Consider the following 144,179-nt stretch of genomic DNA (forward strand, 5'->3'; position numbering starts at 1 on the left):
CATCTGCTATGGGGCCCAATTTCCAGCACTCACCGTGAATTAATGCAGTTCTCAACCTTGGCTCCATTCTATGCTGCTCTGCGTCCTCCTGTCAAAGGCCCCCGACTCACCAACTCCTGATTTCTGAGGCTGTGGCTTCAGTGTGACCATAAATCATCTGACTCCACGGCACACCCAGCACAGCACAGGACCAGTCCCAGTGAGCACGTCTGGTTCCAGCCTTTCATCCAGGTTTTTCCTTCTTTCCTTTCTTTTCCTTTTTCCTCAGTTTCTTCTTGGGTCATGAGAATCCCTCTCTTTTCATCTGGTCTTCTCCATATTGTTAAATTCTAGCATCCGAGTTGTTTTTTCAGAGAGGCTCTCTACCCAGCTACCTATCAAGCCGCCATCTTCCTTTCCCCAAGTTAATAGGAAATTAAAGATGATTACTGTGCTGTATACTGATGTTTTTGGGATAGCTGTCTGTGCCCTTAAATCTAATGCAAGTAGACCAACTCGGACAGAATAAAATCTATCTAAGCAGAGCAGTGTGAGTAATATGGCTTTTAATTCTTGATACACTATAAACAATATCTTCTGCCATCTTTTTAAAGACTATTCCTCTCCTTTTATTTCCCCAGTGTACACTGTGCATTTTTGGGTCTCACCAACACCTTCGGTTTTAAATTGGGGAGGGGGCAAACTGCTATTTACCTAAGTGGTTCCAAACCTTCTCCCTCCTGGACTTGATCTCTAGTTGTATTCCCTTTCCCATTAAAGCCTGTCTTTCCAACGTAACCACAAATACTGGTATAGTTGCCCTTATTACTCTCTGGTTCCCTGTCACATAGAGCATTGTTTTCCCATATTTTATTTTTAGTCCATAGATCCTTTTTCAGATTAATTATATTTCATATAAAGAGTATCTCCTTATCTACTCTACCTGTTATTCTCTCTTTTTTTAATGAAGTATATCAAGGCCATCTATATTACAGATAATTACAACCTTCTCTGCCTCATTTCTGTTTTGCTCTTTTTCTGACATTAGTTGTCTGCTTGTCTTCTTCATTCTGTTTTCTGCTCCATTCATTGAGGCCTCTCTGATGCTGTTCCTGGAATCCTGGTACTTTTCTCTCTCTCTAGAATGTCCTTCAGTATTCTCTGTAGAGTTGGATTGGCGGTTGCGAATTTCCCCAGTGCCTCTTTGTTTTGGAAACATCTTGTTCCTCCATTAATTTCTAGAGACAGTTTAGCAGGGTATATCAATCTGGGATAGATGTTATTTTCTTTCAGGGCTTGGAATATTTTGCTCCACATTCTTCTAGACTTGATGGTCTATGTTGAGAAGTCTGCCATAATTCTGATGGCCCTACTTTATAGGTTATCTGTTTCTTGTCTCTAACAGCTTTTAATATTCTGTTCTTATATTGAATTTCTGGGATCTTGATTATTATATGCCTGGGTGTGCCTCTGTTTTGGTTGTAGGTAGCTGGAGTTCTGTATGCCTCATACATCAGAATATCATTTCCTCCTATGTTTGGGAAGTTTTCCTTAATTATTTCTGTGAATAGCCTTTGTGGTTCCTTTGTTTGTACCCCTGCTTCTTCATTCACGTTCTTTATTCTCAAGTTATAGATCCTCTTGTTGTTTTCTAGCCTTTGCATTGTTACTACTTGTTTCCTTGTTATTTTAAAAAAGTTTTTCCTTTCATAATCTCACATTGCAAACCTGTCCCCCAGTTTAGATAATTTATCCTTAGTTTCTTTCAAGCAGGTTTGCCAACTTTCAATGGTATGTTTTCTTTATGTTCTTCATCGAATGATTCTCTCCTTTTTTTGTGTTCCTCCATTCTTCTATCTGTGTCTTCTTGAGAGGTGCTTAGCATTTCTTTTATTAATCTATTTATATCTTGCTTTACTTGATTAAAAATTTCATTTTTGAACTTGTCTATGAGATCCTGAAGATATCTCTTTATGTCCATTGATGCCATATCTGATATTGCACGTTTGCTGTCCTCAATCTCTTTTGTATTTACCTTTCCTGGATCAATGTTCTCAGGGTTGGGGGCTGGGGTTTTTTTCTTGTTGCTTCTTCCTCTCATGTTTTTTGTTTCTTCCATACAGGCATATAGAGGAGGTCCCAGTCCCTTTCCTTGTTGGTTATGGTTCTTCTGAAGCACGCTGGCTACATGATCCTGCCCCCTCCAGTGTGCTATTATGGTGCAAACAGGGGTGGGGTATGTTGACCCCTCCCCTCTGTGTCAGTCAACATGCTGAGGCTTTCACTGTGTTAGTGTGCACATGTGTATGGAATTGGTTTGGGACAACTTATTGGGTCTTAGCCGGGGGTGTGACCCAGGCCAAACACATCCCACCAATCCCATCTGGGAAGGGAACAACTGACTGAAGTCTCTGCAGTACCTTGTTTCTGCCAGTCCTGCCATGTTCCAAAATGTCGTTCCCTTTCCCGTGGAAAACTCACTGTAGTGAGTGCTTACTGCTGCTTACTGTTCCGCATCTTCCCAGACTCCTGCCAGTCTGTTTCTTTTAATTGGTGAATTGAGACCATTTACATTAATGGTTTTAACTGTTATATATTGGTTTATTGTTCACATGTTATCTTTCCGCTGTTGCATCTTTACTTTTCCATTCTGTTTAACTGTTTGCCTTGTTTAGTGCTTTTTTTCCTGTGTGTATCTGGAATGACAAAGAACAGCTGAAGAGCTTCATTATCACCAAACCAACCCTGCAAAGAGTAGTGGGTTGTATTTCTTAGCTTCAGATCTCTCTTTGCCACCTCCAGCTGTGTAACCTTGGGTAAGATTGTTCATGTCTCTGTGACTCAGTGACCTCACACATAAAGCATACTGACTCTTCAACATGCTCAATTGCCAACTTGATCTCCTCATTTAAAGTTTCTCCAAAATATTCAAGACTGAGGCAAATAGTTACATTGAGTTACAGAATGGAAAATTTTAAATTCTGTCACTAGAATGTGTGCTTGTATCTCACATTTTGATGGTTCATATTTGTGGTACTGGGAATTGAACTCATGACCGCAGGCACTGTGCCACCAGTCTGTCTCCCTGGTGATGGTTTATATTTTTGAAGTACTATTCACACTTATTACTATAACTTTAAGATAATTAATGCTCCAGTTATTTATAGAGTTCCTATTAATTTTCTAATATGAACAATAGAGGAAATGCATTTCTCTTCTTTTATCAACTTCTCCCTCCCATCCACTGGCTAATTTTAGTCACCAAGAATATTTTTTTCTTTTCATGGACTAGGGATGGAAGAAGGGTGTGCTGTCATTGAGCTTCATGCCAGCCCTTTTTATTTCCTAATTCTGAGACAGGGTCTCACTGAGGTTAGCCAATTTGTTATCCTCTTGCCTCAGCCTCCCCAGTAGGTAGGGTTATAGGTTGTGTCATTGTGTTTGACTTAATCCTGTTTTTCTCCTTTTAGAACATTTTCATTTTTATTAATACATGTTTTCAGTATTTAATGACTGCATTTATTGTGGGGAGTTGGTACATGTATGTAACACATTTTCACTCTTTTTATATTTGTTTTTCCTCTTCTTTTCCCTCCCCTTCTATTCTTGGTTCTCTTTCTGTTGCAAAAGATCTGGTTCTCATTGTCTATTTTTTACTTTGCTTATTAATTTATTTATATTTTGGGCTGTCATGTAAGAGGAATCATACAACATTGAAGCTTATGTACCTGATTTGTTTCACTTGACATGGTTTCAAGGGGCAGTTATATTCCAAAAATGGCTCAAATTTATTCCTTTTTGTAGCAGAATCATGGTCCATTCATAACTATCATATTTTATGTACTCATCTGTTGATGGACACATAATATAGGCTGCTTCCAAGATTTGTTATTATGAGTCGGGCTGCTATCCACATGGGTATGTATGTATCACTGTAATATGATATCTTTGGCTCTTTTGGGAAACTATCTAGAAGGAGAAATGGCATTTCTGTTTTCTAGATTTTTGGGAATCCCTCTGTATGATTTCCACAGCAGTTGTGCTAGTTTATATTCCCACCAACAGTGAGGAAGTGTTCCTTTCCCCTTGCGGCCTCACCAGTATTTGTTAGTATTTGACTTTGTTTGCTTGATTTTTTGAGATAGAGTCTTGCTATGCAGTGTAGGCTGGCCTTGAACTCATTATGTAGCCCAGATTGGCCTCAGACTTGCAGTGCACAGCCTCAGCCTGCCTAGTGCTGGGATTACAGGTATGTGCCAGCATGCCCGCCCTCTTGATTTCTTGATGACAGCCATTCTTTCTGGACTAAGATGAATCTCAGTGCTCTTCACCTTGCATTTCTCAAGTAGACAGAGATGCTGAATCTTTTTTCATGATTTTGTTAGTTATTTATACTTTTCAGAAGTATCTGTTCATTTTAGTTGCTCATTTTTGATTGGCTCTTTTATTTTAGAAGAATCTAAATTTTTGAGTTCTTTGTATAGTCTAGATATTTGTTCTCTAACTAGTAGCTAGCAAAATGTTTTCTAACTCTGTAGGTTGTATCTTCACTCTGTTGGTTGTTTCCTTTGGTGTGCAGAAGCTTTTTGTTTGACACGATCCCGTTTGATGATTCTTATTATTAGTTTTCGTAAATTGGGGTTCTGTTCAGAGCCCTTGCCTGTGTCTGTGTCTTCAAGAATTTTACCTATTTTTTTCTTACCACAGATTCAGGGTTTTTGTTTTATTATCTAGGTCTTTGATCCATTTTTATTTTGTTTTACTACATGATAAGAGATATGGATCTAGATTCAGCCTTTTGCATGTGTGTAGACAGTTTTCCAGCACCATTTGTTAATGGTGCTATCTTTCCTCCAGCATACGTTTTCGACCCCTTTTTCAAAAATCAGATGTCTGAACATGCCTGGGGTTATTTCTGCATTCCTAATTCTGTTCCACTGATAAATGTGCCAATTTTTGTGTCAGTACCATGCTGTTTTTATCACAGTAGCTTTGCATTATAACTTCAAATCTGGGATTGTGATGCCCCTGCTTTATTTCTGTTACCCAGGATTACTTTTGGTATTCTGGGCCTCTTCTGGTTTTATACAAATTTTATAGTTGTTTTCTATATTTCTGTGAGGAATACTGTTGGTATTTTGATTGGAGTTGCATTAAATTTGAAATTGAAGAAAACATCAGAGATGAAAGACATCCTTTGTTCCTTGATAGCTAGAATTATAGTCCGAATAACCATACTTCCAAAACCCATATACAGATGTAATGGGTATTGAGGTTCCCAATTTGTTTATTTTATAAGTGTTTATCAATTCAGTTATCATAAACACACAACCTGAGTCTTTTAATTGGGGAGTTGAGGCCATTTGCATTTAGTCTTCTGGATGTGGTAGCTCACGCCTGTAATTCCAGCACTCACAAGGATCAGTGTAACTTCCAACCAGCCTGAGTGAGTTCCATGCAGCTGAACTACATAACGACTCTGTCTCAAAAAAGTCACTATTGAAATGTATTCACTTGTTTCTGTCATGTTGTTTTCTGTTGTTGATGCCTTAACTGTTTGTTTAACTATTCACCTTGCTTGATATAGTTATTCTACCAGAGCTTCTGGCTTTGTTGGCTTCATTGTCTCATCCAGGATATTCTTGACTATGTTTTGAAGGACTGGTTTAGTGTTCATGAATTTTTCAAGATGCTCTTTATCATGAATATCTTTATTTTTCCATTAATTTTGAATGATAGTTTTGCATGATACATTTGTCTGGTTTTGAAAGTTATTTTCTTTAAGGGCTTGAAACACATTAAGATCTCCTGACCTTTAAAATTTTTGTTGAAAATTCTGCTGAAATCCTAATGGGTTTACCTTTATAAGTGATTTTTCTTCTTTTTTCTGTCAGGTTTTAAGACTCTGTACTTGTGTTGGAGTTTTGGGATTTTGACTGTTGTGTGTCATGGGAAGCTTGCATTTTCATTGTAACCATTTGTCATTCTGTAAGTCTCACTGTCCTGTATACTGAGTTTTTCTCCATACTTTGAAGTTTCTGCTAAGATTTCTGAACACAGCTGTTCTACCCCATGTGTACTGTTTTCTAGTTTCTCTCCAACTTCAATTAGCCTTAGTCTTCTTAGCATCATCTAGTAGCTAGTGGATGAATTTTCCTTGGTCTTTTGTTATTTTTGAGATATTTCTGAGTCTGTCACCATGGGTTTTCATTCTGCCCTGCAGATATGAGAGTTTCTCTTCATGTTAATCACTTTTCCTATGCATGTATTCAATACAATTCTTTATCTCAGGGACTTCTGTTTCGTGCCATGAAGTCTATTTCTTTGGTAAATTTGTCATTCTTGCTGTGAATAGTTTTGGTCAGCTCTTTTAATTTTTTGTTTCTTCTATAATTACCTTGGTCAGTTTGTTTGCTAATTTCATTATCTTTTGGGTTATAGTCTCTGCGAGCTTGCCAGATTTCTTTGCTGCCTCTTTAATCTTTTCATGCAGCTCAGCAATTTAGTGTTTTGTTTCCTTTCCATTAGTGCTCCTTGGATATGATTTTGGAGACTTGGGAGTTTTTGGAAGCATTTTATTGCCTTGATTTTTCATTGTGTGTGTGTGTGTGTGTGTGTGTGTGTGTGTGTGTGTGTGTGTGTGTGTTCTGGCTTGTATTTAGATGCTCCCCCAAAGCCTCATGTAGTCATGGGTGGGGTGTTTTGGAGGTCGTTGGATCCAGGATGTGGTTGTGCGATTGGTTCATGGTGCAATACTAGGATTAAGGGTCTGAGTGCTACCCACCCCAAGGATGCGCAGCCTGGATAAGATATAAGGGGCAGAGGATGCTTGTTGGTCTCTTGTTACTTGCTCGCTGCCTTTTGCCTATCCTGCTTTGCCATGGACTATTTATACTCTGCCATGCCCCTCTGCTGTGGCACTGTACCTTGAAGCCAGCCAGCTCTGAACCAAAACTTCTAATTAGCTAAATAAACATTCCTTCAATCAAACCGCATGGGAACTACTTCCCAGAATCAATAGCTGGGATCACGTCTTATTAAAAAGTTTCTACATGTCAAAAGAGGTCTCCAGCATAGTGAAAAGAAAACCCACACACTGGGAAAAAAATCTTAGTGAACTGTCCCTCAAACAAAGGACTTCTGTCTAAAACATATAAAGAATTTAAAAAAAAATCAGACCCCCAAAATTCAAGGACCGAATCAAAAAAATGGGCATCTGAGATGAATACACACTTCTCAGAAGAAGAAATACAAATGGCAAATAAATACATGAAAAAATGTTCAACATCATTAGTCATTAGAGAAATGCAAATTAAAACAACACTGAGATTTCATCTCACTCCAGAAAAAAATAGCCAGGATCAAGAAAACTAGCAACAACAAATCAGGGAGAGGCTGCGGGGAAAAAGGAACTCTCCTGCATTGTTGGTAGGAGTGTAGACTGGTGCAACCACTGTGGAGGTCAGTCTAGAGATTCCTCAGAAAGCTGGGATTGGAGGTCCCATTTGACCCAGCTATTCCCTGGGCATGTTCGCAGAAGAACTGAGAACATCATACCACAGTGATATATGTGCACCCATGTTTATAGCAGCACAACTTATAATAGCCAAATCTTGGAAGTAAGCTTAATGCCCATCAACTGAGGAATGAGTAAAAACCATGTGGTATCTTTATACAATGGAGTAACACTCAGGTATAAAGAAGTATCACACTGAGGCTTTTATAGATAAATGGATGCGACTTGAGACCATACTCATAAGTGAAATAAATCAAACTTACGTGTGTGAATACCTTATTGTTTCCCTAGTGCAAGAAACTAAAGAGTAAATAAGATACAAAATCTTCAATAAATATTGTAAAAGGGAAAGAAACTGGTTAAAGGGGGGGGGAATAACAGGGAAAAGGAGAAAAGAAAAGAAAAAATATAAATTTGTATATGCACACTTAAGATAGCTAAGATGATTGTGCTACTAATTCTACTAGTTCTTGGAACAAAACAGTTAACATTCATGAGATTAGATCAATTTTTCATGTTTATATTTGGTAATCTGAGTAACTCTTTTGAAGATAACTACGCAAAATAACCTTAGTCATATTCCTACCGCCTTGTTTTGGGCTCTTTGTTCTTTTATTTGTCTCTTTTATTTCTTGCTTTTCTCATAATTTGTTTTGTTTTTCCCTCTACTACAGAAAGGACAGATATACATGTACAGGTTTATACATGCCTAAAACTTCTCCTAAAGAGTACAAGAATTGATTTTATTATGTGTGATGGTATGAAAAGCTCCTTTGAAGAAAACGAGACATTATGGTAGCCATTGCTGATTTCTTATCATCTTGTGAAGTCCAGAAATGCTTTTATTCTTTGTTTTGACTGGTTTTAGTCTGTTTTGTATTATTTAACTTCAACATACGTGAAGATATGGACAGCTATTTTGACAGGCACAAGAGACATTATGGTAGCCATTGTTGATTTTCCTGGTGATTTTTCTGGTGTTGAAGGCCTGTAATGCTTTACTTCTTTTGTTTTGAATGATTTTATACTATTTTGTCTTTTTGAATTCATTGTGCATGAAGATATGGACAACTATTTCGAAGAAAACAAGAGACATTATGGTAACCACTGTTGATTTCCTGTGTGGTTTTGAGGTCCTGTGTTGCTTGCATTATTTTATTCTGATGTGATTTGTTTTGTTTTATTCTCTTTAAAACAAAAAATAAAAAAAATAAAATTACAATTTAAAAAACCATTCCTTCCTTAACTTCACTTGTGTTTGTTGGGTAAGGTCTCAGCAACAAGAAAAGTGACTAAGAGCATGTGTGTGTCTACGCACATGGATGCATGCTGAGTGTTGAGGTCAAATAGAGTCAAGAGCATTTTTTGCTGGTAATGAAGAACTCTTTTATTTGGTTAGGTTTTCCAGTGATGAGATATTGGCTTTATCCATCAAGAGGTATTATCTATCACTTCAACCTGTTCAGTTTAGTCGGGTTGGACCCGTCACTGTGTGGCAAGGAGAGAATTTCTGCTGGTTATGAGTGTCAACAGATCCAACCATACGCGTCTCATGAATACCAAAACTTGTTTTCATCATCACACTCTTTTGTCAGTTCCCCTTACAAACTGTGTTGCACTGCTGCTTGCAGTTTGTCTGGCAAGTGGAGGAGAAAGTGAGGAGAGATGAAGGGGAAAAAGAAGAGCTATGTCGGTGGGAAAAGAGAAAGGTAAAAAAAAAATGTCTATAGGTAAAAAATAGGAAGTTGGACTCTTGGAATTATTTTTAAAGCTGGGCAAAGGGCTAGGGTTAGGGGTTCTCCCACCTATTTATGTAGGTGGGAGAAGGTATGCGGGGGTGGGGTGGATTTTTCCTTAGAGTTTGAAGGAGGCTGTGAGATTGTTGGAACTTGTTCATGTTTTTGGACTTAGTTTTGTTTGGATCCTAAAAGCAGAATTTTTATGGATTACTCTGACATGCCCTAGAATTGTACTACTTAAATTATAGCCCTGGTTAATTTATACTTTTGTGCACATCCACAGGCCTCAGTTATACACGCTCTGTGTGAGAGGCAGAGAAGGAAGTAAAGGGGTGAGAAAGGAGGGGGAGAGGAGAAAAACAGTGTGGGGAAAGAAACCCAAAACACAGAAGAGAAGAGAGATCGAAACGGGGAGCAAGGCAAAGGGGAACCTTAAAGCATAATATAAAGCAAAAAAGGCGCTTTTGTTTTTTGTATCAGGAATTAAACACAAGATCTTGCACTTGACAGGCAGGCACTGTGCTGCCAGCTATATCCCCAGATCAGGCAAAAATATGAAAACCCAATATCAATAAAGAATCAAGAACCAGAAAAAAAAAACCCCAGTATAACCCAGGACAATTCTACAAGTAAAGAAAAAGTAAATTTAAAAACCTCACACCACTGTGATAGCATTAACCCAAAGCCTCCACAAAGTGCCCCCTTTCTGCAGTCACAGCCCGATGTGAGCAGCCAAAGGGTTTCCCATGTGGACCACTCGGTGACCTGCCCAAGGAGGCAAGAGCTGCTGATTCCTCCAGACCTGCCTCCAGCTCCCAGCTCCCAGCTCCCAGCTGTGTCCAGGGGTGCCCAGCTGCAGGTCTCTGTCATGGCTGCAAGACCTGTTGCCTCAGTTGATTTGGAAGAAAGCAGCTGTGTACAATTTGCCCAATGCCCAGGTAGCCAGTTCTCTGTTGATTTCCACCGTGACCTTCACTGCCTGGCAAATAATCATGGTCTTCTTAGTATCTTCTTTCCACAGACTTTCCTTGCCAAGTGGTATGATCAAAAGCCCTCTGGCCCAGGCACCATTACCCTTCCCTCTGTCCACAGTCTTCTTTCTGCCTCTGTCTCAAGAGCTCTGCTCTCAGACCCACTGCAGAAACTGGTACAGCTCTCACATCTCTTTCTGGAGGTGGTTTCCAGGTTCTTTGCTCCTCAAAGAATTGAACGAAACAAACAAAAGTTTAGGGCCATGGATGTAACTCAGCGGAACAGTGGAGGCAAAGTTTATTTGAAATAGGAAAAATTAGAAGTAAAAGGTAAGGGAGAAACTGCCTCTGCAGAGCAAGGTTGGAGCTGAGTAAGAGAGAGGAAAAAATAAACACCAAAATAAAAGTCCACCCTGTGGGACACAGGGCGGGTTACCGTGAGGAGGCACAATAGCGAGCGTTTCATGGCATCTGTGTCCTTTTATTCCTTAGACACACTAAGGATGTCCACGTATGCGGTCCTGAAAATTATTTGGTATGCGTGAGTCCTGAGATCTTGTAATTAACAGATCCCACTTGTCTCCCTAGTCAGCTCTGCTGCACCTTACCGTTCTAACACTTGGGAAGACAACAGGAAAGTCTCTCTAGCCTGGCTGGCAACACCTTTCTCTCCCTGTGTCTCAAAGGACGTGAGTCACAGCCCCTGCCCCTCTTCTGTGAGACCCATTCACAGTTCAGTGTTCAGGGCTCTCTGCTTAAGGCAGGCTTCCAGGACCTCTGAGAGGCTTTTGCTCAGTGTTGTGCCCAGGTGCCCCCTCTGAGTTGGTCTCTGTGTCCCTCCCCTCACTCAGACCTCCCAGGGCTCCTCCCCTGAGCACTGCACTTCCTGACCCACCTCCGGCGCTCACTGTATGTGGGAGAAATGAGAGAATTTTTTTTTTTTTGTCAGAAAACTCTTCTCTTTCCCCACATTGCTGTTGATTGCAGATGTTGGAGAATTATTGCTTTCAAAACTCCAATGACTCACAAGTATATCACTTGCCATACCTAGTAGCGAGGTCAGAGTGCTCCATGAGGCTATTCCATCAGCCAGGCCACCGCTTTGGAGTGGATCCCCTTTCTCAGTCTGATCATCTCCCCAAATCGTGTGTACACTAGTGTAGGGTGGAGGTGGGGTGCTGTGATCCCGCGGGGCTCTGGTTTCCCCTCACACACACCCTAGACCCTGGATTTGGGTCCAGTAAGTTTCTATCTTTATTTAGTCTCCTATATCAAACTGTCTTGCTTCTGCCTCAGGCCACCTTCTTTTCTCTGATGCGGCTTCAGAGATTTTCTCCTCTGCTGCCTTTTCTTCAGCAACCAAAATACTTCTCTTAATTTTTTAAAAAACTTTTTGTTTGTTTGTTACTGGGAATTGGACTTGGGGCCTCACATTCTCCAGGCAGGCACTGTTCCGCTGAGTTACAGCCGTGGCCCTAACCTTTTGCTCTATAGTCTTCTTGAAGTGGAAGTTATTTTACCAGGTTAAAGTCAATGCAAAATTTCTGGGCTATCTTTTCTGAGTTCCGGTGTGTCCTTCAGTGTGTAGGGTTAGTTTTTGTGAGCTCAATCATTTAACACTCATACCGCCTTCATCAACAGAGACGGTTAAATGAGGGTCCCTTGGCATGGGTAAGATTCTTCTTTCAACTACTCCCTTGAAATCTGGTTTCTCTGTGCACTGGGTACTTTAGCCACACTGCTTCTCAAAAACAAATCAATTTCTTTTCCCACAGTATCATTTATCTGCTTGGCTTTATGAGTCCCCGTTTGATTTTCTGCTAAATTTTCATTACTTTTGTTATTTAATATCTGTGTCTTGATGAACCAAAAATAGAATTTGAATTTTTGTTTCTCATTCTCAACAATTTTGCTTGTTACCATAAGAAAGGAAGAAATACAGACTTGCAGATTGTACACGATCGTATTCTAATTTTGAGGCTCTCTAGTTGACTTGCCCCTACAGAAGTAGCTCATTCTACTCTGCCAAGGGTTCTTTGAGGGATGGTGTCTTATTTCCCCTGGCCTCTATCACCTGACACCTCACTGGCACTGTCACCAAGTGTTGAATGAATAATACATAAATGATCTTTATCTTCACGAAATACAGGGTGTAGCAGGGACAGAATAACAGATAGCCTGGCAGTCCGCCCCCTCCGTGGTCCACGTCCTTTTGCTTCCCGAAGTCGTTCTGATCCACTGTATCTGAACACAAGGACCTCAAACTGCTCCCCACACAGTTCTGCACCTTTTTCCAGGTCATTTCTTGTACCACTTTCCTGCCTTGGTAGAGTCTCCACCCTTGTTCCTCAAGGCTACAGGCTTTTCTCCTTCAGGTGCCTATCCAGGAGGGACCATGTCCTGGTTCCTTTTCTTTCCTTGAACACTTCTTGCATGCAGCGTTCCTCCAGGCATTTGGGAGGAACTGGAATCAGAGATGCTATGGGTAGAGAACTCACTCAACTGTAGGGAGATGCAGCACAAAAGTCACACTTTGGTTCCTAAATGTTCCTCTGCTCCCACAGCCACCGACACTTCTCACCAGTCTTTGCCCCTTCCTATCTTGCCGGATCCTCACCCTGTTCCTTCGTAGCAGTCTCTCCCCATCACTCCCTTCCTCTGGGGTGGCCCAGGGAACTCTGGCTTCCAGCCCTCCTGAGGACCTGGTTCCTTCAGTCTAACTCCTCTGGACCATGCCGGAAGATTTCTGACTGCCGTGGAAAGGTCTATCAGGATGTTTTTTCTGAACAAAAGTTAGAGTCCTCACTTTCTCAAGTTCCTGTTACTGTACGTTCCATTACCTCTGCCACTGCACTAGTCAGCCAGCACAACTGTCACCTAGACTATTGAAATGAACTTTAATTGAGCCTCCTTCATGTCATTTTTTACTTTCTCCACCTTATACTTCATAGTACAGTCAGAGTATTTACAGACAGCGATGTGGCCATATCATTTCCCTGCTTAACGTGCACCAGGGCACCCTGCTGCCTTTCAGAAAACACCCCAGATCCCCATCCTGCTCCCTCGGCTCTGCATGAGTCCAGCCTTTCCTGCACCCTCTCATCACTGCTGCTCTTCCTCAGCAGTGGTCCACGATGGTTTCCCTTCAATGCCCAAAATACCCTGGAGGGTCTTCTTTCTCCAGAGGCCAGACTACGGCTAGCGTTCTCCCCAGCAGCTATCCTTTTCTCCTCTTGCCTTTTGTCTGGCCACCTCTGCCTCTTCTTCTGCCTGTCTACTCTGTAGGACTTCCTGGACCTCACTTTGAGCTTGGCACTTTCTTGTCCCTTGTTATATTTCTAACACTTATGATTTTTATTCAGTATCTGTTTTTGTCTAACTTGTGCTTAATTTAGCCGCAGTGTGAGGGACATGAAGGAGGGCTGATTGCTGTCCTGTTCATTACTGTCTCCAACTTCTTATACAGTGTCTGGCACAAATTTTCAATTAAGAATTATAAAGTGAATTGAATGCTGTGATGGCCCATTGGAGCCATGGACACCGATGCTAATGGAAAAATCTCAGTAACTCAGAAATGGAATCCTGGAAATGAAAATCAATAATGCTACATTATATTCACATGCAAGTGCCAAGATTCTGCCTTTTCATCAGGGAAAAAGATAAAACAGTGTTACTGCATCTAGTTAATGCTTATAGTAACACTGCGGTGCTGTTTCTTTGTTCGTCCAGGACAGTTTTTGAAACCTTGTTTTGAGAATTATACAGTTGCACATGAATTGTCTCAGCTCTTGCTGATGAAGTAATTTCTGCAGAAAACTGGCTTCCTACCAGGAGGAAGGATAGGTCCTTAAGATGCTTCCGAAAAAGATGAAAAAATTGCTAATGTAACAGTTTAATGTTGTACCACATGTGGGACTTTCATATTCACAGCTAGTTAGAAAGCCATTTCCCGTTTCAAACCATTTGAATTAGTTTCCATGACTTCAACTACACAGAATTTAATTTATCTCCATGTTGTTAGGGGCTTCTGATTTTTCCTAGCTCATCTATTCTTCCTGTTGGAAACGGAATTTCTAGTTCTGTGACACTAAACTCCATGCAGATGTCACTACCATTCTGCTTTGTCTTTTTGGTCCTACAAGTAGCTGACCTTCAATATATACTGCTGGATAAGAGTTCTCACTCAAAAGGTTATTGGTATGGTTTAGATCTAAAGTGCCCTCCCCCACTCTCATGTCTATGAAAGGCAATTGGATTATGGTGGCACTATATTCATCCACTATGATGGTGCTATCCATCATTAACAGGGAGTTATCCACTGATGGCTGAATCCCCATCATAGCTGAATGTGCTGTTAAGAGGTGCGGCGGGTTGGAGGAGGTAGCTCACTGCAGGAAGAACCTGGGAGACTACATAGCCCTCTCCAACTCCTTGCTTGTCTCTGTTTCTTGGCTGCACAGGGTGAGAACATTTTCCTTTTCCAGTCCCTCTGCCATCCTGTTTCTGCCCTGAAGCTTGCTGACCATGAACTGAAATCAGGAGCCAAAGAAAACCTTTCCTCTTTAAGTTTTGGGTATTTTGTTCCAGTGATGGGAAAGTGACTGTTGTATGCTAATAAAAAAATGATATGAGAATCACCCATCAGTATAAAATAAAACATTGATACAAAATTGAACCTTCAATTTTTTTTTAAATTTTTACTTTAAAGAGAATAAAACCAAGCCAAATAAAACAGCCAAAACAAACCAGTGTAAGTGACACAGGACTTCAAAACAATAGGAAATCAACAATGGTCACCACAATGCCTCTTGTATTCCAAGTAGCAGCAGTTACTTTCAGACATAGTAAAAATCAAACAAACAGAACAGAATCAATAAACAATAAATGCAATAAAGGACTTTAAAACAAGGTAAGACTAAATCCAAAATGGCTACCATAATATATCTTGTTATCTTGGAAACAGCTGCCCATGCCATGAGATAAAATAAAATCCAACAGAATAAAACCCAACCCAACAAAACAATGAAAGTTATACAGGACTTCCAAACAAGATGATAGGGAATTAACAGTGGCCACTGCTTTCAGAAGGAGATCCCCCACAGATGCTACATTGCATATTGTTATCCTCTGAATAGATGATCAGACTACTGGCTTTAGACCTGAAAAGTCAGTAAAACACTAGACACTACGAGAATTAAATGGTATTTTACCTCAACAGCTGTCATCACAGTCTGTGTTTCTCCAGATCAGCTGGTCACGTACAGTGGGGAGTGCGGGAGGGTGGGGTGGGTGGTAGTGGCGGCTCTTCTTGTTTCCCAGCCCGTATGCAGGACGGGGCTGGCATCTGGCTGTCCCTCAGGCTGCCCGTGCATGGCACTGGTTCACAGGGAGGGCTTGCTTCTTGTTGACTTCGTTTTCTTCCCTGGTGTCTGAATGGCGCTGACTCATGGAAAGAGGCTGGCATCTGGCTGTCTCCCCAGTGGCCTGTACATGGTACTGATTCACAATGAGGGCTTGCTTCTTGGAAACTTCAGTTTAACTATTCTCACTTACTACATTTCCTCTCCTAGTTACTGCCATTGAGTAACAACAACCCTCAGAAACCACTGGACCACTATTGAGCCACTAGGCTTCAATAACCTTTTCAATTATGCTCACAGACTTTATGGGTCTAGATTTTAGACAAGAGATAAAGGGTATGGTTTGTCTTTTCGTTATGACTTCCAGAACTTCAGCTGGGAAGACTCAAAGACCAAGATGACTTGGCAGGTGACTGAAATCATATTGAGTTTATGCTGCTATGACTTGAAGATAAGAACTTCTAACCAAAGCAACTTCATGTGGCCTCTTCATGTATCCTGGGCTTCTTCAGTATGGTAGCCTCAGTTAACTGGACTTCCTATGTGCCTAGAAGTTTAGTGTTGCACAGCATTACAGCAAAGTACATACATGGTCCAATACAAGGGTACATTCTCAGAGAGAAGGAGAAGCTACATCATTTTTATGACTGAGCCTCGGAAGTTACACTCCGCCATTTCCTGCCACACTTCATTGGTTAAAGCAGTCACATGTCTACTGAAATTCTAGGGAAGGGAAAATTGACTCTGCTCCTGTTAGAGAAGCACAGAAAGATTACCCTGGAGAAGAGAATAGAGGATGGGAGAGATTTTTGCAGGCATCTCTGGAAAATAAAATCAGGCACATGTCAAGTTTCATCTGCTGATAGGTGGGGGATCAACCTGCATGATCAGGTGTTGGAAGATGACCTGTAGTTGAAGTAAGCTTGTACTCACCCTGAACATTTTGGGGGTTTGCTTTTGGAAACTGCTATTTTTTAACTATGGTTAATTTTGGCTTAGAAAATGATGTAGGCAAGATGAACGCAACATTTCCTACCTGTGTTATTTATCAAAACATTAATAAGTGTATTGTGGGGAGGTAAAAAAAAGGACAAAAATTAAGAAAAACATAAGTAATTTTCTTCTTAGAAACTGATACACATTACTATTATAAATATTCATATTTAGTTTGAGCACCTGTTAGGTAGCCAACAAAATACTATTTCTACCTCTAGTGTGAGCTTTGATTCACTGAGACTTTTTGGACCTGGAATTCTTCATCTGTAAGGTGGTGATTTGAAGGTGTCAGTCTGTATGTGCTATATGTGTGGCTACTGGTATTATTAAGCTTTTCTAGTCTTTTTCGTCTTGTCATTCTTCTCCAGGTCTCCACGACAAACAGAAAACTGCCACCTTCAAATTAATCCACCGGCTACGCTTATGATTATACAATATATCAAGTTAATTCCTTTTCCTGATTACTGATAGTTAAAAATTAATTTAGAAGATCTAGAGTGGTTGCTGGCATTTCCATTTACTGTGTGAGAACAAACTCTGCTTGTCAGTTTCACAGTGTTGTAGGGATTGAGTGTGACAGTGTGTGGCAAAGATGCTGCATAAAGTGGACAGAGATTCTTTTTTCGGTAGCTGGGATCAAACTCATAATCTTGTGCTTTCCAAGCAAACACTTGAATCGCTGAGGTAAATCCCCAGCTGATGGAGGTTATTTATGGTTCTATGATCATAGCAGTACAAAGGAAAGATTGTAGTCTGACTTGTAGATTGACTTGAAGTGTGTGGATGGCTTGATGATAGCACTGATTACATAAAACTGGACATGTAAACTTTCAGGCAAACAGGTTGTAACTCATGCGTCAACAGTAGAACAAATGGAAATCTTCAGAAAATCTGGAAAACATTGGATGGCATTATCTCCTGATGAAAGGACTCATCAGGAGCTTGTGGGCGTGGCTGCCTTATGTGTGGCCCCTTATGTGTGAGACACTGGCCCTGTGGCCCCACTCATATCATTCAGGATGTGGCCAGGGAGTGACACCTGCCAGTCAGCCTAGGCCTCGTGAGTTCCCAAGCAGTGACAGTTTCCAATGTTCAGTAAGAACTTAACAAATGCTAGGCCTGGTATTCTTTTTTAAATCTTGTCCTGTTTAGTCTTTCCGATAACCACCTCTGCTGGATCCTGTCATCATCCACATTGTGTAGGTGAGGAAATAAGTTTAAATCCATTGGTAGGATTTGAACTCAGGTCTTCTGACTCCACAGTCCACATCATAGCCTCTGTTGTATTTGCTAGCTTCAGAGTTTACACTGTTGCCTCTTGCATTGAGAATAAAAATAATTCTAAAGAAAAAGTGCATAGCAGGACATAGAAGATAGTTTCAACTCACTACGCTCTGCCAGCAAGTTCACAAAATCCCTCCTGCTATTCTCATCCCCCAGAATTCCTCCAGGACTCTAGACCCAAATTTTTCTGTTATCTAGCTCTGAACCTTATGAAATTTATCAGGTCTTCCCTGCCCTCTTGGCACAGGGATATATAAACAGAGGTAAAATAAAGACCTTGGCCTGTTCTTTCAAATCTTCCTGGCTGATAGAGATGGTATCGATTTGCACTAGTTCATGTAAAGTTCAGGCCCTGTGCATGGAATTCTACCAAGGGAGCAATCATTTCTGTAAATGTATCTGGGAAGGCTCAGCGGCTGGATGGGCGATCAGGAGGGCAGAGGGATGGAAAGCAAAGATTTCCAGGGTCCTTGGAGGAATCTGTAGGACTGAGTCTGGCAGGAAGTATTGTGTGAGCTTACTGGAATAGGGCGATGTTTGGCACAAACATCTCAATTGGAAGGGTGGTAGAGATTTTAGTGCTTTGGAGATTAACTAGGATTTAGGGAGGAACAGGTGTTAGTGAGGGACTAAGAAGCTCTCACCACTGCTACCATCGTAGTCTCAAGTGCTTTGTAGAGACCTGTCATCTTTTTCCCCTTCCACACACACCCCAAAGACCACACTTTACCCCTTTTCCACCCCTCCATTCATATGGTTTCTCCACAGTGGAGCAGCAGTGTGGTTGGAGGTACTGAGCCCAGGAAACAGACAGAAAGAGGACCACAGAACGGGGAGGGTGACTTCCAGCCTGACCGTCTGACACAGCACTAGGCCAGCCCTGCCCCAGCTGCTCGGGGTGCCAAATCCTCTGGTCAACTGTCTAGCACCAGTAATGGTGCTGTCTCAAATCTTGATATAGTTGATATCAAGCTGATGTATCTCCTAGAAATCTTGCTGAGAGAACAGCAACCTGCTCAGGGGTGTAGTGGGGTAGGTCCTCATCTCCTCCCCAAGTTCCTCCAGATGCACACTGGGGAGACTGGATTTGCTGAATAACTTTTTTCTCTGTGAAACTGCGAATGCTCTGAGGTTTTGTGTAGAGGTATCAAGGGGAAGTGAAAGTCAGAAGACAGCGGGCTCTGAAGTCTTCCTCCCCATCTCAGATGTAGCTTCTCTCCTACTTTTTTTTGGTACTGGGAGTTGAACCCGGGACCTTCTGCTTGCCAGGCAGGCAGTGGGTTGCTGAGCTACACTCTCAGCCCTCCTCTATTTTCTGTGTTCACTGAAGTCGTTGTTAGCCACTCTTTCTGCCTGTGCTCCACCTCTTTTCTTTCTGCAGATTCTACACATACACATGTGCATAAGATTACATGCAATAGAAGTTTGCTTAGCTCTCTATTGCAGGTTCAAATTGATACACTGAATACATTATATCAATGTGTACTGTGTACTCCCTCAATGTATACATTGATATACTGTCCCTGTTTCTTTCTTGCTTTCTGTTACTACCCGTGGTCAACTGTGGTTCAGAAATATGAATGGAAAATTCCAGAAATAAATAGAATTCATAAATTTTAATTTGTACTTAGTATGATAAAATTGTGTGTTGTTTTGCCCTGTCCCACAGGCAGGTGATTTACTCCTTTATCCAGCATATGCAAACTGCACATACTACCTTTATTTTAGGTAGAGACAGTTGCCTCCAAGTTGTCAAGTTGCCTGCGGCAGTATCACAGTTCTACTGTTTAAGTGACCCATATTTTACTCAGTAATGGCCACTAAGGGTAAGAGTAGTGACACTGACAATTTCAGTATTCCAAATACTTGTAAAATTATTTAAGTGAAAATGTGACTTAAAAAGGAAACTTAAAAAGGAAAGAACATCACATATATAGGATTTGATACTATCTGTAGTTTCAGGAATCCTCCAGAGATCTTGAAATCTACTTCACATAGATGAGTTCAGACTATAAGTTACCAAGATTCTGACCAGAGGCGGGAATGGAAAGTTGGATACATGGCTCTTCATCTAGATGCCCTTACTTGACAGCATCTCCATTAGTGCGAGGCATCTCTGCCCAGTCCAGGGGAATGTCCTGGTGAGCCAGCCAGGTAGTTTTCCCAGCTGTCTCTTCTTCTCATGCACCTTTCTCTGCTCCTATCTAGAGTCCTGGCCTAGTTCAGTTCCTTCCATAGCTTACTGTCTCATGCAGAAGTCCTTTAGCCCTGGGAAGGAAGGAGGGTATTGTGCTGTGTCCCTCCTCTTGGAAGTGGTGGAGAGAGGGAAGACTGGCCACACAGGGCACTGCAAGCTTTTCTTGCTCTCTGCCACACCCTGGCTAGTGCAACTGAAAATGTAATGTTTCAAAAGCAGTTATTCTGAGAAGACAACCAGAATTTGGGGGCTTTGTCCATCATAAGGCTGTCTCCTTTGTAATCCACCTTGAAATGATATGATTGTTCCTTTGTGGAGGGGGCATCTCTGGGTTCTAATCCTTGTGTACGAGTCCATCAAATAAAATAAAAATTTACTATATTTCTTATGAATTTGAATGAGAAGCTCATGAGAAACAAGATACCTCCACTGGGAAACAGTACTCCTAGAATTTCAGATCTGGTCTCATGTCATCCAAACATTACCACATCTCTTGCATGGAAAATAGCACTCTGGGTTGGAAGACCTGGTGGGACAAATGTCTCCCCATTTATCAATAAAGCTTATAAACAGCAGAGGTAGAGATATTTGCAAGACCCTGTCTGGGTCCCTCGGTAGAATAGGACCATCACTCTGGTACAAGAGCAGCTATTTGTCCCCCATTGGTGTGTCACTGAAAGGGAAGACTATCCAGAGAACGGAACTAGTTAGCTCTGGGACTGATGTTTTGCTGGCTAAAGTGACTGGATCTGAGTATGTGCTGCAATTCTTATCCATCTCACGCCTGTAGAATAAAGCAGTCATCTTTTTTCAAGGAAGTGAGGCAGGGCAACATCTGAATCCATGTGGTGTGACTCTGAGATTTGACTTCCTTAGAGACAAGGTTTAGTGACTTCTTGCATCTTTGCATCTGCAGTAGTGAAAGCCTGTGTTTTTCTGGCCTGAAGGCGTGTCACATAGAATTAACTCTGCATCGTTCACCAATGTTATGCGTAGTCTGTCCTCTGCTGGATGCCCTGTCCTGGTTCAGAGAGTACGGTGGCCGCACCAGTACCAGCACAGTCCAGGGAAGAAGCAGGAGGCAGTGTCTCTAGGCTGTTGAGCAGTGGAGCTGCCTTTTCTAGTTTTTCACCTTTTCTTTTTACAGCACTGAGTACTGAACCCAAGGTCTTCGCACTAAACTATACCCAATCTTTTTTGGATTTTTTGAGACAGGGTCCTCTAATCTGGTGGTTGCCCACGTAGGCTTAAACTTGTAGTCTTTATGCCTCAGCATCCCTGATACAAATGTGAGCCACCATGCCTGCTGCTGGGCTGCCTTTCTGCACATACTCCTGCCTTTGTTGAGTTTTGGGGCAAATGTGCAAATGCCGTCTTCTGAGAGCTCCTGTCCCAAACCTTTAGGTGTCTCTCAGGCTTTGTGCATGTGAGTCTTCCAGCTCATCTGATGCTTGGTAGGTAAGGTTAGCAACCCTAGTGATTTCTAGAAGTTGCTTCTCTTTGTCTGCACTGATGTTCTCCCTTCAGTTTGAGCCATATCACATTCAGTCAGAATAGCCTGGTTGTAAAAATTGGCATAGAAAGAAACAAAGGCTACCTAAGAAACTGTCAAGAGAGACCAGCTGTGTGAACATGGATAACAAGGCTTTGCAACAAGAGCAGCCTAGCCCCTCCTTTGGATCCATTTACATATTCATCTCTGAGCTACCTATCTGGGTAACAAAGGTTTCCAACCACTCCCTGTGGTCACCAGTGCCTGAAATCAAGTGAAGTGGAGTCTTATGGGCCATAACTAGTTTTGGATCTTGTAATCACTCAGAACCTCAGGTTAGAATCCTAGGAAGGAGCATATTCTGCAACTGACTAGAAGCAGTCTAGAGGCAAGCTGGCTGGTTGATTTTTGACCCAACACATCTAGTTTGAAGCCTGAACTGCAGTTTGCTAGTTGGTGACCTACCTCTGGGTCTCTGGTATGATCAGGCTGGGGTTGTTTTCCATCCTCTCTTGAAATCTCTGGGACTCACTCTGAGGAATGGGTACTGTTCTATTTTTCTCGAGTATACTGAGTGCTTCTCTCTGTAAATAAACACTGGTTATTAATTATCTGACCTATATTCCCTGTTGCTGCCATGGCAGGTGGAGTACCTGCAGGTTTCTAAGAAAGAATTGTAGATGTAATAGGAATCCCACAGCATAAAGCATTACATGCCAGAAATCTCAAATTCAGGGTGATGGTGTTCTCTAGAAAAAGCCCTATACTTTAGAAGAGCCCTTTAGCCTTTAAACACAAAACCACTATCTTTACTTGTTATAGAAAATGAGTTTATCACACACACACACACACACACACACACACACACACACACACACACACACAAAGTACTCACACATCAAAGAAATCAAACCTTACCGAAGTGATAAAATCTCCTGAAATTCTATTGCTGCCTTTTTCTGATACTCCTAGCCCTCAGGAAACATGCTAAATAGTTTAGTTTATATTCATGTGGGTATTTGTTATATAGAAGCAAGCATAAAATTATTATTCAGTAGAAATGACATTAGCCTAAACTAGCATAGCCATGTATTTGGACATCCATCTATTCATCTTGGTATATGTGAATCTACTTCTTTCCTTTTAACAAAAGGGGTCTCAATATTAGAGAATCTTGAAAAGGAAGAAAACTATAGAGCACATAAAGACTGTTTCTTTTATTTCCTAATATTGTTTTTGTTGTGTTTTGGAATAGTAAACATTTAAAATTAGTTTTCGAATACTTGAGGTATAGCTTAATTTAAAAAAAATCACAGTAATGATAGTTAAACTATTGTACAAAATGAATGAATAAATGGAAAACGTTTAATATGTTACTCTGACCATTTCTTACAATTATGTTTGTTTTTTATTTAGTTAGACTGTCCAAAATAAAACATCTTGGTCGTGGGTAGAATAGTGGCCTCAAATATGTCCTTGTTTTAACTGCCTTTTGTGACAAATGGGACTTTGCTGATAAGATTGACCTGAAGGCTTTGAGATGGACAAGTTGTCCTGAATTACTGGGGCATGTGTGTGCACGTGCGCATGTGTGTGAACACAGGAGAGATCCTAGTAAGTGAAAGATGCAAGATGGTCAAGGTCATTCTCTTCATTTTGAAGATAGAGGAAGGGCCATAAGCCACCGAATGTGGGCACTTTCTAGAAGCTGGTAAGGGTATTTCTCCCCTTATCCACAGAAGACAGCCCTTTCAATACCTCGATTTTAGCCAAATTAGACCCATTTTGCATTTCTGATCTCTAAACCTTTAAGATAACATATCTGTATTGTTTTAAGCCTCTAAATTTGTGGTAATTTGCTAAAGTAGTGATAAGAAACAAATAAACCTTCATTCATTGGTCTTGCATGCTGAGCATATGAGTCTCCCTTGGCAAAAACTAGACCTAAACACTAATGCTATGTCTAGAATCACAATATACCTGTGACTTCAGACCATCAGAAACAAACCCAGTACTCAGTAAACTATGGTCTTTTAAGTAGCCAGAGTTGGCCTGTGGAAATATTTTTAGATTATCAAAACAGAAAGACAAGTGATAAGGAGAACCTATTACCCTCTAGCAGGATGAGCATGAACCCTGGAGGTCACGGACTCAAGGTTTTAAAAGGCTGTCAGGGAGGTAGGTAGAACTGATATTCTTGTTCTACTTAAAGATTGAATCTTGAAGACTGTTAGGTGTTACTTGTCCAAGGATACAGGTCAGGTCTGCAGCCTGAGCAAGGCTTTGATAGTCTTGTCTTTTCAGTTCTATGCCAATTCCTCTGATCCTTAAAGGGAAAAGTCTTCCATATGGCCCATAATCACCTTTTACGGGGGAAGGTCAGTTGCAGAGCTCAATGGCCATGTTTTTGCCCTGCTTTGACTTCATAAATCATTCTAAGCACTGATGAGCTGGGTTCTGACAGTTGTTGTTTATCCTTTCAAGGATGTTTTATTTAGCAACAAAAATTAGATGGAAGGGAATTCCATCTGCCCCTAACCCATTCCTAAGCAACCAGCTGATTCTCAGGACAGGCTGAGTTGATAGCAACTGAGGTGCCAAAACAATTTAATGCTTATATTGTTTGATTAACTTTGCAGGCCTAAGACTGGCAGTCTTAGCATCTATTAGGATAACAATATGCAATATAGCAAACATAGGGGATTTCCTTCTGTCTTGTTTTTGATATCCAACATTGTTCTGTTTTGTTTTTGTTGTTCTATTTAATGTTCTTTTCTTTTTGATTGGTTTTATTGTGTTCTGTTTTGTTTGATTTTATTATATCTAATGGTTTGGGCAGCAACTTTGAAGACAACAGAAGCATTATGGTAGCCATTGTTGATTTCCTATTATCTTGAAGTCCTGTATTGCTTTTATTGTTTTGTTATGATTAGCTTTATCCTGTTTGGTTTGGTTTGATTCTCTTTAAAATTAAAAAAAAATGAGATGGAAGCCATACTGTCTTGGCACTTCACAGACATTTTTGCTATAGTTGGGTTACTGGTACCATCATCCTGCTCCATTTGGGGTTCTAGCAGATGTAGTAAACACAAATGTCTGATTAGAAGTCCAACTACCTTCTTGATGACTGAACTCTCAAGTACAGGGCTCTTTTGCAAAGTCAGTTAGGAGAATATGGTGGAGTCTCACCTGACTACTGTTACCAAACTCTGCTTTCCCTTCTTCTCAGACACACAGCTAGGCCAGACCACACTGATTCCTTTGTAGCTAGGTATGACCATGCATACTAGGGATGAAAGACCTTGAAGGAGGTCTTACTGCACAGATGTAGGAAATACAGTCAGCAGTTCCTGTCAGGTTGTCCGTCAGCTGTGACTGCAGAGCCTCAGCTGCCCTGCTCCATGTCACATCTCTCTGTGACTGTGGTGGCCCTAGCCATTCTGGCCCAATAGAGGATACCTGTGACAGGCAGCATGCCCTCCGTGTCTTCCCATTGCCTTGGCTACTGCTTTGGCAGCTTACCACAGTTGGCTTGTGCCTCAAACCATTCCCCTCTTCCTTTCACAGGGGTCAATTCCTGATAAACTTCGTATACCCTAAGCTTCGTCCCAGAATCTGCTTCCTAAGCCTACAGGCTATAACTATGTGACTGAATTGTCACCAAGGCAGGGAAAACAGAAGTGGTGTGTGGTGTTTTGGCCTGAATATCTGGTTGGGTCCATCAAGCTTTTTTCTTCAGCCTTCTGGATACAGACCTCAATCATACCATAGAATAGAAGAGCCACAAGAAAGAAATAACCTGGGGATGATGAGGAAGAAAGATACTTTCTAATGCAAAAATCCTTCCATGAGTTACCTATTGTACAAATCCACTGGGATTCTGATAGGCATCTATTTGTTATTTCAGGTAGTATAACTTGAGTTTTCTCTCACTTATATGTCCAGATGCAATAGATGACCAAGAGGTGAGTCTTCATGGAAGTAGTCATTGACCAGGTATGACTGAAAGCTTTAAGTTCTAACTATGCAAAGACTCAAGCAGGCCAGAGACTGCCAAAGAGTCCTACAGAATCAGAGAGAACAAGGCCTGTGCAGCTCTCTGTGCAGTGATCCACACTCCATTAAAATGTAGCCCAGGGCTATCAGGCTCTCATCAATCAAAAAAAAATCTGCCTCCCCTTGGGGGAAGCAACTTTAGAACAGAAGGCCATCACTACTCCCCAGTGGAGGGAACAATCAAAGTTTGGTGATTAACACTGGGAAATAGGAAAAAGAGCACAATTCTGACAGTGGACTCATTCATTACTTTCAGAAGCTCATAGATAGATAGATACATGGTTGATAAATTAGCTCCATGATGGATAGGAGAGATGGCGGACAGGCCATGGATGACAGACAAGTATAAATAGATGATAGACTGGTATCAATGTTAAGAACAGGTAGAAAGTCCAACAGAGAGAAAATTGAGGCTCAGAGACATTGAGGTCTTTTCCCAAAGTTGCATAAATGGTGTATAATAGGGGAGGTTTCTGCTTTACATCTACTTAGATTCACACTGGCATTCAATACCAGCTCCATATTCTTTCTTCCCTTGAGAATAACAAAGAACATGTTCTATTTGTGCTACATTTGGGGTTTCATTTGCCTTATGCAATGTTTTATTTATTATTTTTAGAATTTATGTACTGTAGTTTAGTTTTTGTTATCTAGTAGGGACTTAAGAAGGTGGGGTGAGAGGACAGGCTTTAATGACTTCATTTCCTAATTTCTTGCATGCTCAAACATGGGTTTTTGTTTGAAGGAAAACTTTGATGAATGAAAAATCTCTTAATAATACTTTTTCTTGGTACTCTTGGATCACAAGTTTTTGTGTCTTTTGGGAGAATTATGGCATATCTAGAGATGATGCCTAGGAGCTCAGGTTGAAAACATTGGATAGAACAATGGAAACCCTTGAACCTGTGGCCAACATATTTTGACTCTGTTGTTAGCAATAGAAAGTCATTTAAGGTTTCTAGGCAATGCAGTCGTGGGTTAAGTGTAGAAAGTTGGGAAGGAAGAGGCTTGTCACAGAGAGACAGCTGGGCTAGGACAGTGGCAGGATAAATAGATGCACTGTGAATGCAGAACCGAGAGTTTACCAAGGTTAACAAATGTACAAGACAAAGAGGGAGCCGTTAAAACAATGCCTCTAGTTACGCTGGGGTGATAGAAAGATACTGTCCTTTATAGAACTAGAGAAAGGTTGAGGCAGAGGAAAGAAATGTGAGGAGAAACAAGAGGAGGAGAAAAGAGGCTATGAGATCTGGGTGGCAACATTTGGAAGGAGACTCATGTGGAGTCACTGAAATCTGGGGCTGGGATTCAGAGGAGAGGTTAGGGTGTGTGCTGAGTAGGAACAGAGGCCATAAGTGTGAGGAGTATGTTCAACAAAGTTTCTTTCCAAATGTAAACCCAATCCTTAGTTTCTGGTCATTTGTGAAAATAGCCCCTGAAATTACCTATCGGCTTCAGTTTTTACTGGGCCAGGGCAGAGCTATGGCCTCTACGGAGTGGGAGGGTCCCGGGCTCCACAGCTTTCCAGATTGTGTCGCCTTTTTATATTTGTGTGTTTTCTGTTTTTATTAATTATCATTTGCTAGTTTACTTTCCAGCCTTTTCAAAGAAACTGGTCTTGGGTTCATATAGTGTTCTTATGTTTTGTAATGTAATCACTACATTTTTGTCTTTATATTTTTTCTTTGCAACGTGCAACCTATTCTATATCTTTTGGTAATAAAAATATTTAAAGCTATAAATTTCCTCAAGAATAGTGCTCTGCCCACATCCCAGTTAGCCAGACAACAGTTTCACTGACATGGTTTTCTAAGTAGTCACTGATATAGACACAATTTTTTTCTCTTGGCAAGAACCTTTTATTTTATAGTTTATTTAATATTCCAAGGATATCTATAATTTTTTGGAAGACAAAAGAGGAGGAAAGGAAAGGAAAGAAAACAAAAGGAAAGGAAATACAGAAATCACCTAAAGATACATAGCCATGAATATCAGATTTGGGACTAGAATCTAGGATTAATGTGATTTTTGGTCTAGTGAGTGAGAAAGTATTTTCCCCACTTCTAGTGTATTAGTCAAGCCTGGGAATTTCTGGAAAGTTTTACCAGTTCGGGGAGCATATGAAAAGGAAAACTGTGATGTTCAGTCAGAAAAACGTGAACTGAGATTCTGCCTGAGCTCAGTGATAGCTGTGACTGCAGGCAGCTTCTAAGCCTCTGAGTTTCAACTTCCTTACCTGTAATGCACATGTATGTATGTGTGTGTGTGTGTGTGTGTGTGTGTGTGTGTGTGTGTGGTGTTGTGTGAAGATTAAGTAACGTGAAACTATATACATAAAATGCCTCATACACTATAGGTAACCCATAAATATTCATTTCTGCTCCTTTAATTAATATTCTGTAGTCATTCAAGGCACTGGATAAGTGGTTTAAAAAAATTCAAAAGTGCTATAATTCCAGAGGTAACTACCATTAACAATGAGAATCTTTCAGAACATACATATGCATACACATGCACAAAATCTGGATTATATATAGAACTATTCTGTAACCTGCTTTGTCTTCTTCCTTACCAGTTAATGTACAATGACCACCGCTACTCACTGATTTATTTGGTACACAAGCCACTTGTTTGTTGCAGGTGGCTAGGCAGAGGCTTTGTAGCTTGGAGTGGAAAGGCAGAACCACCTGAAGTCAGTACTGTGGTGGGGGAAGAGGTCAGGTTTTTGCCTGAACCTAAAGCACTTCATTCCTGACAGGGTGTGAGGTGGTGAGTTTCACCCAGCTATAAATTCAAGCTGAAACTACTTACCCACACAGATCTGTGGTTCACTGTACTGCTTTGGGGAGTGTTTCACCTGCACAGGCAATTCAACAAGCCAACTGGTTTTTATCTGAGTTTTTTTGACTCCGTACAAGAAATATATCTGGTCTTGAGCCACTGATTAAGTGCACATGTAACACACACTTGAAAATACTAGTGCCATCTTAGAAATGAAGATTTGTGTGGTTTTGAAAAAGAGGTTTAATTGCCTTGTACCCAGATGTTTTTGTCTGAGGAATAGTGATAGTCCAGGGTAAGGTTTAAGAGGGGCAGAGAATTCTTGGGAGACTACAGAAAGCAAAGAAAGAACATAGCCATGTGAAGATGGGCAGGCAGGCACTGGTTGGTAAAGAGTACCTCAGAAGGCATTAGGAATAGGACTTCCTAGGTTGCATTCAGAAAGACAAAGGACCTATCCTTTCAAAAGCTGGGACTGAGAAACTAAATAAGAGTAAGAGCAGAGCTCATCTAAAAAGCAGTCAAAGAAACACTAGATACATGTTAGATTCCTGATACAGAAGCAGCTGATAAAAATACAATGTTTTAAAGGGACTTTAGAATAAACAGAAAAGCCTATCTAATCATTTGGTTATGAAGTGTCTAAGCCAAGGAAGAGGTTATAGCAATGGAGTAGAGGGCCAGAGATTTAGCTCAGTGGCGTAAGTGCCTGCCTGGCAAGTGCGAGGTCATGAGTTCGATCTTTGATACCAAGAAAAAAAAAGCAATCTGACTATGTCCTCCCGTGAGAGACAACGTAAAGATGCAGCTTGTTGATCTAGAGGTCAAAGAGAAGGAAAAGTCAAAATGACACCAGTGTTTACAAGTCAAGAAAATGAAAAGAATAGGATTGCTAGTAACAAATAGTTAAAGTAAGGCAGCACAACACTTGTAAGTAGAGGAGGCACAAACTCAAGATTTGCTCAGTGCATGAGCAATAGTATACATTATAATACTAAGCCCTTACAGAACATTTATTATGGGACAAGCATAAATATAAGCTCTTCATATATATGAATTTGTGAATATTTATCAATTACTTCTCAATCATCTATTAACTATCATTATCTATCTAGTCTAGCTAACTATCATCTATTTCAAAGTCACTTACTCACTGGCCAATCTGTATCAAAACTGAAGGAACATAATCCCTAATTTTGAAAATAAGCACATAATATTCAGAATAAAGAAATAACACCTAAAAGGTAATGAAACAACAGGCAAAGAACATTGAACTGGTCATTCATAGAAGAAATCTGAGTGGCCTGCAATATATAAAACATAAAACAATACTCTAACAATTATGGAAATGCAAATTTAAATACACCTGTCAGATAAGCAAAAAAAAAAAAAAATCTGCTAACACCAAGTGTTAAGGAGAATGTGAGGAAATGACAGCTCTTATGCTAGTGGAAAATACTGTTGGAATGAGCACACTGGAGAGCAAGTGCTAAGCAATTACGCTTCTGGACCACAGTCTGCAGAGACTCCTGCGCACATGCTCAGTGTATGCCTCAGGGCTCGCGTCACGCTGAGCAGCACTTAAATGAAGCACAGGCGGATGGGGCAACAGATTGGTACATTCGTTTAATAAGATGCCATCCAAGCAAAATGAATGAAATATTTATAAATAAATATATTCATGTATGTATATATCATTAGGGATAAGTCTAGAAAAGATAATGTTGAGTGAAAAGTTATACAAAGATATGAATATTATGTACGCAACTATAACAGTATTTACAAATACATGCAAAGACTGCATGGAAGATTCACACAAACTACAGGTTAATGGAGGATACAGGAAATGAATAAGGATACTAAATGCAGGGGGCATCTTTCATTCTTCCTGTAACCATTTGTTCTAGAAAAATCTGGTAAATGTTAACATTTGTTAGATCTGAATGTGGAGACATGGGGTTTCATTAGGTTAAGCTCTAAAAATTCTATTCCTAAAATATTGCATTAAAATAAACTTGGTTTGAATTTTAAAATACCTTGCTACATATTTATGATAGAACTGAAAACCCTGCCTAGTGAAACATTAATAAAGATAAATTCTAAAGACCAATTTGTAGAGTAAAATACTTCTCTTGACATAACCTTAATTCCTCTAAAGCACTTTGTGTTCTTTAATTTGTGGGACTCGGGGTACTATACTCAACAGTGGGCTGATCCACTGATGACTCTGTGGCTAACTGTGCTGTCTGGAGGCAGGGTCTGCTTGAAGGGAGTGGGCCTCTCCTGGGCATGGCGTGGGAGGGAGTGTCCTGGTTCTGGCCCCTTCTTTCTCTGATGCCTCCTGTTTTTTCTGCTTCCAGGATGCCATGGGTTAAGGAGCTTTCCTGCAGTAAAAGACATGTGTCAGTTATGTGAACTGATCTTATGACTTCTCTTGAAAAAACTCACCCTGGTCTTTTTTTCTATCTAGCCACAATTACACAGTCACTGGCAGACCTGGGGTTCAACTGAGGCTCCTAACTTAACAAAGGGTTAATAACTCGACTAAAGAAACAGTTTCTGAGTTATTTAAAGTTAATGTTTTATCTTCATATTGATCCACCAAAACATGCTGTTCTACATTCTTACTATCTCCTCTTTCTCTTCCTTAAGGTTGAAAAGTCAGAGAGAAAGGTGAAAGGGATGGTTCTGAGGAGGAATAGCTAAGATAAGAAGTTGTCTATCTGTAGCCCGTATTGTACTTGATTCACTTCTGGGTGCATGTCACTGGCATTACACAATCACTTGGTGGGATGTCTGTGTGGACATCCAGACACTGGATGGACACTGTTTTTACTAAAAATACTGCTTATGCTTAGCATAAAAATGCATCTTTTGAAGCTATATGTATTAGCAATTTTCCTAACCACTAGTTTATAGAACAGTGCTTAAAATAGTTTGCATTTCATATTTTAAACCTGTAGTTTCAATTAACTGCCTAGTTAGAAAACCTATTTAGAAAACTTCATCCAGAAATTAACTTAATATAGATTTGCACAAAAAAAGGGAGATTTAAAAACTTCTGATCACACACAAAAAATGTGATTAAGGAAAGATTTAAAAAGGATGAGACATTTTATAAATAATGATAAATACTAGGCAATGCTTTAATTTACTGTGGCAGATACAAAAATCATGAATTAACAGTTTATAAAAAAGTAACTACATGATTTTTTTTAGCTGTTTAACAAAATGTAACAGTAGTGGCTTTTACTTTTAAAATGAGGTATTATTACACTGTAAACAAAACAGAGAATAAATAAAAGTAATGTACAATTTAGTGATAAATGATTATAAATTTCAACTAAATAACAACAGACAACAAAGATTCTCCAGTTATTGATGGACTTTGTCATTTAAAATTTGGCTCGTTTGTGTACTTCTTACTTAAAAGATATGCAAGCACATCATTAAACATGCAGATCAAGCCAACACAGTTTTTCCATAAGTCATCGCTACCAATAAAAACTTTACATTTTACTTAACACTTACATCTGGTTTCTTATACATGATTCTTTTGTGCTTATTACTAGTAACCTACATTAAATATCTTACTTTCTAGTTCAACCAGTACAAGAGAGAAGCAGTTTTATTTGCATATACATTAAAAATCAGAATAAAACAAAACCAATACGCCTTTAACTCTTGTAGGCTTTCCAAAACTTTAAAGAAATAACCTTTAAATAATATACTCAAATGAAAAAGCAGAGTCACCTCTGTCTGGAAGACAAAAGTAAATGAAGTAACTCCTTTTCCTCAAAGATTTGTGGGCTGGCTTCAAAACTACAATAAAACAAGCTGATCAGTTCCTTCACCCTTAAAGATTCTGCTGGTTGAGTAAAGGAAGCATCATAACAAGGAAATAGTCTAACTTGGAAGGAAGAAGTTTTGGGAAAATATTTATTTTTTGCATATGAATCATATGCTGGTACTAAATGCTGGTTTTATTATTATTGCAAATATAACTTCAGAAATGTCTGAAGGAAAGCTATCAAAGAATAAGAAGTCTTGATTTGGTAATATTTGTAACATGCTAATAAAACTGCTTCATTTGCTATAAATTAAAAAATACCATTTACTCTGACTTAAAATGCAGTTTCTTTTTACATGCTACTTTATTAGAAACAAACAAAAATGGGTACTTTTGAATTTACTATGTTCATAATCCAGTGAATAACAAACATTTTGTCAAAACTGAACTTTATTTTTATACCAAGCTACATTATTTTGACACATTATTGTATTTACTTTTCTCAAATATTTTATTTTTCCTTTTCCAAAATCAGTGTTTCAGTACAACTGGTGATTGAAAAGTATAGATACAAGTTTTGTACATCAATCAAAATACATATAAAAGCAGCTCTTTTCTTTTGTGCTTATAACTGACCTAATTTATCAATAATTAGTTAGAGCTGATTTTTCTAATATCTTAATCCTTAAGAAGAAATGATTATACAAATATTATAGAGTACTCAAGTAAGTAGTTTACTGCCAGTGTGCATGCAGACTAACAATACTTAAAAGAATATAACCTTGAATCCAGTTAGTCTGAAAATACTCTTGTACAGTCATCTTTATTGATTTGTAAAAGCTGTATACACGTCTAAAATCCTGAATTTACTTTGTAAAAATAAATCTTTGCAATAAATGGCACTATCAAAATCCCATTATTCTCAGGCTATTATGTAATTATTTACATGCTTTTTAGCAATACTTGAAAAGAATCTGATAAGACCCAAAGCCAGTATATCAAAAAACCCTGTACATTGCATTTGCAATTATACTGTTTACCTCTATATGAAAAATATGGCTACATGCCTTCTAGTAAGATAATGTAGCTATTTGCTTTGCTACCGTGTGCTTCCAGCACACAATCTGCCACTGGGTTCCACTACGTCAGAAATGCATTCCTCACTTTGCTTCCCAGTGGATCACCTGTGACAAACTACTTACACAAAACGATCAAGTGGTATAAAAAAGCAACGAGACCCACACCTGCATCTACTATACTTTTCTTTTCCTCACTCAAGAAATTTCTGTTTTTAGAAAATCATGCCTTCACTAAACATACTTCATATTTGATTTTTAAAAAAAAAACTCAGTATTTTAAAGTTAGTGAGTGTTTTCAAAGTGTTTAGACAGAAACATGAAAAGGTTAAAGGCACAATAAGAGGGAAGTGAATGCTACATATAAATATTATATTTCAAGTCTTCTAGGTTACTCAAGTCCAAAACCTTCTGAATTTGAAATTCCAATGATCAATTTCTGTTTCAGATCTTTTTTGCTTTTGTAAGGAGGAAGGCAAAGTTGATTGAAGCAGGTATGGGCCACAGGTAACCTAGGGAAAATAATTTTTAAAAATACATTAAGTCTTAGAATGCATACAACATAACTTCTAAACAACTTTTAAAAATAACAGGCAAGTTCAAATCAATTTTACTATGCTAAGATGACTCGATCACTCCTGTCCTGAACATGAATTTACTGAGTACCTACACATCAGGGAGCATTTAGACACTAAGGCTATGTGTACTGACAGACAATCAAAGTCCCTGCTCTTATGAACCTTTCATTTGAAAACATCTGTTTTGGAGTCAGATCCGAATTTCCCCCACTTACTAGTTATGGAACTTTAATCGCCTCCTGTCTCCCAGGCTCAGCTTCTTCATCCAAATAATAAATCAACCCATTAGGCTGTTTGACAGAATTAAAGTGCTATTTACACAAAATGCTTAGCAAAGTAGTACATAACATTATATTCCAGTCTTAATTGTCAAGTAGTTATAAAAGGAGCATTTTGGGGACTCCAGATGGTCGCACATTTTTTTTTTTTACTTTTATTTACATTTATTTTTGCTTAGTTTACTCCCATGCCATAAGTTTTTGTTTCTTCAGTTTTTTCTGGGATATCTTTTTCTTCTGTGTAATTTCCTCCTCTAGTTTAGGGACAATTTGTTCCTTTTCAGTAAGGATCATCTCACTGTGCCAGGGGGAGCTCATGTTTGGCCATTTGCTCTGTAAGTATGGTGGCAGTGCATCTTGGGTGCCTGTTTACCAAGATATGTTCAGTGATCAGAGAATCAACATCTAAACTTGTAAGTTCAGCATTACTCTCTGCAGTTTTAAGCACATGCAGCAAAAATTCAGCACACTTTTTAGTCCACCAACCCTGGGTCTAGCCCACTGTTTGGCCGAGGCACACCTCCCAACTCCACCACTGCGACGCCAGAATGGCACACACTGCTCCTGTAATGTGACTTCCTTCAGGTACCTGGTGGCCTTTCGGATGGCATACCCTTGCTGTCCTGAGCAGTTTCATGAGTGTTCTTAAAGTGAACATGAAGATTTGAGCCTCTTGATTTGCATGATTTTATGGGGTTTTCATAGTCAAGAGAGTAGCAAATCATCTTCACAGGTCACTTCAGGCCACTTACAGAAAGTACAAGCCACACTTTTGATGTTGTTGCCCTTGTTGTATAAGCAACACTCAGCTCTGAATCCTTTTCATCATCTGCCTCAGCCCTTTATCTGATGGCACTGTCATTTAGGATTTGTTAAGACATCTTAAGAACCTTTCTTCTACCTTTTACAAACACGACAGAACCAAAATAACTGTCAGAGAGTCAATGAATAAAAATGAGGACTACACCAAAGAAAAAAGAGAATTTTTTTTTTTTGTCTTTTTGAGATAGAGTCTTGATATGCGGTGCAGGCTTGCCTTGGGCTCACTTTGTAGTCCAGGCTGGTCTCAAACTTGCAATGATCCTCCTGCCTCAGCCTCCCAAGTGCTGGGATTACAGGAGTGTGCCACCATGCCAGGCAAAAAAAAAAAAAAAGAGAACATTTAAAAATAAGTTCATATAATTAAAAACTAAATTTGGAGAGCCCCTTCTACTGTAAGATTTATAATTATTAGAAATACTTAACATTTACAAAACAGAAATAAGTGATCAGTATATCACTGTGTAAATGCTTTTACATCTGCTGTTTCATTTCAAAGCAACTAAAATAGTTGCTATTCTCTTTCTCTTTGTCTCTCTCTTTGGTCACAAAAAGCAGACATGGAAGTAAACAGGCAACACAGGTCATGCAGTCCATCTGTTCAGAGATACAGAAACGGTAAAGGATAGACCCGAGACTCAAACCCGCATCAGCACAGTTTCAAAACTGGTGTTTTCAATATGTAAAGATTTACCATTCTTACTTAACAGAGAGCAGTGGATTTTCAGTGGTGAGCCTTCTAGGAGGAACTGAAACACCCCTTTCAGCTGGAATGCGTTCTTTGGAATATGTCTTGTAAGGTACTCCTTTTTAAAGATACTTCTTTCCTGTATCACACTGAAATGCTATGTGTCTTTGATAGCTGGCTACATTTAATCTGTGTGAAGTTCCTGTGGGCAATCTAGAGTTTGTTCTAGATTCATGATTAAGTCATGCTAGCTCGTAAAAGGATCACTGGTATGGTAATAATAACTGAAAAAGTTTACATGAATGTTTTTTTCAAGTCTTCAATTATAAGTTTTTATTAGAAACTTCTAAATTATATATATAAATACATGTTTTATATTTTAAAATATAATCTTGCTATTGGTTTAAATATTAAGTCATGAAATATTTACTATTTGTGTGGCCACATAGAGAATATGAAGATATAAGCCTTCGACAACTAACTAAGATACAAGATGCAATATGGTGAGCAGCATATCATTTTATATTTAAAGAATTCACTAAAGGAATGATTATTTTTGGCTTTATACAGCAAGTCAACATTAAACTAGGTCTTAGGACAGGTGAAAGATACGTATCTTATGTAAAGGGAACAATTTAAAGGAAAAGAGGAAGTGAAGCTTGAAATTTGTCAAAGAATTGGTAAAACAGCCTGTAGACCACAGTATGGAAACAAAACTGATAGGTGGTTTGGACAGAAGGCTGGAGAGCTTTATTTGGTTAAGTTCTAGATTTCGGAACGTAAGCTAATGGGGAGAAGCACAACTTACTGCCTAGAGAAATATGATCAAATCAGCATAAAGCAAATTAACAGCTAACACAACCAGAATGGGCAGACCTTGATCTTGAGGAAGGTGACTATTTAAATAAGCTAGGACTGAAGCAAAAAGTTAATTACATCAGGGTGGTGACAACAGGGAAAGCAAAGAACAGATTCTAACTTAAAAATGAGAGAACAGTTAAGACTCGAAATGCTCAATATATGGAAGAGGAAAAAATAATTATAAGCCAAGTTATATCTACTCAAACTAGCTGTGGGAATTGTGAGCTGTTTGTAAGAAGGACATAAACCTACTAACACTACAAGACAATTTAAAGTCACCATCTCTTCATATGTGAAAAGCATGGTACTTTAAAAAGTTAACAAAAATAAAGAGATCTAGTACTAAGCATAATACCTCCACCCAAATATACCTTAATTTACTATTTTTCCTGAAAATAAAAATATTTAAATAAAAATGAGGGTTAGATGACATAATAGTACAAAGTAGGCTAGGTTTTTACTTTTTTTTTTGTCTTTTTCCTTTTTATCGGTACCTTGCCTGCTTGCAAGGTAGGCGCTTAGGCTATTGAACTAAATCCCCAGCCCCTGTAGGCTAGGTTTTAAGAGATACTACAAAGCAATTATTAACTAAAAGATAACTTTCAGCCAAAGTCTCTCTAATGGGAAGCCCATATTTACTCTGAAGATTTTTCTATGAAAATAACTTCATTGCTAACAAATCCCTGAATTCCAACTGTATTATTACTGCTAGAACAACAAATAGATTAAATATAAAATTACAATTCAGAAATTTACCAGTTAGTGGAAGTTTCATTTTTTGAGATTTTAAAGTTCAAATCAGCCATCCCTCCTACAGGTACTCTGTCACTTCCTGTAGTAAAATGTAGCAACTTCTTTTGAAGATCAAGAGGAAATCCAAGCACAACATCCCAAAAATATCTGTAGAATACCAAAGGAAATTTATTTAATTATGTCTTCACAAAAATCTTGCTGCTTACAATAAATTCATGTAAAATAAGCTCTAAGAAAAACACTTCCCTTCAAGATACATCCTCAATGTAAAATTTAAGAATTTCCTTATATGAATTTAATTGTTGACTAATATTATAAAATAACAATTTTATAAAATTACATAAGTAATCTAACAGTAGATGTTATAGAACCTATTTTTGTTCTAATTATAATTTGCAAGTCTATTTTTTAATGTAGGGCTATTAAAGTGGTATTTTTAAGTATAGCATCCCTGAAATTCTAGAACTAGTTATTTTTATTATTTACTTTTACAGTTTTGGGGGTTGCTCATATAGGGTAAGCACTCTATCACTGAGCTATATCCCTAGCTCTCAAGTTTTTTCTTTATTTTACTAAAGTAGTAAACTATGTATATAAATTTTAGTAAACTAGGTATGTATGTACATGTAAACTATGTACTTTTGTAGATAGTTATTTGTATGATTTTTCCCAAGGGGAATGCTAGGTGATTTCATATTTAACATTTTCACATTCTAGAGCTGAAATATGACAGTGAGAGACCCTACAATATTTCAGCTAACTCAACTGATTAAAAAACTGTAAATCATGTAAGTAAGAAAATCACATCTGTTTTGTTTTTTCTTCTCCAATTCCACCCCACAGAGGTGCTCGCCTTATAGTCAGGTCTGTCTTCGCGTAGCCATCATACTGAGTGCTCCTCTGCAGGGCATGCATATCCAGTTCAGGGCTTCCACACACTAGAATTTCCACCTCCTCTGGACGAAGCAGCTGTCAGCAGTGATTCAAAAATCATAATTAAAGTGATATTTTTAAATTAAATTGGAACTATTTGTAGTCATGTAAATAAAAAAATTCATTACTTTTCTTACAATCAAACCATTTTTGAAGAAAAATCTTTTACTCCTACTAAAGCAAGACATTTTTTGCTTCTAATGTCTAATGTCTCATAAAACTATACTTAGCAGTTGTCAGACATGTAAATAACTTATCATGAATTCAGATTACCCATCTGCAAAAGCAGCACGAAGCTCCAACACACACTCATTTGCTTGCCCACGACTGCTGTGCACTGCAGTGCCTTCTACGTGCACTGCAGAGTTTGGATACTTAAGTCTACCCTGTGTTGCTCACTTGGTTTTTCACCCTTTAGGTGAGTCAATCTCTCAGAGATTAAAGTTTTAAAAAACAGAGGTCATGCTATTGCATTTAATTCTTATTCCTCCTATCTTCATTCCCACAATTATGACTGTGTCATAATTAAAACTCAGTTAGAGCTGGATGTGTTGGTGCATGATTCTAATCCCAGCACTTGGGAGGCCGAGGCAGGAAGATCACTGCAAGTTTGAGGCCAGCCTGGGCTACAAAGTGAGTCAAAGCCAGCTTGAACTTCATAGTGAAACCCTGTCTCAAAAAACAAAACAAGACAAAGCAATAACAAAAAATCCCACTCAATTAGAGCTTACTGGAAGAATTACTTCTTTTGATGAAGATACTTTCAACAAGGAACATGTTACAAAAGCTTACTCCCAAAGTGGGAAGAATGAAAGCTACATGCTCCTGCCCCAAAGAAATTTGCATAGTTTATTTCTGTCACCTATGGAAAATATTTCAAATGAAAGGCCTACACTGTCTTGAGTGCAAGACAAAACCGAGGGAAAACATAAGCAGCATGATGAAGTGTGCACTATTTCTGACGTGACACTTTAACCTGTATTGATATGGCTAAGACAACTCCAACAACCCGAGTTCACCATGGCCATGGAGATAAACTGCTTCCCACTGCTCAGCGGGACCCGGCATTGCTGAGGGGCCTTCGAGGAGGCAGCAGCCCTTACACATCTGCTCCTCAGGTAGGAAGCCGTGGCTTTGGCTCTGGAGCTGCACTTAGCCTGTTCGGGGCTTTGTCTCTCAGTAGTAGGATCTGAGGTCCACCATGTCTTCATTAACCCTACTTGGGAAAGGTTTTTAAAGCCCCTAAGCACACAGAGTAACATAGTAAAAAAGTGAAGCAGAAAAGTAATTTTTAAAAAAACCTCCAGGGAATTAAACCTGGAGCGGGAGAACATTTTCATTTCTAGGTCTATTTTTTAAAAAAAGAAAGCATTTTCAAATTTTAAAAGCTTATCTACTAAATAAGAAGCATTTGTCAGTGAATAGTATTATAAAATTTAATTGAATATTTAAAGTTTTAAACTCACCATTAGGGCATTTGAAGCACATACACTGTGGAAGCCATAATAAAATGCAGCAAACTGCTTATAGATGGATTTGTTGAGAAGAAAATCAGTATACAACTGCACATATTCTGGAAAGCAATTTTATATATGTTATACAACAAAAGCAAATGGTAAACACTAGTATTTTAATTGAAAAATGGTGTCTAACTTACCTTTCCTATTTTGATTGGTAACAGGAATTTTATCACCTCCTGGTTTTAAATTGTAAGACTTAATTATCCCAAATTCTTCTTGAAAAACCTGATAAGAGACACCATAACAGCATGTTCACTGGTATTACTGATATAATATCAGGCTTCACAGAATTTTATAGAATTTTAAAAGACAGGGTTTTCCCCTTCCTTTTAAAAACGTAACTACAGAAAGGCTACGTTTTATAACATTTATACTAAGAATATAATGTCACTTTAGGGCAAATATATAGGGCCTTATATCTATCTATAAAATACAGCTAAATACTCTAATGATGCCCACAAAATTTATGTGGCCACCTAGCTGACACTCAGGTCTTCGGAGCTTCATCTATCACTGTATTTTCCATCTCCCAACTATTTTAAAGAGCAAAGGAATAAATGTTTGATCTGTTAGTTTTTACTCCTAACTTCTTGTGTTGAAACTAGGGGACAGGCTTATTTTTGGAAGACAAAAATTTCAGAGAAAGCAACCACATCAACGGAATATGCAATTACCTAGCACTCAACACTATGCATTTCCACTGACTGTTCATCTACATGTGTCTGCTTTTCTGTCTCTACATTACCAGGTTAAAAGAGCCTGTAAGAAAGTGACTGTAGGTATTGACCAATGCTTGTAATATTTTCTAACAGTATTAACAGCATTTTTAATATATAGATAATATAGCTAACAGTTATAGTCCCTTAGTACCTGAAATGTTGAATAGAAATCTTCTTCAACATTGCCTTCATATGATAAGAGTTCACTTAATCCATGGGCCAATTCCTATAAAAAGAAATGTTAGCTATATTTTTAAATCAACTAGAATACCTCAAATAAGTAGACCTACTAAAGATCATTTACATGTGAGATGAGTAAACTTTCAGATTTCAAATAATACTTGAGATGTATTTTCTAAAACCATAATTCTTTTTATTTTATTTTTATTTTTTTGGTACCAGAGATCCAACTCATGACCTTATGCTTGCTAGGCAGGCACTTATGCCGCTGTGCTAAATCCCTGGCCCTAAGACACATAATTCTTATTAATGGCTTCTACCATCCAAAGGTTTGGAAAAGTAAATTATAGATTATGTAAGAGGAAACTGGTTCAAACCACAGAGGTATAACTCTAGATCTATTCTTAGCAAACAAGTACATCTCGTATGTGGTTTCCAGCATAGTTTAATGCTATCTGCTGTATTACTGTTTATGAATTTGTAGTGTTTCTTTCAACCTATTTACCTACAAAACTTTCTTGATTCATCTTTTAAGCATAAAAGATACAGTTCACATGTGTTAAATAGTGCACACATTTATGTTACTGTCTTTCTCTTCCAAGAAAATGTTGAGAACAATGGAGGAAGTATTTTCTCATATCTTTTTATAATTCAGGTTATCCATGAATAAAGAATTTAAAAAATGACTCAATATTTCCACAAATTTTTCACATTTCATGAAAATAGTTTTATTTTAAATCATTAAGAAAGATGAGTAAAATCTGCATCGTTAGAATGACCTTAGGTATGTCCATTTCTCTTAAACGACAAATTATACACATCTAGATTGGCATGGATCTGATGGTTGCCATCATTTTTTTAGAATTTTTAATAAAAACTATTCTATTTTTCATAAGAAAAGAACTCAGAAAAGTTAAATAATCAATGTTCACAAAGCTAATAAATGGCAGAGCCTGGATTAAAATCTCTGCCTTTCTGACTTCAAGATGTGTTCTACTATTCTGTAAGAGATTAGCTGCACTTTAAAGTGTATGATGTGTCTCTATAAGGGGAAAGTTTGGTGAAAAAGCAGTTGAGTTCTAAAAACAGAATGGGAACTGTACTTAAGAATAGCATTAGAAGAAAGAGTGTTTAAGTAGAAAAGAGAATGATTTAACTTATACTTACAGGCATAATTTGACATAAGTCATCAATGGTAACACTGCAGATGCCTACTGGTATATTTTGATCACCGGGCACAATGGGAGGGCTCAACAATTTCTTGTAACAGCAGGGAGGGAAACGGATATCCAAGGTGATGCTGTTATAAACAGCTAGTCCCATAAGCTATGCATACTAAATGTTAAGCATTAACATAAAATCCATGACAACAAATGGGTTTTGAATTATGCATCAGTCTTACTTCTTGCATACATCTACTTTTTAATTACTCCTACAAATCTTTTCTTTCATTTATTTTTCCTTTATTTTGTGTAATATAATTTTTTGATTGCCAAAAGTCATATAAAATTGAGGTGCCCAGTTGACAGAATTTAATCATTTCCCTAAAAAACTTATTTAAGGTCACAAAAGGTAACTTCATAAATTTCCATAACTTACTTTAATATATAATTTTTTTCTAAATTTAAACAAAGATTTTGGCAGTTTCATAAGCAGTAGCAAAAATTTATTCAAGATTCACTCCAGAATATACTACTTATTTTAGAAACAGCCATTGTAACTATTTTAAAATTAAATACAGATTGTGTGAAGAAAAAAGCTGTGCAGGATAAGTGTAAGATATATAGGCACTATTGATAAGCTAATTGGGAAAGTAGTCTACAGTGAAACTTTAAAGGCTTTCACCATTTGGGTTAGCTAAGTGTCAAAATAAAGAAATGCTATTGGTGTTATGAACTTTCTCTATTTGTATTTTATTTATTAAGTGTATGGATGAATTTAACATGCACTTGCTGAAAGGAGTTATAGATTAAATTTCATAATATTCAACTGCCTATTATATAAAGTATTCTAAAAAGTAAATGCATTTTATAGACCTCAAGGAAAATCTAAACATATGGGCTGACCAAAATGGAAAACAATTGAAAAACAGTGGAAGACCTGATGATATTTCAATCTGCTAAGTAAGGTGGAATAAAGGCTGATAACAATGTAAGGAGCAGCTACACCAGTTTATAAGTCACTATATAGACAAAGACTGGCCAGCAAATTCAACAGGACAGACACTGAAATGTGTTCTGATATACTCATATAATACTCAAAATGCTACCAATGGTAACCAATAGTTACTTACTATCATTTACTATGATGATGATTTTTAAGCATGTCTCATTTGAAAGTTTTTAAATACTATAATTCTAAAGGCAAATTTTTCACAGTAAGGAAGCAGAATGATAGACTTTGCTCCAGGGCCTTCAAAGGCAGAAGTGTAACATTTTATTTCACTCTAAATCAATCTGCTTAGATTGATGCGGGGATGGGGATGCGCAATTACTCTACTGGACTGCAGTGCCATGCAATGAAAAGAGCCGAGTTTGAAAACCCTGAACTATACTATATATACTGCTGCTATTCTCAGTAGATATGGGTGATTCTACTTTTGAAAACTGTTAAATTATAGCTCTTCATGTAACCTTCAAAACAATTATTATAGGTTCTACTACAATATTTCCTATAAACTCCAAGGTCTTACTATATTCAAAACTACCAGAATAACAAATCTTTGATCTTGAAATTCTAAAACTGGAAATACAAGTCATGCCTGTTGCTTCTAAAAGTTTAGTTCTCACCTTTGATATATCTTCTAACCAATAAAATGACCAAAATTTACTATCATTTCATGTTTTTCCTACATAAGAATGTGGTCTTTTGGAGTATCAATCATTCTTTTAATAGGTTTGTGTGTATGTGTATATGTGTGCATGTCATAATTACACATGAAAAATATTTAATTTTGAGGTTAATTTGAAATACACAGTTTGTAAATGTGGCTAATACGCTCTTAGGTAATGACTGAATTAAAAACTAAAATGTATTACAAAAGAAAATCATTAGCAAGTTTATGATTTTATAGATAGCACCACTGTTAGTGTAGTAGCTAAGTAAGATATATAACATTATTATAAGTATCAGAAAACAAAATATCACCATCTCTAACTGTGATATAAGAATGCAAAACATGACGATCGTAGGTATCAGGAAATTTAAATAGATCATGCTATTATGAGAAACATCAGTAACTGGTGGCTTTATGATGCTGAAACACATTCATCAAATAAGTACTATAGGTAACTGAATCAAAGGACTCTTAAAAAAGAATTAACCATTCCTCTGTGCTGTGGTATTTAGCAGTTTAGACTTTTGAGATATGACAGACATAATTTCAAATTAAACTTAACTTATTGTGTAGGTTTTTTCTCCCCGCTAGTCTTTCTTTTATCCAGTCTTTCAAGTTCCCTATACAATCCTTTGGACATATCCCAACAAATGCATAAGACACTTTCCAGTTCTTGGTCTTGTAGTATATTCTACATTCTTACGCCCAGTGTGCTTATTATCAAGCCCATCACAGTTCCGCTATTCTTTCTTGTCATTCTCTCAGCTTATAATGTGTTCCTTTTTCTAGTCCTGTGTTAACCAAATGCAACTGTTCGATTTAAAAATCTCTTGAGGAGAACATACTGCATTTGAGGCCACATGGTCATTTGACTATGAGAATAGACCACTTTGAACTGGTGGTCATCTGTTCATTTAGGTGGTTAACCTAAATAGTGCTTGTTCATTTATTTATTCTTCCCTCCTTTCTTCCACAATTATCATAAAATTATGATAATTTATCATAAAACTATCATAATTTTAAAAGCTAAAGAAATGGCACCTTGTCTAAAATCTCCCATTCAATGCAGGAATCACCTTACTTAGCTATTATACTTTTACTGTGGTGCTAAATATAAAATCATGAACTTGCTAATGATTTTCTTTTGCAATATATTTTAGTTTTTAATTCAGTCATTATCCAAGAGCATATTAGCCACATTTACAATATACTTGCTATGCATCAGAGGATGGCATCTTGATTTATAAATTTTTTGTTATTGTTGTTGGTACTGGGAATCGAACTCAGGGTCTCACACTTGCCAGGCAGCCACTGTGCTGCTGAGTTACATTCCTAGCCCTGAATTACAAAACTGTGAAAAACATTAAAAAATAATGCTTTCTGCTTTTATTTTTCTGAGACAGGGCCTTGCTGTCTAGTACAGGCTGGCCTTGGGCTTACTACGGAGCCTAGGCAGTGATCCTTCTTCCTCATTCTTCCAAATACTGAGCTAACAGGCAGGCACCAGCTCAACCTACTCACTTTTTAAAGGACATTTTCTTCATGTCTTAGCATTTACAAGTTTATTAGATTTAAGTTCCAAAATTTTAATTTAATAAACTAGATGACTGAAGCACAAAAATGAAATATAAAAGTACTTCATTATAAATGAAAAATGTTTTTTGAAAGTTTTAAATTTCAATTTTTAAAATAAATTTACCTTATAAAACATGGTATCTTTTAATTTTATTTTTAAAAGGGTAAAACTAAATATAACAAAACAGAACAAAGCAGATCAGAAGAAAACGTCACACAGATTTCAAAGCAAGACAACAGGAGATCATTAGTGTCTATCATATTGTCTGTTGTTTTCTTTTAACTAGTTGTCCATATCTTTACACACAATGAATTCATACAAAATAAAATAGTATTGAACTGATCAGAACAGAATACGAAGGCATTTTAGGCCTTCAAAACCATACAATAGGGAAATCAACAATGGCTGCCATAACGTCTCTTGTTCTCCTCAAAATAGCTATCCATACCTTCATGTATGTTGAAATTAAACAATACAAAACAGACTAAAATCACTCTGAACAAAGAACAATCATGCTGGATTTCACAGCATGATGCTACAGAATCAGCACTGGATACCATAAGTGTCTCTTTTTCTTCAAAGTAGCTGTTCATTTCATTGTGCATTATATAATCGATTCTCATAAACTGTTTAGAAGTTTTATGCATGTATGAGTCTCTACATGTATACTACCTTTTCTGTATTAGAGGGGAAAACAAAACAAATTCCTAGAAAAACACGAAACAAAAAAGACAAATAAATAACAATAGCAAAGAGCCCAAAACACTGACGATGTAGGCATTCAAAACAAGGTGGTAGAAGCATAACTAGGGTTGTTATTTTACATAATGATCTTCAAGAGTTCCTCAGAGCACCATACAATAATATGCACAATTGTTCCAATCCTATAATGTTAACTATTTTGTTCCAAGAACTTATAGAATTTGTAGCACAATCATTTAGCTATCCTACGTGTTTATATAATTTTAGTTATTTTTTCTTTTCCCTTCCTTTTTCTTTTTCCTCCTTTTCCCTGAGATATTGTTTTTCCCCCTTCAAGCAAATTCTTAAAATTAGAATTGAACCATTTCTTCCAATTAAATCTACTGATGTTACAAAGATACGATATTACAAATAAATATTACAAAAATCTATGAATTTGAGAAGAATGCTTTTCTAAAGAACACATTTCTAAAATACAAAAAACACATTTCTAAAATACAGATAAAATCTTTTAAAAATCTCTAGTCTATTAGCACCTCCTAGTGGAAAGTTTAAAGGATACAATTCCAACCAATCGGAATTCAGAATAGTTATCACACTTAAAGCTGCTAAACCAATGGCAGTGTGAATCCTTATGATATGTAAACATGCCTGAAAAAAGAAAACACAATTTTGTTTACATGAGAGATTTAAAAAATCAACATAGCAAAAAAGTACATATTTATCTACCAGAAGCAAACTAATCTAGCATTAATTTTGTTACAAACTGCTTTCCATGATGCTTGTAATATGGGAGTTTGATTTATTTCACTTATGAATATGATCTCTAGCTGTAAGTTTAAATTTCAAAGGCTTATTTTTTCTCTAAAAAGTCATGATTTGCTGTTTCTTAATAGTGATTCATTATTTAATGAAAGAAGTTTTGCATATTAGTGTAGAACAAACTCACTTTGGCTTTTAATTTCTAATATTCTTGATTTCAGTGACAATTAAATTTTCATATATTTGGCATATTTAGGAAAAATACGGATATTTCCTCACAAAAGCATACTGTCAATCTTGACAGAGTTTGTATAGGAGTCCTATCAACATTTGAATCATCAATCTAGTCAATTTTAAAAATGTAAATAATACTCTATAATTATTCAACATATATGGCTAAAAGTCTATAAAAGCATAGGTTGAACATACTAACAATTATTAAGAAATAATGCTCACAAAAATTAAATTCTCACCATAATCTGGATGAAAAATTTGACGAATTAGAAGGAGGAACCATTCTTTAGTCAAGCCACCCATATCCAAACCAGCTTCACCAACAAATGTAACTTTCAACTTCTTTTTCAAATCTGCTCTTTTCCGGGTTAACTATTTGAAGAAATTACAAAATAAAGAAGAACGAAGAGCAGTAAAAGGAGGATTAATTTTTTTAACTCTGGAAACTATGTCAAGCAGTCTTTATCTTATTTACAATGTCACAAACTGCCATCCACCCATTCATCTATCTATCCAGTGAATTTGCTAGATTCTGTGTGAAATGGGTGTTATTCTGAAATACGATCAAGAAACTTGATGAATGCTGGTATTGAATGACATCTAATAAAAAGGCAGGGATGTTTAACACCATACGCAGTGATCTGAACCTTAGTAATAACAGTGTGTGACAAATTTCAACTTATTTGGTACAGTTAGTTATGAGCTATGGAAGACAGAAGGTATGTTTTAAAGTGTGCCATAAATCATAGATCAGGAACAGCATACTAACATTAAATTTTGTCAATTTCATTAAAGTTGGCTGTGCACTTCAGATTCCAGCTTTTTTTAAGAAATGTCATGGGAAGTGAAATATGGGTCTGTGGTTATGATCCTGAGACCAAGATTCAGAGTTCTCAATGGAAATCACGCAATTCTCATGCGAAAAAAGCATGTCAATCAACATCCAAAATTAAAGTGACGCTGATTGCTTTTGTTTTTGTTTTGTCTTTTTCCTTTTTATTGGTACTGGGGACCGAACTCACGAATGCCTGCTTGCAAGGCAGGCGCTTATGCCGCTGAGCTAAATCCCCAGCCCCTGTGCTGACTGTTTTTGACCATGGTAGACTGCACCAAGTAGTACCCAGGAGCACTACAGTGAACTTGAAATATAATAAAAGCTTATAAAAGCACTTAACAAATGTTGTATGTAGAAAATGGCTTGAGAAATGGGCAGCTTCATCCTCAACTCAAGTATTTATGACAATACTTCATGTCACATATTGCACTGGTACAACAATTTCCATTGAATAAAAAATTAAAATATTGTCTTGTCCACCTTATTCACAAGATCTGAAACTGTGAGACTCCTGCCTCTTTCCCACAGTGAAAATGACCAGGAAAGGTAAATGTTTTGAATTGATTTAGGACATCAAGGTAGCCATGATAGAGCAACTAAACACACTCATGAAAAAAAATTTCCTGCAGTGCTTCAGAAAGTGGCAAGAACAATGTGTGTTTGAGATGTTGAGAAGTATTGTGAGGGAGACTGATGATGTGTAAATTAAAAAAAAAAATTTAAACATTTACCATATTTCTTGATCACACTGTACATATACATTTCAGGTTAGGAAAAACAATTATGTCTTGTTCAAGGTTAGTGTATCCAAATAACATTTGGCCCTAAAATTTCAGTTTAGTAGATTACACTGTAAAATAACTCATTTCCTTTTAACATTCCTTCAACACCAAATTTCTGAAAAATCACATTTCTAAATCATTTTCTTTAATAGCTACATGACAATTAGCGAAAGCACTTGTACATACAGAAAACTTTATGATACTTGTACATGCAATCAGTGTTTGTGCAGAACTGAAGCCCAATACATCCTGTAGGCCACATTTATACTTCTACAGGTAAGTAATCTGAGGTCTGTAGAAATCAGAACAAATTGTTTTATACCTAGCTGATAATGAAGCTAGTTGGGTCCAGAATCCAAATTAAAAAGGGTTGGGGACATAATTCGGTGGTAGAGGGCTTGCCTAGCATGTATAAGGCCCTAGGTCCAATCTCCAGTACCATTAAAAATAAAAAAAGTAAAATCCAGGTTACATTCTAAGAAACATGAATTACTCATGCAAGTACTCTACATCAAATCATTTTCCAGAGTACTAATGACAAACCACAAAAGTGAATCTATGGCTTATTATATAACATAGAAGTGATTTTAACTGTGATACTAAAATTTAAAGGAACACATTTATTGGCATACAGAAATTTTTAAAAAGCTGAGATTTTTAGCAATAAATCATATTGTACAATTTATCTGAAAGTTTTAATCAATTAATATCATTTTGGAATAAATTATACCTCATCAAGTGAATCGCTAACCAGATGTGTCCGCCTTACTTTCATGTTCAGAAATAACATATTCATATCAGGTCTCTGTCTTCGAGATACTTTATCCACCAGACTTTGCTAATTAAAAAAGAAAGCAAACATTTTTCACTTTTACTTACACTATAATTTCATTTAAAACATTTAAATACTTTAGTTAAAATCGCTTAAATCCTGTCTTATTATCAGTATAATCTTGTCTTTAAAAACTTCATGAAATCAATTATATACATTTAATTGTGAAAATGTATATAATTATTATTCCATAATAACCAAATGAGGTAAAAAAAAATCATTTTGAAGTGAAGAATGTGCATTACAGTTGCCAGATGTGCCATTTCTTAAGCAGTAAAGTTTTTTACTTAATACAAATATAAAATGAAAACTTTTAAAACAAGGTATATACTTTTGATAAGCCTGGACTTACGCTTTTTTAGACACTGAATTTACACTAAAAGTACAAGTCTATTTTTAGAAAGTAATTTGCCAATATTTATCAAGACATTGATATTGTTCATACCCTTTGTCCTAAATTATTCCACTTCTGGGAATTTTAAAGACAGAAATGTTTTATACTGTTGAATGGTAAATACAATGGTGGCATGCATGCTGCAGAGGGCTGCTGTCATCACTCAGAGGTCTAAAAGGTTTGCCATCACTACCATAGTATTATCCATAAAAGCAAAATTTCACAAGAATCCTATTTACATATCTAGTTAATGGCATACAACATGGTTATCAATAAATGAGGGTTACAAAAACTGTAAACAGTACAAGAAAGGTATATCTGAAATCTGTAGGGAACTAAATTGTATGTATATTCTTCTTTTGACTTTTAAAGATAATACAGGAAAGAATATAAAGGGATTATTAAAATGGAGACATGAGAAGTTTTAAAAATCTACTTTTTGTGCTTTTACAAAATATAAGTAATGTGTATATTAAAAAACAACATACAAGGAATATATAAATGTTATTTATCATACAAAATTTACATTTTTGAACATTTACTTATCTAAATTATCAGACTACCTCATCCCTGGTAAGAACAGAAAATTTTCCTACAGGTTGAAGTTGTACATTTCAGACACTTTAAATAGGTGTTTACATATTTAAATAGATAAAATTTTAATATTTCAAGTCTACATGATTTAAAGTTAGATTTTATAGGTTACTGTAATAAAACACTAATTCAGAATCCTCTCCATAGGTGCAATGTTCACTGCTAAAGCTTTTAATAATTTTTTACTTCTCAGGTACCAAAAGAGATCTACATTCCTGAGACAACAATCTGTGTCATGAAACTTTTTCCTACTTTTTCCTGTCTTCGATTCCTAATTTAGCACTTAGGAAGCTGTCATAATAGAAACAGTCAGTAAAGAAATCTACATAAGGATATTAACAGTAGACCAGCTCAGGGGCTATTCCTCCCATCAACAATTCATATTACTAGAAAATGCTCCAATGAAAGAAATAACAACAATAGAATTCTAGATAGTCTGTCTTTTTAAGGGGAACCCTTTTTGCAATTTCAGATTGTACCATATATACATTCTTACTTGTACTGACTACCTGCACGTTTGTCCTTATGTCAAAATAGTCAGTGGTCATTAATTCCAAGTGTTATGGTAGTTTATTACTTAAAATGTTGGAAACGTCTGTCAGGACAGATTGTAATGCCACTTGACTTTCAGTGTCTACTCATTTACTTCCATGCTCTGTCTGTGGAAGACAGCCTGTGCAAGAATGAACATCAGCCATTCTCCTTTTTAAGAAGAAAAAAATTACATGAAAAGGTATTTAATACCTCAAGTATGAGTGAAGAAAATACTACAGAAATTTAGGTAAATTAGCTCTTACATTTTTTTACAATATAAAACATAGCCCAAAGTCAAAAAGCACTAAACAAGTATATGACATTATACAAAACAACTAATAGAAAATGTTCAAATGTCTAGCTAAATAGTTTCAGTCAATATCTACCCCAAATCAACAAACAATTCTGGTGGTACATATAACAATGTAAACTCACTGTGGTGGGGGAGGTGACTGAGAATTCCTCTGTGGGGCACAAACAATAAAATTTCTTCTAATAGTCCCATACAATTCTTAGCTGACTTTGGGATGTCATCAGTCACTGAAACCTTTTGTTCTTTTCTGTGATAGAAATCTCTTACAGGAAGTTACTTCCTGAAGAATGATCAATTTTTACTTTTAAAATATTTTGAAATAGTAGAATTTATGTTTTAAGATTGTTTATGTTCTTAGATGAGACATGGAAACAATTTTATGGTTTCTCTATTTTAACAAGAATACAGCTGAGCTTCTTTTCCATTTTTACAGTTGTAAACAATCATGTTGCACAAGTTGAAAGTTTGAAATATATGAGTATGTAAATGTGCAGTCTAGTGCTCTAATAAATAGAAGGTCACTGAATCTGGTTAAAGTTGGTAACTTCACTGTGCTGTAAGGAGCAGTAGGGCAGGCCCAGAGGTAAACTTCATCCTGCTCCGCGGTATGCCTGAAGTCAGTCTATCATCCTAGTATCTGGGGCCCTCTACATACCTTGATTTCCTAAGAACAATAAAACACCTTTCACCTTCTTTAGGCGGATTCCTCAGTTTCCCAGGACATACTTTTTTGATATATCTTTGTAATGTTCTGACTGTTTCTGCTTCTCACAAAACTAGAAAACGCAGTGGTTTGAGGATTCCCTCCCTGCATCACTGAAATTTTCACCAAAGTTCTGTTCATTTACCTGAAGCAGGAACTTTACAAAGTGGGGTTCAACAAACTCTTAGTAATTTAAATCTGCAAGAAACATTTAGTCTTCTGCTGTATTTATAGCATAATAATAAATTGATTCGATTAGGGATGTTTTGTTCCCATATTGCAAACGAGTTTAATCACTTATGGAGGAACTAGAATAGGAGCTTACTTTTAACATTTACTGATTATGATAGAACAACTCATAAGACATTTAACTTATTAAATTATTTACTATATTGATTAAAGTCAGCATAAATATGTTTTTATAGCTGGCTTACCCTTGCGATGCTTATCATCTGTTGTTCTGAGTCTCTCTGAATAATGATTTTTTTTGCAGCTATAGAAATAACGAATGGGTACTGACAGAAGGAAAACCTGCTCAACAAGTGAAAACAGAAAAAGCAAAATGGTGTATTTTTAGCAAAATTATCCTAAGGGAATTTAAGGTACCTCTTCTAGCAATATAAAACAATTACTTTTGTATTGTGTTTCACCATTTACAAAATGAATTTTGTGTTTATCACTTAATTTCCACAACCCTGTTAAGAATGTGTCATTACTAAATATATAGTGGTTTTATTCTCCAAAGGAAGCTACATGTAATTTTCTGAAATGTGTGCTCATCATTACATTGTTTATACAAACAATTTGAGTTTATATAGTCACCTATATATCATTGCCTGTGAAAAATCTGGCCAATACCAGAACCAAAAGTCAGAATTGAACAAGGATTAGAACGAGAAAAGTCATATGCTCAAGTTAATATAAGAACCCATTATTATATGGCTATTTCTGATGTAGGAGCATCACAAATGAAAAAATCCAGCAGTAACTAAAACAGTCATAATTTAAAGGCCATTAAAAGAAAATATGCTGCTATTAATATTATATTTAATGGTATGATCAAAGCTTATGAAAATCACTTCTCTCCTGGGTCAGAGTTGATCTTGTGCTATATACTAAGGCTACACATTACACAGATAGAAATGCAATTACAAAGAATGAGTGTGGCAGCAATGATACTTTAGGAGTTGAACTCCCATTACTAGTGACTGCAGTGAACCCAACAGTTACAGTTGGAATCCAATGTGGGTACAGCCAGGTGGTACATCTGTGATTGCTGGGTATAATGAAGACATTATGAAAAAGAAGGGGACAGACTTAGCATGAACTAGAAATAAGACAGTGACAAAATTATTAATAAGCAACAGAAGATATTAATACTCTCAGTATAATGATTTTACTAAACGCTAAAAGGAAACATTAGAAAATGCAATGGACTTAGTGGAACATATTTTAGTTCTAGTATGCACTTTAAAACTGGGCTTGTCAATTTTTCCCTTGTATTAAAGAATACTGTGTGTGTGAAATACTCACACAAACAAATTAGCTTGTTTATGGTCAAAGATGACATGTTCAAAGAATCCAGATGCTGTTCTAGGCTTAGACTGGCTGCCAAGGGTCAATAAGGTTATACTGTCAAAACTCCTGTGTAAAGCTGTGGCTCCATATTAAAAGATGTTATCATTAAAATAGGCACAATTCTTGGAGTTACTTTTTGGATACAATTATATTAAAATGGGAGGAAAAGTAGCTTTGCAAAATAAAATGTGCCAATAAAAACATAAAACTAACCAAGAATCCACAACATGTTTTGTTCAGTTAGGAACATTCGAAGTGCAGATATATCTGGAAAGCTATTCCAAGTATTATGCCAATTCTGATGGAGAGGGTCCTTGGAAGGTTTAACCAATTTATGAACTAAATGGGCGTTCTGAGGTTATTCATGTTTTTTGTATCTATATCTTAGTCTCCTTTGGAATAAGGCCAGTCCTCTGGAGATCTCAGAATCCAGGAATAAACTATGTTTAGATAATCTTGCTCTTTATACTAGAATTATGAAATTACAGTGCAGTGTATAGAGTTTTCATCAGGTACTTGGAAGTGTATTACATTAAATAATATATTCTTTTTCTACAATATGTAATATCACTACAAGTACAGAATAAGGGAGTAAAAATGAATGTGTGTATGTGCATACGAACATGTGTGTGATCAATTAACTGGATTAGGCACCAGCAAACTATAACCTCTGGACAAATATGGCCTACTACCTGTTTTGTGTAAATTTATATAGAACATAGACATACTCATTTCTTTATACATTAGCTAAGCCTTCTTTGCACTAAAATAACAAAACAATCTGTATAGTTCACAGAACTAAAAATATTAATATTTCTTTGTCGAAAAAATTTTGCTGACCCCTTTGCTAGATAACACATAAAACAAAACATACTATCTACTATGACAGAATATTTCCCTTTTTGAAAAATGCATTAACCAAACCAAAACCAAAACCAAATTAACACATATGTAAATCCAAAATGGCAGGCAAAGACAACACTTTAACAAGCACAATGATATTTCAAAGATGGACATCTAAACTACAAAAAGGTATGTAAGGGTACATGTATTTTTTAAAAATAAACTTGTTTTTATTTCATATAAACTTAAAAATTCAGTCATTACATTGAATAATATTTCATTTGGGTGAACAACCAAAAGAGCTTTTGATCATACCTGTGAGAGTTTCCAAAGCTCTGCCATGTATGATACTCTTCCATAAGGTCAATGTGATCCAATGTAGAATTATAGAAATCAGTATAAGGAATAAGAGGAGGCTGAACCAAACTGTTGGCAGTATCTGCAAAGATAAGGTCTAACATAATGACCTTTTCCAACATGCTCCTGATTCATTCTAATAAAACCATCATTTTAATGTCGATTGGCTAGCCTTGACCTAGAAACTTGTTTTTAAACAACATAGTTCCCAAAGAGTAAATTTAACACTGTGATCAAAATGTAGCAAAGCATTTTTTAATTTTAAAAACATGGGACAGTTATCATAAAAGTATTAAAGGGAGTACTGATATGGCCATCTACTCATATATATCCCCATCAGTGTGCATTATAAGTAATTAATGGAAGTTTCTGTTTTCTCAGGAATCTCAACTTAGATCATACGCAGTTAACAGTTTTAATACAGAATATTGCTCAATAAAAGGCATACAGCTTTTTTACACTTACAAATTGTTGTGGTTTTTTCCATTCAAAAGAATGATTTAAAATTTAAGAATATCTCTATAGTACTTTGACAACCTTAAGAAATGTCCCTGAGATTTAACAAAAGAAAAGATGTGAACCTACTAAGTAGAGCCAACACTTTAGATGCTGATGGAATCCACCAGGAACATTTTGTTATAGGTGGAAATTCTTCAGGCTTTGCAGGAAACAGACGTAAAGAAATAAACTGCAGCAATCTCTCTACCAGTTGCTTGAACCGCTTCTGGGATAATCTGGCAAAGATTTTGAAATAATTCCAATAAAAATTCATATTTTTAATTTTAGTAATATATTTGTTATTAAACTACATCTTATACACATAAAATTTTAGACTATTATCTTGAATTCTACTTCTTAAATTGCAAAACACTTGAAAATATACAAAAATCTTAGTTGAAGACTGTTTCTTAATAAGAAATAAAACACCAAAACTGCCATTAGGTTAGCAATTCGATTTTTAAGGCTTTCAATATTTAGTCAATTTTCATTGTTCACATATTTCATACTTGCAAATTTGCCTACTTGCTAAAATTTAAATGCAACTCCCAAATTAGTTCTGCTTTTGTGGTCATTTGTGGACATGCAAAAAAAAAAAAAAAAAATAGTGACACTCTTAAGTCTGCTGACATGAACCTTCCCCAGCTGATGTAAAACAAAGAAATGCTCTGCCTTCTTGTTTTAGTTCTGATACTATAAATAAGTATTCTTTACATAGCCTTATGGCACATTTTTCATATTTTTCCGCTTTTCATTGGTAATTTTCTGAAATCACCCTCAAGTGTAGAGATAATAGTGATAATGTGTCTATCCAGTGTTCCCATAAACAAGGATGTGAGGCACCTTAGGGTGAAAATTTATGTGCTGGATAAACTTTATTCAGACATGGTTACAGCGCTACTAGCCAAGAGTTCAATGTAAATGAATTATTTATATCAGATATGTATTGTTAAGAAAAAATACTCATAAAGTGAAGTTATGCGCTGATTATTTGACAAAAAGGTGATCAGAAGCTTCGTGAATCTAAGCCCGCATTTTCCCAAGAAGCAATGGCTCAGTCAAAATTTGTTAATTCAGTGTTTATGGTGATGTGCAGAATATAACTATTGTGAATGACGAGATCTGGTTGAATTTAAAATTTATTTCGGAAGTATTTTGCCAGTTTCAACTTGGTATCAATAGCTAATATATTAACAGTAATATTTTTAGGCAAAATGAAAGTATCATGTAAATAATAGTGAAATTTTTGATATATAGGCAGGAAATAAAAAGAAATCAAAATCGTAATGTTTCAGCAAATCCAGTCATCTTCAAGATAGTGTATACAAAAAATGATAGGAATGTACCACATAAAAACTGAAAGAGTAAATAGAAATTCTTAGTGGCTTACAGAAGCAAAATGATAACTTACATTTAAAACACAATTTAAATTATCCTTTATGTTTTACTAAAATGTATTTTTAATAATTGGCTTTTCAATCTTGTGAATTATAAGCAGCAATTCTAAAGACCTAAAGACATTAAAATAGATTTTATTATAGATTTACTAAAATCAAACTTAAACTGTGAGACTACAGAAGTTCTTAATATTATAGAATGATTTACTTTTTCAACCAGTGAACTAGGAAATGGTGGTCAGCTTCCACTAAGGCAGCTATCTGTCGTAACAAGTGAGCATAGATGACATATGTCGATGTGTTATTAAATTGAGGATTCTGAAAGAGATATTAAAGATAATCGTGTTAAAATTTTGTTAGTATGTAAAAAGAAAGATATTAAACTTATGAATTAAGTGATATATCAGAAAACTAAATTTGAAATTATAAAATACTTTAAAAAATAATCTCTTTGTTATTTAGTTAGCAGAGCCTTTGGTTTATGTTGCAATACACTGCAAAGAGCATGGCCATGGAGCAGAGGGGTCTGGGTCTAAGGGATAATTCTACTCTCATTAGCTGTGCACTTAAGTATGCATCTAAAACTTTGATTCTCAATTTCTTCATTTGTAAAATGGTTTTAATATCTCTCTTAATAATTCTCTTGAGTATTAAAAAAGAAAGTATATGTAAAGCACCTGGCTTAGTTAGTGCCTTCATAAATGCAGGTAATCACTGATATCCATTAAACAAAAAAAATCTGGGTTTTCCTTGACTAAAAAACAATGCTAGCAAAACTAAATAAAAGCTGGTTTTCAAACTTTGCCACTGAGAAACAGATTGGCTGCATCACTTAATAGCTTCTGACAACTTTTAAATGTTAAAGAACACAGAAGGAGCTAAGCAAAACCCTCTAATTTCCAAAATCAAAAACTGTATCACAATACATATATTTCAACATTTCTTATAATAAATATTATAAAAAAAACTAATATTGTGAAAAATAAGAGTACCATGTATTTTTAAAAACTGATTTATTAGGGGCTGGGGATTTAGCTCAGCGGCATAAGCACCTGCCTTGTAAGCAGGCAGTTGTGATTCGATCCCTGGTACCGAGAAAAAGGAAAAAGACAAAAAAAAAAAAAAAAAAAAAAAAAAACACCCCTGATTTATTAGGAAGACAATTCAAAATTAAAGTGATCTCAGCTGTAACTTCATTTAATGATAGTTGTGAGGAATATTTATCATTATTATATATGTACTACTAATATACGTTAACTAATACATGTACTACATGAAATTTTGAGCTTCATATTGTCGTAATTCTAGTTTTTCTATCTCTACTGTTTCTTTTTCTAGTTTTGCCTCTTTCTACTCTGACCCATTTTCCTTCATTCTATCTTTCTTAACTATTTCTTGCCACTTTCTTTCCCTTTCCAGTTTTTCCTTTGTTCTCTTTCTCATATTTACTTTTATGTATAATAATGCCATTATACTATAATATTGAATTAAATATTACATTTTATTTAATAAAATGTTTCTTACCTTTAACATGTTCAGATCAGAGCCACCCAGCAGTGAGACATAATAAAGAATGGCCCCGTAATGAATGTATTAAATGATTTAATATGCATGAATAATTTTGTAAATTGTGAAAAATACTATAAATGTAGCGTGTTAGCTAAGGTAATAACATATTTCTTTGTCAAAAAAATAATAATTAAGAATTCCTTTTCATGTATCTGGACTTTACATATATAAATCTGTATTTCTCAAGATGAAAATGTTTATCATATATAACAAATAGAAACATCTTTTATCTATTAGAATTCTAGTTTAAACATCACCAAAAAAATATGTAAAGAAATTAGAAATCTAAAGTCCCAAAGCTCATTAAAACTAGTTACAGGAAAAGCGTTATGAATGGAGAAGGGTAAGTGCTTCCCATTTTGTTTGTTCCAGAATACCTAGGCAAGCTAAAATTTTAATCTCTCGTACAAGTTAGCTTCTGAAGGTTTGCTCTCTGGTTACAAGTAATTGTAATTCTAAAAAAAAGTATCACTAACATTGCCTACATGATATCTGATGTTATTTCATGCATTCAGAAATTGAGATCTGATTAAACCACTTAAACTTAGTTTTTGTTCTCTTACCTGTAAAAGTATAAAATATGCTCTAAGATCATCTTTTGTTCTTGGGCTAAAAAAAAGAAACAAAACATTACAGATGGATGTTTAATTTCGTAATATCTAATATATCAAGACATGTTTTTGTAAGAAATGAACTGACGAAAGCAAAAAAAAAAATGAATAAACATCATTAAGACAATAACATGTCTTTGAAACACTGGAAATACCAATTCATCTGTGCCTATGCTATGATGACTCTGAACAACTGAGTTACTAGGACAGCTCTACCATTTTGTAAAGTAAATATAGTGTCAACACTAGAAACAGTTAAAGAGTCTAATGAATAATTGACTGTTTCATAACACACTTTTAGTAAGAGACAATCTTTTTTATTTACACATTAAAGAAAGGAAACATGCTTGCATTTGTAGGTCCATTCCTGAAGTGATGTTTGTAGAAATGTCTGTAAATCGTATTTTTAAGCATGTTTTTAGTTAATTGCGAAGGCTATTACTGTCAACTTGATTGGCTTGACAGATAACTATGAGATTAGGAAAGCACACATTTATGTATGTCTGGGTGGATCATAGAGGTGTGACCTGGACAATAAATCCTGTTTCTTAGCTGCCATTGGTTGAGTAGTTTTTCTCTACCAAAACCTCCCACTATGGGCTTTGTGCCTTAGAACTAGTGGGACTCTACTGAAACCTCTGCCACTGGGAACCAAAATCAACCTCTCTTCTGACTTGGAAGTGTCAGTTATTGTGTCTCAGAAATAGAATGCTGATCCATAAAAGAATCATTTCAGATATCTCTAAAAAGCTAAATTAAAATTTTTCTCCATGTTAATTTAGATTTTCACATTATAAGATCTGACCTAGAACTTTATTGTTCCCAAATAAAGTAGATGAGTATTTTCCTCCTATTCAGCATCCTATCTGCTTATACTTTCAGAAGTTTAGAAGTAACTTCCTGAATTAAAAATGCAATTTAAAAACCCTACCTAGATCCCTGATAAAAAAACAAAATTATTGACTCTTTTTTTATTCCCAAGGTTGTTTTTCTTTCTCACCTGCTTAAAATGTATTTCTATTTAACACCTTTGCCTCTCAGTCCTTTCCCATTCCACCTAGTGTATCATAAAATTAGTAGGGCTATTTATGCCCACATGAATTATTATGCTCAGGTGACAAATAGCAGGAATGGGCCTGATTTCTTACAATACTTGTGATGGTATTTTCTTACTACACTCAAGAAGCAGCTAAGTCCCAGTCTGGCCTCAACTCTTCAGCCCTCTGGCACCTGAGAATAGGAATTTCTTTTCACTGAAGCCAGTCATTTATTTTCTCAAAATTTATCTTTGGCTATTTATAAGTTCAAGGATAAATTTAATGTTTATTTCACTTAGGTTACTGATTAGTACCTGTCCTGGATTTATAAAGCATATAGATATGCAAACAAAAAATTTTACAGACAATTTTAAAAGATTCACAGATCTTCTGATGCCTACATATAGTCTTCCTAAGAAGTCACAAATGTTAAACAGCTTTGTTATAAATGGTTTATAATCCTTTTCTGGTCCATGTTATTATTGTAACTCGACCAAAATATTTCCTGAGAGTGAAATATGCATAATATATTAAAAACATGAGAAACATGTTAATTATCTATATTGATTAGTTAAATATTGGTGAGTTACCCTTTCCATTCGCGTAATAAGCTGTTAATGATTCCTTTTAATACTGTTTTTTGAATGTCTTGAGGCTGTAGGCAAAAGAAAATAACAAGGTACAATAATCAGGGTTAGCTGTTTTGTGGCTTTTATACACTAAATATATTTACAGGTTTATTCCAATAATTAAAATCAAATCTGAGGACTGAGGACTGACATAGCAGTACGCATTACATATCTGAGAATTCTAGGGAGCACCAAAGATACAAAGTTACAATGAGAATGTCCCCCGGGATGGGCAATGTACATTCCCCACAAACATACATTTTGGTCTTTTGAGGACTAAAAATAGTTTTACAAAACTGAAAAACAATTTCATGTTCCCTGGTTTGACAGAGTAAAACCATGAACCCAAGTCCAACAGTATGTTCAGCAACTTAAAGTGATTACAATTAGCAGTTAAATACATACGTCACTAGAAACAATGACTAAATTTAAACATTAACTGATGTCTAATTAAAAGTATGGCCAGATAAATATTTTTTCACTAAGAATAATTTGGGAAAGGTATAAAATAATACTTTTAAAGTTTAATAACTGAAAAATCTTATTTACTGCCAAATACCTCAAGAAAGAATAAAAATAAAATATATCTAAATAATACTTTGCATTATAATAACAGAATAAAAACTGCATTAACCAGAAAATTCAAATAATCAGAAAAATTGTATCATGAAAAAGTAAATGTCAAAAAACAAGCACATATTATGGATTCACTTAAAAATTATCACTGGCTTCTATTATGATTCAGATTTGAAATGGGCTCTGAAAGGTCTCGTGTGTTCAGAGGTGGGGCTTGGAAAGGTGACTAGGTAACAGTTAAATGTGCTGTAGAAGGTGGGGTGTGGTCTAAGAGCTCAGGTTAGTGAGGGAACAACTTGGAAGGGTATATTCTTCTCTCCGCTTCCCCATTCTGTGTTTGCTTCACTGCAGCCACGATTGAATAGGTTTCTTCAACTATGCTCTTGAATCATGCTGTTGTAGTGATCACAGTGTTCAGAAGCCTTTGGAACTGGTTTGTGACATGAGTTTGGAAGTTTGGAGACACAAGCTAGAGAAACCTTAGAATTTTATAAGCAAAGCTAGATGAGTGAATTTGGTTGGAGTTCAGCAGACCAGAATGTTCACAGGAATGTGAATAACAAAGGCCATTCTCATGAGGTTTCAGGTGCACTCTAAAAATCACTAATACTCATTGCATCTCTTGCCCTTTCCTCTTTCAAAAAGAAACATCAAGAAGAAAAAAAAGAGACGAAAAGAAAGAAAAGTCCAATTCTCCTTCTTGTGGTGAATTTAAACTAGTGACTGAATTATAAATTCAGATTACAACTCTGTCTCCATTCAAATAGTGGGATGCCGAGTTCCACATGGGTAGGTCAGCTGTGGGTAAATAATTCCTAAAAATGGACTTAACCTCTTCTGCACCTGGGAGTGACTACTAGGTCTGAGGACTCAAGCAGTCTGCTGAATTTGCTTCTCCTGCCTGCCACAGACAAGTCTGGAGGGCGGGCCAACAGTCCTCAAAATTCCAATCCAAACTGGCCACAGCGAGCCAGTAACTATGCCACTGTCTTCACCTAGAGAACAGAACACTTCAACTTGCCCTTCTTGTTCTATCTCTGTAGTTAATGGAGGCTTTTTCTCTCCACTCCAATTTCCTGACGGTCTTCACTGCCATCTGGGTTTATCAGCATTTATTTCCTTTCGTGTTCAGCTCAACCCTTCTCCAATCCCCTGCTTGGCCTCCTGAGAAAGGCTCAGACCTGCTTTAGGAACAGAGTCAATGAAATGGGTACAACTTCTCTAGTATCTCAAATTCTGGGCCATTTCCTGGTGGATAAATCATGTGCTTGGGTTTGCAGTGTGGACAAGGGCATCTGGGGTGAGTCCCCAACTGCAGCTGCCTCCTACCTTCTTCCCTTGTTTTTGTGTGGTTCAGAATGGCCTAGTCCTTGCAGGGGAAACTTCGAGGCTGCCATGCTGTGGATAACAGCAGCTCTAGACCTGTGATGGGAACAGCACTTGGTTTCAGGAATGGTTTTGCTTTTTATTCTCACTTTCTTTTTTCTATCTTTCCCGTTTGCTATCCCATTCAGGCTGTGTTCCAGTGGTTGGTGTTTCTACTACTGGATGTGGCCACATTCTGGCCTTGATGGCTGTCTTACAGCCATCAATTTGTGTTGCTTCCTCTATTCTGCCAAGATGATTCTGTTCCTACATGATTTAATTTTTACCCTGCCTGTTTTCAGTCTGTCTCTGATTCAGACTCTTTTATGCCCCTATTCCTCCCTTTTGGAATTGGAATGTTTATGCTATACCACTGTATATTCCAAATATTTAAACTTCTTTTTTGATTTTTATAGGGGTTCACTATTACAGAGTTTACCTTAGTTTGGACTTAAGACTTTTCAGCAATGATGGAACTGTTAAGACTGGTGATGCTTAGAGATAGACTAAATGCATTCTGCATGATAAGATAGACATGAGCTTTGGGGGCCCAAGAGCAGAATGCTATTATTTAGATTTGAAATATCTCCCAAGGTCTCATGTGTTCAGAGGTGGGGCTTCTGAAAGGTGACTGGATCACACGGGTGCTACACTCATCAGTGCACTAGTCCATTGAGGAATTCATAGCTGGACATACTGTTAGGTGAACCCTGGTTGAGGGAGTGACCTGGAAGGGTATAGCTTTGTCTTTGGCAATTTTCTTCCCTCTCTGTTTCCTGACACCTGCGTTGAGCAGCTTTTCTCCACACATGACTTTGCTGCTTTGGAGCCAACTGACTAAGCATGGACTAAACCTTCTGAAACCCTGAGTTAAATTAAACCTCTCCTTTTTATGTTGTGGGTGTTGGGTATTGTGTCACAGCAACAGGAAAGTAAATAATACAAATGCCAAAACATCTGTCAACATTCATCTGATCCTAGTTACTATGATATATATGTATTACTCATTCCTTTCCCTTCCTTTGCTTACAGTGACTCTTCACTCAGAAGGCAAATGCTATCCCGTTAATCACTTATTTAGTGTCTGCTTCTGGCCAACAGAAGGCTTCAGGAGAAAGATCAAATAAATGTGCTGATTGAACATACCATTTATGACTATAAATCTCAAAAGGACATTCAATGACACTGATACTCCCACATTTCCGTGGTTCATTTACTTCCTTACCCCTTAAGACAACTATATTGAAACCTGTTTCTCATCTATTTTTTTATGTTTCATAATACTGACATTCTTAAAGAGTTAAAGTTATTTGTTTTGCTGAATAACTCTTAATTTGTGGGTTTTTGTACTTTCTCACAATTATATTTTTGGCAGGAAGACTCATAAAGGATGTATCTTTCTGAGTGAATCACATCAAGAAGCATCTGATGTCAGCTGTTAATTTAGTTAAGATAATGATTGACTCAGTTATTACTATGACAGTTTTAAATCTTAATTGTCTAATTTTATTAGTAATAGACTTTTAAAAAGTAGTCAGGTTTATAGAAAGGCTGTGCATAAAGTTCAGAGCTTCCATATATACCTGTCCCCATCCTTCACATAGTTTCCCTTATTAATTTGTGCACTAGGGTGGTACATTTGTTATAATTAATGAACTGTTACTATTAACTAATGTATTGTTATGTATCAAATGTAGAGTTCTGTGAGTTTTGAGAAATGCATAATGTCATGGAATTATCCTTATAGTATCATACAGGGTACTTTCACTACCTGAAAAATCCCTTGTGATTCACCTATTCATTCTTCCTTTTCCCCTTTTCTTCTGAGGCTCTGTTTTTACTGCCTTTTCCGAACTATCACATAGTTGGAATTATTCCAAACTCTCACATAGTTAGAAGTATGTAGCCTTTCAGTTAGCAATATATATTTAAGGTTTCTGTGTGTCTTTTTGCGGCTTGGTAGATCATTTCTTTATACTGTTGAGTATTCTGTGGTGTATTTTATTGATCCATTTACCTACTGGAGATCTTGGTTACTTCCAATTTCTGGCAACTATGAATAAAGTTGCTACGAACATTGTGTATAGGCTTTTGGGTGGATATAAGTTTTTAATTCATTTTGGTAAAATCTTTGAAGCATAACTGTAGGTTGTGGTAGGCTGAGTTTAGTTTTGAACAAAAATTAAAATACAACTTATTAAAATTTGTGGAATACAGTGAAAGTAGTACGTAGAGGAAAATATATAGCACTGTATGAATATATTAGAAATAAAACAAATCAATTATTGAAACCTCTATCTTAGCAAACTATAACAAAAGACAAAATTAAATCCAAAGTAAACAGAAGATTTAATAAAAATTAAAGTAGACATTAATGAAATTAAAACTAGGAAAGCAGGGGCCAGGAATTTAGGTCAGTGGTGTAAGCGCCTGCCTGGCAAGTGTGAGGTCAAGAGTTTGATCCCCAGGACCACCAAAAACCCCCAACCCCCCCCAACAAACAAACAAACAAACAAAAAACTATGGAAATATTAGCGAGAAATCAACGAAATCAAAAGTTGTATTTTTTCAGAGTTCAATAATATTGATAAATTTTAACCAAACTAGTGAAGAAAGGAAGAGAGAAGACACTAACTACTAACACTCAAATTAAAAACAAATCATCACTTGTGACCATGTATGTATTTAAAAAATAGAGGACAACATTATGGATAATTTTATGTTCACAAGTTTAATAATCTAGATGTATCCTTGAAAGATATGATGTTCTAAAATTCATGAAAGGGAAAACAGATAATTTTAACATCCCTATACTTAAGTGGCCTAACTGAACAGTAACTGGTAACCTTCTAAAACAGAAAACACTAGGCCCAGATAGTTGAATTCTACCAGCCATGTAGGGGACAGACACCAATTTTTTAACAGCTTTTTCTCGAAAACAGAAACAAAGAGAGCATGTATTTTGTGAGGCCAGCATGACCTTAATACCAGCTAGAACAAGAAATGAAAATTAAAAGACCATTATCTCTAATGAACACAGATGTAAAACACTCAACAAAATATTAGCAAATTGAATCAACTGAAGAAATTGTACACCAGAATCAAGTAAGACTTATTTTAGGTATACAAAGCTGGCTGAATATTCACCAATCAATTTAAATAATTCATCACAACAATAAATTTAAGAAATCATATAATCACCTCAACAGATTTTGTTATAAAATAGGTCTAAAAATCCCCCAAAAGGCTCCTGTATTGGGGGCTTGGTCAGAAATGGGGCTTTTACTAAGAGACTGGAGGTGGTGTCAAATTGGATGAAGCAGGATTTTGGGCCCTGGACCCTTTCCTTTAAGCTTCCTGTCTGCCGCAAGGCAAGCAGCTCCCCTCCACGATGCCCTACGATCACAGTGCTACTGGTGCGTTAATGGCCTCCAAACCCTTGGGGTTCACAGGACTATGAAATACATACACACATATCTCTAGACCTACTAAAAATCATGAGTTCCTTTCAATGCCTCCAATTCCAATTCAACAACCAGAATTATTTTTGGTTTTGCAGCAGCTTATACTTGTATCTCTTCTCCAAAACTAAAAAACATGGCTGTCTGCACAAAAAAAAAAATTTTTTTTTTAGCCCAACAATGCATAGAAAGTATTTTCAGAATTGTTAACTCATACCATGGAGGGCAGGGAACTACTAAGAAAAGCTGAAGACTTTTTATGGTTTTGGGTGTTTCTTCAGATCTTTAAGTTGATGATATACAGTTAAAGTTCTGTGATTATAAGTTACTTTGCTGATTTTATTTAAAAAATATGATTAAGTATTCAAAATATAACTAGGTTTTCCTATTTGAAGTTTATTTAGGTTTAATTATTGTCTATTTGCATTCCATATTAGTATTAACATCTCTCAGGTCTCTAGAGCCTTCATATCATTCCAAGTTAAAAAGAAGTTAGAGAAGTATATCTAGAGGTGAAACTACTGTGTCAAAGTGTATGTATATGCTTAGCATCAGCAGATAATACCAAGCATTCTCTAGATTGCTTGGACCAAATTATATTCACTTCATTAAGGTCTGATAATCCCAACTGTTCACAATATTGCCAGTACGTGATAAAGTTTTAAAATTTTTTTTCATTAAATTTGATGCACCTATGTTATTTCAACTGCTCTGATGTTAGGTGCCCTTTCATATATTTAACATGGAAGTACTCAGATTGGGAACAAGACAAAGAAGTTTGTTATTACTTCTTTAGTATAAAATTATACAAGAAGCTTAGTCAATGCAGTAAGGCAAATATGTACAAATATCATTTTAAGATATAAAAAATGGAGAAAGACAACATTCACATTTTTCATAAATGACATGACTATGTACATAAAAAATCCAGGTAAACTCATTGATGTTCTATTTGAATGAAGAAAAATAATATACATGAGAATATTGCTGTATATATATATATATATATCACAATTAGAAAATTAATATAAGAGTGTCAAAGAAAGATCAAGTATCTAGAAATAAATGTAACAGGAAATGTATAGTATACTACAAATCATTACTAAAAGAAATTTTAAAAGATCTAGGTAACTGGAGGGCTACACCATCTTCATGGACAGAAGGTATGTCAATTTTTCAAAAACTGATCTTTTGTTCTGGAGTTCTCAAAATGTAGTTCCTGGATCAAGGACATTAACATATTCTAGGAAGCTGTTACAAATGAACATTCTGGGCACCACTCAAAGTCTACTTAATTTTACATTCTACATGAATTCTGTATTCTACTAATCATTTCTTCTGATTGATGCATGCCAAGATTTGTAAACCACTGTTCTCCACAGTCAGTACAATTCCAATACAATTAAATAACATTTTCCCATGTAACTGAAATATAAGTTTAAACAAAGATTGAATGGAAACTATTTTTATTTAATTCCCAGTTAATTAGAAAAATAAAATGACTTAAATTTTGATAATTCCAACTATACTTACTATAAAATTATAGTATCAATTTCTAATGTAATTATGTTACACTGTGATTTCTTTTTTTTTTTTTTTTTTAATCGGTACCGGGGATCGAACTCATGACCGCCTGCTTGCAAGGCAGGTGCTTATGCCACTGAACTAAATCCCCAGCCCCTATACTGTGATTTCTATCTTACATGGCTGCATTTGAAATACAGAAAACACAAAATTATACTACTTGAATGTATCTATAAATAATACTTACAGTATTTAGTAAGGCATCATATACAACATTCACAAATTTAGCATTAACCCCAGAGTCTTCAATGGTATTAAATGAGGCAGTGGCATCTCTCTGAAAATTCAATTTGAAAATTACATGTATATAACATTTTAAAGGCTATTCTTAGTTATACTTGATAAAAATAATTTCTTGAAAATTACTATCAAGTAGTCTAACAATAAAAAGAACTGTTAGTGCAGAATTGCCGAAAATAAAAAGGAATTTATTAAACTGCTTTAATGACCTATAAAAAACTAAAAACATAGAGTGAAACATTAACACTAGTACAAATAAAAGCAAGACATTATTTAATTAATATCTGTCACACATGTAATTTAGTAAATCAAAATATATTTGCTTACACAGTTTCCAAAGTGAATACTAGGTAGAAAACTATATAAAGCTGTCATATCTTTTTTGAAAAATTTGTGACTGAAAGTGAATAGAAAACATGCTTTATGTATTATTACCTTAAATACAGCATTTAATTCTGGGAAAGAATCAAATGTTGTTAGATAAAAATCATGTACTGTTTTCCAGTCTCCTGATGATTTAACTTTTTCTATATCTTCCCTAAAATAAAAACATATATTAACCATATACATACATATGCAAATAAATATTTTTCTAATAAAAGACCATTCCTTTTTATAAAGTTTCACCAAGTTTGCAGTTTTATACCCTGAAACCAAACATATAAATCTGTTCCAGATAGTTTTTGAATTTATTATTCTTAATGAGGTTAAGATATTTCTGGATACTCCCCTTCTAATTCTTACTCTTTCCTCTCAAACTTCTAGAGATTTTGCTTACAATTGGTCTCTACTTTCTCATTCCCATTTAGTTCTTCAAATTATGCATTTTTGAGAATTGACATGTTTTACTGCTTATGTTACATAGTAGTTGAGTTCATTTTGTTAATAGCAACATACTAGCATTTTATCACATTTACCATTTTTTTTTTTTTTTTTGCCTGCTTTGAGCCATATTTTCACACTTAGTGCATCTTTTCTTTTGGTTTAACATATCTAACCCAGACCCTTAAACATTTATTTGTTTTTACCTTCAATATGAGACATTTAGACTTCAATTTCATCATTCTTGGCTAATACCTTATAACGATGCACAAATCCAATTAATTCAACACAAAACTATTAAAGCACATTAAAACACAGTCAGATTGAGTTGAAACTTACTGAAAATCTTTCATAGTTTTGGGCTGAACAGGAAGGACAGGTTCTGGAAAGGCTGGTGCCTTCATTTCAGGTGATAATGCATCAATAGAGATCCGCTGTTTTTGTCTAACGTCAAGGCAAACTGGCTCTTTTACTGTTGAATATTAAGAAAGTATTTAATGTAATTAATCACAAAACCTTTCCAAATTATAAAATGCTGGGCTAATTCAACATGGCCAGAAACACAGGAATTACTATATATTGAATTCGTTTTGTGATCATGTAACAGAAAAATCCATCGTCAGCATGAGGAGCATGTAGTAATGGTCTTATCTCCTTACTACCCCTCACAATAGCTACAGAACTTTAATGTATACATTTAATAAGGAGTTTCTTCTCTCTATTCCCTTCAAAGTTTATTTATCAACATAATTTAGTTATTTCTCCCTCCTTCCTTCTTAAATACTATTTTTCAAAACATATTTCAGTGAGGCTCAACATTCTTAATGTTTACTAGCTTTCTAAATATATGCAAATCACTTACGTTCCTCTATAATTCTTTATTGGAATGTTAGAATTTTCTCATCAATTTGTATAACATTCTACTGTTCTTCTTTGGTAAATATTTGCCAATGTGTTGTTTGCTGTTTTGTAACATTTCATAATCTTTTAATTGTAAAATAAAACAAATATAGAAAAAAATCTCACAAATAAATGCATGGTTTAATAAATTATAAAACAAAGCTTACAATCTTTAAAACAATAAACTAGTTGCAACCTGTCTCCCTTTTGTTCCAATTATCTGTAAATTGGAATATCTATTTTTGTTTTAATTTCTTTCAAATTCTTTTCTTTCTATAATTTACATTAAATTCTAAATGTTTCCTTCCTTTTATCTTTAGTTGTTCTAAGAAGTTATTACATAAGCATTATTTGTAAGCTGGGTGTGATGGCATACACCTGTAATCATAGTTATTGGGAGGCTGAGACAAGAAGATCCCTTGGAGTTGGAGGTCAACCTCGAGTACACAGTGAGTTTGAGGCCATCTTGAACTACATAGTGAGTGACTTGGATTGTCCTGTGAAGTGTTGCATCATTTTAAAAACAATTATGTTTCCAATATTTTTATTAATGTGAAAGGAAAGAGCATTTCAACAGAAAGGAGATTTAAAAAACAAGTAGCTGTTTCTTCTCTTCAACACTGGTCTTTATTACTACTGTTTTTTGGTGGTTCTCTACAGTTTTCCTTCCTCTTTACCAGGCTTTTATCCTTCCTTATTCCTTCCCATACATTCCTTTCCCAATCTGGGTGTAAACACCCACTGCTAAAATATAAACAGACCCATTCAAGTACAAATTGACTTGTTCACTCCACCAAGCACATACACATATTTTTATACCCACTCATTTTATTAATATCATGCTGAGATAGAAGAAGAATAAAATTTGAGTCAGTAAGAGAAATGGATTTTCACAGTCTGAGTGGGGAGATTCTTACGTAAGAGAAACAGTAATGCCAAAACCAAAGGATTTTTGTGTGAGATTAGAGCCACAGGCCCAGATGGGATCCATTTTTAGTTCAGAAGGTAACTCACTGAAGAGTAATGCAGAATGTTCACATACTAATGAAACTTCAGTCAGAAAAACCTGAATTCTCTGCTCACATTAGTGAATGAAAGCCAAACTACAAAGTACAGCATCCAGCTATTAAGAAAACAAAAACAAAAAGTTAAAAAAGTAACAAAAATCTAAACCTGCTGACAGCTACTCTCATGGCCCTAATTATCAAGGCACTGTCTATAGAGACAAGCTCTCTCTCTGTTCTCACAGAGATCTATTAAGATCTAATTCAAAAGAGAAAATCAGTAACTATGATGATAGATTAATTAAATCAAACTGGTATCATAAATAGAAAAATGTCTGTCATATTTAACTTTGTCTACAATACAAGATATCACCATACATTAAAAAAGGCCACAATATATTTATGAGTGAAAACTTGTCATTTAGGTTTCATTCAACCAGTACTTGGGAAAACTCTGTGCTAAATTGATAAGCACTGATAAATCATTTTCCATTTTTAAAATACATTGTTACTAATTTTAGTTGGTTGCTTAGAAATATTAAGTGAAATACTTGTAATTCAATGCAAGAATAAGGGCTTGTGGTAGGGATTGGCAGTTTATTAAAAAATGTGAATAGCATAATATAGCCATGTGAAAATGTGAGATACCAAATAAATTTTGCCAACTCAGTTTTCACAGGCTCCCTCTGGTTGGAAACCAAAATACACCTTTCTACAACTGCAGTCATCAAAATGAAGAGTGACTTTTTCGATTGGCTACATCAATAAAAGCCTGCAGCCTGTTCCTGGAGAGCAACAGCAGCACAGAAGTAAACATGAATAAACATGAGTTTCTATGCAGACTGGGTATTCAGTAGGAGGAATCTGGGCTTTGTTCCTCATGCTCTCACCTAGACAGGAAGCATTCACATAAAAAGATTTGCTGCTAGAATACATGTTTGAAAAATGCTGCACTCTTTAAGTTTCCTAAGTGATAGAAAAGCATCAGCTTAGGAAATAAGGGACAGGGCCCTACTGCTGGCTGAGTACTAACTTCAGGAACCTTAGATAAATAATTAAATTCCTTAGGCTTCAGTTCAAACACTATAAAATGAAAGAAGTGGCCCAAGTTAACCATTCTTAAGATTCCAAAGAGGAAACTTAAAGGCCAATGGAGGAACCGTGGTGAGAGGCTATTGGCAGTGGCTCAGGCTTTTTCTGCTGAATGTATCAGTTCTTTAAAATGTTTTTTTCTATTCTAAATTATTTTCCACAAAAAGCAAAAAACAATAAAAAGCACTATTCGTATTCAAGAACAAAATGGACAAGCCTCATAAACAAAAACATTAAAACAACTCTTTATTACATATAATACGCAATAGAGAAACTGAAGAAGTATGGAAACTTAAAATGTGTGTGTCATCAAAAAGCTGATTTTAGTTATAAATTCCTGCTCTACGACATGCTGTAAGAAAAGTACTGAAATAGAAATCAAAATTGCGGTTCCTGGGGCACCTCGGCCCATACCCAGCCGCGCCTGGCCTTCGGTGAGCGGAGGAGGAGCTGCGCGGACCCGGAGCCGCCTGCAGAGGCCCCGTCCTTTGTCTGGAGGAGGAAGGGTCCCGGGTTCCGGGGGCACCTCGGCCCGTACCCAGCAGCGCCTGGCCTTCGGTGAGCGGAGGAGGAGCTGCGCGGACCCGGAGCCGCCTGCAGAGGCCCCGTCCTTTGCCTGGAGGAGGAGGGGTCCCGGGTTCCTGGGGCACCTCGGCCCGTACCCAACAGCGCCTGGCCGTCGGTGTGCGGAGGAGGAGCTGCGCGGACCCGGAGCCGCCTGCAGAGGCCCCGTCCTTTGTCTGGAGGAGGAGGGGTCCCGGGTTCCTGGGGCACCTCGGCCCGTACCCAGCCGCGCCTGGCCTTCGGTGAGCGGAGGAGGAGCTGCGCGGACCCGGAGCCGCCTGCAGAGGCCCCGTCCTTTGCCTGGAGGAGGAGGGGTCCCGGGTTCCTGGGGCACCTCGGCCCGTACCCAGCCGCGCCTGGCCGTCGGTGTGCGGAGGAGGAGCTGCGCGGACCCGGAGCCGCCTGCAGAGGCCCCTTCCTTTGTCTGGAGGAGGAGGGGTCCCGGGTTCCTGAGGCACCTCGGCCTGAGCCCAGCCGCGCATAGCCATCTGCGTGCAGAGGAGGAGCGGGGTAGATCCGGAGTGCCCGCAGGAGGCCCTTCCTTTGTCTGGAGGTTTGTGGATATCTCTGCCAGCAGGGAGGGATCACAGGCTCCTGAGGCACTGCGGTCTGTGGTGAGTACCCTAACCCGGCTGCGATCCAAGAGCTGTGGATCTACCAAGGGGCAGGTGGGTGCACAGTGTCCCTGAGGCCCAGCTTGTCTGGAACCGCGGAGTTCTGATCAAGCAGAGAAGGGCCATTGGTTCTGCAGGCCCAATGGCCTGGGGTAGAGGGGTGCCAGAGTCTCAGTAGCTGCAAACATAGAAGGGGATTTTCAACAGATCCTGAGGAGGCTTTCAAATAACACTTGAAACACAGAAATATAGGAAAATGACAAAACGAAAGACCAAATTACAACCTCAAACCTCCAGCCCAACTCAGGAAACCCTAGGAGAAGTGTATTTAGAAGAAAATATATCCCATCCTCCTCATATATTAGACACAATAGCTACTGAAGTTGACAAGCAACTCCAGGAAGCTTTAAAGAAATTCAAACTCGAAATAATTTCTCAGATAAAAGAAGAAATGATAAAAGAAATGAAAGAGATTCTAAATATATCTAAAGAAAACACAGATAAAAAATTGGAGGAATTAAACAAAAAGATAGAATCCCTAGACGAGCAATATAAGAAACAAACAGAATACATAATGCAGATGCACAGAGATATACAGGAAATAAAAAACTCCACTGAAAGTTGTAAAAACCGCCTTAATGAAAGTGAAGACAGAATTTCAGACCTTGAAGACAGGATTGCAGCAAGTGAACAGGAAAGGAAAGATCTTTTAAAAATAACAAGGAATCAGGAAATAACAATTCAACAACTGCAAGATGATGCAAAGAAGAATAACATAAGAATGATAGGGATTAATGAAAAAGAAGGAGACAACATAAAGGATATCAAGAGGATATTTAGAGAAGCAATAGCTGAAAACTTCCCAAGCATGAGATCAGAAACTGACATCAGGATCAGTGAAGCATATAGAACTCCAAATAGTCATAACCAAAATAAAACTACACCCAGACATATAATAATCACCATCCCAGAAATCCAACACAAGAATAGATTATTAAAAGCTGTCAGAGAGAAAAGACAGATCACTTATAAAGGAAAACCTATCAGAATCACAGCAGACTTCTCAGCACAAACAATAAAGTCAAGAAGAGCATGGAGTGAAGTATTCCAGATCCTAAAGCAAAATGATTTCCAACCTAGACTGATATATCCTGCAACACTATCATTTAAAATAGATGGTGAAATACGAAACTTCCATGACAAAGAACAGCTGAAGAACTTCATGAACACCAAACCAACCCTGCAAAAAATATTGAAAGACAGTTTAGATACACAAAGGAAAAAACCACTAAGCAAAGCAAATAATTAAACAGAACAGAAAGATAAAGATGCAACAGCAGAGAGATAAGAATCCTACAATTAAACAACATTTAACAGTAATAACCATTAATGTAAATGGTCTCAATGCACCAATCAAAAGAAACAGACTAGCAGAATGGATCAAGAAACAAAATCCAACCATATGCTGTTTACAGGAAACCCATCTAACCCAGAAGGATACTCACAGACTGAAAGTCAAAGGATGGAAAACAATTCTTCATGCAGCAGGAATCCAAAAAAAGGCAGGAGTAGCCATTCTGTTTGCAGACAACGTGAACTTTAAACCAACAATGACCATAAAGGACAAAGAAGGTCACTACATACTCGTAAGGGGAAAACTCCAAGAGGAAGAGATAACTATCTTAAATATATACGCACCAAACTCCAGAGCGCCCAGTTATATAAAACAATTATTAACAGAAATGAAAACTCAAATTATCAGTAACACAATTGTAACGGGAGACCTTAATACGCCATTGACACCAAGGGACAGATCGACCAGACAGAAAATGAGTAAAGAAATAACAGAACTGAATCATACCTGTGAACAAATGGGTTTGATAGACATATACAGAATGTTCCACCCAACAACATCAGAATACACATTCTTCTCAGCAGTACATGGATCATTTTCTAAAATAGACCATATATTAGCTCATAAAACATATTTAAACAAGTGCAAAAGAGCTGAAATCATCCCTTGCATGTTATCGGATCACAGCGCTCTGAAATTAGAAATTAATGATAAAAGATACCGCAAAAATCCCACAAACACATGGAAACTGAATAACACACTCTTGAGTAATCAGTGGGTCACAGAAGAAATTAAAGAAGAAATCAAACAATACCTAAAAGAAAATGAAAATGCAGATACAACTTACCGGAATCTGTGGGATACAATGAAAGCCGTTCTGAGAGGAAAATTTATTGCACTGAGTTCCCACATCAGGAAAACAGAACGAATACAAATAAATAACTTGATGCTACACCTCAAACAGCTAGAAAAGGAAGAGCAAGTCAAGCCCAAAGCCAAAAGAAGAGAGGAAATTATAAAAATCAGAGCAGAAATCAATGCAATAGAGACTAAGAAAACAATCCAAAGGATCAACAAATCAAAGAGTTGGTTCTTTGAAAGAATAAATAAAATCGATAAGCCCCTAGCCAACCTTATTAAAAAAAGGGAAGAAAAAGCTCAAATTCATGCAATAAGAAATGAAAAAGGAGAAGTCACTACAGACCCAATAGAAATACAGAAGATCATCAACACCTATTTTGAAAACCTCTACTCTCAAAAGTTTGATAACACAGAAGAAATAGACAGTTTCTTAGAAGCATATGAAGTGCCAAAGCTAGATCAAGAGGATGTAAAACTGTTGAATAACCCAATCTCGGTTACTGAAATTGAAAATGTAATTAAGTCCTTACCCACCAAGAAGAGCCCAGGCCCAGATGGATTCACTGCAGAATTCTACAAGAAATACAAAGAAGACCTAATGCCGACACTCCTCAAACTATTCAATGAAATTGAAAGGGAAGCAATCCTGCCTAAGTCATTCCTGGAAGCAAATATCACTCTAGTACCAAAACCTGAGAAAGACCCAACTAAAAAAGAGAACTATAGACCGATCTCCCTAATGAACACAGATGCAAAAATCCTCAATAAAATATTGGCAAATAGGATCCAGCAAATCATCAAGAAGATTATACACCATGACCAAGTGGGATTCATCCCAGGAATGCAAGGATGGTTCAACATACGCAAATCAATAAATGTAATTCACCATATCAATAAAGCCAAAAATAAGAATCACATGATCATTTCTATAGATGCAGAAAAAGCCTTCGATAAGGTCCAACATTTATTCATGATAAAAACTCTACAGAAAATTGGAATAGATGGTCTTTACCTCAATATAATAAAGGCCATTTATGACAAACCAACAGCCAGCATCATACTAAATGGCCAAAAATTGAAAGCCTTTACTTTAAAATCAGGCACAAGACAAGGATGTCCTTTATCACCACTCCTATTTAATATAGTACTGGAAGTACTAGCCAGAGCAATTAGGCAAGAAAGAGAAATAAAAGGGGTAAAGATAGGAAAAGAAGAAGTTAAGTTGTCATTGTTTGCAGATGACATGATACTCTACATAGAAGACCCCCTAAGCTCCATTGAAAGACTCTTAGATACAATAAATAAATTCAGTAATGTGGCTGGATACAAAATCAATACTCAGAAATCAATAGCATTCCTATACACAAACAACAAAACCACAGAGAGGGAAATAAGGGAAACTGGTCTATTCACATTAGCAAGCAAAAAAATGAAATATTTAGGAATTACTCTTACAAAAGAAGTGAAAGACTTATACAGTGAAAACTATATTACACTGAAAAAGGAAATTGAAGATGATCTCAGAAAATGGAAAGACATCCCTTGCTCATGGATAGGAAGAACAAACATTGTGAAGATGGCCATTCTCCCAAAACTCTTATACAGATTCAATGCAATCCCAATAGAAATACCATCAACATACCTTATAGATCTAGAGAAATCACTCCTAAATTTCATCTGGAACCAGAAGAGACCTAGAATCGCAAAAGCAATTCTAAGCAGCAAAGACAAAGCAGGAGGCATCACAATCCCTGACTTGAAATTATACTACAAAGCAACAGTAGTAAAATCAACATGGTATTGGAATCAAAACAGAGCTGAAGATCAATGGAATAGATTAGAAGATACAACCACAACTACAAACACACTCAACCACCTTATCTTCGATAAAGGAGCCAAGCAGGTTCACTGGAAGAACGACAGTCTCTTTAATAAATGGTGCTGGAAAAACTGGCTCTCCATTTGCCGAAAACTAAAGCTAGACCCATGTCTATCACCATGTACTAAATTAAAATCTAAATGGGTCAAAGATCTGAATATTAAAACAGAAACGCTAAATCTATTGGAAGACAAATTGGGTAGAAACCTTGGAGGCATAGGAGTAGGTAGAGAATTCATGAATAGGACTCAAACTGCACGGGAAATACTTCCCAGAATCAATAACTGGGACCTCTTCTTATTAAAAAGTTTTTGCATGTCAAAAGAAATCTCCAGCATAGTGAAAAGAAAACCCACAAACTGGGAAAAGATTTTAGTGAACTCTCTCTCAGACAAGGGCCTCTTGTCTAAAACATATAAAGAATTAAAAAAACTCAGACCTTCAAAATTCAAAGATCCAATCCAAAAATGGGCATCTGAGATGAATACGCAATTCTCAGATGAAGAAATGCAAATGGCAAATAAATACATGAAAAAATGCTCATCATCATTGGCCATTAGAGAAATGCAAATTAAAACCACACTGAGATACCATCTCACTCCTGAAAGAATGGCCAGGATCAAGAAAACCAACAACAACAAATGCTGGAGAGGCTGTGGGGAAAAAGGAACTCTCCTGCACTGTTGGTGGGAGTGTAGACTGGTACAGCCTTTGTGGAGATCTGTCTGGAGGTTTCTCAAAAAGTTGGGATTGGAAATCCCATTTATTCCAGCTATTCCACTTCTAGGCATATTCCCAGAAGAACTGAAAGCATCATACCACAGGGATATATGTGCACCTATGTTTATAGCAGCACAATTTGTAATCGCCAGATCTTGGAAACAACCCAAGTGTCCATCAACTGAGGAATGGATAAAAAAGTTGTGGTATTTCTATACAATGGAGTATTATTCAGCTATAAAGAAGGATTGCATTGAGATATTTATCAATAAATGGGCGCAGCTTGAGACCATACTCATAAGTGAAATAAATCAATCTCGCATGTATGAATACCGAATAGTTTCCCTAATGTAAGTAATGATTCAAATATATAAAAATATGTGATAATCATGATTCCCCATTATGTGGCCTTGAAGCCTTATAAAATTTTCACTTATTAATTAGAAAGGCTTTACTCTGGGCTTTTTGATATGGAAATATTTGAAGCTATAGTATATGAAGTTTTATCCAAATATTTTAAGGAAAAAGACAGACACTATGGTAACTACTATTCTTTAAAAAAAATTATTTAGCTATTTCTTATGTTTATTTTAATTAAGGGAAAAACTTAAAAAATTAGGATATATAGTAGTAACTCTTTTTGATCTCCTATTAACTTGTTTTGAAGTCCTGTAATACTCCCAAGATCTTGTTTTGACTGATTAGACTCTGTTCCATTCTGTGCGACAGTAGCAAGTTTGAAGGTATAGGCAACTAATTTGAAGGCAATAAGATTCACAAAGATGCCCATTCTGGTTTGACTATTGTCTCCTTTGGAAGTCCTGCAATGTTCACAATGCCTAAGTTTTATTGGTCTTGTTCTCCACTGTTTTGTCCAACTTTATAATATCTAATGAGATAGACAATTCCTTTTAAGGAAACAAGAGACAATGTTGATAACCATTGTTGATGACCTTGTACTCTGTTCTACATCATGTGCTATGTCTATCCTTGGTTTGGACTTACAGCTTTGTTTTGCCATATTTGACTTTATTATCTCCCCCCCAAGAGAGTAATGAGAACTGAGGAGTAATAAAATCCAAAATGTGTAAATTTTGTTATAAAAAAGAGAGGGAGGGAAAAAAAAAAAGAGCTCTAACGGATATAACAACAAGTGTGTTTAGGGATGTTAAATAGCTGACTATATTAATGTTTTTGGATCATTGAACACAGCTGTTTGCAGTCTCTCCGTTTGAATGTCTACTTTGTATTCTTTGATACTGTGATTTGAGCAACTATTTCCAAGATGATATTATGTAATCTATTAACAGGTGATTTCTTACTGTTATGTTTATTTTTTTTTTTTTGTAGTTCTGTATTATGTGTAACCTTACACTGCTTTGTCTTGTTTTGTGTTTTTCTCTTTTTCCTCTTAAATAAAAAAAAAAAAAAAAAAAAAAAAAAAAAAGAAATCAAAATTGCTGGATCTACATGTTACATTCACAGATGTGGTAGTTTTAAAATTTGACCATCTGTTCTTTGATTCTCCTTTAATCAAAATACAGGAGTCTAAGTCTCTCACTGAGTATGAGCCAGCTTTAATAGTTCCTTGTTAAAAAATACAACATGGCCAACATGGCCAATAAAAAATACCAAGTTACTGAAGACAGTAACATTTTTGCTTAGCTCTCTCTTTTGGGATGTTTATCCTTAAAATTTGGTCTCATGCCATGAGGAAGCCAAGGAAGACAGGAAAAGGACACACGGAGATGTTCTAGTTCCATTAAGGTTTGAGCCTACAGCGGAAGGCAGAATGAGCAAATGATCCTGGTGCACACTTTTATTCTTATTCTTGGCTTGGCGCTCCAGCGGTCTGATGAAATCTCTACTCCCCTTTTTCTGCTTTGCTTTCTGAATCCGATGAGGACAGTCAGTTCACCTCACAGCTGAAACAGACAGTGCACTCCAAGACAGCTGGAGAGGTCATATTTAAGCCAGACATCTAGTAAAAAACCAAATTATAGCTCTACTCAATGTCCTAGTAATTGTCTTTTGTTTCTCAAGATTCGCTCACACAGAGAGGAACACAAGTTACTACTGGGCAGAAGGGTAGGGCAATGTGACTAGAGTTGGCTAACTGAGGCTTTAATTATCTGTTTGCTTGTTTTGAGACAGGTTCTCACTATGCAATCTAGGTCAGCCTTTAACTCACTATGTAACCCAGGTTAGCCTCGAACCTGTGGCAATTCTCCTGCCTCTGACTGCCAGGATTACAGGCATGTGCCACCACATCTGACTTAAGGCTTAAATTTTAAAGTGCTGGTAATGTTATTTTCCTGATTTGAGTTCAAGTGTTTTAATTTTATTATTATCTAAGCATACAAAAATGTTGAAGACATCTAAGATATATGATACATTTTGAATTTTAAAAGAATTTGTGCCATAACTCAACCTCATTGTAAACCCGCCTCACACAATTCAGTCTTTATATAAAATTTAGCATACATATGTATAATCACAAAATTTATTGAATTTCATTAAGACATTGAATTGAATACTTTTAAAATTTCTTTGCATGTACCTTATAAAGTAGCTTTTTTATTATCCTATTTTTACAGATGAGAAAAATCAGTACAAAGAAGTTAAGTGACTTTATTAGACTTGTACAGTAAGTTACAGAGCCAAGATTCAAATCCAATCTGACACCACACAAAGCCCATATTACTACTGAGCAATGCCAAGCTTTCTACCACGAATAAAAAGAAATACTACAATGAAACCAAATGGAAGTAGGAGACAGTAAAATATAAAATATTTAAAAATTCAACAAGGATCAAGAAAAAATTGATATATTGGCAAATTAAACCTTTAAATCATAAAACTCAGGTACAAGATACATTAAAGTCCTCATGCTGAATTTTCTCATTCTATAAATGAGTAAATAAAGGCTCATGAAGGGTAGATAGCTGTTTAAGGTCATACTGACAGTTAAAGCTGGCTGACTGAAAGACTTGGTTCCTTATTAACATAAATAAACAGTATGTGAGTATCAGGCAGCTAACGAATGAAAAACTTAAAAAGATCCATCTATCAGTTTGGTATTTTAGTACTGCTTTTGATTACTTCAGTAACAGCAGGAAGCTAAAACAAAGAAATACAGTGGATTAGGCAAAACAGGTGGTATAAATCATCATCTATAAGGATGACTATCTGAAAATTTAGCAAAAAAAAAAAAATTGAATATGGGAGAAAGAAGGAACAAAAAACTTTGATACATAGAACTCCAGCTATCAGAGCCAAACAAAGCAATGCCTTCACTAGTTTGTGAAGACTTTTACTAAAGAGATTGACTTTTACTAAATTCAGTAATGTCTGTGATCATAAAATTTCAATAAAAGCATGAATGAAGTAGTTTATGGATTTAGTTATAAAAATACACAAAAGTTGTCTCTATAGAATGTTATTGTTAATGAAGCAAATGCCTTCTACTGAACTATCTTATAGACCTTATTATAGTTTGAGATAGGTTTGTCACAGGTTGGGCAAACTGGCTAGAAAAAAAATGCCTTCCATCCATTTCTTTATTCTGTACACTATACTTACTAAGCATAAGACCATGCATAATCTTAGTGGAAAATAAGGCAGACTTTTCAAAAGATCAAGGGACGATAAATATGTTTACATATGGAGACAGTCCAAACTCATTCAATAAAATAGCACCGTTAACCAACAAAGCACCTGAATTTAGGTGGCATCCAGACAGAACACACAGAAGTCAGCACTGAGAGTTCTAATAAGGTAGTGAAGTCTACTAAAAAGTCTAGTCATCAGGAGCGCTGTCCATAATATTCTGAACTCAGGTTGCACTTAAGTCTAGATTCCACACAAACTGGCACAGATGAGAGACAAGCAGCCGACTAGTTAGAGTTCAATGAGTGGATCACATTCAGGATCAATTATGTCCACTCAAGGACTTGTGGGCAGATGTGATGTCATCAAAATATCCAGCAAATGTTTAAATTTTTAAAAACTGTTATAGTACAAGGCGTAGTTTCTGCAATTATGCCATGCTTGCTTGGAAAGAAAGCAACACACCAATTTAAGACTATACGTAGTTGGTTCTCCAGAGAAGAGAAGGAAATAAGAGGGGGAAATGACCCTAACCATTTCAAGATTTTTTTCTTTACAGTACACAAGGAGCAGGGGGAGAACAAGATGGCAGAGAGGAAACAGTAGAGAAAGAGCCCCTCTGAAAGTTACCATCCAGATGCTGGAATATTAGCAACATGAGGAAGACAAGGAGGAGGAATGTGGGTGCCCCCTGGACCCAGGAAGAATCTGAAACACAAATTGAAGCCCACAGAGAGTGAAAAGAGAAACTTCAATGGAGAAGGAGGAGCCAGCCAGAGGCACCTTCTCCCTGAGATAGGACTCTGTGCAAGAGGAGCAGTTCAAACCTGTGGACACATGTTGACAGCTGACAACCCTCCTTGTTTCCATAGAGACATGTGGCAGTGGAGGGAAGCAGCACACGTGAAGGAATGCACTGGCTGGCTGTGAGTGGGGAGGGCTCACTCCTTTCGAGGGAGAGGACAATTGGCCAGGAACCATCTTGGAGATGGGCTGAATGAGATTTGAACTCAGAACTGCTGCTGGCTCCATCTAGTGGCTCCCAGCTGGGCTCACAGAAGGCGCTCGGATGGCAGTGATCACAATGACTCTGGTCTTGGCCAGAAAGAACAGGCTCACTGAGGTTATCCACTACCCTGCCAAAAACCTACTGCTGGCTTGCTGGGACAGACTGGCACAGATCATGAGTCTGTCTCCACAGCTGCTTACCAGTGAAATTAGAGACAACCCTGGAAGTGGATCTTTTATTTCTTTTTCTTGGTACCAGAGATTGAGCTCACAGCCTTGGCTGGCCAGGCAGGAACTTGTGCCACTAACCTATATCCCTGGCCCTGGACCAGTTTTGGCTTTTGTTTTTCCTTTTGTGTTTCCTCTTTCCTCATCTGATCTTGTTTTTATGTGAGTGTGAACAGGGTCCTCTTTGTGGTTATGCTTCTGTTCTTTTATCTTTTCCATCTCTCTTTTCTTTCAATCTTCTGCACCAGTTTCCTAAAGTTTCTGTGACCCCCCTTTGTCCTCCAACCTTACTTCTAATCTCTTCCTCTTCCATTTCTCTATTTTCTCCTTGACCCATTTTAAATTTTAATCCCTGAGGACAAAATTGACATATTAAGGACTTGTATATTGCATATAATTTTCTCGTGTGTTTTAGATTTTGCTATATAATCAGAAATCTAATTCATATGGTTAAATGTGGCAAATTAAGAGCTCCTTTTGTGATTTTTCTAGGCTGTGTTTGACACTATTGGTATCACTATACCCAAAATTGACATATTTGCTCTAAAAAGCTGTTGGTCCTGGTATTCTATGACTGCAACTGACTAAAGGTCACAGAAAATACTCTAACACAGTGCCAAAGAATCAGGGACTGGGCCAAACAAGCAGCAACTTCTCTGCTCCAACAAACTGAAAAGGCAGGCTCTTCCAATAGACTCGAAACCCAAAAACCAGTTACATTTGGAAAAATACTTCAGAGAAGTAGTCATTTCCTAAGGGTCTTAAATACTAGCAATAAAGCAATACACCGTAGGCAATTTATAAACATCACTCCAGGAACTGAACTAAAAAAAAGAAGAAAATGAGAAGACACTTCAGATGCAATCCCAGACACCCAGTTCACCAAAGGCAAATCCAGGGTTAACAAAGTGGGGCAATCTGAAAACCTTCCATCGGACCTCTCTAGTGGTAACAACAAAGCAACTGAATGAGGCTCTGGAAAAAATTAAATCAGAAATAATATCTCAGTAACAGCAGAGATGATGTGCAAAATAAAAGACCATGCTTAATGACACTACAGCAGATACAGACAAAAAAAAAAAGAGGAGCTTAAGAAAATTATAGAAGTTGTAAATGCTCAGCAAAGGAAAGAAATGAGATGCGATGGAACCCATACAGTGATTCAAGCAGATATACAGGAGAATTAAAATTCCACTGAAAGTATTCACAGAAGATTAAGCCAATGTGAGGACAGGATCTCAGATACAGAAGACAGTGACCAAGAGAAGACAGATTTCTCAAAAATGCCAAGGGACCATGAAAAATCAATCTAGCAGCTGCTAGAGGAAACAAAGACAAATAATTTAAGATTGACTGGAGCCAATAAAAAAGCAGGCGATATCACAACTGATATTATAAAACCGTTCACAGACGTCATGGTAGAAAAATTCCCTGACAGAGAAAAAGAATGTTACATACAGATAAGTAAGGTACATAGAACTCCATTAGCCATGCTGAAAAAAAATCTACAGCCAGGTATATCATAGTCAAGATTCCAGAAATTCAACGTAAGAATAGAGTCTACTTTTTTGCTTTTATTTTTTCACTTTATTTTTTAAGACTAGAATGTTCGAGCCAGGGATTTAGCTCAGTGATATAGGTGCCTGTCTGGCAAGCATGAGGTCGTGAGAGACAGAGAGAAGAGAGGGAGAGAGAAAAGAGGGAGGGAGAGGGAGAGGGAGAGAGGGGGAGAGGGAGAGAGGGAGAGAGGGAGGGGAAGAGAGAACAAAAAAGAACAGAATCTTAAAAACTGTCAGGGAAAAGAAACAAATTACCTATAAAGGAAAGCCCATAAGAAATACAGCTGAGTAATCCTTGTATGACAGAAAATAAAAAACCTAGCTATATTCTTTTAGACTTCTGATCTAAAGAGCTATAAAATAATAAATGGGTATTGTTTTTAAGCCTTTAATTTCTTGTAATTTGCTATGCAGCAATGAAAATCAGTTACTATGAGGATACTTTCACTGTATTTTATGTGGTTATGAAGCTCAAATAAAATTATGTGAAAGTTTTCTCTAGTTATGTTACATAACTAAAAGTTATTACCACCCAGTTAGTCTGTCTAACCCAGAAATCACTTTTCTTAACTCCTCTCCCACATAGAAAGATTCATTTTATTTCTCTTTCTACAATGGTACCACAATCACAAATTTGTTTTATTGTATGGGGGACTGGGAACTGTGACATACAGGCACTGGTGCCTCCACACAGTAAGACCTAAGTGATAGAATGTGTGTGTGTATAAATGAAGAAAACTATTATCAAAGGCAAAGGTTCATTAATGACAAGACATAGATACTAACCTGTAAGACCACAGAATATGTATAATAGAAGCTAGCAATGTAGCTAGCAATGTTAAACAGAAAATTTCTGTGACAATTTATACTACATACAGCTTATGTACATAGACAATTTACTATAAATAATGTTATTAACCATTTCCAGGTTTTTTTGTTTTGTTTTGTCTTCTTTGGCTACCGAGTGAGGGGCAGCCAAAGCCTTGCAGATTTGTTGTTTTTCTTATGGTGATCAGTACATAAAAGTATGTAAGTAATACATGTTTTCTGTGATAAAACAACACAGAGTCATACAAAGAAATATTAATAATAGACACCCAATCCTACCTTACTGAGAAAAAATCCATTAAAAGATCAGTGGGTACTTTCTATGCCAAAAGTGTAAATAGTTTCCTTCTATTAAGAAAAACCTGGAGTCATGGTCTGCGTAATTGTGTAACTTCCTTTTTAAAAATTCTACAAAGTTTTGTGGGCATTCCTTAGCCACTTTTTGTATATATTGCATTCTTCTATATAGAAACACAGTATTTACAGTATGTACTAACACAATTTACTTAGCCCATCTTCTTAGATTGCTTCAAACATTATTATAAATAATGTATATTTCTTCTTTGTGTATTTGCACACATGCTACATTATTTCCTTAGACTAAATTCCTAGAATGAAGTTACTGGGTCACTGAGTATATGCAGATTTTAAAATCAGTTGTACACTCTTCCAGTTTAAAAAAAAAAAAAAAACTCATAGTTAAAAAAAAAAAGAAAGAAAAGAAAAAGTAACTTCACTAATTTTGAAAGGTTAGCTATTTGGTCTAATTCCAATTTTTAAATAATTTAATGCCACTTACACATAATATTTTTTATTGATCTATTTTATTTGGCTTTCCTAGTGGCGATGCTATCATTACTACAGCTTTACAATACATGGCACTGTGGCGAATGGGCTGTCTTGTTATTTTGTCTTATACCTTCTCAGACATTTATTTTCACAATCAAATACGGAATTATTTCATTAGGTTTCCCCAAAGAAGGGTTGAAAATTTACTAACTATAGAGAATAAACTGAGTGGCCCTTACATCTCTATAGAATTTGTTTTTCCATGAAAACTATCTTTTAGTCTAAAAGGTTTTTGTTAGGTTTATTTCTAAATATTTTATAGATTTTCTAACAAGTTTCTGAATTGGTTACCACTCAAATATAGAAAACCTAATAAATACATGAATTATATTTAAATCTTAAAAATTATTAAGATTGTATATAAAACATGATATATGTACAGTATGTATATATTTTGTAGCTGACACTTTAATCAAACTTTATTACTCGTGAGTTTTACATTTCATTCTCTTATTCTAAATAAGTCATAATAATAATTAGTAATAATTTTGTTTCTTGTAAATATTTATATAGCTTATTTCTTTATTGTTGTTACATTAATTAGAACTACCAGAACAATGCTGAGTAATAAAAACTACCTTTTAAATAGTTTAATACTGCAACACACTTTCAGCCAAGACATACAGACCATTACCGTTCTTGATGTTAGGCAAAATGAGATGTGTAGGTGAACTTCTATTTTCGGCAGCTTCCTTCTTCTGGCTAACAGTTGAAAGAACACTGCTCAAAGTGGAAATTTGCCCTTTGGCTCCTTTGTCCAAACCCTAAAAGCAAAAAAGTTAAAATTTCAGCATTATTCCCATCACCTATGACTAAGTTATTCTACTGTAAAAATCAAAACTATTTATAATAGAGCTCTAAATTTGATGACCAATAGAAATGATGCATAAAATTGATGTATATTCAAGTGAATGGACTAAACTATCTTAAATATTAAAGAGCATATCATCAAACTGCTTACAAACTAATTAAGTTTTTAAAAAGGATAACAATAATAGCACTTATTTCACAGTTATTGTTAAAGCCATGATAATACGTATAAAATGATCAACACTGCTCCTTTCATAGCTCACTAATGTTAACTATTTTAACCATGTAATAATATACTTTAAAGGTTGATTTACTGAAGGTTTACTTTTGATATAATGTGATACAATTTTAAAAGTTCAAGTTTAGCCTTTAGCCTTTATTTTTTCTAAGCACTGTAATAGCATTTTGGATGTAATATGATTAAACAAAAAGTTGTAAGGAATCCTTAGGTAGAGAACACAGAGTAATCTTTCTAAAGCATAAACTATCCTTTAACACATTTCCCACAAAATAAGAACCCTACAAAGTTCAGAATATATACACACAATCTGTATTTTATAATCAGAAATAAAATCACGTAACCAATACAAGATTCAGTTACAAGGTTGCCCCAGGGCTTATTTTTCAGCTCTCACATCTTCATAGATTATGTTACAAGGTCTAGACCCTAAAACAAATACAGTAATTTCTTTCTTTTTCTTCTTTTCCTCTTCTTCTCCTTCTCCTTTTTTTTTTTTTTTTTGTACTAGCAATTGAACTCAGGAGCTTGTGTTTGGCAGGCAGGCACTTTGTGCCACTGAGCTATATATCTGGCCCAATATAGTAACTTCTTAACATACACTTTTTTACTCTAAACAAAACTTCTTCACTTTGACAGTAGAGGACACTTTCATCTGATCAATTTCCAATAGTCTTTTAAAAATTAGCTCATATGTTACACAGCCAAGGATTTATATTCAACAAATACCCACTTGGTCTCCCCCACATTCTCTATCTTCTTACAGAGACATCTGATCAAATGCAATAGACCACAAGTAGAAATGATAAATATTAGTAATGGTGAACCTTTTAGAGACCGAATGTTCAAAATGCAAATCAACACTCACTTATTTATCACAAGAACAAAACTTGAATACTGAGTTTTTCATTTAGAAAAAACCTTTAGCTTTAAAAGAAAAACACAGTAACAGAGCTTTCAATGATACAAACAACTCACTCTGCCAACAGCTTTACCATCACTAATGTATAGCATCAGAAGTTAGCAATGTATTTAAAACAAATGGAAAAAATTCTAGCTCTTTGCACTCTTTCTTTATTGTGATAATGAATAACACTGAGTTGGGATGTTAGAAAATCCACTGGCTTGGCTTTTTGAGTGACTATGGCATAGAGCCACTTCTGATCAACATCAGACTATACATTAACAATAATAAACTTCTACGGTTTTCAAGCAGTAGGACTTAAGACTAACTTGTAACTGCAAGAAACCATAATTCCTCTATAAAGTTTTCCTGGCACTGAAAATTCTTAAAACCAATCACAATTATTTTTCATAATTTATTTAAATTATTTTGTTCAAGCAGTAACTGGTCTCATACCGGTCCCCCACAGTACACTAGAAATTCTTTATTCATCACAGAGCTTTGGCACACAGTGAATCCTCTGCATAGGCCCTGCACTTTAAACACATTAATTTTTTAAAAGACATTAGTATAGGAAAAAAAGCCAACGATAGTAACTTTCAGATACTATATACCTAGAATTTTAGTTTTAAAATTGAGACTTTTAATTAATTTAATTAGTTTTTTGAGGCAAGTTCTAGCTTTCATTATGTAGCCCAGGCTGACCTTAAACTTGCAACAAACTTCCTGCCTCAACTTCCCAAGCGCCACTGCACCTGGCTTAATAACAGCCTTTTAGAAATCAGTTAACTCTTCTTTCACAGGTAGGGAAACAGGAATTGTCTGAGACTCACCAAAAGTCACTTGGGTAACAAGCACTAGAAATGTGACACTACACAAGAACGTGCGATGTATTTCCATCAGTAACACAAGCAAATGCAGTTTTTGTGTGTGCTTGACATCTTTGGTTGCTCATGAACTTTGTTGCTGCTATTTGTTTTGTTTTGCTTGCTCTTTGAGTCTTGACTAGATTTCAGTTCCATGAAGTCCAAGGTAGCATGTCTGTGTCAGGATTATCCTATATGATTTGGCCTGCAAAAGTTAAACTATTATCTAACTGAAATGAAGTGGTCTTCTAATAGATGTGGAATATGAATTATAGATGATATTACCTACAGTCTTTTCTAGAATCTCTCACATAATAGGTTCTCAATAAATAATTATTTATCAAGAAAACAAAATATTACAATAAGCTACTTACTGTTATATACTTACTATTATTTTATTTATGTGATACGTACTTATGGTTCATTTTGTAGATGACACGCTTTGCCCAAGTTCACAGAGCTGCTAAGTGGGAAGCTAGATTCAAACTCCAGTCTGCATGGCCATGAAGTTTACATACACACTTGAAATGATACAGCACAAGGTCTCTAGTTAACACTCAAAAAGTTTATCATGTGAAAGTAGGCATGTTAAAAACAGCCGATTTTCACCACAACCTTCTTGACCATTACTAGTAGTAGTAGTAGTAGTAGTATTGGTACATGTTTCAGTACATAATGTCACATTCCATGTGTGAGGTTGGTGCCTGGACACAACACATCTCAATTCCTGTTTCACCCCTTCCTTCCCTCCTCCCTCCGTATCTTGATCCTGCTCCTACTGAGAAAGATTTCCCTACTTTTTAGTATCTAGTTTTATTTTGCTTTTTATTTATGATTTGAGCTTCTCATACTAGAGAACCACGTGCTATTTAAACTTATGTGTCTTAACTTATTTTACTTAACATTATAATCTTAAGGTGCCTTCACTGTCTTACAGCTGACTCGTTTATCCTTCTTTATGTCAGAGTAGTACTTCACAGTGTGTAAATAACACATTAGCTTTATCTTTATGGCTTGTATCTAGATGTCCTCCTCCAAAGTCTCATGTAGTCATAGCTTCTAGAGGTGGCAAGACCCAGGGTTTGTGATGCTGGGATCAAGGACATGATGCTGGGACTGATCATGGTGTGATGCAATTACAGGTGTGTGTGCAACCACCACCACTACCACTACCAAAGGCAAGTATCCTGGATAAGTTAGAAAGGTCAGAAAGAGCTGCTTCACTTGTTGCTTGTCATTTATAGCTTGATGTCTTCTTTCTTCTGTCTTCCACCCACTATGAATTATTTCTCCTCTGAAATACCCCACTGCCATGCTACCCTGCCTTGGAGCCAGCCAATTATGGACTGAAACTTCTACAAACTGTGAGCTAAATAAACCTCTCTCTCCAGCAAGGAAAGTAACTAAGACATCATTCATCTGCTGATGGACATCCAGGCTACTTCCAAGATACAGCTATTATGTGTTTTGCTCTCTAAACATGGATATGCATGTGCCACTGTCAATATGATGCCTTTAAAATTTTCAGTAGATACCTAGAAAAGGAATGACTGGGTCTAATGAGATTTTCTATTTTTAGTTTTTTAAGGAATTTACATCCTGATTTCTAGCTATTATCTTCCTACTTTATAGATGTAAGCTGAATGGCTTTAGACACAACACACTAACCAGAGAAATCTAATGTACAAATATTATGTGTATTATAGGGAAACCAACGATGTGCCAATCTAAGAGAGAGTGGAGATCACAGATTCAGGGGAATGGTGGTGATAAAACTACATGACTGAAGGATGGGAAGTTAAAAAATAAAGACAACAAGTAGAGACCACTCAGAAGCTTTGGTGAAGGAGAAACAGGCTTGTGGCAGGAAAAGAACTAAGGTCTGAAGGAAGATATACTAGGCATGGCATCATGGCTGCCAAATCCAATGTTCTCTTCCATTTAAATCATCCTACATGGAGTACCCACATAGCATTACTATTATTCTTTGTTCAGAAATGACTATGGGTTGGAGCAGAGATAGGCACTCAACCAAAAGGCAGCACAACTGTAGGTGGGTGGCCTGGTGTGAAAAGCACTGATGCTTCCTATTAAGTCAATCAAAAGAGATCATTTCAGATTTTAGATGGAGGAATACAGAAAACAATGGCTGGCTAAGAGAGCAAAATCACAGGCACAGAAAATAATTTCTGTTTCCTTTCTTGTCTGAATCTATATGTGTCATTCAAATAAATTCCTTTGAAAAAAGGAGGCATAGGTGGGTCGATTTGTGCTTCTTAGGAACAAAAAAGCTTAAACAACATGAAAAGTTCCTTGGTCTAATAAGTCTTGTTTGTAGTGACAGCATTCATTACATTTATACTTAAGATGACATGAAATTAATCATGGATATTATCATTAGCTCACATTTATTGACAGTAACAAAAGCAAATTCTCTTATTTTCAATCTATATATGTGATAATTAATTTTACAAGATCTTACAAGATAAATAAATGAATCTGATGCTGGATAAATAAAAGTAGGTGAAAAGAAAGGGCAAAAGAATTGAAATATGCTATATACCTGTATCAGTTCCCTACAGTGATATCATGTACTACAAACATGTAGTAATAAAAGTAAAAAAAACCCAAAAATCAAAAACAAAAAATAGCAGTTGCCCCCATCAACACAAGTCTTACACTAATCTAAAGCTTTCATGATGGAAAAAAACAAAGCAAACAGGCTAATATGTTGTATAATGGTACACTGAATAAGAATTACAGCATAAAAATCAAGAAGCTACTGGGTATTAATATAATATGAAACTTCAGTCCAAAGTAAAGGCTGGAGAACATTACAGCTCTTCTGAAACTGAGTTTGGGAGTTTTATTGTGAGTCCTACAGAAGAACACCAGAGATGAAGTCTTGCAATGTGGCCAACCAACAAAGAATGGGCTGGAAGTGCTGAAGAATAAATAGTAGAAGCAGAATATCAAGCCGGCTGATAGGAATTGAAGGTAAGTACAGAGAAGGGGAGAAGTGAGATATACTTTCAGATTTCATTGAGGGTAAGAAAATGCTCAAAAGACTTCAACCTAGTATAACGAGTAACAGACTTGACTACAAGCAGAGGTTCACGATGTCTTTGCCACACTAATCAAAAGTGCCAAACATGGTTTATAAAATTATATAAAACAATCTCAAGAAATTTAAATATTTAAGAGTACCTGATTGGTTCTTATTAAAAATATAATTACATATTTTAATTGTATTTTACAGTTTATTTGAATACATGAGTTTCTACTATTAATCTTTACTGAGGAACTGCATCTGAGCTGACTTTTTAATTTCTTTATCATACTTTTCTATCAGATGCCAGTAAAAAGAGTATTCATGGTTTTCTATGATCACTTTTGTATGGATATTAAGTTTTTGTTATATTCAAAACTGCAGTAAAATTTACGTTTAGTATGCTTTGTCCTCCAAAATCTGCTTCAGAATAAAATAAAAATTTTATTTAAAGAAAGACTAAACAAAACAGAAAATGGGTAGAAATAATACATAAGTTCAAAGAAAAAATAAACAGTAAGAAATCACTAGTTGATGTTTACATACTGTCCCCTTACAAATAGTTGTTCAAGATACAAAAGTGGAACATATAAAGTGGGAATTCAAACAGCGAGACTGCAAACAGTTCTGTTCAGTTGTCCAACAAAAACACAGTAACATGGTTGTCAATCCTATACACTTAAACATACATGCAGTTAGCCATATCTTCATTTAGGTTGAGATTAAACAAACTAAAGCAGGCTAAAATCATTCTGAACAAAGAATAACAGCATTGCTGGATTTCATATCATGACACTCCGGGATCAGCACTGGGTACACTGCAGTGTCTTTTTTTTTTTTTTTTAATTTTATTTAAAGAAAGACTAAACAAAACAGAAAACGGGCAGAAATAATACATACTATCAAAGAAAAAAAGTAAACAATAAGAAATCACTAATTGATGATTACAGATTGTCCTATTACAAATAGTTATTCAAAATACTAAAGTGGAGCATATAAAGTGGGGATTCAAACAGTGAGACTGCAACCAGTTTTGTTCAACTCTCCAACAAAAGCTTAGAAATATGGCTATCAATCCTATACACTTAAACATACATGCAGTTATCCATATCTTTAATTATGTTGAGACTGAACAAACCCAAGCAGGTTAATATCACTCGGAACAAAGAATAATATTCTTGCTGGGTATCACATTATGACACTCCAGGATCAGCACTGGGTACTTTAGTGTCTCTTTTTCTTCAAAGTATTTGTTCATTTCATCATGTGTCATAAGATCAGTTCTCATGAACTGTTTATAGATTCTACACATGCATGAGTCTTAACATGTGTTTCTATCCATTCTATCATTCTATATCATAAAACAAAGCGAGACAAAACAAAATATATTCCTATAACACATGAAATGAAAAACACATGTAAGACCATTGTACAAGGAGTTCTACCATAGTTCCTGTGTTGTCTCTTATCTTCAATAGAATTGGCTATATCATCAGACACAATATAATTGAATATATCAGTACATAATAGTATTAATAAAAACACAACTTTGTATATAGTATAAAACTTCAAAATAGGCAGTTATCAAACCAGAATGTGCATCGCAGAGTCTTGTCATCTTCAGTGTAGTTGCCTATACTCTCAGACTTGATACTATCAATCGTAAGTTTTGAATAAAATCTGTTTGATATCAAACAGCAATCAAACAAACCAGATTTAACTAAGATCAGTCAGATAAAACAGTATAAGTCATACAAGGCTCCAGATTAAGTTAAGAGGAAATTAAAGATGATTACTGTGCTATATCCTAATGTTTTTGGGATAGTTGTCTGTGCTCTCAGATCTAATGCAAGCAGACAAACTGGGACAGAATAAAATCTATCTAAAAAGAGTGGTGGGAGTAATGCGGGTTTTAAATCCTGACATACTATTAACAATATCTTCTCCCATCTTTTTTAAGACTCTCCCTCCCCTTTCACTTCTTGAGGGTACACTGTGCATTTATGGGTTTCACCAAGACCCTCGGTTTTAAATTGGGGGGCAGGGGTGCTGCTATTTACCTAAGTGGTTCTGAACCTTCTCTCTCCTGGACTTGATCTCTAATTGTTTTCCTTTACCTATTAAAGCCAACCTATCCACAAATACTGGTCGAGTTGCCCCTATTACTCTCTAGTTCTCTGTCATATAGATTTTCAGCCCATGTACAGTTTTTCATGTTAATTATATTTCCTATAAATAGCATCTCAGTGGACCCTACCTCCTGACCTACTCCATGTGTGGTTTTTTTTTTTTAGTGTATCAAGGTCATCTATATTAGAGATTATAACTAACCTTTTCTGCCTCATTTATGTTATGCTCTTTTTTTTTTGTCACCAGTTGTCTGCTTATTTTCTTCATTCTGTTTTCTGCTTCATTCATTGAGGCCTCTCTGCCACTGTTCCTGGAATCCTAGTACTTTTCTCTCTCTCTAGAATGCCCTGCAGTATTCTCTGAGAGTTGGATTGGTGGTTGCGAATTTCCCAAGTTCCTCTTTGTCTTGGATGCATCTTGTTTCTCCATTAATTTCTAGAGACAGTTTATCAGGGTATATCAATCTGGGCTGGAGGTTATTTTCTTTCAGAGCTTGGAATATTTCACTCCAGGCTCTTCTTGACTTGACGGTTTGTGTTGAGAAGTCTGCTGTGATTCTGATGGGCCTTCCTTTATAGGTGATCTCTTTTTTGTCTCTAACAAAGACAAATTAATATTTTGCTCTTATATTGAATTTCTATGACCTGATTATTATATGCCTGGGTATAGCTCTGTTTTGGTTGTAGGTAGCTGGAGTTCTGTATGCCTCATCAGAATATCATTTCCTCCTATGTTTGGGAAGTTTTTCTTAATTATTTCTGTGAATAGCCTTTGTGGTTCCTTTGTTTGTACCCCTGCTTCTTCATTCACATTTTTTATTCTCAAGTTATAGATCCTCTTGTTGTCTTCTAGCCTTTGTATTGTTACTGCTTGTTTCCTTGTTATTTTTAAAAAGTTTTTCCTTTCATAATCCCACATTGCAAAATTGTCCTCCAGTTTGGATAATCTATCTTTAGCTTCTTTCAAGAAGTTTTGCCATCTTGTCATAGAGTTTTTAATTTCCTGGTAATCTCTTTGAATCTGCTTCATGTATTCTATATTTTCTTTATATTCTTCATCAAATGGTTCTCTCCTTTGTTTGAGTTCCTCCCTTCTTCCATTTGTCTTCTTTGGGGGGTGCTTAGCATCCCTTTTATTAATCTTTTTACTTGGCTAAATATTTCCCTTTGAACTCATCTGTGAGGTCCTGAAGATAGCGCTTTATGTCCACTGGTGCCATGTCTGATATTGTATGTTTGCTGTTCTCATTCTCCTTTGTATTTTCCTGTCCTGGGTCAATGTTCTCAGGGTTGGGACCTGGGGACATTTCTTGTTGCTTCCTCTTCCCATCTTTTTTGTTTCTTCCAGGAGGTCCCAGTTTCTTTCTTTGTTGGTTACAACTCTTCTGAAGTACACTGGCTAGGTGACCCTTCACACTGCAGTGTGCTAGTGAGCTGCAAACGGGGGTAGCATATCTGGCCTCTCCTCCAGATCAGTCAAGCTGCTGAGGCCTCACTGTATTAGTGTGCACTACCTCTCCTTCAGGTCAGTCAAATTTCTGAGGTCTTCACTGTGTTGGGTATGCACTGCCGCCTTAGGGAATTGATTTTGGATAACCTATTGGGTCTCAGCCAGGTCGCATGACCCAGGCCAAGCTCACTCTACCAATCCCGTACGGGAAGGGAACAACTGACTGAAGTCACTGCTGCCCCTTGTACTTGCCAGTCCTGCCTGGTCCTAGAATGTCGTCCGCCGAGCCCCTCTTTCTGTGGAATGGCTCCACTCCACTTACTCCCCACAGGTCGATGCAGGCTCCCCGCCAGCTCAGCTCTCCATTCAGCTGGCCGACCCCCCCCCCACCTCAGTGTGACTGCGCCTCCAGTGAACTGAAGCGGTGGAACCTTGGACAGCTCTGCAAGTCACCCACTGCGGTGGGAGCACTGAACCTTTAGCTGTTCCAATAACAGCACCGGGACTGTATGTTTTGATTGGTTCTTCTCACCTTAGTTTCTTCTTGGGATGAGAGAATTCATTTCCTTCTGTTCGGGCTCTCCACGCTGTATTATGTTGAATTCTAAATTGACTATCCATTTATAGCTCAAGTAGTCACTTCTCTGTCCCTCATCTTTGTCTTTTCCATCTGATTCCTACCAAATCCACCTTCCTTCTGCCTCACTTTTGTTTATACTCTAACCCAAAACCTGATAAAGGACTAACTGCTCGTACTACTCCATCACAAAACACCAGAACCATACTATCTCACTATTTCAGGTCTCTTAATTTCTGTGTCCATCTCAAGGACTATCCAAGGACTATCTATGATGATACAAAAGCTACTTTTGAAAAGGTTAAGAAGCTTTCTGAGATACTCAGAAAAATTATGTCACAAGTCTGGTGAACAAATGTACATCAATATGTTTTAAGTTTAAAAATTTTAAAGTTAAGATACCTTGATATACCACATTTTAAATAATCTTACCTAAATTACCAGTTAGGGCTATTTAAGATGTTAGGCTTTAACTGTCCATAGAATCTGCAAAAGGGACTATTTTAAGTACTGTTACTAGGTGAAGAATTTCTTGTTTTGTATTTTTTTCACAGTTTCCTATTAGAATGCTGGGTCATAAAATCAGATGTGCTAACTTCACATCCTTCTATTAAGATGTGAAAACTGCTACTTTCAAGTGTAAACTTCCTTCTCAAACTGAGTAACACCCGCCTACCTGGAGTTGCTTTCTTTAAGTGATATATGCCGTATCTTTTAAAAGAAACTGGGAAATAAGGATGTGGATTTTGAAATAAAAACAGTGTCACAAAAATAGGTCACAATTACAATTTAGAGATAACTGACACTTAACTCTATGGATATTAGTCCTGAAGCTTGGAAATTTCAGTGTTTATTTATTTATTTTTACCATCAGGAAGGTATGGTGGTATCAGAGATTTTATTCATTTACTTTGTAACACAGAAAAAGATGAAACCACAACAAAAGATTATGCTTATACAGCAAATATAGTACTTTTATAGTACTTTTAGATTGTGTTTTAATGCAGTCCTAATTCCACAACCCATCAAGTCTTGCAGTTCGTTAATAAAAAAAAAAATGGTTAAAATCGAGTAAATTTGAAATATACTTTTGAAAACTAGACTCAAACTTCCAGCTTTTCAATTCAGCTGAATTAGTAAAATTTCAAAGAGATATATTTTTAAAAGATATATTCACTTGCTTACACTCATCCCACAAATGTTCTTTACTCACTGTAATGTGACACGGATATCCTCCAAGTTACATACATCAATTTTAAAACTAGTTATTCATATAAGGCTCATCAGTATAATGTTACCACATAAGAAGAGCTCCTTCCTTCACAGAACCAACCACATGCTTGGGGGAAAAATATGAAAAAACAGGGAAATCAGAGCTTCCCAGAGTTTTCACACCACCCACTTCCTTCATCTACTGTTGATCTTTTCACAACTCTAAAAATAAGAAGTTAATTTTTAAACCCAACACCAAAAGAAGTTGCTACTCTGATAATAGTAACCTATAACCTCTTGGAAGCTATTTTCTTCCTTTTAAAAAATAAATTCATGTGACTCCATAAATATACCAGCTCTGAAGAGTTTAGATAGCACATGACATCTCATAATTGTGTGAGTGATGGGAGGCAGGGGTAAAGTGATATGTTAACAAAGGCAAAGTAATACAGAGGCTGAGGTTTGATATAGAAAAGTATAAATGGGAAACCTTATCAACAGTTTTTCAGCTATAGATATTGCCTTGTAAATAATGATTAAATCATTTAATACGTAAGTGCTTACTTTGTACAAGATTTTTCTAAATGTTTTATGTGTATTAATTACTTTAGAGTTCTTATCTATCCTATGAATAAGGTTCTATTATTACTGTTGCCATGTTATAGACAAAGAATTATAAGAACAAAGCAGCATCACATTTGACACTCTGGGAGGTTCGCTGGTTCACAGTCAACAATGAGCACTTTTTTCCAATTAGATAGTCAAATTATTTGTGTCCTAACATCCTGGATTAATTATGATTGGAAGAATTACTACATTATGACTCTTCAGCTTAGAGAGAGAGAAAGAGAGAGAAAGAGAGAGATGACAGACTACAACCCACTCAAAATCAGAGATACACAGGGTATGTGCACAGGCTTTTTTCTATTTATCTCTTTACATTCAGATTCCCATTTGCCTTATCATATTGCTTTATTTAACATGGAACTTAATTATATATTCATGCCATGATATTAAAGCCAAAATGATCAGATATCCTAGAATACATCTTTCCCTCCCATAACAGTTCTATCTCTGGGTAACAAAAGTCCGAACAAATGTACTAGCTCACCCTCTCTTGCAAACTACAAATACTGTTTTAGAGGTTCTTTGCACCACATGGCCACATACTTACAACCACAAAGTGTTTAAGATAGAGGCAAGAGCACAAGTTTTTAAGTCAGAAATATCTGTTATAAACCAACCTCTGTCCCTTACTAGTCATTTTACCCTTTGGCAAGGTATACATAATCTCACTGTCCAGTTCCTTGTCTGTGGAATAAGAATAACAACTTCCTCACAAGATGATTGTGTGACTGTTGCTAGTTGCATTAACTAATTATGGAAACTGTTACAGAGTACATACTCAACAGTTATTGGTTTCCACATGTCTTTGAAACATCTGTAACTTACTCAATTACTTAAAACCTTTACCATCCCAATTTTCATTTTTTCCCATCTCATTTGTTATTTAGAACATAATGAACAAAGGCCCAAGATTTTCCATACATAAGATTGTTCAAAACATCTACCTGGGTTTATATAAACACACACACTCTCTCTCTCTCTCTCTCTCTCTCTCTCTCTCTCTCTCTCTCTCTCACAGATACAAATTTGAAGTGTTAGTGGCTAGATTGCTTTCTTATACATTTTCTTGTAAGATATCCATATACTGAGTCTGAAAAAAAAAACAACAACAACTTTCTCTCTCTCTCTCTCCTATTATCTCACAGGTTCTATACCGTGGATTCTTTCATCTCTTAGACTTTATCCCATGGCCACCATCCTAGTGGATGTATTTATCACTTTAGGCATGAAATACAAAGCTGCTCATTGCTTCACTTTCCTCTTCCTCCCCTCCAATTTAACTACATTAACTATACAGCATTACCAAATTCACTATGTCATTCCTCTGTTTAAGAAATTCCACTGGCTTCCCAGTAACCACAGGGGGAAAAAATGTCCAAAAGACTCTGCCTAGTGATCTGGCTCCAGCCACCACGTAATCTTATTTACCTCCCACAAATTCCCAGCATGTTTCCATTTGGCTTGCTTTCGTGTTCCCTGGTTTTTCCCTTTAAAGGCTGTTCCTGTTGTTTTTCCCATTTGATTACTTTGCCCATTTTCTCTTGCCCCAAATCCTGTCATCCTTCAATGACCAGTCAGCCTAAACAATTACCTTAATTCAAGGTTTTTCTTCTCATTTCTGCACATAATGATCTCCTTTCTCCAATCATCTATAGTACAAATTGGTTTTATAGCTCATTTGGTTTTAACATATTGCTTTATTTTTAATACACTAGCCCTGCATACTAAGGCAAGGACTCCTCAACCCCTTTCAACTCTGTATTTTCTGTAGCTCTCTAGTGTAGTATATTTTGGCCCAGGAGCCTCATCAACCCCATTTATACAGAACTGGCAAAAAATACACGAACATCTTGTTCTAATTACAGACTTCCCATCAAGTCCCCTCTATGTTATATACTTTATGTTTTCTCTCAAGCTTTTGTCAACCTTTCACCTATTTTAACACATTTCCTGACCTTTGGTTTGTGAACAAACTCACCTCAACTTCTCAACTAGGGCTGACAACATAGTTCAGTGCATATGCACAAAGCTCTGGTTCAATCTTATACACACATACAACACACACACACACACACACACACACACTCACACACTTAGGGCCCACATGGAGGCATCACAGACATTTCTAAACTCTTCTTCCATTTTCCTTTACCTCCCTGACCTAAGTAAAATTTAGCTCTTCCTTAAACCAAGTACATTCCTTGGTACCATATGCCAGGGAGAATCTATTTATTCCTGTTTGCCCAATAAAATGTTGAAGTAAACAGTCAAATCTGTCATCACTTGACATATTTCTGCCTTTCCTTTGTTCATTTTCTCCTTGTCCATTCATCACTTTTTAAAAAAACATCTTTATTACATCAGCAACTAATGCTTAATAGAGTATTGTTCACCTCTGTCAATTTTAGTGAACTTCACAGGTCAATCACCTGCCCTTTATTCACACACTTAACTATTTCAATAGCCTACGCCCACCCTCACCTCCTATCCCATGACAGGGATAGAATTCAGGCCCTCATGCATGATCAGCAAGTGTTCTTCCACTGAGCTAAATCTCCAGCCCTCAAGTTCTTTAATCTCTTTGACTCTATGGACCTGAGTTTTCTTTCCACCACAGCAAAGCCAATTCTCAAATACTAACAGTCCTCTGAAGGCTTTATCTTGAGCTTATTGAGCAACTCTAATTAGAAGCACTTATACTACAGTGTCTTCACTCATTTAATCCATGCCTTTCGCTAGTTCTTTTCAAATGTTTCCATTTGAACTAAGACTTGGGAAGGGAACTAGGAATTGTTGTTTAAAAACGAAACAAAACAAAAAGATTCCTAGGCCTTGTCCATGAAGCTTCTGGCCAGTACATAGAGTATCAATTTTCAATCATAGCTATAGCAAGGAATTAAAAAAAAAAATAAGATAACCAAGTTCCATTCCCAGAAATTCTGTAAAGAATCTGCTTGGATGTGTGCTTGGATAATGATGGCGTTCAAAGTTTCCCAGGTGATTCCACTGTGTATCAAAAGTTGAAAATTGGCATATTATGGTGAGATGTGAGAAACAAGACCTTAATATGCCACAAAAGTAACTGAGGTCAGTCAAGTTGAGACTATTGTGTTAAGTGCCCGCAGGTTAGAATGCACTTCCTTCACACAAATGTGGTTTTAGGATCTATTACTTGTGGGCTCCCTTTCCAGCATTCTATCACCCTAGCATCATTCCTTAATCCTTTACAATACAGGATAAAACCCCTTAAACTTTCATTTCTGTCACTCTGAACTGTTTCTAGTCTCACTAACATGACATACTGAAATTCTTTCTCGGAAAAGCCACAGTTATAGGACCACTTGAACTGAGTCAACTTAGAGACATAAAGCTGTTAACCTCAGAGTAGAAATAATTACTTATGTGGCACAAAGAAAGTTATTGAGGGCAATTAGGTTTTTAAGTCCCCAGCAGCTCTATTTAATTCAGGAAAAGGCAGAAAAACAAGGGAACAGGCCACAATCTGTCTTTCCCAGTATGCTCTACACTGTCAGGACTCCATGGCACACACATGCACACTTACAGACACACACAACACATACACACATTCCACGCTTACCTCACACACATGCCAAGACCTCCCCCCATCACTTGTAAACTCAGCCGCCATTCCAGTTTTCATGGCTTGCTTGCCTTTTGAAGAAGGATGTATTTTCTTGACTTGCTTTTTCACTGTAAGAATTCCAGCTCTGAAAAATCTCTTTGGCAAACACGTATAAATTTTGCTTTTTATAAACTAACATTTTTTAAAAATGGTACCAATACTTAAAGACCTTATAAGTTACAAAATACTGGCTTTAGAATCTCAAATTTTTCCATAGATCTTTATCCTTGTCTATTCCAACATGACTTTTCAAAGTTTAGTTATGATTTTTTAAAAAGTTTGTCTCTATTCTTTTCAACCAGTAGTACAATTTTTAATTTATTTACAATTTCTGATAGAATTTTTGGCGCGGCTAACAAGATAGAAATATGAAATAAAAGTGGCCTTTATTTTACGAATGTGGAGAGAGACTCCATGACCTCGGGAGTCTGGCTTTCTCTCTGATGGACACTTGGTGTGGGGGGCATACAAGTCGCTTAGGTTTGGGGTGGAGGCTAAGAGGCATTAGTGATGCACAGGTAGCCCATTGGAATTTATTTCTAGCCAAAGGTAAATTGCCTGGGGGCAGGGAAGGTGACCTCAAGGTAGAGCCCCTTGGTTCGGCCTCCCAGCCTCCCACTGCTGCAGCTTCCCATTCAGGGCAAAATCCTTTCAATTTCAATCTCCTATAAATTCTTAAAACACAAATGTCTTCTTGATTCATTTGGTGGCAAAAACACGAAACTGACCTGAACAGATATGAAGCTACTAACAGTCTGAGTTTATGTAGTGTGGATGCATACACATTTTTCTGCTCAATTATAGGTAACTGCCCATGGCCTCATGGTGGATATTATACATGGAATAGGTACTGAATTAACATTTCAAAAAATCTAAAAATCTTGAAATACCAAAGCCCTACAGATTTTAGCTAAAAAACATTAGACCTGCCTCCACATCCTTATCAAATTCTGAAAAATAGCATTCCAAATCTTCGATTTTAGTTACACTGAGATAAACAGGTTTTTGAGAAGGTGCTTGCTTCAGAAACTAAACTCATTTATGTAATTGTTTCTATAAGCATACTTATTTATTGTTTTAAACCACCTGAGAAATACTCTGTGAGTTATTTAAAATAAAGAGATTGCTTTCACAATGTCTAGTTACGCAGCTCTGAGACATTCTTGAAAAAATCTACCAAATAAGACATTGTCCCAATACTAACACTTTAAACAGTGAGCTATTTTAGTAAATTTTTAGTCATTTAAAAGGTTTTAAGAAACTAATTACAAGTAGAAATTAAAAAACGGTAACGTTCACTAAACTTTTACTATTTTGTCATGCACGGCTACATGACAAGTCATAATCTTTAAATATATCAAAGCAAAATTTCAAAAAGGATTTAAATACTATGTCAAACAGCAATTTCAAAATCAGAAGTTAATTTTGTATTGAAAGTAACCAGTCACAATGCCCAGTACAAATAGGAAAAGGGGAGAGAAGGGCTGTCCCATGACATCATCTCTCAATATGCAGTTTTAAGGCTAACAGAAATCTCCAAATAACCCTTCCAAAAATCTAGCCGGAAAATCATCCCTGACAAGCTGGGATAATTTGGGTTTAAATAAAAGGTTCAAAGCAGCCCCCCAAACGCGTTACATTTATATTAAATGAGAAAGCCATCACGGATGCGTCTACCTCCCACTACCGTAATAGCAACCGAAAGGTCACAATTAAGTGGAAACTCGTTGCAAAGCCTGTTCAATCTGGACGAGGGTAGGGAAAGAACAGCAAAGAAAGGAGCGAAATCCTCGCGCCTCCAAGCAGGCTCCAGGGACAACCCTCTCCAGCTTGCCTGACCTCGGTGCTCATCCAGCAGGTAACACAGACTCCAAGATACAGGTCATTATTCCGTTAGAAGAAAGCGAGGGGCCCATGGCCAGAAAAACCACCAAAAACGTCCAGCGGAACCAGCACCCCAGCGTCTCCGGCATTGCAAAGGTGCAGCCTGTGAAGGGCTCAGGGCCGTCCGCGAAGCACAATTCTCTCGTTTCAGCTCGAGCATGGAGCTCGGGGCACCGCCTGGCGCAACACCCGGCTCCCTCCCGACCCCGCCGTCGCCGTCGGGGCGCCCGCGCGGCCCGTGCTTACCGCGGTCGCGCCGGCGGCGGCGGACACGATGGGCGGCAGCTTCTCGCGCTCCAGCTCCTTCGCTTTCTTCTCTTCAGCGGCAGCCGCCGCCACCGCCGGCGGCGCGGCAGGCGCGGGCTCCCGAGCCGCCTCACTCATGTCGAGCCGGGCGACGAGAGCGCGGGGCGGCGGCGGCGGCGGCGGCGGCGGCGGCGGCGGCGGCGGCGGCGGCGGGGCAGGCGGCCGGACTGAGGCTGGAGCCGGGGCTGCTGCCGCTGCGGCCGCGAGAGGGCTCTGCAGCCTCGGCGCGGCCGCGTCCGAGCGCCGTCGCGGCTCCACCTCCGCCCGCCCCGCTCGCCCCGCCCCCCCGCCCCCGCGCGCGACCCGCGGCGTCGGCGGCGCGCAGGCCCGGAGGTCGTGGGCCCGGGGTACCCGCGTACGAGGGCGGAGGGTCCTCCGCGGGCAGCGGGCGCGGGCTGCGGCCTCCCGTCAGCCTCTAGGCCCCCGCGGGGGGCCTCCGCGGACGCCGCGCGGTCGCCATGTTGTTCGCAGACTCGCCTGAATGACGAGGAGACGCGGCTCCGGGCCGCGCGGGAGGGCCCGATCCGGGGTCGGACGGGGACGCCGCGCGCCTCAGTGACGCCCGGGGGCGGGCGGGCGCTGGTGGCTGCCCCTCGCCGGCTCCGGGCCGACTCCCCGAGCGCTGGAGCGGCGTCTAGCGGCCCGGCCTTTCCTCTCCAGCGCGGACGCCGCCGTCCTCTAGGAGCTGCCGCTCTGATCCCGACCCTGCCCGCCCCCTCCCGGGAGAGGCGGCCGCGAGCCCGCGCGGCCTCGGAGAGCTGGTCTGCCTTAGCACCGACGCTCTCTGCGCGCAGTGGACGGCTCAGCCTGGCCAGAGAGCCGGGACGGAGAGGGGCGTGTGGCTTTGTGCCCCCACACACACGTTAGATCGCGGCCGCCAGGTCACTCCTCCCTGTGTTCCTCATGTCCCCTTCCTGATGCCAAGTCCGCCTCTCCCTTCAGTCCCCACGCGCTTGCATTCCGCTCTCCCCCATCCCTGGGCTGCCGCCTAGCCCTTGTTCTTTTCCGTTTATAAATTACAGATGGACTACGCAAACTGCCGCATAATCCCTACTAGATCATTATAAAATATGGGTAAGAAGTTAAAACGGAAGAGGAGAGTTTTTAATCATGATATTAAAATATCCCCCACCTCCACCACTAAAATACGTAGACAAATTCCTTTCCTTTTCAACGCCTCCTCCTTTTTTTCTCAGTCTGCTGGAGGAGCTGAGACACCTGCTGATCCAAGGGAAAGACAGTAAGAATGCACTGTGGGCGATGAAAGACAAAGCGTGTTAATTCTGGACTTACAGGCTGGGCTAAACTACTTAAGGTTGAGTGAAGTTTTTGATAAGGATACTCAGAACCAGATACAAGAACCAAAAATATTTCTCAACCCCAAAGATGATTTTGGGGCTTATGTGTTGTTTTATATAATTCAGTTATTGTGATAACTAAGTATTTGTTACAGTGCAATGTGAGATAAGATTATATGCTTTTCAAACTCACAGTTCCCAGCAAGCAGATCAGAAGCAAGCAAAATAATATATATCAGTAATCAGTATTATCTTCAAAATGATAAATTTTGACTTTCACTTATGGAAAGGGTCTAATATATTTGTTGTCACCATCTGTTTCCCTTTTATTTATCAAATGGAATACAGTAAATGGGATATAATCAGCAAAAAGTATTTCAGTACCAATTAACTGGAGGAAAAGGATGTACATGGTAATATTTTGGGGCTACCTCCTCGTTTTGTTTTCTCTTGAACTCTTTTCTGAATTTTCCTTCTTAAACCTCTGGAATACACATGCAATAAAGGGGAACACCATTACTTTTTACTTTTAGAAGGTCAGCATCCATTGGTTAACAAAATAAAACTCAAGCGAAGGCTTTAAGTACAGTTCAAGTTATTCTGTTCTGGCAAATCTGCGTTGATAGAACAAATACTGGGGGGAAATATTCCCGTTCCTCTCATTTTCAAGTTGATTTAGTAATATGCTATAAAAATACTTGGATCAGAAACCACTTGGATTACATGCCTTCTGCTTTCACTTTTCATGTGTGAGACTAAATAAAATTGTCTGTACAAGTAGTCACATTCAATAGAACAAAATGCCTAAATATTGACAAAACAAGGCAAGTCAGAAATGTTCATTTCTGCTGGTGCACCAGAGCAGATAATGCATTTCTAAACAGATCCGCTGATTAATTCGTCTCAGTTATATATCAAAAATAAGTAGTTTATCGACGTTTGCTCTCAGCTTACCACCTTATCACTCATTGTACAGGAAGGGGGCTGAAGGGTGGATATGGCTTCTGGAAATCTGTGGACTGGTAGTCTGAGGGAGCTTGTGAGCTTGGGAGACACATTTGCAACTACCACTCATGTGCTTCTAAGAGCCGGGAAGGAGAATAGGTGATTGTGGAGCAGGACTGGCTTTTCTATAGAGTTGTGGAGAAGATGCTTTTTAGCTATGCCAAGTATAGCATCCAAGTATAAACCCATTAACCTTAGGAAAAGTAGGAATTAGGCAGGAGAAGCACTCCCTCAGAGGACAGAAAAAAAAACAAAAACAAAAACCAACCAAACCTGAGCCCATTAATTAATCAGGTTCCCCATGTGGATTTAGGAAGATGACGTACTTGAGCATAGGAGTTTGGGAGTTAAATGGGGGTCAGGAAGCTTTTTTTTTTTTTTCCAACAGAAGAAAATGAATTAAATACAGCTAACTTTAAATACATGCAGTAACACTAATGTAGTGAACAATAACAAAGTAGATTCTAACAATTTAATAATTGTAACTACTATGTTAAGTACAGTTATAAAATAGTCCAACTGATTTTTAAAACATATTTTTTCACATTTCAGTTGTTACCTTAAAGTAGTAAACAAGGAAATACACTTATTTTAACCATATTGACATTGTTACGTTACTCCCTTAGGTGTAATGATTGTGACTTTGAAATTCCTATTTTAAAAACAATATTTTAAAAGACCTTACCATGTGAGTTGTAGAAAAAAATTGAACATACAGTTTAGCAAAATGATCCTACCCAACTTTCTGTTGTTACTGAGACCTTAGTCCGTGTCTTTATAAAGTCTCCCATAACTTTATACATATACCTACTCACATAATGTGTCTTGCTTTGCTTTTTAAATAGAAACAGAACATACTGAAACAGTGTGTTGAATCTGAGTGATTTATAATTTAGACCATTCACAGTGAAATATATGTTTATTTTTAAAGGATAATTTTTTAAAAATTGCACAAGGTTATATAAAGCTAAGACTAAAGAATAAAGTGGGTGACATTTTTACTCGGACATCTCTTCAGTTTTCTCCCTATGTGGATTCCCATTGTCATTCTCCTCGGTGCCCTTGCTGTATCTAACCCAGGTCATTTACACATGCTGTCTTGCTCTCAGTTTCTTCCTACACTAATTCCACTAGAATGACCTATTCAAAATATGTGATTTTACATCCTTTGTTTAAAAATATATCAGTAGTCTTTCAGAGACATTATAATAAAAATCCAAACTCGCCATTAGAGCGTTCACCCAAATTCATTGCAAAGAAGGCTTTTTATGTCCTAATGTTATTTTCTTTCTGCTGTCAGAACATGTTGTACATGTATTTTTATATACCTATACACTGCATCGGACTTGTTTCCCTAATACGTCATGGCATAGAGGGGAAGGACCATAACTTATCCCTAAGTCCCTATTGATGGCACACTGCGTAAAGTGTGCTATTGAGGGCACTGGGAGTGTGCTATTGAGGAGGCCTGCAACAAGTTCATAATAAGTGAAACAAGGTATTTTGTTGCATAATCTTATTTGTAAAGAGACTCTAAAGCTATTTCCAAAGAAGAATTAGAAGATATTCTAAATGACGACCCACACTGAGATTACTAAGTTCTAGTTTGCTTCTTGAAAACCTTAATTTTATTGAACAGTGTTACTATGGCAGTTAGGGTGGAGTTTCAACTTGACTAGCGTTGAGACCAACGCTGGGTGTTGGTGGAGCATACATCCAGGTACCTATGGATGGGTCATGGAGGCAGGGCCTTGAGGTCTCTGACATGTCTGCACCCTTTGCTTTGGCACTCTACCCCCACTTTTCTTCTTGGCACCATGAAATAGGCAGTTTTGCTCTGCGGCACCTTTTTATCGTGTTTCTGCCTTGGACCCATTGATTGTAGACAGAAATTGTGAGCAAATTAAACCTCTCTTCCTTTAAGATGTGGATATTGCTAATACAGAACCAAGAGAGCTTTTTTAATGGCAAAATGTTCTATATCTCTTCTACATCATAGAATAGCCATTAACTTTTAGCACTTGAAACATCATTATTGTGACCATAAAAATGAATTTTTAAAAATAGTAACCTTTTCATTTCTCAACTTTAATTTATATTTGAATAGCCATAGAGACTGGTAGCCACCAATGGACAGTGTAGCTCTAAAGTTGCCTTTCAACTATAAAAGAGCACCTCCTAATTAATGGTCTTCACTCTATTAAACGTATTCTTCATAATATATATATATATATATATATATATATATATATATATATATATACCAGCCTTCATTGAAGTAACAGGGGGAGGCCTAAAAGAGGTGTGATAGCCTAAAAGCCTAAATTATTTCACACACACACACACACACACGTGTATATATACATATACATATATATATACACACACACATATATATCACATATGTACAAATATATGTTCATGTGTATTATAAACACACACATATATCTCAATAGAAGCAATGTATGCTATTTCTACAGAAATCTGAATTTCTGTTTTTGAGAAGTGCTAAATATTCTTTGCTTGGTATTATACATAGACCACACTAAAATACCTTTCAGAAAGAAAAGGTGGCATGTTTAAATACAGGGAATTCTAATTAAATTGGCACAGTCAAGACCAAAATCAGACATTGCCTCCTTATTTTTAATCATTGCGATTAAAAACAGGCTAATAAACACAAATTTAAACAGGTGATTCTTGTTTGGTTCTGAGTCAAAGGATTTCATTGGTATTGAGACATATTTGCATAACCAATTTATATGTCTAAATATAAACCAATCTTCAATAAGTTTTGAGATGACATTATCTTTGTGAAAAGTCAAATATTGCCACTACTTGTGTCCAATCATATCTTTAGAAAGGAACAACAGTGACAATATTTTCTACCAAAACTCCCCAAAAGTCATATCCATTTAACTATAAGCCTATTTTACTTAAATCAGGAATGTCTAACGAAAATATTCTGTCAGCCATTCTTGACTTGAATTCTAATATATGAGATCTGCTAAATTGTGGCACACATGGAACAGCCACAAGACTTTTGTGTTTTATAATAAATAAGGCAGTGACTATTAGCCATTAGTAGCTTTCTGAGGTAAACTAGCAAGTCTGCTTTTTCTCCCATCTTAATGCCAGGGAAGATATTTTTCTGCCAGGGAGGTACTTCTTGGGATTCTCAAGTATTCTATCAGTGTATCCTCTCCCCAGGTACAAGCCTTTGTTTCTGTTGGCATCTGTGTAAGTAAGTCCAACAGCTTAACCTGTCTCCTGCCCAAGAAGATCATAGAAATTTGGCCCCGTCTTGGGTTTGCCTTGCTTTTCCACAGCACACAAGGGAAATACTTCTGTACAAAAATCTCCTTGCCTGTCCCAATATCACCATTTTTTAAAAGTTGCTCTTTCATTTATGGTCACCACAAGGAGGATTCCAGTTCACAAGCCAAATGTCCTTCTGTCTAGCCCAAAGACTTGTGAGTCTGCCTGTAAATCAAGTTGGCATTTATAGGTGGAATAACCTACATTTGCCTACATCTTGTCCTGGCCCCATACTATGGAGAAATGACCTATACTAGAAGAAAATGTTAATAGCAGTAAAAACTGAGATGGTTGTAAAATGTTTTCAAGTTGACTTTGGATTCTCTTTAGGCTTTCCAAAGGAAGATGTGTATTACTAATTAAAGGTTTCTGATTGATAAATAGTTCTATAGAGATACCACATACAAAATTCTATTATGTGGATATGTTGATAACTTTTAAAAATCTTAACCCCATTATATATCTATTTTTTACTCATGAAAAATGAAATCAACAAAGTAGCAGATGGCTTATCAATGAGGTATTTATTTAAATTTTTCTTGAGAGTTAATAAAACTATAGGTTCGAAGTTTGCTGAAGATGTCAAAAATCAGATTGGCAGACAAAACTATCCATTATCCCTTATTGTTAAGAAAACTTTGATATAATTTGAAATGGTGGCAATATGTTTAACTAAAAATGGTAGTCTTGATTCTTGGGCTGTAGGGTAAGAGAATAAGAAGTCAACAAGAAGCAAGCCCTCCCTGTGAGTCAGCGCCTTGTGTGGTCCCCTGAGAGGAGAACCAGATGCCAGCCCCTTCCCTGGTGGGCTGAGAGACAAGAAGAGGTACCCACCCTGCCTCCTGCCATAATCAGCTGGCTGATCCAGAGAAACACAGGCTGAGAGGATCGCTATTGAGATAAAATAGAACTTAATCCTTGTAGTGTTTAGTGTTTCACTGACTTTGCAGGTCTAAAGCTGGTAGTCTGACCATCTATCTAAATGGTAACAAGACGCAATGTAGCATGGGAATCTCCTTCTGAAGGTTGCAGCCATTGTTAATTCCCTGTTACCTTGTTTTGAAGTCCTGTATCATTTTCATGGTTTTGTTGGGTTGGGTTTTATTCTGTTTTATTTTGTTTGGTATGACATGGGCAGTAAGATAGCAAGATATATTATGGTAGCCATTTTGGATTTACTGTTGGTTTGTTTTGAAGTCCTTTATTGCACTCATTGTTTTGTGAAAAGGAAAAAGCATGAAAAGAAAGAAAACTTGGAAAGAAAACTTCTGTAAATAAGGAGAGGAAGAGTTGTGGAAAGGAGGGGAGGGACACCGGAAAAAATAATCAAGTTATATCATGTACAGGTACAAATTTCCTATGATGAATGTGATCATTATGTGTACCTAAAATGTGCCAATAAACTTAATTAACAAAAATTACCCAATCTGTAGCATTTTGTTATAGCAAAACAAGATGGATTAAGACATTATTCATTCTGCATTACTAAAACTTTCTTCTTTTTAATCAGCATCTCCTGGTTTCTCCCACCCATGGCAATGACCATGTATTTTCTGTTTCTGTAAATCTAGCGTTTTAGATTTGCATTTAAGTATCATATTTGTCTGTCATATTTATCTCTCTGGGCCTAGCTTATTTCACTTGTCATAATATTTTTCTGTTTCATCTATATTATCTTAAAGAATTTTATTTTTTTAAGGCCGAATGATATTCTGATGTGTGTGTGTGTGTGTGTGTGTGTGTGTGCGCGCGCGCGCACGTGCAATTTTGTTTATCCCTCATTTGGTCCTATATTGTAACTGTCGTATGATTGATCCTATATTCTAACTGTTGCAAATAATATTGCCTTGAACATGAAAGTGTAGATATATCTTTGAAATGCTGACTTTATTTCTTTTGAGTTTATTTCTGAGGCCTATTTTGTTCAACTGATGTACATAACTACTTTTTTTTTTTGCAAGTATCATATTGTTTTGACTCTGATCATTTTATGTTACATTTTGAAATCAGATATTATAATGTTTCTAAGCTTTGCTTTTTCTGGTCCAAGATTGCTTTGGCCATTCTGATCTTTTGTGATCCCATACACATTTTATGATTGACATTTTTATTTCTATGGCAAATGTCATTAGAATTTTCATAGATACTGCATTGAATCTATTAATTTGGGTAGTGCAGATATTTTAACAATGTGAATTCTTCTGTTTTGTGAACACAGGTTTTTTCCCCCTGTTTATTTGTGTTAACTTCACCAGTATTTTATAGTTTCCAGCATAAACCATTCACTCACTTGATTATATTCCTAAAGATTTTATATGGGAGGAGGAATGTTGTGAGATTGTTTTCTTGACTTTTTGGATGGTTCATTGTTAGTCTGTAGAAATGCTATGGATTTTCTATGCTTATTTTGAATCCTACAATTTTAATGAACTTGTTTGTTGGTATAATATTTTTGGGAAGTTTTTAGCATTTGCTATTTATAAGGTTGTGTTCTCTGTAAGCAGGGACAATTAATTTTATTTACCCTTTTCGTATTTGGATGATTTTCATGTCTTCATTTTGAATAACTGATGAGAGTGGAAATCCTTGTTTTATTTCTTCTCTTAAAGAAAAAAGCTTTTAGTTTTTCACCATGGACTATGATCTTAGCAGAGTGTGTCATATATGGCCTTTGTTATGCTGAAGTGCGTTCTTTCTATACGTGATTTGTTGAGAGTTCTTTTTAATGTTGAAAGGATACTTTTGTTTATTTTGAGATAATCAGATGATTTCTATTCTTTATCCTGCTAATGTATTATATTACTCTTGTTAATTTATATATGTTGAAGCAACCTCATATCCTAAGACAAATCCTAATTACAGTGTATATCATCTCTTTAATATATTGTTTAATTTAGTTTGCTAATACTTTTAAATTTTCTTTGTATCTATGTTCACCAGATATATTGGTCTGTAACTTCTTTGGTGTATGTGGCTCTGTCTGGCTTTGGTATCAAGGTTAACATTAACTTTATTTTGGAAATATTTTTTCCTCCTTGATCATTTTGGAAGAGTTTGAAAAAAATCTGTAAATTCTTTAAATGTTTAGTAAAAAGTTACAATGAACCATCAACTTCTAAGCTTTTATTTTTGGAGAAGATTTCTCTTAACAATTCAATCTCCCTACTATTATTGGTTTGTTCAGATGCTCTACTATTTCATGATTCAGTTCTAGTAAGTTATATGTTCCTAAGAATGTCTTTATTTCTTCTGGATTATTTGATTTGTTGGTGCATAATTGCTCACAGTATTTTTTTGAGACAGGGTCTTGCTATGTAGTCCAGGCTGGCCTCAAACTCACAGCAATCCTTTTGCCTCAGCCTCCCAAGTGCTGGGATTACAAGTGTGTGTCGCCATGACTGGCTGTTCATAGTAATTTTTGCAATCTTTATATTCCCTTGGTATTAGTTGTAATGCCTCTTCTTTTATTTATTTTATTTAATTTACTTGAGACTTTTCTCTTTTTTATTAGCTAGGTTTATAAACTTTGATTTAAAAATTAAACTCTTAGTTACTTTGATCAGTTATTTTTCTTATTGTTATTTTATTCACTTCTTTTCTGATTTTTATTATTTAATTCCTTCTGCTAACCTTGGATTTAGTGTGTTCTTTTCTAGTTCCATGAAGCTTAAAGTTATTATTTGAGAACCTTTTTTTCTAATGTAGGCGCTTAATGTTATAAAACTTTAGTTTCATGGGTGATTTATAATCACTTTTGTCATGTTTTTTATTTCTTCTTTGATACACTGGCTACTTAAGATTATGTTGAACTTCACATTACATTAGTCAGCTTTTCTGTTGCTAGAGACAACATTTAACACCCATAATTTAAAGGAGAAGTTTAAGATGGCTTGTGGCTTTGGGGGATTCAGTTCATAACCAGCTACCTGTAAAACAAGAACATCATGGTAGAAGAATATAATAGATAGAGCCGCTGAGTTCGTGCCAGCTGGAAGACAGAGCAGAGGAACAGTGCCAGAGAAAAAGGGACAAGGAACCAGACACAGAGCAAAGAGCACACCTCCATGACTCACCCAGAAGTTGTTCCACCAACCCCCCATGTATGCCTCAAAGCTAAACAAATTGGCACTATCCCTAATTACCACATCCTACCCCTTGTCAACTTATAACCAAAACACATCTCCTTAAGCTGTACTTAATCCCTAGTAAGCACAATAAAACAATTTCATCTAACACTATGTAACTATCATCTTGTGTGAAACTGAAAACACAATAATTGCCTCCTCAAAGTCTCAATAACTCCATCATTTTTCAGAAGTCCAAGTCAAAATGTCTTCTTAGACGTAAGGCATAATTTTAGCTGTGAATCTCAATAAAAATAAAAAACAAGTTACTCAATCCCAAGGTACAATGGCACAGGTTAAACATTCCTGTTCCAAAAGATAGAAGAAGTACAATGGCAAAGAACTGGACAAAACAAAGACCGAAACCCCACAGAACAACTATTAAGTCCTGCACTCCATATTTAGCACTTTAGACACATGACAGTGAAATGTGAATTCCAAAGGGTTTGGACAGCCCTCTCTGTGTGGCTTAAATGATGCTGTCCACACAGGCTCTTTGTTGGGCTGGCTCTGGAGACAGCGTGAAGCTTTTCTCAACAAATGTTCCACATTGCTGGCATCTCCAACTTCTGGGGTCTCCACCACAACTTTAGCTTCTTTCCTACTGCTTCATATTCTGTCCTCTGAGCCATTCATTAGTTGACCTCCCAAACCTTCCTTTGAAACCTGGATGGAGGCTTGCCTGACCCAAGCTCTTGTACTCTGTGTGCCACATTAGCATTACATGGATGATGCCAAGATCTGCGTTCAGTAGAAGCACTAGCTAGGCTTCCTTTGACTATGGCTGCAGTGATCTCCTAGTGCCCAGATGGTTGAACACAGTGAAAAGAATCTCTGGAAACCTAGGAGATGCTTCTCCAATAGTGGTTGCAGGGAATTTTTTCTTAAGTGAAAAGTTGACATTTTTTCCCTTGTGCCTGCCAGGAGTGGAGTCTTGCTGACTCCTCAGATGCACTCAAAGCAACTTTTTTCTTGTCTCTGAATAAAGTACCTTTTTTTAAAAAAATGATACTAATCTCTTCAAAAGCCATATCTCTTTTCTCAACTTTATCAACAGTTCCTTTTGGGCCAAAATTTGAGGTTTTTAAAATGATCTACTTAAATGGAAACCGGAAGGGACAAGAAGATGGTGGCTTGCTAGGTAGCTAGGTAGAGAGCCTCTCTGGGAAAAACAGCTCAGACACTGGAATTTGACAACATGGAGAGGGCCGGACAAGTGGAGAGGGACTCTCACGACCCCAGGAGGAAACTGAAATAAAAAGAAAAATAGGAAGAGGAAGGAAGAACGCAAATGGAGGGCTGCAGCCAGACATGCTCACTGGGACCCGTCCTGCGCTGTGCTGGGCGCACCGTGGAGTTGGATGATCCATGGTTGCCCTGAAGCTGTGGCCACCAACAATAGGAGTTGGTGAGTCCCGGGCCCTTGATGGGAGGATGTGGTGCAGCATGAAGTGGAGCCAAGGTGGAGAACTACTTTAATTCTTGGTGAGGGCTGGAAATTGAGTCCCACAGTGTGTGAGGCCAGCTGGAAGACATCTTGGAGTGAGGCAGAGTCCAGAGCTGTGGTGGCATCAGTCAGCCACCCCTGGCTTAAAGAGGACTGGTAGGATCTGCTTGGCTTGAGTCATGGTTGGGACCCAATATCCAGGGACAAAACTGTCCTGACCCTGTGAAGTCAGCCACAGCACAGTCCAAGTTGCTGAAGGCACTTGCCGGTTGACTGGCTCAGAGAAGGCAGTTAGCCCACAGTACCTCCGTGTACCTCAGATAACAGCAAACTGGAGAAGGCAGCAAGCTCCCAGCCAGCACGCCTCAGAAAAACAGTAAGCAAAATGGAAAGGGCCTGAGATTTCCACCATACACCTGTCTGAAAGAAACCAGAAACATGACAAGACAAATAAGAAAAAACCTCCAGCCGTTGACCCTGGGAAAATAAGTCCAGGAGAGGTAAATACAGAAGAGAACCAGTGCAGCAATCATGCAATATTGGCCACAACATCAGCGGACATAAAGAAATAGCTTCGTGGCATCATAGATGAACTTAAAACTGTACTTCTGTGAGGCAAGATATAAAAAAATTAGTAAAAGAAATGATAAGCCCCTCTCAAGAAGACACAGATGGAAGAATGGAGGAACACAGAAAAGGAACAGAAACCTTTGGTAAAGAATATAAACAAAATCTAGAATACATGAAACAGATCCAAAGAGATTACCAGGAAATTAAAAACTCCATTGAAAGCTGGCAAAATGCCTTGACAGAAACTAAAGTTAGCCTTTTGAAACTTGAAGAGAGATTTTCAATGTGTGATCATTAAAGAAAAGATCTCTTAAAAATAGCAAGGAGCCAGGAAGTAACAGTTCAAAGGCTAGAAGATCACAAGAGGATCTATAACTTAAGAATAAAAAACATGAGCGAAGAAGCAGGAGTAACTACAAATGAATTACAAAGACTATTCACAGAAATAATTAAGGAAAATTTTCCAAGTATAGGATAAAGAAATGTTACCCAGATAAATGAGGCATACAGAACTCCAAACCAAAACAAATCTACACCCAGACATATAATAATCAAGATCCCAGAAATCCACCACAAGAATAGACTATTAAAAGCAGTCAGAGAATAGAAGCAGATCACTTACAAAGGAAAAATCATCAAAATTACAACAGACATCAACACAAACTATCAAATAGAGAAGAGCCTGGGGGGAAATAGTCTAAGCCCTGAAAGAAAATAACCTCCAATCAAGACTGATGTACCTGGAAAAACTCTCTCTCAAAACAAAGCAATGAAAGCAATATAGGATTTCAAAACAAGATAATTGGAAATCAACATATTCCTTTATTTTTATCTTTTTCTTATTTTGCTCTCTCATTGTATGATCTAATTCTTTTCTGCAGTGATGTGCTTTGATCCTTTTCTATATATCTTTGTGTGATCATTATAAGTTTCTTTTCTTTGTGATTACTGGAAAAATGTTACATAAAACATTTTTTAATTATTATAGTTTATTTTAGGTTGGTATATTCCCCCTTTATATATTGATGCTACAACTTACATATTTTTATTTTGCATATCCAGTAGCAAGTTACCATAACTATAGATATTTTTGATATTTTTGTTTTTTTAACTTTACTACTAAAGTTAAAGAGATGTATGTGTCACCTATAATAATATCAAAGTATACTAAATTTGATTATATTTTTGTATAACAGTAAGGTCTTTACTTTTATATATTTTCATGTTACTAATTAGCATCTTTTCATTTTGGCTTGAATAATTCCCTTCAGCATTTCTTATAAAGTAGGTTTGAAAGTCTACTTTGAAAGGTCTTTGAAAGCCCTCAGCTTTTGTTTGTATTTATCTCTTCTTCAATTCCAAAGATCAAGTATTCCTTGTATTGTACTTATTTGGACATTTTATTTTTTAGATACTTAGAATATATGATCTTACTCTCTCCCAGTCGGTAAGGCAATTTGAAAGATCTATTCGTGACCTGGTGGAAGGTTCTTTTGTATGTGTGATAAGTTGTTTTTCTCTTGCTGCTTTTTACATTCTCTTTGAGTCTTAAAAATTTGAGTATACTGTGTCTCAATGAAGATCTCTTTAAACTTAATCTACTTGGGGTTCTTTGAATCTCAGGAGTCATGATGTTCACTTCTTCCCTTGGTTTTGGGAAGTTTTCTGTCATTATTTTTTAAAGTAAGTTTCCTATACCCTGCCTTTACTCTGCTCTCATCTGAAACTTTCATTATATACAGTGATATACATGTCCCATAAATTCTGTTCTTCCTTTACTTTAAAAAATTTTGCTTGTGGTCCTTTGCCTGGATAATTCTGAACTGACCTTCTCTTTCTCTCATTGATTCTTCTGTTAGATTGTGTCAGCTCTTGATGCCCTCTATGGAAATAGTAATTTTCACTCTTTGTGTTCTCCATATCTAGAATTTCTGTTGGCTTTTTGTGTGGTTTCTATCTTTGTTAAACTTTTCATTTTGTTTACATATTGTTCTCTGATTTTTTTTAGTTATTAGTGTATATTCTCTTGAAATTCAGTGAGTTTCTTTAAATGGTTATTTTTCATTCTCAAGCAGTTTATATATCTCTGTTTCATTAGGTTCATTACTGGTACTTTATTTTAGCTCTTTAGAGTTGTCAAATTTCCTTGCTCCTGGGTCCTTACTTTAGTGTTTGTATACTTGAAGAAGTAGGTACCATTTTTGAGTCTCTACAGACTGAATTTGACAGGGAGAACTCTTCATTTGGCCATTTAGAGATTCTAGGTGGGCTGGGTGCCAGGGTTCATGGGTAAGCTTCATACTTGAGTGGGTCGACTTAGTACTTATATCCCTGATTGGGTGGACATTGTGCCTGTGCTCCCCACCAAAGACCTCTTGGTGTTTAGCTCCACTGGCCTGGTGCCAAGGTTCAATGGAGTGGGGCTAGTAATTAGGTGTGTAAGCTTGGTCTGGCTTGAAACTTGAACCCTTGGGAGCCGACTGCTACTGAAGTGTCTTTGATCCTAAGTCTATAGGGACTGACCCGGTGTAGGGTGGTCCTTCAGCCTGGTACACAGAGATGGGTCTGGTTCTGAGCCAACAGGAGCCAGTCTGCTCACAGGGTTCACTAGGCAGGCCTGTCTCTGACATTGGTGCTGTTTCTCTCTGCCTTCCCTCTTGTGGAGGGTATTTCTTTCCACATCGTGGTGCTTGGGCTCAGGAGTGGAATTTATGGATAATGTCAAGCTGTTCTTTCTGCACTCTTTAATACATCTTCTCCTATCTTTATAGTTTACTCCTATGTTATATTTACCACCTAAATATCCTATCTCCTGTGAAAATGTTCTCATTCATGGATCTTTGTTCAAATTGTTTCTGTGAGGGAACTAATAATGGAAACTTTTGTCATCATACTACTGAAGCCAATATGGAGTTGATTTTAAAAGGCAGACAAATGTAAAATTGGGATTCTCAGTATCACTATTTAGATAGCAGGGCTAACAGTACTGAGAACACAGGAACATAGTACATCTCTTCCACAAATAAAGGTGTACTTTGAACTTTTCTGGAGTTACTCTAGCATATTTTTTCTTCATAAGAAACATGCTGTGAAGGGACATGCTGTGTCACTTCACCAATCACGGAATAGAAGCACCATGTGACACTGGGCTTGCCCACTTGAGGCTACCTTCTAGGGTGTCAATGAGTTCCTGATCTCAGGGTCTGTGATAATGCATTCTAATGATCACAGAAGATTTGTTCTTATCTCTGACTCTACACTGTGAAAGAGACTTGTTTAGTTACCACAATCTCCTATTTGGGGGAAAATGTTAATCGACCTAAGAGTGAATACATTATTAAGGAGATGGTAGTGAAAGTCAAGAAGTTTCCTATTTACCTCGATACTCATGTTTTTATAATTAATTCTGATAAAGCCTTTTTAGGAAGGCCATTTGAAAGGACAAATCTGGATTGAGTGATAACCCTTTATTTTGTTAGATTCTTTACCCTGTGCTGCTGTTGAGACATTTGTGAATAAGCCCAGATATATAATCCAGACTGAATGTCAAAACTCTTAGCTAACTCCCACTGTAGATACTATACCACTGAAAATTTTCATTTGACAAAGTCTTCCTAAAGCAAATTTTTCTTACTGATGAAAATCAATAAATCAATCAATTAGTGTCATTGGTGGCCTACTACACAATGGTGTAGTAGGTAATATCCTTGACTTGGTACCTAAAATATTCATTAATTGAACTCTCTGTGAAATGTTTGCAGTGTAGTACATTGGTCCTCAATCTTTTATTTACACTGAATTCCTTTGGCTTTCTTTGAGTCTTTGGAGGGGTATTAAAATTGGACTTTATTCAGAGATTAAAGCTGTCAAATTACAAACTCATCATGGGACAAGGGAGGATGAACCTTCATGTTGCGTTCTGTGAGAATCAGTTTCTCTGGATGTGAATGTACCCCCTGTGAGACTGCAGAGGCTGAGAAGCATAGCAGACGTTGTGGAATCTTCCCATCCTCGCATTCTCCTCATTGTGTACACACATGCACTCCCCTTCTCACTCAGTGCACTATAGGAGAAGGTATCTTCATGTCTGGTTTTAACTGTGGACGCAGAGCTCAAAGTTGGTTAACTCACACTGATTAGTGTGAGCCCATCCTGAACACACCAATTTACTCAGGAATAGGAAAGCGAACCAACGCAGATTAGCAAGAGACACAGAAGTGTTTTCTAGGAACTTTTAAGAGAAGATGGCTCCTTACACAGAGTGCTTACACAAACAATCTGCTGTTTCTCAAGAAGCGGTGAAGAAAGCACGTTCTCATGGAATAAGCCATAGCTCTCTTCAGAACAAAGCTGACACCATGGAGGATGGATAAAAAGAAGATAAGTCATCTTTTCATGACATAATAGAGCCACTAAATGAACTCCTTTGATTCAGTAAGTCCTTTTTTTTTTTTTTTTTAAATGATCTTTGTGTGAATGTTGTCACTATCTACAGCAAACTAAGTCCTAGCTTATGTGGTAATTTTGGAGGTGGGCCTAGGATTTCTCATTTTCAGTAGTTGCAACCAGGTGCTTCAGAAGTGAGTGCCATGGGACTCATATGTTTGGACAGGTATCATTTTTGGAGAGCAAAGGCGCTTGCTTCCTAAACAGTTTTGAAAAATTTTGAGGAAAATATGTATGATAATAAGAATTAACTAAATCATATTTAGTGAATTATATTTTGACAGTTTGAGTCACTCGACAGTAATGTATCTGCCAAAGATAAATGCTCTTAAAACTTAAAATAATATATTTTCTGCCTTGCTATCACAAGAAATGATTTCACTGAAGCCACAATGAGATCAATTTATGTCTTTTATGTGGTAAAGTACAGAAAATGGATTTTAAGTAGTCATTACTTAGTGAAAATTGAACTGTCACCTCAAATAGTCATCAGATCAGAAAGCTTAAATAAAACTAATGGTTTCTGTCTTCAACTCCATACAAGTGAAAAAATGCTGCATAAAATTGGTAGGCACTATCATTACTGTTTTGACTTTTTAGTTATCAGTTCATTATATCTATGTTCCATGTAAGAAAAAGTGAAATATTAAGAATTTATTGATGCCAGTTAAAAATGGACAAAATGAAATTGTATTAGCCTGTTTTAGAGCATTAAACATTAAAATATTTTGATAAATAAAATACATTATATTGCTAATATTAACTAAACTTATATGCAATTACTTAAAGATACTAAGTGATCTGTCATTAACATTTTACTTTCCTGAAAAGATGATGCTTTATGAGGAAGACACGAAGAAAAAGAGATAAAAACAATGACTTCTATGAAATTTCAACTTATACTTTTAAAGATCCAAATTTCAGTTACTAAGTGAATCTTACATGATTCTGAAGTCCTTACCTGTGTCACACATCTGAAATCTTCCTGGATGGCAACAGAGATCTCTAAAGGACTGGTTCCTTGGGACAGAAATTCCACTGGTTAGCAAGGTAAGCAGAATTTCTGAAATGGTCCCCAAATATGCGCCACTCTCCTAACCAAATACTGTGAATGTATGAGCTGTCATTCCTTATGGTGTTACCCTACGACAGAGTGTTTCAGGTGGGCCTCATCTAAGCACCTGGGTGCTTTTTCTGGCTACCTGCAGAAAACAGAGGCTTTCAGTGTGAAAGAGGCTCTGTACTGGCTATGACGATGGAGGGTCACACCCAGGGGGGTGTAAACTGAGGAGCTCAGGCACTTAGTTGACTGCCCGCCTAGACACAGGGACCTCAGTCCTACAGGTACAAGGAATTGGGTTCTGCCAGCAACTTGAATGATCATATAAGCTAATTCTTCTCCAGAGTAGAGCCCAGATAGCTGGCACCTTGACCTCAGCCTTACGGGATTCTACAGAAAGAACTCAGCTGATCCTGCCTGAGCTTCCGACCTATAGAAATATTTTTTTAAGCTGTTAAATTTGTAATAATTTTTGATAACACAATAGCAAAAAGTAGGAAAATTGTAACCATAATATTCAAAGTAGAGGGAACTTCAGAGACCTATCTACTGCTTCCCTAAATAAAAAGAGGAGTCAAAACACTGGGAACAGTGCAAATCCCAAGCCACTGCATTGCTTGGGAGTCTAAATTAAGTCATACAAATGTTGTTAAATACTGCTGCACAAGCCTACTTAATCCTGATAAGTAAACGGGTTGCTATGTTTTTACTCCCGTTAGATCATAAGCACCACTTGGGCAGGAACTTTGGCTCCTGTGTTCACCATTATTCCCAAGGCCAAGAACAGGACCTGATGCTCAGTAGGCATTTAATAAACACTTACTCAATAAACAAGTAAATGACTAGGCCTAGAATTATATCAGCCAGTATTATAACAACAGTCATTCAACTACTGGCAATTATTTATGCTTGAATTCATTAGAAAGATTATAAAAAATAAAAGATTACAAAAACTTATTTAAATGTATAAATGCGATCAAATTGGCCAAATCTACTTGAACTTTTTGAATATGCAAAGTAACAAAAGGGATGTTAGTTGTGAATTTGTTTTTCTTAAAAATGTTGGTTTTGTGTACCTTCCCTAAAACTATAGATAGGGAATCTGAGCCTAGTTAGGTTAAGTATGTAGTTGTGAGCTAAATTGTAGTAGTACTGACTATGTTTATGATGGTTCTTTAATAAAATAAGAATTCAACCATGTTCAAACTTGTAAATGATGAGTGAAGTCAGGTGTGTGAAAAGAAAGTGAAAACAAACTAAAAAAGACAGGGTTCAGATTCACAGCTACTGAACTCAATTTCTTTCTATTTAATTAAGCAAAATCTACCAAAAACTACCATATGTATGATGCCAGTGCCCGCTCTTTGGGTTACAAACATAGGTAAACACATCGTGACATTCTAGGAACTCCCTTTTAGGCAGGGCACTGTCGTTTGAACCCAGCTAAATATCACACGAAGTAGAATATGAGAGCTGTTCTTCAGGAGAGAAAAGCAAAGGATTAGAGGAGAGAAACTGATTCACAGTGTTGTTGTTGTCTTGTTTTTGTAGCTGGAATGGTCAGGAAAGTTTTGTTTTTGAGAAAAAGCTTCATGGAGACGGTGGAGTCAACTGGCATCCTAGCTATGGCTACTGAGTGGGATTCTTGCCTGTATTTATTCATAATGCACAGAAGACTCAGCTTTTCTGAAACGTGCCCCTTGGGGTTTTGTCTCATCAATGGCCTGAACTCTATAGAGAACAAAAACTAGCTATGGAAGTGCTATGTCTCAGAAATATCTTTCTTTTATGTCTGTATTGCTAGGGTTGGAACCCAGGTCCTCACACATGCAGGTACCACGCGAGAACTCTACTGTGAACCACACACACCTCCACCCGGCCTCGGAAATGGGTTCACGGAAACGTCTCAGATTGAAAGTTGCGTGGCTCTGGGTTTGTACTTTCCCAGGACTCATAAATGCTTAGTCCCTTGCTCCTCAGGTGTTTCTTAAATGCGGTGGTAGTTAACTTTGCCCGGGGGACACCATGGAGGACTGGGTATGCTGAGCGTATATAGCAATAATTTACTAAGATAGCCTCTTTTTATCTCAGGGAAATAAAAAGCATCTTCAGTCTCTCTTGCGGTTTGTAGTTAGTTTTCTCTAGGCCAGGGAATTGTGCCTAGATTCCTTGACACTCCGGCAAGCTTGCTTCATGTGTTCTTTTTCACATTTGTGGAATATTTCTTCCAACTTAAACACAGAATTGATTAAGTCAAGATGAAATATATAAAGAACACCTGAGAAGTAAAGTACACTTTTTAAAAGCTGTTTTGTTATCCTCGGGATCGCTAGCTGTGGATAGGACTCTTGATTATAATGCCCTCTACTGGCAGTCCGAGGTTATAAAGTACAAGAAACGGTCTAAGTAAGTTTATTCAACATTTATTGAGCATGTATTTTGCTTAGTACTGATGTTGGCTCTGAGATGACAAAAATGTAGTTGGAAAATCACACAGATAAAAGAATATTCAATTCTCCCCTAGTGTTTCTGGAAAGGATTTTCAACCACATTATATTTGAATAGTACTCTGAAAAACGCGTAAGGAATTTTCGTGTGTGTGTGTGCGCACTTACAGGTGTGTTTTCCAAGATTAAAGAAGCAGCATAAATAAAGGAAGCTAATAATTAAAATGCATGATGTGCTCAGGGGACAGCTGGGTAGCTTCTATGTGGAATTCACAATGTGTATCACATTAATTTGGTCATCCTTCTTCTTCTTGTATACCCACAAAGCACCCTGCAAACTTAATTTGGGTTGCCTACCAGAAATTGTGGGACAAACTACAGGAATAGGCATTTTAATCATGGCCAGGATTTTGCTCTAGCATGTCTGTATCTATCATGATTATAAGAATATATATTCTTTTTAATACAAAATATCATTAATATAATATTATGTGCATTATTGTGCTCTTAATGACAATCTAAACTACTGTTGTTATAATGCACACTATTCTTCTCATCCAATCCTTTCTGGATTTAGAAAACTGACTTTCTCCTAACAGTCCCTTTAAAAATTCCTGTTCTTTAACTGACGGGTGGGTGGGTGGGGGGTAACCATAGCTTGAAAAACTCCCCTACTTAACCACCAAAATTCAGTGGACTTAACTTACATTATTGGTAAGCATCTTTTATTTTTTGCCATGAGGAGAGACTTTGACCCCTCTGGGAGTTCAGTCAGCCCTTATATATGGTTCCGGGCTGTTCCCAGCTCAGCCACTGCTTGCTGCATGCCTCAGGCAGGTTCTCTAGTGCACACTTTTTTCCTGCTGAACTTGACTTAGGAGCCTTCTCACTGCAAAGGCAGCATTCCCTATGAAAGGAAGCATTGGTTTCTGGGGAAGGAAGGTCTGGGATCAAATTCTGGTTTTGCCACCTGCTGTGTGTGATATTGGTAAGTGTTTTGGTCTCTTTGACACAGTTTTGATATCTATAAAAAAAGGAGATATTAATACTTACCCCCAAGATCACTAGGGGGATTAATAAAAATATATAAAAGTGTCTGGAACAGGGAAAACTAACTTCCCCAGTATCCCTCATTCATTAAAATAAGCATAACCTGTGTCAAATTTCCAAGTAAAAATTAGCACGATGAAACAAGTTTTATGCATATTCCACTTTGCCTAAACTACTTAACATTTGGAAAGGGGCTTGCTATCTCATATTCTTAACTGCTAAAAAGGGCCTTCCTCAGTCCCACAGACTTTACCATTGTGCCTTCACAAGGAGGAGCGCACAGACAAGGGCACCAAGTCCCTGCACCCTCGGGAGAAGCAGGCTGGTGAACGGAATCAGGCAGGAAAAATAGAGGGATGAGAGGAAGAGGGGGGCAATGGGCAGAAGGAAAGAGATGTGGGGACAGTGGAGGGCGTAGACCTTCCCAGGAAGAGGAAACACAGAAGACAGAAGCCCACATCTGTGCCAGATGAGTCCCGAAGGTCCTAATATTTTGGTCACAGATTGCGTGTGTGGTGGACTTAGTATTATTAAAGAAATGCAGTTTGTATCCCAGGTAACTAGAGCTCCTTCAGTGAGCTATTGTCTCTGTCTGAAATAAACTCGTGTTCCAGTTCAAAAGCAAACCAAAATCATTAGTTAAATGATCACTGTCTCTAACCCTAGTTTGACAAGCAATAATTGTCTTAGGTGTACGGTGCCATCTACACAGATATTTCCATGATGCATTTTTCCTTTAAGAAACCTGTACATTTTCTAGACTATAAAAGCTACCTCTAAAAATGGAAAGCTTCTGAGCTAACAATATGATTTATTTATTTCTTCCTTCCTTCCTTGCCCATTTCATCCATGCAACCCAGCTATTCAGCAGACGTGGAAGTCTCACATTCATTCATCCTTTTGCTTAGGTAATAGGGAAGCTCTCAAAAATCAGAAAGTCAATTATAAGGGAGAGGGGAAACAGCAATATGACAGCAGGCTTTGAAGTTATTATTGCGATAAAGATATGGTAAAAGAGACATGCCAGATATTTTTTCTTCTCTAATTTAGTGATGAATTCTTCAGCCTTCATTACTGGCATGAACAACAAATTTTGCATTTTTTTTTCAAATGAATGGTGTATAGACCTTTTCTTCCAAAGATAATTTTAACACTAAAAATGCATCAAATTATTTTACATATCAACAAGTTTCAAAATATGAACAAATGACTTAGGAAAAGTCTATTCTCAAGAAATAACAATGGTATGAGCACAATTCAAGAAGTTTAGAGAAGAATTTAAATACACATACACGTACCACACACACACACAGTTTCTCCTCTCTCACCCACACACATCCATTCTTTCATTTCCCAGAAATTGAAATTGACTTAACACATTCAGATTACATTATTTAGGTGTTTCTTTTAAATGCCAAAGAATAAATTTACTTTGGCTTTGGAGACAAACTGTTCTAACCTGTAGGGGGAGAAAAGGGCATTGAGTTTGGCTTAAAAAGTAGTGTAACAGGGGGCTGGAGATTTAGCTCAGCGACATAAGTGCCTGCCTTGCAAGCAGGCGGTCGTGAGTTCAAACCCCAGTACCGATGAAAAGAAAAAAGAAAAAAAAAGTGTAAAAAACAAAAGTAATGTAACAGAAGTACTGTTGCCAGCAGCAGCCCTTACCTCATATTTCACTCTCTCTCTTCCCAAGGCCATTCTCTCATGGAATGTAAGAAACAATGGAAGAAGTAATGCAAAGATTCAGGATACTTAAGAACAGTCTCGTGTGGTTTCTGAATATACATTTGCAGGGTAAACATGAAATACTGAAAAGTAGGTAGCTACATATTTGCACATGTAAGTACTCATATTGCTTGCATTCCCATTCTCCTCCTTTTTAATTTTCCCCCTGCCTCCCAAGCTTTGAGAAAGAAGAAATGTGTTGTCCTATGTGTAGCACCTTCACCAGTGGGCTTCTTGTATTGTCCTTGGTAGCAAGTAAATAGTAGACTAAAATGATTGGTCTGCTTCTGTGTACTGTATTTTACAGAGTCCAAAACAATGCAACACCCTAATGTAATAATTTCTGCATGATGAAAGTTAATCATTTGAAAGTGCCATCTATTCTCTCTCTCTCTCTCTCTCTCTCTCTCTCTCTCTCTCTCTCTCTCTGCTAGGTTACTTACCTTAAAAACCACTTTCTTTAAGACCAAACAATGTCTCTCCAGTGTTGCTGTCTGCAGCTGTCTGGAACATGGGCTCAGCTCTCTTTCTTGCAAGGCTGCAGAAGGCACCTTTTTAGGCCTAGTGGAGGTCTTTAGGAGCATCGGGCAGTCTTTTGTCTCCTGGCCTATCCTTTAGCAAATCTCTCATTGTTGTTATTTTCCAGCTCCTCTGCCCCAGCATTTTCCCAGGCTCTTCTCAGAGGCTCCGTGTTTGATAGGGGACATGGCCTTTTTGGAGATCACCTGCCACATGATTTATACTTATCTTCCATGTGTCTGAAGTGTTCTTTTTTCTCTACATTTTTTGGGGAAGAAGTACTCCTTGCAGTGTTGAGTGAATAGTAAGCAATATTGTGCCATCCTCACCCAGTTGATTGCAACCTGACTCAAAGCCAGACTCTGCACTGGTCAAGACTTTTTCCCTTTGAAAATTAAATAATCAAAAATTATGAGTAATATCTATTTATAGATTTGACCCAAAAGTCTGCTGCGAAGTCAAGGCTCTGGGAAGTCTGAACAGTGTGCTAAGGAAGCATAGGTTGATAGGGGGATGAAAGACAGAGAGCAGGAACAGGAAATGTGTGGCCCAAGACAGAGGAAATGGCTTCCAGATCCTCCTCAGTTCCTATGAAGCTATACCTACATCTCAGCTCCTGGGAAATTCCCCCAAATCCTGTCAATAACCTCTTCCTTCCCTTCCCTTCCCTTCCCTTCCCTTCCCTTCCCTTCCCTTCCCTTCCCTTCCCCTCCCTTCCCTTGTCTTCTCCTCTCTCTCTGTCTCTCTCTGTCTCTCTCTGTCTCTGTCTCTCTGTCTCTGTCTCTCTCTGTCTCTCTCTGTCTCTCTCTGTCTCTCTCTCTCTCTCTCTCTCTCTCTCTCTCTCTCTCTCTTGTGCTAGGGTAAATGAGTGTCTGTTTCACACTAATTTTCTGATTTGTCTCTTCTCAACCTTGGGACTATCAACGTTTTGGGCAAGATAATTCTTTGTAGGGAGAGAGGTGTCCTGTACATTGTAAAATGCTCAACAGGTAAGAAAATCAGCATCCCTGATAGCTAACTACTAAATTCCACTGTCTGACACTCCAAGCTGTGACAACCAAAAACGTCTCCAGACCCTTAAGCCTCAAGGCAGGAAGATGGCAACCATGGACAGCTACCCTGCCCCGGGCTGCTGGGTCCCTGGAGTGTTGTGGGTAGGCAGTGAGGGGGCACTGGTCAGGTGAACAGATAGGGTGCGCTAGAAGCTAGTCAGAGGAAGGACTTGGAGCTTTAGTATTTTGTGGGTAGGCTGCTTTTCTTTTTCAACCCAGGGACTGGTTTTTGTTTTTCTGTTTGTGTCATTCCCTGAGACCTGGTAGGAGATATAAACCCAGGGCTGGAGAAACAGAGGAAGGCCATGGAAGTAAAAATTTTCCAAGTGCCTTGGACATTGAAGCCTTCATCTATAGAAGAGCTCACGTGTCCAAATGCATGCTGTCAGTGGGGAGTGAGATCTGAAAGTTAAATGATAAAGGGTTGATGAGCCAGGCCAGATGACACCCTCCTGTAATCCCTGAGGCAGGAGGGTTACCTTGAGTTTGAGACCAGTCTGGGCTATACAGTGAGTTCAAGACAAGCCCAAATTATATAAAAAACAAGACTTTGTCTCAAAAGACAGAACAAAACAAAGCGAAACAAAGTGCAACACCCCCAACACACACACACACACACACACACACACACACACACACACAATCACGATACTGGAGCCATCCTGCTTCTCTCACAGCCTGACTAGAAAGGACTGAGAGGAAGGTGAGGTCAGTCTCCTGATGGGTTTGGGTAGAAGGGTCTCCCCAGCTTGGCCTGGTCTCAGATGGCTGAAATGGCGAGGAATCTCAGGAATTACACCAATATAAAGATTTCTACTGCATTTTTTAAATTCAAGTTTGTAAGCTCACTCTTTTTTTTTTGTACAAGCTCTTATTATATAGTTGAGGTTGACCTTGAACTCATTGTGTAGTCCAAGCTGGCCTCAAACTCACAGCAATCCTCCTGCCTCAGCCTCCTGAGTGCTGGAATTATAGGCTTTCACTACCATGCCTGGCCTGTATGCTTTCTAATATAGTATTAAAACATTAAAAACAAACCGACAGCACACACCACACCTATCTCCAGACATTGACAAATGTCCCCAGAAGGGCTGTGTCATCCCAGCTGTTCTAGGTTCTCAGTGCAGGAGCTCTTCTCAATGCCAGAACGCACCGCTACTATGACTTTCTTGCAAGTTTGCTCCGATGTCTTTTATTCTTCCGTGGCACAGGTCTTCTCGGTAGTTACTGTCCCACTCCTTTCTTACCTTTTAAGTTGAACCAGGCTTGCTGTCCTCTGTTTATTTTCTTCAACCTCAATCAATTGGATTGACCTTTAAGAACAAAGGTTGCATTCTAATTAAAAACCCAGTGCATAGCCATATGAGAGAGAGAGAGTGACTGAATAAGATAATATATACATATTGGATTTGTATTTCAGAGTACAGAAGACAAACATGTATGTTAGGAGAAGACTAGCATGAGCCTTCAATATCTGTGGCTTCTACACCATGGATTCCACCAGCCTCAGGCTGAAAAGAAAACGTTTTTTTTTTTTTTTTTTTGTCTTTTTCCTTTTTATCAGTACCGGGGATCGAACTCACGACTGCCTGCTTGCAAGGCAGGCACTTATGCCGCTGGGCTAAACCCCCAGCCCCCAAAGATTTGTTTCTAATTATATCAACAATGAACAGGTATAGACCTTTTCTTATCACTAACCCCAAAACAATGCAGTATAACAACTATTTATACAGTGTTCATACTGCCTTAGGTGGTATAAATAATCTAGAAATGATTTAAAGTACACAAGAGGATAGGTATATGTTACATGCAAACACTACTCATTTTACATAAGGAATTTGAACCTTTGGGGTTTTGGCATCCTGAGGGCAGAGCTAATCTCCCATAGATGTTGAGGGATGCCTAGGCATACTATTCTTACCTTTCACAAAGGATGGCCATGTAATACTTGGCACTTTCTAAATGTACACTATAAGCTGCTGAGAATCTGACCTTATCTGCTTTGTTATACCTGGAGTGAAATACTGAAAGGGGCTTTGTTGGGAGCCGCAGCAGCGCTAGATCACCATGCGCGGCGGTCATGCAGCCTGTAGGAAAGGCAAAGCCTGAGCTAAATTACCCCTCCCATCGAGTGAGCCAAGATGGCGCCTGCTTCCTACCCCCTGATTGCCCTGGCGACTTAAACAGCCCGCGCAATAGATTGGTCTACCTAGCAACCAATGACGATGACCAATCAGCTTGCATTGCTTGCTGTTGCCCTATTGGATGATGAGTCCATATATATATATATATATATATATGACCCTCCCTGCGAGAGGAGATAGAGGAAGTCCACCGGTGAGAAAGGACTGGTGGCAGAGCAGAGGCCTCGCGCGGCCCACGCGGAGACAAATAAAGACAAGGTTGCTCACCGTCAGAATTTGTCGTGTGTTCTTCCTGCCGGCCGGGAGCGACACCGACAGGGCTTTTCTAGACATCTTGAACTTTTAAATAAAGCATCCAAATCTGAGAGCAATAGATGCTAAATAACCCAATATTTTAAATTAGAGTTATTAAAATTATGCAAGATTTATTAAAAAGTTACTAAAGTAGTCTTTCACTCCTTACCAGAGAAAATACCAGAGAAAAACACCTTGAAAGAAGAAAGCTTTATATTGGTTCATAGTTTGAAGGTTTCAGTCCATATGGTCAGTGAGCTTCATTGCTTTTAGGTCTGTGTAAGGTTGTGGTGGAGGAAAGAGGCTCAGCCCACTAAGGCCAAGGAGGAGAGAGGAAGGAGTGGAGACGAAATGCGTCCTTCAGAGGCATGCCCCAGTGACCTGCTCCCTGCACCTGGGCCCCTCCTCCTGGGTCTCTGCCCACTTTCAGCAGTGCTGTTGGGTAGGAGCCAAGCTTTCCACACGTGAGATTTGGGGGACATTTAAAATGCGTACCCTAATAACTTTGTCTCTTTTCTTCTATTTCTCTTTCTTTCTGCACTGACTCTGAAAGATGCAAGGGTGGGCAAAAGAACAATACAAGGGCAAGAGAGAACGCAATGACAGCAGGTGTCTGCGCCATGGATCAAATCCGACCTGGTGGGAGAGAAAGAGCGGGAGTGGGGAAGAGCGTTTTAGTTTGCTCTCTGATTGAATTAGGCTTTTTAATATTTGGAAGAGAGGCCTGTTCTTACGGTGCAAGGTATCTGGAAAGAAGCTCAAGTGCCTGGAACACTTGGTTCACATAATGAAGGGACAAGGCAGGGGCTGGAGAAAAGTAAACGTATTTCCTGTTTGTTTCTCTTCAAGTTTTGGAGGTTAACATGCTGGCTGAAAGTGCAGACTCTGTGCATTATGATTGTTGACTCGTTCTGCTCAAGTGAGACAGGTTAAGTGGACTGCACAAGTTCACGTGCGTGGAAAGTGGAGGTCTTGGATATGGGCCCTTGAGGCCTGCGATATCATGGCAACTGCTCCCTGTACCTCGGCCACACACTTGAAAGCGGGCAAGGTTTGAGGCTGTGATTTTAAAACAAGGTAAAATTTAGAAAAGCGTACAGGTGAGAGATTACAGACAGCCGTGTGTAAAGTCTTGGGACACTGTACCAAGAAGGCCTAAATGCAGAGGAGAATGTGACATGAAGTCAGTCGAGCTAGGTATTTGAAGTCCATTGAAATCTGGAGAGTGAAGGCTGCATCTGACTGTCCTAATAGAACTGTGAGTCAGAAGATGAGATCACAAAAACACTTCAGGAAGACCACTTTAGTAGAGATGGGGTGGCGGGGGAGGAAACTCAACACAGAAATCAGACCGGCTCAGTAGCTGGGGTGTAAGAGACAGTGAGGCTTGGATCCATACACAACAAAAACTGACAGAATAAAAAGAGAGGACTAAATAGTAGGGTACTAAAGAAAAAGGGCTGTTGGGGGCTGTCCCTCATCTACTGCGCCAAATGGCTTGAAGGGCCACCTGTCAGTCACGGCCACTGTTAAGAGCCCGCGATTGTGCAGGAAGGGAGATTGGTCTAATCTAGCTTGGCTTTTCTTCTGTGCTTTCTTCTGAATGGTGTCGCAGTGTGAACATGGCACACAGCTCAGGCAGTTCACAGGGATCCTGCACAGAGTACCCAGCTGGCTGCCGAGACACCTCACAGGGTGACATTCACTGCAGCGAACTGGACACAGGGAAGAATCTGGTGTCAACCCTGCTGGCAGGATGGGTTTTCCCTCCCGGTTTTCCTTTTCCTGGAGCATGGCACATGCCCAGCTCCCCTCTCGGGTCAGTCACACACCAAGCAAGAGTAAGAGAAAGGGAGCTTTTGTCTTGCCAGAGCTTCCTCTACCAGCAGGGACTAGAAGCTCTGTAGCGCCATCCCTGGGAGGAAAAGAGAGAAAAGCAGATGGAATGGAACGATTAACAAAACAGATTTAAAGCCGAGGAGGGGAGGAGCTGAGATCAGAGAGCTAAGGGCAGAGCAGTTTAAAAGACTAAGTAAGCAGAGCAAAGAACTGGCCACTTTAGATACTGGGGAGGAGCTCCCTAGGGCCCTGAGAAAGAGGTGGCAATGTGGGTGGCCAAGGGAGTTAGAACAAAGGCCAGGCTGGGCGGGGGTGGAGTCTGAGTAGGTTAGGCGCTGCAGGATTAGAGCAGATGGTTTCAGCAGGAAGCTACTGTTCTGAACATCCTTCTGGACGTGTCAGTGCATGAGACTGATCAGCTTGGGTCTGTCTGCACCGGGAGAGAGACTCTGCTTTTCAGGAGCCGTAACCAAAGCCACAGAAATGAAAATATAAGCAGAATGCCCATGTACTGATTTTATAATGAGAAAGATAGCTGTCCAAGCACAGTGCTCATGCCAGAGTTACCTCCCTGCACCTCAGCCGCTAGGGAAGCAAAGTATGCCAGGAGGTTACAGATGAGCCCACAACCAAAGCAGAGCTAGTTTGCTGCACTCACTACAGGGATGCATCCCCTGGGCTTCAGGGCTTCAACAGCTTCAACAGTTTTTGCAGCTTGAATTTTCTGCCGTTTATTATCTAGGCCACCTAAAACCACCAGCATCCACACTGGATGCAATGAAGGGAGACAGGCTTTCATATTCAGATTTCCAGGTGCTATCCTAGGCTCTCCAGAGTCAAAGTCTCAAGAATGAGGCCTTAGAATCAGGATTGTAAATAAACTCTGCACAAAATTTATTAAGACTAAACGCAGTTTTAGGCAACTCATTTAGTTCCTTTTTAGTTTTTCTTCAAAGTGCACATTTGATTGATTAGATTTGCCCAATTCAAGTTGCAATATTAGAACTGGAAAATCAATAGTTGGACCTTCCCCCCTTTTAGGTTTGAGTTCATTAAGTGATCAACATACAAATGCAAATGAGAATTAAAGTGTTGCTCTTTTCTACTGTTGTCTGGTCGGGCTTAGGTTGACAAGTGTGCTGGTACTCTCAGCTCTGTTAGATTGGGCTCTTGTGAGCCTGAAGCTGGAGAATGGGGGAAGGGCCCGGGCCATCTCTGCACAAACAGTACTGGTGGGTTAGGTCCGGCAGGTCTAGAGGAGGCAGGAAATAAGAGTCTGAGTAGTGCTTAGAACATGGTAAGCCCTGCCTGATAGGCGGATGTGATCCTTAGTCCCCAAAGTAGGAATGTTGGTAGAAATTTCCCTCTAGAACACATTGAAATTCTGCTTCCTTGAAATCTGACATCCACCTGACTTCTCTGTGAGTTTGGCCTTGCCTGTGCAGCACCATTATTGACTGATCTCTTTCTTCTGGCTCAGTTTTCTCACTGTGTACACTGCGGACTTCTGCTTCCTCTTGTTTCCAAGGAATCATGTCTAGGTTCTGATCCCTTAGCCAAATTCAGGCCGACTTCCAGTAATGGAGGGAGGGATTTATGCATAGGCTGGGCCTTGATCTGCATCATTTCTTATGATTACTTCTGAAGCTGCCTTCCAATGGCAGAGATTTGGAGAATGACCTTCAGTCAGGGGATGAGACCCAGTTGTGTGCAAACTTGTTAGACTCTCCAAAAAGCTCTCTCAGTAGTTTCATCAGTGTTCATGTTGAGACTCAGAGGAAGACGTGGCCTACACCAGCCTGAAAATCAGGATGGCTCTACAGTGCCTCTTCTCAGTGCTGCAGCAGAGCTATTTGCTATGTTAGTGGCTGCCTATGGCAGGAGCTTGCTGGTTGCTCCTGCCTATGACAGGAGCAAGCCTGAGATAGACTGGCAAGCTGAGGAGGTGGCGGACTTCAGGTACAGGTGGAGCCAAGGGGTGAAGGGTGTGAGACAAGGCTGGAATGTGGACCGGGGACCACCTTCCAATAGATCTCCTGTTTTACTTAAAAACCTTTCAACTCCAAAATGTGGCTCCCACTGAGGATATGCAAGGTGGAATATTAGGTTGGGAAAAAAGAAATCTAAATGAAATTATATTCATGAATAAAATCAACTTTTTGAGGTAATTCATACTATATTTTTATTCTAAAAATATTATAAATAAATGAAGCATTCTTAAGCTGTAATGTACAAATTGACCTTCGCCCCCTCACTTATTTCATCTGTCCAAGGTGTCGCGTGTAGAGTATTAGGCATCCTGAGGGCAGGGAAGGCAGCTTCGTGACTCAGAGGGGCTGTCCTTAGGGCCTTCTTTGTTTGCTTTCAATACGTAGCACATTGATCTTATATTGTCCAGCTAGACAGACTGCCAGAGTATGTTGTCTAAACCAACTTTACAAAACAGGATAAGGCTTAGTCGTGCACATAATGAGTAAAAACAATCACTACCGTTACAAATTTGGGGAAAGTCATCTAAATTACCAAAACTATTTGGAATATTTTAAAGGATCAGCTCAAGATATTTAAATAATGATAGTATAAAAGTTTAATGATTAAAAGCATATTTTAAACTATAATACTAACTATGCAGTGACTTCCATTCCTGGCTATGATGGAGTGACAGGGATGGATGTATTCTCTTGAGTCACATAACTGAAAAAACATGCAAAATATATGAATTGGTGACTCTCATTAAGTAAACAACAGTGCAGCACGGTGATCCTGAAATAAGTGAAAAAATAATGTGAGCCCTATAATGACTCCAGTCCACTGCAGTGAAGGAAATTCCAAGCAAAGCCTGGCAGCCATCCTGCAGACAGAGGTGAGAATTCAGAGACGAAGGTGCCGAAATTCACAGAACCTCACAGAAACAGATCTAACATCAGCAGAGTGGTCTTCTCACTCTTTGGGTGAGAAACGACCACCAGCAACCACATGTGTGTGAGGGGACTACCGGGGGCAGCGAGGAGAAGGCAAACAATTCTCAGGCATCCTACAGGGCTTGGAATAGGTCATCTTCCCAACGGGCATGGCAGGGAGTCAGGGAAATATTCAGGCAAATGCTGTCTCCACAGTAGCACAGCTAAATAGTCTCAGGCCACAGCTTGTCCATTTCAGCACTTTTGATATTTGGTGTCAACTATTTAATTGTTGTGGGGTTGCCCTGTGCATCATCAGCCATAGCCTCATTTGTACCCATTAGATGCTGGTACTTTCACTTCCCAGTTATAACAACAGAAAAATGTCTCCATGTATTGTCAAATGTCTTCTTTCCTTGGGATCAAAATGTCACTGTCTAAAATTAGATACCAAGAGTTTCAAAACCAGGCCCAAAGTAATTTATTTCTAAGGAGCTCAACTGTACCCTATAACAAAGTTTAAGGATATTGAAAAGTACACAAAATACCTAGCATGCCAAAATGTACAATTCACGTATCTGGCATCTGATTGAAAAATTTCACACCTTCAAAGGACAGAAAAGTTAACCCACAATGAGTAAGAAAATCTCTCTGTCAGAAGCACACTTATAAATAATATGAATAATAGAATTAAAATAGAAGAATGTTTAAAAAGCTGTAATTAATGTGTTAATGTTCAGATGCATAAAGTGGAAGATAAGCTGTCTTAGGAGAGATGTAGACGACAAAAAATGATCCATATTAAAACTTCTAGAGACAAACAATAGAATGTCTAAGGTAAAATTAGACCAAATACATATGAAGCTAAATTTTCAAAGAAGAGAAAGGGCAGTAGCAAAAAGTTTTGAAGAACTAATGGCTGAAAATTTTCTAAATTTGATGAAAATTAAATATTTACAGATCCAAGTATCTCAATGAACAGTAAGCAAATGGAAGCAAAAGAACATTACACTAAGGGACAGCTTAATCAAATTGATTAAAATGAGTAATAAAGAGAAAAGTTCTTAAAAGAGTCTAGACAAGAATAAAGGTAAGGATGACAACAGACTTTGGAAACAATGCAAGTTAAAGAAAAGTGACTTAAAGTACTGAGCAAATACACATGTTAACTTAGAACTCTACTCTTAGCAAAAATACTTTTCAAAAATGAAAGTAAAATAAGGACATTTTGGATGGTATAAATGCTGAAAAAGATTCAACACCTTCCGCACCTTCCTATAACAAGAAATCTTGAAGTCTATTGATTAGAGGAAAAATGCAATCTGATGGAAATTTGAAACAATGAGCATATGAAATGATAAATAAACGGGCAAATAAAAAAGAAATTCTTTCATATTTTAAAATTTCAAAATATTATTTTGATGAGAAAATTAATTTTTTTCTAAAATCAATAAACTAACATTATTTTATATTACTTTTAACTCATTCCTTGCACATTTCTGTTTTACACGAGGTCTATTACATATCATTATTAGGGCAATTGTGAATGCAAACTATTTACAATTGGAAAAATACTCATTCATTTTCTCTGATAAATATGAATAATCAAAATCTTAGTGATGGATGCAGTGGTTTCTAAAGACCAGTCAGGGCAGGAGGCAAGGTGGGCATGATCAAGGCATGATACTTGCATGATACATTTATGGTATAAATGTCTCATTCATAAAGCAAGTGTTAATAACTACAATAAAAAGACCAATTTGAATGTTTCAAGCAGCAATATGACATTATTTTATTATTTGGTTTGTTGCTTAGAAAAATCACTCAGTGATGTTAGTAATACAGAAAATTATTCCAGGCAGTAGGAAGATAGAATGAGGCTGAACAGTTGAATGTGAGCTTCAAGACCCTGATGCAACCCAAGAATATAGCTACCTACACAGTATGTATCTCACCCTGGGTAGTGTTTATTTTATTTTATTTTATTTTTTCTGTTTACATGGAAGTCAAACTTTTTTGAATTACTGAGACTCTTTAAGAACTTTGAAAATCGAGCTAGGCTCATTTTATGGATTTGGAAACTGAGCCTCAGTGAGATGGTGTTACTTACCTGAACTCACACAAGTAGCTAATTGCAGTTGACAGACCTTTACCTATGTACTAGACTTCGAGGAACTACACGTAGCAGCGCCAATTAGTTGTGCTGTCCTTTGGGTTCCTTGTCTGCTGTGCTGAATTTTTGTCTCTAGATGGCGACCTAGACAATAGCACCAACTGGTGTAATTTCTTCAGGTTTGATGATCTGTTTAAAGTAAGCTGAAACTCTTCAGCTTTTATTTTCATAAAAGAAAGAAATTTTATAAACTTTTACATGGCTGTGACAGAATTAAATAAACATGGCATTCAGGGATCGATAACAATCTGAAAACAAAATTATATTTTTAGGACTGTGTCAGTTGTTTTTCATGAACTGGCCTGCTCACTGCAGGAGCAATCTTTCAGGTCAGTTCCACTTCTGATGACTGTTGCCTCTTCCTCGTCCCAAAACTGCTTCCTGGTCTAACTGTGACATTGCTTTCTTGGGCTCTTACATTAGCCTCCCAACTTGGCTTTCCAATTTCATTGTGAATCCACTTCAAACTCATTTCTCTCACTGTTGTCTGCTCAGTCTTTTAAAAATATGGATGTAGTCACACATTCCCTTGCTTAAAATGCTTAACAGAACTTCAGAGTTATTTGCTATTAGGAAAACACAAAAAATTAATTCAGGTGACTTTAGTAATTAATAGTAACATAACTTTATCAACTATTAGATGTGGAATGAGTCTCTGATACAGACACATGGTGTTATTTCCTTCCCTAACAAACTGGTGATTGAGAATACTTATATTTGGGGATGTGAATCTGGTAGATGCAAGATACTGAATCTGAAAAAGGGTTTCTGAGATGGTAAGAGATAGATGATGGTAAGGATTTCAAGGAATTCGGGAATAAATTCCACTCCTATTGGAAAAATGGCCAAAAAAACATCAAAAGATTTCTTAAAGCTGGGTAAGGTGGCCCATGCCTGTAATCCCTCACTTGGGAGCCTGAGGCAGAAGGGTCCCCGAGTTGGAGGCCAGACTGGGCTACATAGTGAGGTCAAGGGCAGCCTTAGCTACATAACAAGACCCTATCTTAAAAGAACTGAAAGCAAAACCCAAAAAGAGTTCTCCTAAGGATTATAAAGTTATAAAACACAAAAGTTGTAAAACACAAAAGCAAACAAAAAACAAAACCAAAGCTGGACAGTTATCTCGAAGGTTGTCGGCTAGGTTAGAGCAAACGGGGAATCTGACAGCAGCTAGGTGAATGAAAGGGAAACGAGAAGTGATTTGGACACATAAGCACTCTACAGAACTGTCCTTTCTAAGCGATGAGTAAACTTACCACAAAAGACTATTTCTGAAGCATGAGCGATGAATCAATACTAAAGAATTAACACTACGATAAATCAAGTTTCTGCTGTCGACATTAGGGGAACCATGTCAAAAGGACTAGAAGAGTCCTGTATGAGGAAGAGAATGTTGAAAATAGAAGACAGGGAAGAAAGAGCTAGAATCATACTTCATAAAGACACAAAACAAGACTTCTAGAACTGCTTTAGAAAGAGACAAGAAGGATGAAATAAATGCATTTGATATAAGGTGACTTAATTTGAAGAGGATTAATGGCAACGTGTCTTTTAGTAACAATTTTTTAAGCTTAACTGCTTGACATGTTTTTGATCAAATCTTATATTTTTCAAAATTCTAGTAGAGTATGAAAACCAGGATATTGGCAAACAATCCACTCATTCAGATTTACCTAGTTTTACTTGCATTCTTTTGTACATATGAGTATTTTGTTTACTACAGTTTTATCACATGTAGGTCTGTGTATGCTCCACCACAGGACAGACGGTAAATAGTATAATGCTCCCAGGACTCCTTTTGTTGGCCTTTTATAAATTTTCCCTGATCCTACACCATGCTGTCTTTCTGCTCATTGTTAATCTTTTCTCCATTTCTAAAACTTTGTTATTTCAACAGTGTTGAGTAAATGGAATCATATAGCATGGTTGTAGTGAGGGTTTGCAAGGAGAACAAGACAATATAGGACACATAATTTACAGAATTACTTTATAATAGTCACCCAAAGAGTTCAACATGAAAAGTGCAGGAAATCTGTCCATACACTGAAGACTCCTAAGAATCCAGCCGAGTGCCTGAATCCTATGGCAATAGCCTGCATGGGTCCATCTGAAGACCTAGAACCCACGCCAATGTCTCATGCAAGTCTGTTTCATGGATCTGCAATGCGAAAGCCCAAAGGTCAGCAGTAGAAGCTAGAAAGTCTGTGCCAGTGGGATGAAGAAGCTATGCCAGTAGGTTGAGGATTCCACACTACAGCCAGAAAGCAACTCAAAATAAGGACCAGCGCTTCCCCGAAAAGTACCATAGCCATCCTCAGTGATGACAAGGTCCCAAGCTCCTTTGACAAAGAGAACAGCTGAGTTCATATTAGGAAACCAGCATGACAAGCTTCTCCTGGAGATTGAACAGCACAAGGTTTTCCACAGTTGACCCAGGAAGTAGCAAAAACCGGAGCTCCCCAAAAGTGTACCACAAGCCCCTCTGATGAGAATAGCCAGGTTCACATCAGGAAGGAGGCTCGACAAGCTCCTCCAGAACCCATGACAACAAGGACAGCAAGGGCACCAGGAGAATCAACAACACTATTTCTTTTTATGTTGGCAACAATCTTCAGGTAGGCCCATCCACATCTGGCACTCTGTTGGTTCAGTTCAGCTGGTATTACAAGTTGACCACCAGTTGTCATCCAACATGGTATATAATCATTCAGGAGTACTTTTTCTTCATTAAGCACAATTCCCTGGAGATTCATTCATTCAAGGTAATTTGTTCTTTTTTATTACCAATACTATCTCAATATTATGTACCACAGTTTAGCTATTGAAAACTGGTGGAATTTTAAAAATTTACATACAAAGAGCTAACATGTGTTGAAGTAAGTAACAATAATAAAAATTATCAACAAAAAAATCAGATTATTTTGACCCCTGCAAGTGTTTGTATTCATTAGAGCTTTTTCTTCAATATATAACTGCTAGTTCTAACATTTACATGGGCTCAAATATTGTGTTATTAAACAAAGTGATAGTTTGTAGTAGAAATAAGAAACAGAAGGCAATTATCTTTCAGATTTCAGATCACTAAAGGGGAGCTAAAATAAACCAAATTTAAAAATTAAACAAAAGAAATAATAAGAAAGCACCTAAAAATAATGAAAGTGAAATCAAGATGCTCCTTATCTGTTTTCAATGGTTTCAACTAATTGTGATCAACTAAGTCTAAAAACATTAAATGGAAAATTCCAGAAAAAAATTATAAGTTTTAATTTGTCTACCATTCTGAGTAATGTGATAAAATCTTATGTTGTCTTGCTCGATCCCACCTGGGATGTTTATCGTCTTTTTGCCCAGTGTATCTGCAACGTATATGCTACCTGCCCATTAGTCACTTAGTAGTCATCTCAGTATTTCTGTGCTTGGTTTAAGTAACCTGTACTTTACTTAATAGTGACAGCAAAACACAAAAGTAGCAATTCTGGGAATTTGTGTATGTCACGGTTTATGTCGGTGGCCCCCAGGCCTCATGCCTTTGCATTATGCATTTGTGATTGGTTCATTGTCTAGAGCTTGGATTGATGGTGTCAGTGCTACACCCACATAGGGGTGGAGCCAGTATATAATGCAATGGCAAGAAGTAGGTGTGTCTCTTTTTCTCTTGCTGATTTTGGCTTGCTGTTTGCAACTGCCATGAACTTCGACCCTGGTGGGCCACTCTGCCTTGGAGCCAACTGAGTATGGACTGAAACCTCCAAAAACTGTAAGAAATAAACCTTTCCTTTCCCAACTTGGTGTATCAGGTATTTTTGTCTCAGCAACAAGTAAAAAGTAACTAAGACAGTGTATAACAAAGAGAAGCCTTAAAGTACTTTTAAGTATTACCCCACATCATCACAAGGAGTATGACTCTAGTAAACAGGATGTTTTTAGAGAGAAAGAGAGATTTGTATAACTTTTCTTACAGTAAAATTTTTTATAATTGCTCTGTTTTACTATGAGTTGTTAATCCTTATTAATGTCTCATTGTTTCTAATTTATAAATTAAACTTTATCATAAGCCTGGATGTACATTGGATTCAATGCTATGCATGGTTTCAGTTACTTATTTGGGATTGTGAAGTGTATCACCCAGAGATAAAAGGAAACTACTACATTTGTGAAGTTTGAGATATCTTTTTTCCTTCATGAAAAAGGCTATATTTTGCTCTCTAGAATAAAGTTCTGAAACCTATACAGATTTCTGACTTGCCCTTGGTTGGAGAAGGTAAACTGAGAGAGAACAAGAGACTTTTCTCATTTTGGTTCCTTTGGACTCACCCAGGGTGAGGACGAAGGCTGCAGACAAGCATGGGAATTAGTCATAGTTTGTATCAAAGAGGAACATGTGCAGAATGCTACATGCACTAGATACCATGGAAAGGGACAAGGTAGGCATATTTGAATGTTACAAGGACTTACTTGTGCCTTGGAAGGCTCTTCAGGTTTAATCCCTCAACACTGGGCATCCACTCATATTTGGCAAGTCTGGAGGTAATGAGCTGGTTCAGCCAGGATGACAGGCAATACACAGCTACCCCGTCACCACTGACTTGTGGTTTCTCACAAAGCAGTATATGCGATGCAACAAAAATCTTCCCAATTCTCTTGTGCAGTCACTTGAAAGAAAATCTTTCCCTTGTACCAGCTAAGATAGTCACAAAAATGTGGAAGTGGGCAAGAGAGTATAGTATGTGTATTACTGGCCTCTTTTCCTTTCCCCACTATTATAGACTCTTTCTCTCGCAAGCACAACTCTAGCTTTAGTTAGAGGAGAGGAAGAGATTACTATTTTAGTCAAAAGCCTCAATAACCTAATAGAGAATGAGAGTTCTGAGATCAATCTGGAATACTGTAGAGCCTATTTAGCTCAGTTGACAACAGTTATTTGTATAATAAAGCAGTTTCATGTTTTCTAGCCCCAATGACTCAACATGCCTCAATCAAAATAGTTGAAAAAGAAGAGTTGTTGTAATATGAATGTAGAATTCAGGAGAAAAATGAAGTCAATGGCAAAAAATGAATACTTGTATTTTGATCAAGTATAATTTACTCAATGAAGAGATAATCGTGAGGTTTTATAAACCAAATGACATTCAGTGAATATATTCAAAATAAATATTTGAGGGAATACAAGGAGAAGCTTATAACTATACCATAAATATAAAAACCTTAATATATTCTAATGAACTAAAACTTTACGAGGTAAATTTGTTCCCCCAAAGTCATGCCACAGGGTAATAGAAGAGTCAGAGCCGGGTCTTTACAGGTCTGTGCAGCAGGATCACCACCACCCATTTATCTGAGTCCGCGGGGACAGAACACACACAGAGACACACACACACTACACACACTTGCACACACATGTACACACGTTAAATGCAATTAATTAACTATATTCAGATAGGCAGAAAAGGATAAAAGAAGCCTATGATCCACAATGAGCCAGGTCCCCAAGGATCAAGAAAGCTACCCTGAGCGATGGAGTCTTAACAATACATCCTCTAACACCTGCACTCTAGTTGAATCCTGAAGTTATGCCCATGTGACCCACAGGGCAAAGCTTTGAAGGTCATTCCACTTCTAGCAAAGCCCTGGCTGTTCTGGGAATTCCCCACTCATTTAGGTTGTTACATTTACCCACGAGGAACAGGCACGAATCCAGGGATGTTTTAGGCAGCTCTTTCCTATCACAGAAGATTGCATTACCAGCATGTTCTGTAGCATTCTTGAGAATTATGAGCATAAAGCTAGAGGAGGAGCTGGGCAGTCTAAGATCCCCTGGGGAACTGTCCGGCACAGTTTATACTCTTTTCACTCTAACACAGTGACTTCCCTGCCTGACAAATACACATGTGTACTCATACCTACAAAACGAAACATGGCCCCAGCTCTAAAGTCATATGTTTTGTGGATTTTTTTTGTTTATTTTGTTCACAAGACAAATCACAAAAACTGTGAGAAAAAAGTTCTCGTGATCATGTTAGAGTATATTATTATTTAAATAGGTAAAATATTTTTGGAAGACTGACATTATTTCATAATATTTGGATTTCACAAACTGTTTCTCATTCCTTGAAGCAAGAGCAAAGAAATAGCCAAGCATCTGACACGCGGTGGTATAGAGACCCCCCCCCACCATAAGAACGTGACCAGCACACAAGCAGCTGCCTCCTTCCTCCTTCCTCCCTTCTTCCTCTGTTCTCTCATTCGTTTCCTCCTCCCTTCAAATTAGCAATGAGGGTAAAAAGTGAAGCTAAATGAGGAACGCTCTTTCTTTCCCTCTGATCTCTAGGCCCTTGGAGTGGCACGATAGTCTAGCAGTGTGCTATAGACCAGATGCCTACGGATACAGTCTTTATTTGTACTGAGAAAACTCCATATTAACAAACAGCTCTGAGTCCAGCAAAAAAGGACACATTTGAACAAAATTTTCTGTTTGCAAAATCTTTACCTATATAAAATTAGTACTTAGAAATTATATAAAATCAACTAAGTTCTAATGAAGAAGGAAAAGAAGAAAAAAAATAATGAACTTCATAATTTAGTATATAAAACATGAAAATATCAGAAAGGATCAATAACAACTTCTAAATGACATGACATGGAATGAGATATAACTCACACAATCTCACTGCAATTTTATTAATAATGTATTATTGCAAGTTCTCTTATTCTTTGGCATTTCTAAGGAATTTCTTTCTGGGAAGGAGCAAAGAAGAGGTCATCATCACATTTGTGCTTTAGGAGACCTGAGTTCTGCTTGTTACCCTGCTGTTTACCCAAAACCAAGTTTTTCCAGAATAGGTGTGGGTAGGGACCAGATTTGACTAATGCAGTGAGGTCTGAGCACGCCCATCTACAAAAGATATTAATACCTGGTTCTTGTAAGTGTTCATGATGTAGGCTTAGTGGTGAAGTTAATAATCTCACAGACAAGTAGGATAACCTTGGCATGCATGCGTCATAAATTTAGTACTTTTCTTCTTTTGACCAGTCTAATTTTCTGCAATAATATAACCATGTCTTAGTCTACTTTCTGCTGCTGTAACAGACTTGGAAATCTATAATGAACGGGATTTTTCATTGTTTTTTTAAGTCAGATTCTCACTGTGTAGTCCAGCATGGTCTTGAACTCACTATCCGTTCAGGCTGGCCTCAAGCTTGAAGCTGTCTTCATGCTTCAGCCTCCTGAGTGCTGGAATTAGAGGTTTGCATCACCATGCCTGGCTTATGAACAGAATTTTTTTCTTACAGTTCTAGAGGGTCACGGTTGCTGTTGTTGGGTGAGGGTCTTCTCACTGAATCATCACATGGCAGAAGGTGGGAGCAGGGAGACTGTGCAGGCTCCCACCGCTCAGACCTTTGTGACAGCACTAATCTATTCATGAGAATGGAAACCCCACAACGTAAATACCTCTCTGAAGGCCTTGCATCTCAAACTGTGGCACTCAGGGTTAAATGTTAACCTGTGAATTTTGAAAGGAACACAAATATTCAGGCTATAGTGTATCACACTGTTGTTCATTACCAAGTAATGGTCACCAGCTTCCTGCCACTTAGACACATGGCTATGTAGTGGAGCCTCTATTGAGGCATATCAGCACAAGTAAAAATAGACAATGCTCACTCTATTCTTAACACAGGTGTAACACCAAGTCAAATTTTAGGGCAGCTAAATATCCAATCAGAGAATCTATCTATCTATCTATCTATCTATCTATCTATCTATCTATCTGTC

The 144,179-nt window shown here is 37.4% G+C and overlaps 1 protein-coding gene and 1 pseudogene across 5 annotated transcripts; both read right to left on the reverse strand.

The window, feature by feature from the left end:
• Positions 1 to 31,484: 31,484 nt before the first annotated feature.
• Hectd2 (HECT domain E3 ubiquitin protein ligase 2) lies at positions 31,485 to 103,142 on the reverse strand. Of its 5 annotated transcripts, none has more exons than XM_063239422.1 (21): positions 102,935 to 103,124; positions 85,934 to 86,063; positions 68,570 to 68,702; positions 67,844 to 67,946; positions 67,356 to 67,445; positions 60,144 to 60,208; positions 58,469 to 58,514; positions 56,545 to 56,654; positions 55,027 to 55,175; positions 54,400 to 54,523; positions 52,098 to 52,194; positions 49,024 to 49,131; positions 46,916 to 47,048; positions 46,243 to 46,331; positions 41,734 to 41,892; positions 40,538 to 40,612; positions 39,805 to 39,892; positions 39,614 to 39,720; positions 38,068 to 38,183; positions 37,218 to 37,361; positions 31,485 to 33,749 (listed from the first exon to the last, which is right to left on the reverse strand). In XM_063239422.1, the coding sequence occupies exons 1-21, from the start codon at positions 103,070 to 103,072 to the stop codon at positions 33,629 to 33,631; spliced, it is 2,325 nt and encodes a 774-aa protein (XP_063095492.1). In that variant the 5' UTR covers positions 103,073 to 103,124; the 3' UTR covers positions 31,485 to 33,628. The 5 variants fall into 5 exon arrangements, 4 of the variants coding, with proteins under 4 accessions (XP_063095492.1, XP_063095493.1, XP_063095494.1 ...); XM_063239423.1 differs by lacking the exon at positions 31,485 to 33,749 and adding an exon at positions 34,258 to 35,199; XM_063239424.1 differs by lacking the exons at positions 31,485 to 33,749; positions 37,218 to 37,361; positions 38,068 to 38,183; ... (1 more) ...; positions 39,805 to 39,892; positions 40,538 to 40,612 and having other exon boundaries at positions 41,733 to 41,901; positions 102,935 to 103,118.
• LOC106025700 (large ribosomal subunit protein uL22-like) lies at positions 34,258 to 34,818 on the reverse strand (annotated as a pseudogene).
• Positions 103,143 to 144,179: the final 41,037 nt, after the last annotated feature.

This window comes from Cavia porcellus, unplaced genomic scaffold (genome assembly GCF_034190915.1).
Source record: "Cavia porcellus strain 051 isolate PalLab524CR breed Dunkin Hartley unplaced genomic scaffold, mCavPor4.1 scaffold_28, whole genome shotgun sequence".
NCBI classification, from domain to species: Eukaryota; Metazoa; Chordata; class Mammalia; order Rodentia; family Caviidae; genus Cavia; species Cavia porcellus.

What these genes read in the sequence shown, in the direction of transcription:
- Hectd2 (XM_063239422.1), bottom strand. Translation starts at nt 103,072, where the DNA reads ATGAGTGAGGCGGCTCGGGAGCCCGCGCCTGCCGCGCCGCCGGCGGTG. An exon ending in TTAGCGATTCACTTGATGAG is followed by an intron (nt 47,049 to 49,023) that starts GTATAATTTATT and finishes TTCTTCAAATAG; the next exon opens with TTAACCCGGAAAAGAGCAGA. An exon ending in AATGAAACTTCCACTAACTG is followed by an intron (nt 33,750 to 37,217) that starts GTAAATTTCTGA and finishes TATTTTCCCTAG; the next exon opens with GTTACCTGTGGCCCATACCT.